Source organism: Rhipicephalus sanguineus, chromosome 4, assembly GCF_013339695.2.
Source record: "Rhipicephalus sanguineus isolate Rsan-2018 chromosome 4, BIME_Rsan_1.4, whole genome shotgun sequence".
Lineage (NCBI taxonomy): Eukaryota > Metazoa > Arthropoda > Arachnida > Ixodida > Ixodidae > Rhipicephalus > Rhipicephalus sanguineus.
In genome coordinates, this window is record NC_051179.1 from 15,508,667 (window position 1) to 15,634,605 (window position 125,939).

General features: G+C 45.4%; 8 protein-coding genes and 1 non-coding gene across 13 annotated transcripts; 4 read left to right on the forward strand and 5 right to left on the reverse strand.

Moving 5' to 3' along the window:
• Positions 1-3,952: 3,952 nt before the first annotated feature.
• On the reverse strand, positions 3,953-5,183 carry LOC119389468 (stomatin-like protein 2, mitochondrial). Its single transcript, XM_037656752.2, has one exon. It carries the CDS (start codon positions 5,056-5,058, stop codon positions 3,982-3,984), a length of 1,077 nt encoding a protein of 358 aa, XP_037512680.1. The 5' UTR covers positions 5,059-5,183; the 3' UTR covers positions 3,953-3,981.
• Positions 5,184-5,411: 228 nt separating this feature from the next.
• On the forward strand, positions 5,412-31,269 carry LOC119389467 (vacuole membrane protein 1). 4 transcript variants are annotated; one of them, XM_037656747.2, is made up of 12 exons: positions 5,412-5,712; positions 10,028-10,311; positions 13,189-13,279; positions 14,314-14,424; positions 18,150-18,229; positions 18,445-18,532; positions 20,805-20,856; positions 20,956-21,035; positions 21,118-21,198; positions 21,780-21,958; positions 24,119-24,221; positions 29,232-31,269. In XM_037656747.2, exons 1-12 carry the CDS (start codon positions 5,593-5,595, stop codon positions 29,391-29,393), a joined length of 1,431 nt encoding a protein of 476 aa, XP_037512675.1. In that variant the 5' UTR covers positions 5,412-5,592; the 3' UTR covers positions 29,394-31,269. The 4 variants fall into 4 exon arrangements, with proteins under 4 accessions (XP_037512675.1, XP_037512678.1, XP_037512679.1 ...); XM_037656750.2 differs by lacking the exon at positions 5,412-5,712 and adding an exon at positions 6,541-6,761; XM_037656751.2 differs by lacking the exon at positions 5,412-5,712 and adding an exon at positions 6,885-7,055.
• Positions 29,716-32,936, reverse strand: LOC119389469 (uncharacterized). Its single transcript, XM_037656753.2, has one exon. The coding sequence runs from the start codon at positions 32,917-32,919 to the stop codon at positions 31,897-31,899; it is 1,023 nt and encodes a 340-aa protein (XP_037512681.1). The 5' UTR covers positions 32,920-32,936; the 3' UTR covers positions 29,716-31,896.
• Positions 32,937-33,312: 376 nt separating this feature from the next.
• On the forward strand, positions 33,313-60,210 carry LOC119389470 (thioredoxin reductase 2, mitochondrial). Its single transcript, XM_037656754.2, has 13 exons — positions 33,313-33,777; positions 33,877-33,942; positions 36,268-36,583; positions 37,364-37,442; positions 39,704-39,837; positions 46,786-46,805; positions 46,916-47,007; positions 51,254-51,425; positions 53,440-53,576; positions 54,122-54,217; positions 54,892-55,056; positions 55,756-55,853; positions 58,715-60,210. The coding sequence occupies exons 1-13, from the start codon at positions 33,684-33,686 to the stop codon at positions 58,836-58,838; spliced, it is 1,593 nt and encodes a 530-aa protein (XP_037512682.1). The 5' UTR covers positions 33,313-33,683; the 3' UTR covers positions 58,839-60,210.
• On the forward strand, positions 39,124-39,196 carry Trnas-gcu (transfer RNA serine (anticodon GCU)). Its single transcript has one exon. It is a non-coding gene; the product is annotated as a tRNA-Ser (tRNA).
• Positions 60,211-63,559: 3,349 nt separating the features above from the next.
• Positions 63,560-66,327, reverse strand: LOC119389472 (uncharacterized). Its single transcript, XM_037656755.2, has 2 exons — positions 65,690-66,327; positions 63,560-65,239 (listed from the first exon to the last, which is right to left on the reverse strand). The coding sequence occupies exons 1-2, from the start codon at positions 65,951-65,953 to the stop codon at positions 64,721-64,723; spliced, it is 783 nt and encodes a 260-aa protein (XP_037512683.1). The 5' UTR covers positions 65,954-66,327; the 3' UTR covers positions 63,560-64,720.
• A 256-nt stretch (positions 66,328-66,583) lies between these two features.
• LOC119389474 (uncharacterized) lies at positions 66,584-79,501 on the forward strand. Its single transcript, XM_037656757.2, has 5 exons — positions 66,584-66,837; positions 66,970-67,086; positions 67,702-67,812; positions 70,313-70,462; positions 79,065-79,501. The coding sequence occupies exons 1-5, from the start codon at positions 66,763-66,765 to the stop codon at positions 79,143-79,145; spliced, it is 534 nt and encodes a 177-aa protein (XP_037512685.1). The 5' UTR covers positions 66,584-66,762; the 3' UTR covers positions 79,146-79,501.
• Positions 79,502-79,675: 174 nt separating this feature from the next.
• On the reverse strand, positions 79,676-83,290 carry LOC119389473 (neprilysin-1). Its single transcript, XM_037656756.2, has 2 exons — positions 83,115-83,290; positions 79,676-82,250 (listed from the first exon to the last, which is right to left on the reverse strand). Exons 1-2 carry the CDS (start codon positions 83,206-83,208, stop codon positions 79,846-79,848), a joined length of 2,499 nt encoding a protein of 832 aa, XP_037512684.1. The 5' UTR covers positions 83,209-83,290; the 3' UTR covers positions 79,676-79,845.
• A 6,354-nt stretch (positions 83,291-89,644) lies between these two features.
• On the reverse strand, positions 89,645-112,662 carry LOC119389475 (uncharacterized). 2 transcript variants are annotated; one of them, XM_049414437.1, is made up of 3 exons: positions 112,513-112,662; positions 92,426-92,612; positions 89,645-89,896 (listed from the first exon to the last, which is right to left on the reverse strand). In XM_049414437.1, the coding sequence occupies exons 2-3, from the start codon at positions 92,590-92,592 to the stop codon at positions 89,668-89,670; spliced, it is 396 nt and encodes a 131-aa protein (XP_049270394.1). In that variant the 5' UTR covers positions 92,593-92,612; positions 112,513-112,662; the 3' UTR covers positions 89,645-89,667. The 2 variants fall into 2 exon arrangements, with proteins under 2 accessions (XP_049270394.1, XP_049270393.1); XM_049414436.1 differs by lacking the exon at positions 112,513-112,662 and adding an exon at positions 102,300-102,480.
• Positions 112,663-125,939: the final 13,277 nt, after the last annotated feature.

Genomic DNA, 125,939 nt, shown 5'->3' on the forward strand with positions numbered 1-125,939 from the left:
AGCACCTGTGCACCAAACTTCGGATGCTTAAGGAATACATGTGGTCGAGGTTACCTAATCCAAATATTCCGTCCCACAAACCTCGTAGACGGTCGATTGATTGTAATTTCTAAGCTTTAAATTACAGAGGCACAAAGGTCTGCAAATTATTTTGTGAGAGCTGTTTGCAATGTTTTCTGCGCATTTCTTGCTGAGTAGATATGCTCAAGATTCAGGCTAGAGCAGATGTAACTCTTAAGCCATCCTGAATTCCTAATGGTAACACCCTCTTCCAAGGTCATGCTTGCTATCTAGTCTCTGCTTTGGTTGGTAAGAGCTTTATTGATAGTCCTGCAGAGCTTTTGCCGACCGGGCCTTAGGTCTCCCACGTGGGGACATCGAGGCCTTGCCTCACCGCCACCTCACGGGCTAGCTGGACAGCCCAGAGTTGGTCGCCAAGGCTGGGCCTATGCGAGGCGGCGGCCCACCACGGCAGAAAGGTTCCTGCTAGCATGCAAAATTTACTTTCCATGTACTCTTATATATCGTCAGATTTGCATTTCAATTTACTTTCTTTCCCTTTGCTTAATAACGAGAACTGTACCTTTTTTATTCAAGCATTGGTATGCTGGCTGGTTCCTTCTAGTCAGGAGCTCAGCATTTTATCTATTCTTGCTTTCCTTATAAAGAAAGCAAGGGTAGATAAAACATCCTTATGTCCAGATGTAACACATTTGCCGCTAAGAGCATATTCTGTGCACGATCTAATAAATTTAATCAGTGCAAAAGCCCATTTACGCTGTTGCAGTATTCCAAGGCAGGCTCCTTTACTCAGTGTTCCCAAGTATAGAGCAGTTTATCTATAACGGTGTGAAATTACTTTTGTCATTTATCAGCTAGAACTTGCGAACACTACAGCATACAGTGTGCTGCTTGTTTTCACCTGTGCCACTTTATGGTGCCTTAGGAGAAAAATTCTCTAAATTAACTATGAAAATTCACTCACCTCTTGTTAAGGTGCCATAAGCATAGAATTACTGTAATCTTTACTAACTACTATGCAGTACTCCTTGGAAGCCAAATAGTATTTTGAATGAAAAGTTACAAATGCAACATTTACACTTTTACTAACAAGCTTTGACTGCAGGGCTGTGTCGTGTAGATGTAAAAATGGATGTACATACCGGAGAGTAAAATTAGTTGTCGTGAAATATTGCAGGCAACCAACCACATTTTATGTGCTAGAGTATTGATGGTGAGCACCTACTAATGACTATGAACAAAGCATTCAACTGAAATGGTTATGTATTATTGCATCAGCACGTTTAACTGGAGTGAACTGCTGGGTGCAGGAAATGTGCATGCGCATTTTCTTCATTCTCCTCGTTCTCCCTCCTCCACCACCTCTCTGGCGAAATGAGTTAATAGAGCCATCTTACAATAAGAAGAATCAATCGTTGCTTTATTGGAGCACTGTTTGCTGTCTTTATACTGGTTCTAGAGACGCAGTGGGAGCGGAGTGGATTGAAAGACGCGGTCGATGGCTGGCACCCTTGGCACGCCCATTTCCAGCGGGTTAAAGGGCACCTCTTCTATTTCACGGTGTAGCCGCTACACGCGACAACTTGTGAAAACGCATCGAATTCATTATTTTCTGCTAGTTTCTGCCTGAAAGCACAGTTGTGTCAACCAGTTTCAGCACCCAAGCACTCGATTGGGCTGAAAATCTCAGCGGCAAAAGTTTTGTTCAGTATCCTTTTAAAGTAAAAATAAATTACTTTGGTGAAAACGTTGAAAGACACCGGCCAAGGTGAAAATATATTTACTTTGATGTTTTGGCTCTCACATGGGATCCTTGTTCACTGTGAAGGGCATGAAGTTGTATGTGGTTTAGTACGTGACATAAGGTGTGGGTGTATATCAGACTAAGATTTCCATTGTAGTTTGAAGTGTCTCGATATGAGGTGACTGGATATGAAGTAACGTAAAGCTGCTGACTTAGATGTTGTTCACTTCAAAGTCAAAGTAAATATGTTTTCATCTTGGTCAGCGTCTTTCAAAGTTTTAACCAATGTTTCATCCGAACCAGATGAGATTTCGTCAGACCCTCGACTTCATAAAATATCGGCATTTACTGAGCTTTACACTTGCTCGGGGCAGTCTCTGTGTACAGGAGACTTGTACGGCAGAGTAAACACAGCTCCGAACATTGGTGCCAGTGCCCCTTTTAAGCCTCAGTACCATATGCAGAATCATGCAAAGAATCAGTAGGCTAACACTAGTGGAGTCCAAGCTCTGTGTTTCAAGGATGGAAAAGAATGTGGATGGAGGCGTGTAACACAGTGTGCGAACATAGTGAAAATGGAAGAGTAAAAAAACAGCACTTTTTTTTAGTCTGTCCCTTTTTTCTTATGTTCACATGTTGTGTTATAACTAGAGCTCCGTGTTTTCGGAGTTTACTTTTCTTCGAATTCGGAGGGTGTCTTTTGGAGTTTATTTTCTTGCCGGAAATCCAGTGCTAATCGTAGTTTATTTTTTGTAAATCATAAATTCTCCAAAATTCGGAGTTTAATCTTGCATTATTCGCAATACTCCAATATCTTAGATGAAATACCTCCACACGAAAACATCAGAACACACCAAGCGTATTTTAGTTGTCTGGAAGGTTTGAACGCACAAACACATATATACACATACACAAATACTTGAATACAAAACACCTATGTTTGTGCATATTACAACCTTAAAGCTTGTTGTAATAAACGCAAGCATACCTTACGAGATCCTTATATTCGACGTTATCTGGTGTGCTCCAGTGTCGCGAAGGGACCGTATATCAAGATGTCGTCTCTCCCTCCGTGCGCGGCAAGCCTTTTGTTAAATGTGCGATGGATGCGGTGTTTGAGATACTGTTGATGTGAGGTAAAGCTTATATTGGCCAAACTTGCCGATGTTCAATGACTGCTTAGAACATGTCCATTCGATAAAGAACAGAACAGGGTCATACTGGTCATTAAAATCGGAGTTTATCGGATAAATCCGAACTGTAAAAAATTTTACCGTCGAGTGTTTATCAGATCTTCTTGGATTTATCCAAAAACACAGATCCCTAGTTTTAAGCCATTATGAACCAAAACAAACTCACCTAAATTTCTACTACTATGGATGAAAACAAAAACACAGCAATATTTGTGCCTAGATTATAGCTACATAGACTAATGCCTTAGCACAACTGCTGCCTTATGGAGGAGTGTAAAGGGCACACCTGCAGGCTCCAGAATTGTGATGTGTGGATAATGTGCCCAATATACTAGTCCCGCGTACGAATCCCAATTGACCGCATGTTTTATGCCAAGAGCGGTCGATATTATATCTCTAAAAAATGTGAAAAAAAGAAAAAAAAGTTAAAGGCAGTATAAACGAACTTGCAATTAATTGTTTTTTCATGTGTGCCCTGCACAAGAAATTGCCTGGGAAAGCAAAGCAACAGGTCCAATCTGCAAAGTGTTTAAACTGCTGATCCATATTGCATCCATCCCAATTTTCAGTGGGCACAGAACAGTGATAAGCTGCGTCGACTTGCCGATTGCCTACACATTTAATGTAGAGCGTATCACTAGTTGGCAATGCATACAATGCATAAAAAAACTGAAGCACTCACAAATGGGGCAGACACAAAAGAGACTTGCTGCACCGTATGGTATGCCAAGTACAAAACAATACATCAACCATGCTTCATGCAGCAAGCTTTTGCTGACGGCAATTACAAATTTAATGTGCAATACAGCCATTATAACATGCTAACATTACAATATTTAATTACATGCCAACAAACGTAAGTGCGACCACTGTTTGCAAAGTGCATGTGTGTCCACAGATTATCATTGGAAACCTTTGTCCGTGTACTCTTGCTGTGAACACAGGTGTTTAAACAAATTCTACGGCCAACTTAGGCTGCAACACTGATTCAAAGAAGAACATAACAATATTTAATGCGAGGCTTTATGTTTGGTGTTTCGTGGGGTCAGTGGCATCTTTCCTGTCCTCCTCGTCACTCATGTACTCCGCCAAGCTATCCATGGACTGATCTGTAGTACCTGTCTGCGTTGTTTTTACAGGGCGGGCGAGGTTCTTGTAGATGGCCATGGCCTGGACTACAGACGACGTCACGTCACCCGTGTTGGCAGGAAGGATGATGGTGTTGCCTTCCTTGGCGAGACTCTTGAAGGCTTGCACATACTGCTCGGCCACCATAAATGACGCGGCATTGCCACCGACTGGTTGTTGCAAGGAGCCGGCTATTCTGCTAAGGGCCTTGGCCTTGGCCTCAGCTTTGGCCAGCGTGGCGTTAGCCTCACCCTGCGCCTTGTTAATGAGCTCCATCTTCTCGGCTTCAGAGGCGAGAATGCGCGCACGGCGCTTGCCCTCGGCGACGTTGATATCTGCTTCTCTTATTCCTTCAGACTCCAGAACTGCTGCCCTCTTCTTTCGCTCAGCTTCGACCTGCATCTGCATCGCTTCGTGGACCCGCTGTGGCAGGCGTATGTCGCGGATCTCGTAGCGCAAGCACACGATACCCCACGCACCACTCGCCTTGTTAATGGCATCCACAATGGCGATGTTGAGAGACTCGCGCTCCTTGAAGACGCTGTCGAGCGCTATCTTGCCGAGCTCGGAGCGCATCGTCGTCTGCGCCAGCTGCGTTATGGCGAATTCAGGGTCCTCGACGCCGTAGCTCGCCCGATAAGGGTCCACCACTTTCAGGTAGAGAACTCCGTCGATGTTGAGCGTCACGTTGTCTAGCGTTATGGCAGACTGCTGCGGGATGTCGATGGCTATTTCTTTGAGCGACTGGACATAGCGTACGCGGTCTATTACGGGAAGCAGTAAGTTCAAGCCGGGCTCCAGTATTCGCGAGAACTTTCCCATCCTCTCGACCACCCATGCTTCTTGTTGAGGTACAAACATAATCACAGTGTTGATGGGAGTAGTGGACCTCTGCCGTGAGCAACGGGTAGTCGTTGACACGACGCTGCGCAGGAGAGTTCTGCAGGGTGTTGCTCTAATCACAGAATACATGCTTGCGCGACTTAATTTCCTTAATAATCGAAAAAGGACCCTTTGAACACCTCAGCCTCAGTCGAATCGGTCACCGGCAAAACATCACGCCGCAAAATGCTTCTCCTCTTGCTTGCACAGAGTTGCTGCTTGTTGTGAACTCCCGACTGCCAGAGATAGCGGGACTAATGTATCTGTAGACACTCACTTCATTAGCTGTAGACTTAAATTCCAAATTTAGGCCGCTGTTTTCATTTTGGCTTAATTTTAGTATCAAATTCGTTCACTCCGATGGTTAGTGTAGTTAGACAAGGCCAGACAAGGCTCTCTCATTCCCCAGTAGCATCGGTCATGGGCACCGGCAGGTAGGAAATGTGCTATGCAGAGAAGCGAAGTCGTACGTTTTTGTTTTTCACAATGCTCTGTGCTCCGTAATGCTGCTTCATGTCGCCATTCTTTCGCGTTTGAAAACTTTAACGGGAAGAGAATGAACACGGAAGTGCGTTTCCAGGCCTCGTTTAGCCGCCAGTGCTACAGTTTCCAGCTTTCTTAGGGATGGGCCCGAAAAACAAACGGGCGCCTATTCGTCGGGAATACAAGTCTCTCACTAAGGATGCCCTCCGCCAAGAACTGAAATACCGAGGCATAAAATCATCGGGCAAGAAATCAGACATGGTCAGTGGCATGTCGTAGCGCTGCCAGAGACACCGCAACGCATGAAGTCATTGCCTGCTTTCCCTTAATTGGCCGTCCAACTTAATTGGATATACGCCTCCCTCACGTTAGAGCATATGGCAGTGCTCCCTCGCTGCATGATTTCTGCACACCTGGTATGACGAATTACACCTTTTGCCTTTATGCTACATTTTTTTTTTTCACATTTATGATGTAAGCGCAGCAGCCGTCATCAGAGCGTCACTTCCATGGGATGATTATAGGGACTTGGGCTACAGCGTTCGAGGTCTAAATAACACGCCGATGGTATACATAAAACGCAAATGGCATGAGGTTAAGGCTTTTGCGCACTCCAAGTGGCTGATATGCTGCTCTAAAAACTCCATATTCAGCAGGAGGGGCACCCAAAAGACTCACGCAGATGCGGTTGTCGAGTGGAGCTAGGCCACTTGAGTAGTTGCTATCTCGCGAGAGAGAGTGCGAAACAGCTCTTACATAATTAATTCAGTGAAATCTGAAACGGCGAACCGCCGAAAAACGCGCATCTTCTCTGCTAGCTGCGTTTCATTAATAAGTAGTCGTTTTGGGCGTCAATTGCAACATATTTCGGATTTATTCCCTGATGTGTAATTGCTATATGTCGTGTATCCTATCAACTGCTGACCTAGCGAAAACGGCATCCGGGATCACCAGTGTGTGTTTCGAATGGCCAGTCGTATGATATCGACAAGCAAGGGACGCCGCTGGCTGCTGCCTTGGCGACGGATAAACTGGCGGACGTTACGCACCGGCACACTCGGATACGCACGCGGCGCACGCTCCTAACTTCCGTTGTAGAATAAAGGACAGTCCAATCACGTGTTCCGATTTAATGGTGTAAACGAGGAAAGAACGAATGAGAGAAATGAACGCGTGTGCACCTGTCGCGATAGTTTCGTTCTTTCCGTAGAAACAGCTGTAGTCTTTCGCAGCCGCTCTCCCGCTTGGGTGTTGTACGAGAGCTACGTGCGCGATTTCATCGCCATCAAATGGACTTGTGAACACGCTGTGTGAGTAGCGCTCTTTTACTGCACTCTTCGTCTCATTTGGCTGTCGCTACCTTCTTTTCGCTTTCACACGCACTCGTTGCGGGATTTTCCTGCCGGCTGCGAAACCGCGCTTCGGGAATCTTTAGCTCTCACCGCCAGGAAAGAAAAGTCGTCTGCCACGTCGTCATAGAAAAAAAGAAATGTTCTGTACAGTTACTGAAATGTTCACTCGTACGGAACAGCGTCGTTGTTATGTGGCGCAACTCTGAAGGTTTCTCGGTTTCGGAAACTACAGTGCTGGCACGTTGACTTGAGGTAATGTCATTGTGGTCGGCAACTTCCCCTTGTGTTCAAGGTAGCGCGCTCGGGTTCTCGGACGAGCTTCGCAATCACGCTCCGATTGCGCCGTTCGCTGTGTGGTCACGCGCTTAGAACTTATTAGTGAAGCTGTGGGTCCATCTCATCCATGTGCGCAGTGCGCATCGTGGCCGATTAGAGAACGTTTATTCCGTGGTTTCTCAAAGTTTTTCATCATCATCATCTTGCGGTGCAAGCAGTGGTGATCGTCGAAGCAGCGTTGCGCGTCGCGAGACGCCATGGTAAACCCTCCGCTTGTAAGTATGAGAAGCGAAACACAACGAAATTCGAATGCCATCGTTCGAGCAAATGGGATTTAGCTCTGGCGGAAGGTGATTGACCCGGTCACCCGGCTGGTGTCGTTGGCCGTGCACTCATCGCTGGTGTGGTACACTCCGTTGTGCACCAGCCATCGTCACGTGGCGTGATCGAATGAATCGGATACTCGTGTTTTGCTCTCATTCGCTACTTACCTTCAGAATGGATGGTAGTGCGCGAAAATGCTGGCATTCGTGGTACGTGAGTGTCATGACTGATGACCTTGTGTCACTTTTGGCTGTATTCCATAGTTCGTCACCATTTCCGCGAGTACCACATTCGCGTTAATTGGGCGTTTAACGACAAAGAGCACGCATGCAACTTTCGGGAGAAAATTTTGGGTTCAAGAAGTGACAAAACTACGTAGATCTACTCGGGGAAAGTAATACCAGTAACGGCCTTATGATGCGCACAAACTGTTGCGACGTTTCGTTGTGGTTGTGCTTGTGCTGTCGCTGGCTCTTCCGTAGCTGCCTTTTAAGTGTATTAGTGCTGCTCAACAGCATGTTAAATGTTAACTAAGGTCATGCGATAGCGTTACCTTACGCTACGCTTATTAAAAAAAAGTGCCATTAGTTGCGCGTATTCTCATCATATTCCCTTGATTAACGTAAGTTACCGATGTAGATTGCATGTCATTGTTGATTGTTGCCGTTCATGCACGCTCGTTTAAGATTGGTTTAAGCAATGAAAAATGTCTCTGCTAGATTTACCTGTTGGTATTAGTGAATGTCGACAGAATTCATTATTACCATTATGCTTGGTACCTTTGTTAAAATGGAGTGCTAGATTTTGTCTTTAGATAAGGACCGTTACATACCCAAAGCCCCACAACCTGCCAGCAATGTCCAAAACTCTTCAAAGTACTTGAGTTCATTTTATGTGCAGCAGGCAGAGATAAAAATGGTATGGAGGGAGGAAGTGCATTCATGATCAAAATTGCTCATGCAGTCGCCATTGAAGTGAGGTACACTTGTTATTATAAAATGCACAGTTTTTTTTTTATCTTATTGTGCACAGAAAGCTTAGTTTGGTTTTTCAATTCTTTACATTCACCCTGTCTTATCATTGTGAAATGAAGGGAGGCATTGTATAGTTACCGCAGAAAAAGATTGGCACAAGCAACCGTTCCGGCCAATGGTCGTTTTTGCTAATATTTTTCTGCAGTGACCGTACTTTTCTGAACAAAGATATCTGCAACAGACCAGTTTCGCGGCGAATTTCACTATGCTGCCACAAAAGATGCTGGTAGTAGCAGTGATCCTTAGTGGCTGAAGGGCAACTATAAGTTTTCACACATCATGACAAACCCATTTAGCCCCAGAAATCAATTCATAAGGGACTGAAAATCGAAGGATTCCTTAATGGAAATGGGGCCAAGGAAAATCGCCATCTTCCTTAAATAATTCAGTGGAAACATCCACACCTGCCATGGTAGCTTAGCAGCTTAAGTGCTGTGCTCGAGGACTTGGGTTTGATTCCCAACCATGTTGGCCACATTTCAGTGGTGGCTAAGTGCTGAAACAGCTGTGTACCTATATTCAGGTGCACGTTAAAGAACCCCAGGTAGTCAAAATTATGCCAGAGCCCCACACTATGGTGTGTCTCATAATGGTATCTAATGAAACCAACAGACAATGAAGTTAACGAAGGCATAGGGGGCATTATTGTTTCATTAGGTTGCGTCTAACAAAGAAACAAGCACTCGATAAATCTCCCCCTCTCTCTTTCATGTATAGTGAGCATCTCGTTCCGGCAGATTTGGTGCCTTAGGTAGTATGCTACGGTTTATTGGGGAGCTGCCAACTTGTAATAAGATCACGTGCTACGTGACGCCAGCTGGCAAAAAAGAGTGTTCCACACTCACCGTCATGGCTGCGAGGGGCACAGGCTAACACTCCCAGGATTACACGAAACATTAATACCCAATAAAGTAGATGAGAACGCGACCGCCACTGTAGCTCAATTGGTAGAGCATTGGATGTGGTATTCAAAGGGTTGTAGGTTCAGTCCCTATCGGCGGCATGTTGATTCTTCATCCACGTTAATTTCTTTTCATTTATGTCATAATTACTCCACTACATTTGAAACCTACAAGTAATGTCCCCTATACCTTCCTTAGCGTCATTGTCTGTTGGTTTCATTAGGCTGTGTCTAACAAAGAAACGAGCCCTCGATCATTCCCCCACCCCCCACCATCTTTCGTTCATAATTGTATCGTGGTTTTGGTGCATAAAACCCCGGAAGTAATTATTGGAAACATCTACAATGGCATTCTTTTACCTACAATGCATTCATCTACAATAGCATTAAGGAATGGCATTCTTTTGCTTTCCCCATGATGTTACCCAGAATGCAATTGATGCAAAAAAAGTAGTGAGGGCTACAGTTAATGTGGCAGAAATGTGCACATGTCCTCTGAACATGACTGAATGTCTGTGCTTCTGTCTGATAAAACTTTTTATGTCTTCTTCATGTTGATTGTTGATCTGATAGTAGCATTTTGTGGTAACATTGGCAATATTAGTACCCATTCTTCAGCAAGGATTAATAGAAAATTAGCTGCAATCTGGTGGGTAACCTTACTGTACATTTTATGTGGGCCCTGCCAGGTGAAGCGGCTGGAAAAGTGGGACCAAGACCAGATGGCAGCCGACGCAAGTGATTCCGCAAAGGTGGATTTGTTGGTGCGCCAGCGCAAGACTTCGGAGTCTCTTGGTGGAGTGACCAATGGAGGCCTGGCCGCTTCGGCCGGCTTGCAAAAGGAGACCCTTCGCATGGAGCTGCTGGCTGGATGCGACGACCGAAAGAGCCTGGTGCTCTGGCGGAGGCCTGTCATGACATTGCGGTATTTCTTCAGTGAGCTCTTCGTGCTTGGCCTTGACATGGGTGTCAGGCGAGTGAGCCCTCCTTCTCTTTTAACGTGTTCAGAGAGCTGTGTCGCAGAAAATGCAGTGTCGGTGGGTCCGTGAGCAAAAAAATCCTGATGGATGCAAAGAATAAAACTGCGTCAGTCAAGTATTCTGCCACAGAACTGCATCATTGCTTGAAACCGCTTTGGCAAAAGACCCTATACAGGCATCATGTCTGGCAAGGAGACACGTTCACAGATGTAATATTGCATGGCAGAAGTATAGAATCGCACCAGGGGTCACACCCACAGGGGATGCCAACCTGCGGCCCCCAGCACAACGCGAGGCCCCCCTCTCCTATTGTAGTTTATCTGAAAGCCGATACGGCAGTTTTGACCTCAAATGAGATTTTTGGTTTTAACCTATGTTTGTAAACTGCAACCTTGCGACATGCGTGCTGAAAATAAACATGATTTCTATTAAGTTTTTGTACATTATATAAGTTTGCCAATTTTTTCTCGTTGCATGCAAATCTCCCTCTCCTCGCAGTAGAACAGCGCCGGCGAAAACAGCAGACCAGACGAGGAGAAGGACACGTAACACAAGGCGCACTAACAACTGAAAGTTTATTCGGTATCTGCACAGAATAAATACTGCCTTCACATGAATAAACAGAAGAAAGAAGGTTACAAAAGCTATGACACTGTATCACGTGGTCACTCTTACTGCGCGTGCAAAACGGTTCCTGAAAGAAATCTGACATCCTTCTCTGAAAGCAAAACAGAAGGCATGCTGACACAAGATTCCCCAAGCTTTTTAATCTCTAGGGCTTCAACAACCTCCCTTGTTAACCTGTCAGCTGACTTGTACATGACGCCAGTGCATTCAAATCGAGGTGCGCAACCGCAATCTCTGCAATGGATACCAAGATGCCCCGATACCACATTCGTTGTGTTGTACTTGTGCTCTTTTAATCTATCATTTAGGCATCTTCCTGTTTGGCCTATGTATGACGCACCGCAAGATAAAGGGATTGTGTAAACCACATTATCGGTGCACTGTACAAACCTGTCGCGATGCTTCTTAGTGCACACAGGTGTCTTACTTTCTGCGTTAACCGCCCAAAACATTTTTGCCAGCTTTGCCAGCCTTCTCCTCCCTCCCCTCCACGATTTGCCGTCTGGCCCCCGCTGTGTCGGCTTCACGCAACTCGGCCCTCCACCTAAAAAGGTTGCCGACACCTGGCATAACGAGTGGGTGGTTTAACGCTGCCCACCGATTACAAAGGGCTGAGCCATAATCAGTTATCATCATCAAAGTGCGCATAGGTGCGAGTATTGTCTTGCACTCAACTTGCAGAAGGCGCCCTAGGAGAGTTTAAGATGGCCAGTGTTACGTGCACAGATGTTGCTTCCCTCATGGCACAGTTTAGACATCCACTGAGAAGTGAAGTATGGGAAGTGAATGAGAAAGCAATATGAATAGGGCCCGATAATGCTACCGCATTCCACTCGTAAAGGCAAAGCATAAATGTCCTCTAAGGTGGGTTTTTTTTTTCTTTACTGTGCATTCCTCATTGGCATCGCCATCTGTTGCAGAAGACTTATTTCAAGGCTTGAAAGTATGCTAAATATATTTATGCTAGTTTTCTTTCTAAACTCATATTTAGGACTTTCTCAGAGGAATAAACTGAACGCTAGGCTTATTACAATTTCATGCTCATGCTGCTCTGTCGATGACATCACTAAAACTGTAGAGGCAGTTGTTCCATTTAAGCAGCAGTTCCATGTAAGAGATTTTCGTTTTCTGAGAGTTAACTGTACTTCTAAAGGAATTGGAGTAGTGCTGGAGACAAAATGCAGAATGTATTGGTGGGTGCATTTTTGCTGTAGTTCCTCCTGCAAGTAGTACAAAATTGTTCTGGGGCTTTGTTTTTCAGCGTCTTACGTTTCTGACTTGTATCCACTGCCTTGTCGTAGCTGCTGAAGCGTGGAGCTCGTGCTGTCTCCAAGATAGAGGGGAATAGGTAGACGGGCTCCCAACAACAAAAAGTGTAATTGTTCTTAAGTGGCTGCATTTTCAATGGAGGCGAAAATGTTTGAGGCCCCTGTACCTAGATTTAGATGCACGTTAAAGGGCCAATGAAAAGGCTCTGACTTTTTTTTACATCTCTCAAACGAGCTTGCCAATTTGTGCTGACAGCCGCGGCGATCAAATTTTATGAATATCGCAGCGCTGCGCGCCACGCAGATGCTCCATTTCAAAAAACAATGCCCATGCCCCTCTCCAGCGTCTGTCCAATCCTCGTCGTACGCATGTACTGCGCTTTTTCACCGCACCACTAGGGGGACCCTAGCGCCGCTCTGACACGAGAGACATGTGGAGGAAGCCTTGCTCGATTGTTGGCTGCGTGCCGATGACGTAATCGCGGATGTCATGTTACGTTGCCGAAGTGGGCATAGTCACGACAGCGGGCTGTGCTTACCCATCTTGGCTGCCGAGAAGGGTGGCAAGGTCGAGCGAGAAACCTAAACCAGCCGAAGCAAGTTGTTCTATACCCTGTAACTTCCTTATTACAGCACTTATTTGCAAAATTCTTGCAGCAGCATGTTCACATCGTACAAGTACGGAGCTATCTATTCATCACACATTTTGGACCACGGGTTTGTTTACTGACCCTTTAAGGAACTCCAGGTGGTCGAAATTCCTGGAGCCCTCCACTGTGCTGTCTCTCATAATCATATCGTAGTTTTGGGACGTTAAACCCTAGCAATTATTATTATTATTTGAAGTCAATATAGTGTGAAACTTTTAGATGCATGTGCCCAAAAATGATTTAGTGCATCTGCATGATCTGTTTCCCAAAGTGCTTTGTCTTGCTTAGCTGATAGTTGTAAATAACATTCTGTATTTTCATGCAGGTTGTGGCGGAATAGGAAACAAGTCTTGGCTGCATTGTTAGTATTCCTCCTGTGCACTATTGCCTACTACATTGAAGGATCTCATCAAAAGGTAGGCTGTGCTCATACAGGAGTTGTATTAATATTGTTAAAGCTGTGAAAGGAATAAAAAATGCATTGCTTTTGTTACTCATCCTTCACTCAATAATTCATGCTGAGAAAGGAGTGTAAGGCAAGGCAGGGAGAAATGTGCTATTGTATGAAAAACGTTTAGCCTTTTCTAACTTTTGGCTGTGTGCAGGGCAGTGTCTAACATGCTGTGCATTGGTCCTTCAGATAGCTTTTACACCCTTGCAAAGTGTTACAGTTCACAAAGCACAGGGACTTTATTCAAGCGGTAGATGTACCACGTCATACTCGCAAAGGAGGTCAAAGACCCAAACTAGTAAAAACGATTTCTCCTGCTCGAACTCCTAAGTGGATCATCACTGTCGGGTGTCAGATTTCTTGACACAGATATACGATGGACGTGGCAACATGTTCTCAATGCTCATGTTGCATGCTCATGCCTGTGTCTTGTATTGCTGTGAGTACTACCAAGTGCTTCACAAAAAGTTGTGAAATTTTTTTTTATGTGAGGTTGGTATGCTGAAACTAATTAGACCAAGAGATTCATAGCAGTCCTCTCATTAGATGCTTCTGCTGTCAAAGTACCGTATTACTATTCAGCAAATGCCCCCAGCTTCTTGCATTCGAGGCAGTAATGCTACTGGCATTTGCGTGTTCGAGTATGTCATCCCTTCAGAGCGTATCTTTTATGTTCATAGCACTAGTTGTAAGTCGCTGTTATTTTAAAGCATTGTAAGGTTTCATATGGTACGTTTACTACATTTTATGCACCTTACAGTAAAAGTCTTTTGGCCACAGTACAGCCATGACATATCCGTCATTACCAATTCATTTTGTCATTGATCACTCACGGCTTGTTTATCACACTTTGGCCATGGCTGGTCCTGGTGCCAACAAACTCCATTATAAGTGCCGAGAAAGCTTGTTAAGGCACCTTGTTCTGTTTTCTTAGGCTGAAGTATGTTCTTATGTTGGAGGTGTGCGTTGTGTGCATTATTTTGTTTCTCTCCTGTGCAGTACATAGCGTTCATAGAGAAGAAAGTGCTCTGGTGTGCCTATTGGGTAGGCCTTGGTGTTCTCTCTTCGGTTGGCCTGGGAACAGGTCTCCACACCTTTCTGTTATACCTGGTAGGTACATGTTATCTGTTTCGTTTTGTTGGGGCTGAAAGTAATGAAGGAATACTCTATTTCTGGATAATATTTGATGTCTTTGTTATAAAGGGATGGGTACAGCAAATTTGCATTAATAATGAGAAATAAAGTAAAGGTTGTGGGGTCTGAACGATAACGCCGCCGCTCTCAGAACACACGGAGACAGTTCACGCAGTCGTGCAACAAACGTGGACGTTTATTTAACACTTCTTTACATATGGCGAGCTCGCTGGCCGAATTATTACACGTTAAAACTTTACGCTAACAGTGAATACTGGGAAAACATAACGCACACTCAAGACAACATAAGATATACAATACACCATAACATAAGACAACATAAGACATACAATACAATACTCCACGAAGGCGGCGCCGTCGATGCACGACTCACCACGAGGGCCCGAGGGAAGCGAGCCGCGGTATCTTCCCCCGGAGCCACCGCGAGGAGACGTCCATCAACGCGCGCCGCCACACCCCAAAAGAGACTCCTTGCTGTTTCTATGCGCCGGCCTAACTTCTCCGCAGCGGCGCTGCCGGTGCCACCGCGCTAAACTCGAGTTACAGCCAGTGCATCCCTGACCTTGGCCGATCATCTCTGTTTACGCGCCAAGCACATGCATTGCAAACACAGCGGCCGTGCCCAAGTTACGGCAGTCGCCTTTACAGGGGGGTGATAGCACCCCCACAAGGTATATAAAGCATGTTAAAAAGAAATTACAGTTATATTGGATAATGTGTATTTCAGTCACTAACCTCGATAAAATGCAAGCAACATAATACGAACAAATGCTACAGTATAGAGCACTATAAGCATACCTGAATATTCACAAAATCTATGTATGACAAAAAGTTTTAAAGGGACCCTGCAAGACTTTTCCAAGTAATCATCGAATGGCTTCATTAAAGGGGTCATGAACCACTTTTCCAAGTAATGATCTAATGGCCTCAGTATCGGAGTGTACTGCCTCCCGAATCGATTGCCGCAAAAATTTCTCGAATCCGTCAAGAATCAGTGGAGTTACGGGGGTTTGGCGCACGCTCCCAGCGCTTTCTCTCTTTTCTCGTGCCGGCGAGTGCACTGGAAGGTAGACAGGGAGGGATGGCGTGGGGGAAAGAAGTTACGCCAGCGCGCGTCATGAAACGCAATCGCTCTCCCGCTGTGACTCGCTTGCGCGAATGCGGCTACCGTGTACTGAGGAGTGCGGCGCCGGCAAGTGGCGGCACCCCGCGGCAAGAAGCGCATCTGATCCGAACGCCGCTCTCGATTTACGTGGGCTATCGGCCAATAAGCATGCTATGTCTCTTGCGACGTACAGCGGACAGACGCCCCGCCCACCGACGAGAGTGAGAACCGGCCTCTGTTTGAAAAGAGGGTGCGTGGGGAAACGGCACCTTCGCGCTCCGCTTGTGGCCATTACGCGGCGCGCACGACTGTAATATTTGGCAGAGCAGTTCATAGCCGTGTCAGCTTTCCGCAGGATGTGTTTTTTCAATCAGCCCAAGGGGTGCTTCATGACCCCTTTAAAAGAGCTTATTGTGTCAGGAATAAACTATGGCAAAAATTTTTAGAATTCATCAAATACAAGCGGAGTTAGTGATTTGTCACACACTTCAGGCACTTTCTCTCTCCTTTTGTACCAGCGAGCGCGCTGAAAGCTACGCGGGAAGGGGGAGGGGGTATGACAAGGGGGCAAGAAGATGCGTTCTTTCATTAGCAAGCGTCACCACCTTCAGCACTTCCTTTTCTTTTTTTCTTCGAACATGCGGCTTACTTTCGGTGTGATTGCGAGCACGGGCACGTGGCGGTATTCCGTGGCCACCGCGCTAGCTATGCAGCTCACATTGCTCAAATCAGCCATTTGCCATGGAATTTTGCTTTGTGGCATCATTTGTCGAGAGAAGAGGAAACAATTTCTAGCTGACTTTAAGAATTGTAAACTTGAGGCCACGTGCTGCACTATAATATTTGGCTCGTGTGTTCTCAGAAGCATCGACTACCGATCAGCAGCGTTTTCTGACCATGCTGAAAAAGTGTTGTTGCTCCTGGAATCCAGAACAGACAGTTCCATTTTATTGTTTACAAGAAAAAACTGAATAGATGTGCATACAAAGAAATGTACAGGGGTGGTCAAAAAGTTTGCAGGCCGCTCGCTGGTGTGGGAACTTTTGACTACCTCTGTGCATGAAATTACATATGTACAGTGATCACTTGATGTGATATTTCTAACCTGCAGGGTGGCAAGGCGCTGTGTCGCCTCTGTATTGATGTAGCCAAATAATACCAAGTTTATATAGTTTTAGTGGTAAATTTACTAAGCAAATTTTCTTAGTTTCTAAGGCATTTGGCTGATGAGGGAATTCAAGTCAACAAAGAATTTAGCAAACACTCTTTGAAAAATTAAACTTCAGGCTTTTCACTGTATTTTCTCAATGTGGTTAATTATTTCTGATTAGAATGCCTCTCATATGATACAGGTGTATTCCAACATTGCTTCAGTGTAATTTAAATATTCACATCACTTAGACAGGTTTGGTTGTTAGGTTTGGTTTGGCAGCAAAGCAGCCACAACTTTTTTGTTCTTTATCTTTTTTTTTTCTGCTGTACAAATTTAGTCTGTATGGAGTCATTAGCGAGACATTTTTGACAGGGTTAGACCCAAGTTTTTCACTTTGTAAGCTCCAGCTAGCACTGTTGACTTCATCTTTTAATTAAAGTCAATAAAAGGGTTTGTTCTATTGTAACTCTGTGCTTGATTAGTGTTGCATTGTTTGTTGGCACACAAATCAATTTACTGCAGTTAAAACTCTATCTAACAAACTTGATTTCACGAAGTTCTCATTCTAATGAAGAAACTTCCATTCCCCAGCAGGTACCCATAGGGCTTAATTTTGCCGTCACCTTGAATTAATGATGCTTGGTTCCAAACCCAATTTAGCAAAGTTTTTGCTGAAATAAATTTGCATTTCTTTCTAATTTTGACATAGACACGCTTTTCTTCGAATGTGCACTCTAACGCTGTTGAGTTAAAACGTGTAGCTGCCCTAGCCGCAACTGTAGTTTATTTTGACGAGGCTGAAGGCACGCCCATGCACGAAACATTGGACTGAACAGTTGGTAATGCTCTTACCTACTAGATGGTGTTTGAGGCGGCGGTGCTTTATTGTCCCTGTAAATTCTCTCACAGGAACACTACGATGGTTGCCTTCGTTATTTTATGGTTTATGCGACAGGTAGCACTCATCGTGTTTTTGCAACTGTCTTGCTTGTCGGCAGCCTGTCGCAGCATAATGTTGCCGTCTGTATCGTCTGCATCGCCCGTACAAGGGAAGTTTTACATCTGGGCCATCCTCGCAGACCTTCCACACGCGCAGGCGTGAGGTAGCTTTCGAATGTCATTACGTTACAATTTTAGATTTCTATGGACAGAAAAATCCCTTTTCCGTTTTAACGAAGCAATTCAAGTCTAGTCATCACTTCATAAAATCGAGTTTCAGCTGTATTATTATAGGGTGTAAGCATCTGTGCAATTATCTGGTCATTATTATCATAAACCACCTCCTGAAAATCAAACCATGAAAAAAGAGCCTGATTTGTTCCCGAGTCTGTGTCATGCATTTTTGTGTGCATGTGGTTGTCTTTAGTCACTTTAACCTAATACTGGTTCACATTGTGTAACCTGTTGTTTGCGTTCCTCCAGGGCCCTTACATAGCCGGAGTAACGTTAGCAGCTCACGAATGTGGCACTGTGGATTTTCCGGAACCTCCTTACCCTGATGAGTAAGTACACAACATGTCAATGGCGCTATGGTTAAAACAGTTGTTGATACTATGAGCTACAGTGTACCGTGTACGGTCCAAGTATTGCTAGTAGTGAGCATTGAATATCTTTGTGTATAGTCAACATCCCATGCGTAAGTGTGCTTGGTTTGAATGGATTTCCTATGTTGGCCACAACACAAACGAGTAGTGAGCATGCGCAATTCTGCTTGCAGAATTATCTGCCCTGAGGAGTCTAGTCCTGGAGCCCATGTTGGCATCTTGAAGGTGATGAGCAAAGTGAGACTGGAAGCATTTATGTGGGTGAGTGAATTTAGTGCACAGTTACTTTTTTATTTGAATGGCACTCGTTTATTCATGCATTTGAAACACGAGTTAAGGGCCCTGCAAACTGCAAACCAAAGCATGCAACATTCAAACCAGCAGGAAGTGCAGGCACACGACAGATTGCATTGAGGTCTGCAGTGATCATAACCTAAACCCGTAGGTCATTGTCCCTGGTGATGTCACCAGGAGCACCAAGTTAACAGGCAGGCCAGACATAATTTCTGCATCTCTTACCAAATTTATGGAAATTAACCTTAACCTCATTTCTTTCCCACTACTCTGCTTTCCCAGAAATTCCCTGAATCTTGCCGTCTGACAGTCTCTTGCCATTTGTAGCGCCGTAAAATGCCGAGCAAGCCCCCCCCCCCCCTACGGTGAAGGATAATCCGGCCAGATTTGGAGGGGGGGCGCTTGCTTGGTCCCGGACTGAAATTCAAGATGGCGGTGGAAGAGCCGCTAAAAATTAGAGCTGTGCGAATAGCAAAATTTTGGGTGCGAAGCGAATTCGAATGTTGAAGTGTGAGTGTGAATCGAATCGAATATCTTTCGAATATTTCTCGAATATTTCTAAAATATTTTTCGAATACTTCGAAGCGAAATTGCAGAAAAACAAGTTAGAGAGGATTCCTAAGCATATTCTTATGAGATGGCAACATGAAAGTGTTTCTATTCGCTAGGTGGATGAAGCACTGGCAGGGTGGTGTTTCATAGTTGTCTTATCAAGAATGAGGCAATGTAGAGGCCGAATTTTATTTGTGTACATGATTTGGTGCAACCAAAGTGTTGCCGACTACACTTTACACGTGATAGCAAAGATGCCATTTCCTCAGCCTCTCCTCTTTCAAATTCTGTGGAAGCCCAACTGATGTGACGGACAAGGGTGTGCTCCCTTCAAGTCCGGAGTTCCAAATCTGCCTCGTAGATGTTGATATATAAGAACATCTGAAATTTTGGATGCTAAAAAGCTTCAGCGTCCGATTTTTCGGACTCCCTGCCCAAATTTCAGGTCCAAAAAAGCATTAACCGAGCCCCTACCTCTGCCACATCTTTCATCTCCATGTTGGAACCAGCGTTTTCTTGAGTTAGTACATTTGCGACCGTAACGGAGCTTGAAAGGCAGCTTTGCCGCAATACCGGGGTGTGATGAGGTGAAGCATATTGAAAATCTGAAGGAGTCACTTTCAATCGGACGTTGACCGTACTATTTGTTTTTGGGAAGTTCGAATAGTTCGAATAGTAAAATTCCAGTGCGAATCGAATCGAATAGCAAACACTATTCGAAAAATATTCGAAATTTCGAATATTCGCACACCCCTAATTTTTATTTACTGTTTTTATTCCCCCTTGTCCCTGTCAAACCATTGAAGCAGCGACCGGCTTGACCAATATACGACCGGCCACATGACAACGGAATTTCATAAACAACATTTGATACGCATTCAGTGTACTCATTCTTGTGGTTCTTTTTACACAAGCGATGCTCGCTTTGGCAAAAAGGAGGCCGCAGGAGAGGAGGGGGAGGGGGTCGCTTGCTCGGTCCCTGGCGCTTATTTCAGATCTCCCAAAAGAGGGAAGGGGGCGCTTGCTTGGGTGGGGGCGCTTGCTCGGCATTTTACGGCAGAGGTTACGAACTTTCAAAGTGATGGCACTTTTTAGTTGAATAGCAAGTGCTGAAGATAATCAATCCAGGTGGCAGAATTACTTCAGTCGCTGTATTCAGAGCTAGGAGCTAGGATTACTTCTGTGTTATAACGAGAATTTATCTTGTGGTATGAATTCGATATGAGACACGCCTGGTAAGGACACAAATTCTTTGCTAATTAAATGTGCATAAGAGAAGTAAACGAAATATGAGCATCAGTTGAAAAAAAGAAAGAACGAAACGCATGAAATCAAGCCAGGATAATCAAGCTTGGTGACACGTTCCTCTCAAAAAACATCAGAGCCCACCCATGCAGGTTAGTTGATGATAGTCTTAAACATGTTTGAAAATATGAAAGCTTACTTTTAGTCGTCTATTTATTTGCATTCTCTAACCACTTTTGAAAAGTTATTTAGAGAGAGAGGGAGTAGGTGATCAAGGGGGAATTCATTATTCGGAAAAGTGATTTACAGAGAGAGAAAGCGATCGAGGGTAAACTCTGTTGAAAAGGGATTGAGAGAAAGAGATGAGGGGTGAATTGATGCTTTTGCAAAGTGACTTAGGGAGACGCAGAAAAAGTGATCAAGGGTGAATCAATTTTCGCAGGGTGCAGGCACCGCCTTGGGAGAACTGCCACCATATTTCATGGCGAGAGCCGGTGAGTTTTTGTACATTGGGTAAACAGCGCTACCCATCAGCAGCATGCCTCTGCAAATATACATGACTAACGGAGCCAAATAACGGCTTTATTTTTAAGCGAGGTTGTCTGGCAACGAAGACCTTGAGGATCTCGAAGAGTTGGAGGAACTCATGGAGAAAGAGAAGAGTAAAGACCTGGTAAGCATTCATTGTTTGGGTTTTTTGTTAATTGCCGTAACTCCTCTGGGAACTTGCCCTGACTTGGAATGTTCAATTGCAGTCTGTTCTGGACAAGGCAAAGCTGGCCGTGGAAAAACTAGTGGAGAGAGTTGGCTTCCTGGGTATCCTGGCCTGCGCCTCGGTTTGTGCTTTGCTTGGTATCAGTAATCTTTTGTGCTGTTGCATTAACCCAACCGGCCCAATTTCATTTGTAATGATGAAAACCGATTACTCCAGTTTGTGCAATATTGCTGTATTAAATTTGTTCTATGCCTCTTTATTTTGTGGTTGGGTAGGAACTGCATGCTTTGAGCAAGGCTGGTTGAAGATATCTGCTCAATTTTGTAATAACTAAGAAGCAAACTCTTGCCACAAAAGTAATCAGCTTGTGCGTATCACGCTTCTCTGCAAAAAATTATGCGTGTGAAACCGTGCTACATTTTAATTTCCTTGAAATTCTTGATTAGAATAAACAACTGAAAGAACTTTCAGTGAAGCTTGACTGAATGCCTGCTGTGATCTGACGAATAACTTGCTGCTTCTGGAGTGAGCGTGTAGTACCAAGGATGTTTTCACATACTGGTAATTTGTTGCATACAATGGCATGATTCATGATTAATTATACTGGTCTTGAGGGCATCTCATGATGGTGACTTGGCTTACGCTGTCTTTTGTTATTTTCTGATGGGTGTCTTATCTCGGCATTTCCTTGTTGTACTGCAGATCCCCAATCCACTGTTTGACCTGGCTGGCATCACTTGCGGACATTTCCTGGTTCCCTTCTGGACCTTCTTTGGGGCCACCCTGATTGGCAAGGCTGTCATCAAAATGCACATCCAGAAGCTCTTTGTCATCATTGCCTTCAACGAGAACCACGTTGAACTCTTGCTCAAAATGCTCAGGTTGGCTATTATCGCCTCTGAAGTGTGTGTGTATGTGCTGCGCATTACACAGTAAAACTTTATTGACTCAACGCTGCAAAAATGTTAAAAAATTTCTATACAAGTGAAAGCTCGAGAATGCAAGCTCATTTGGTGCGTAGAGCATGTGTGGAGCATTTCCAACATTGCAGCAGCAATATATATTTTCTGTTGATCACTTTAATCAATGGATCAAAGTGATCATGTTGATTGTGCAATTTGTCTCATGTCAAGTGGGCGTCTCAGTGCAACAGCATTACTGGCACTGTATCAAGACAGTGTGCTTGACACTGAATCACAGTTACCCAACCAGTTGTGATTTATCCCTAATGCAATCTGAGAAGTTCATAACTGTATCTGGGTGTGAAAAAAAGCTGATGCTGCTAATTTCCACACCTCAATTGATTGCAGACAGGTTTTGCTTGGAAAACTTAAACTTAATTGTGAGCAAATCACAATGGCCACACGTTTAGCAGGCACCCACCAATGTCAATGTGTTCACACCAGGCCAGCACACAAGCATGAAGTAAGCATCCTAAATAGGGGTGTGCGAATAGTGAATTTTGGAACTGAATCGAATACGAATCGAATAGTGACGACACCGAATCGAATACGAATACTAATCGAATACTTTTCGAATAGTTTTCGAATAGTAAGACAACCATTCTCAAAACGGTCCTAGAACTCCGCAGAGTTTTTTTTTCTTTGTTTGAACCAAATATTCACGAACTTTCACCAAAGAGCGTCGCGCTTACTTTTAACTGACTCAAAATACCACAGCTATGAAATCTGAGGTAAGCTCGTATACAGCAACGACCAGGGCCGTCGATATATTTTGTACCTGCAGGTTGACATACAACAGTGACTGCAGATACTTTGTCGCCTGCTTTTAAATAAAACTGAGACATAAAATCTAAACAATTTTGAACCGAAGACTATGCATACAGCTAAGGCGGTAATGAAACACATAAACCTGCCATCGCAACATGGTCCGCGGCACTGAAGGCATGTAGACATCGGTGTTGAAAGCTGTATCTGCAAGAACAATTTACGCAAACACAACCCTTGCATCTATTGCTATTCATGAAGCTGAATGCAGGTGCACCTTCAGTTATTACAAGATGAAGTCAGGAACTGATTAATGCGATGCAGAGGCAGCATAGTAAAAACTGAGCGAGTATGGAGCTTTCATGAAAAAAAACGCCTTCATCCGGTAATCAATATAGCGTCGGTAGTTTCGTAAAAGCTTGGGCTGCATGCATACTGGTAATTTAGTGATTAAAAGCAGAAAAATGGCCTTTAACTATTCCAAAGTTTCATTGTTTTGGGGTTCTCCCGTCGGCACTAATTATTCGAAAACTATTCGAAAAATATTCGATATTTCGAGTATGTACTATTCGATTCGAGTACCGAATCGAATAGAATGCTATTCGATTCGTTATTCGAAATTTTCGAATATTCGCACACCCCTAATCCTAAACAAGCCATGACCTCTCTGAAACTACCTGCCTGGTTGAGGTGCAGCATGTAAATATGGTATAAAGTTAAACCTCAATATAATGAACTTTAATGTAATGAAATTCTCAATAAAGCAAAGTATTTCACTTTTCACAACTTCATGTCCATAGAACACCATGTATTTTGAAACTCAATATAAAGAAGTGTGTTTATCTGTGACGCGACCTTGTACGCGTTCAAAAAATGGAACGGATGTGGTCTGTTCTATCGAGCCGCACGTGATTGGTCACTGTGAGCCATGACGTTCGTCACAGCTCACATTGACAAATCGTGTGCGGCTCGATAGAACGGACCGCTTCCGTTCCATTTTGGAATGCATGCAAGATCACGCCACTGAGATTTCAAATAACAAAGTTTCACTGCTTACGTAGAGGAAGACTTAGGTGATGAATTGGTATTTCTGCTGGAGGCATGCTTTGCTTAAAGGTCAAATTTGCAGTTTAACGAAGTTTCAATATAACACAGTAAAAACTGCCAATTTTACCGACTTCATTATGTCACGGTTTAACTGTAGTATTTCCTTGTATGTTCATTTAGTTTGAGATTGGCTTGTTTGCTGAGAGTTAATAAGCCTTTCAGATTCTGTTGCATTGTAATAAAAATCTTTTGTATACATCATCGCAGATACATCCCCTATGTGGGCCGCTACCTCCAAGCTCCGTTCAAGGAATTCCTGGCCAAGCAGAAGGCCAAGCTTCATCGCAAAGTGGGCTCCCATGTGGCTCAGGTTAGCAGCATTGCTGCTTTTTCTTCTCATCGCAAAAAAAAACAAACTCATGTCTGTTCCATATACGCAGTGGTCATTCCATTCAGTTCGCCACAAATGAGATTCGTTTCTCCTTAACTCTTTCCTTACCACGGGGAAATTGGCCTATTTTTGTATGTTGCAACTAGGAATTTTCTGTGCCGTTGCTACTAGGTTTACAGTGCCATGCAATACATCAAAATAAAGACAAATGAACGTACTTTTGAATGCTGTTTATCTTAAAACAATAGAAAAAACTTATTTGGCCAAGAAAATTCCTATACAAAAAAAAATCAAAATTTTTCAAAAAAATTTTTAGGAAGGAAGCCACATCTCCAACAAAACATTTTTTTGAGAAATTCCGAAATATACAAAATGTTTATTAATCACAGGGCAACATTATTTAGAGAAATGGCTAAAATCGATAAAGCTGTCTTTGAGTTACAAAAAAATTACTTGATGCATAGCGAAATAGTGAAGTTCTGAGTTGGTCCTAGCCAAGATTTTTTTTTTCAAGAAATAAAATTTTACAGCACAATATTACATACCAAAATGCAAGTACTAAATGTAGAGTTTGAAAGGTACATTCGACGAAAGAAATGGCAGATATAAATATATAACAAAAATTGACAAACACAAATAATTAAGTACGTTCACAACAAACGTCATAATATTAGACTTATATCTTCAGAGTAAAAAATTATGGAAAAATTATGAGAGATGCAAAATATTTAAAACAGCGTAGTGGAGTAGGAGTGAAAAAACGAAAGTTTTAGCTCAAGAACTTCTCGAGCTATAAATTGTTCACTCAAGGAGATCAGTGTGCCAGGCACCAAAACAGTTCGTTCGCCGTTCGTTTCGGGATCCGAAACATGCAGCGTGGCCAGGAGCGCGGTAAAACGCTGCCTTGCCATGATTTTTGGCGGAAGAAGTCCCGAAAGCAATTTAGTCGTACTCCAGTACAAATTTAGACGCGGAAGTTCTAATATCCCCATGTACATCGAGAGTCCAATAAACTTCACCATCTCCTCTGGCGTCACCTCCTTCCACGATCCGTCTTTCTCACTGTATCTCGGCTTTTCAAGTATGTGGGCCCACGCATACTTGAAAAGCATACCTCCGCCGTGAAGAAGAGGCGGAAAAAATCCAGCGCTCTCGTCAGCCGATGCGAGTTACTGCGGAGCGTCATGTCGAGGTCGATACCCAGATGCGCGCGTCCCTCTGGGGTCGGAAGTCCACGCGTCTTTGTGCTGGAGGCACCACGACATGCCCAAGTGAAGTAGACACGCTAAAGATAATAATAATAATATGTGGGACACATACAGAGCAAGTCAGCCGGCTCCAGAACACTACAAACAAAAGCGAAAGTGAAAACGAAACTTGCTCGCGACTAACAGCTGACGTTTCCGGCTGATCTGGTGAAATTTCTTCATCGGAGCTGAAATCCGACGTCACCACATCGTTGTCTGATTCATCACTGCTCGAGAAGTCTAAAAGATTGCTCGTCGAAGCGCCGGCATCGAGCGAAATTGCTTTTTTCCGAGCGCGCGTCGTTTCGGATGTCAACACCATCGCGCGGCTCACGTGCGCTTCAACCTTTGAACGCGGGCGCCCTTTAATAATCGCCGCCTCGCGGTAAAAATGCGAACCGTGCAGAAACAGCAATTCTAGTGTGTGTACAATCGTCTAGATGGCGCTTCATGTCGAAGCGCACGGCGGTTGTTGAAAAATAGCAGCGTGAAATCATCGTTCACCGGTGAACGATGCCTAGTGGCGTGGTAAGGAAAGAGTTAATGAAATTGTCCACTTGAATGGAGATGAAACCAGTACAATAGCTTTTAATATTTTTATTTATTGAAGATAGCAAGATATCAATAAGACGTCATCCATTTTCACTGTAGTGCAACACATGCTAATAGGCATCATTTGTGTGCAGTACATTGACAATAGGCTTGTGCGAATTAGTACATTTTAGGTTCGAAGCGAATAGTGATTTTGGTCGAATAATTTCGAATCAAATTCGAATAGTATATATATATCACACATTATAAAGAAAAACGAGCATATTTGTCATGACCCAACCAACCTGCATTTAATTGTTACAAGGCATGTGCAAATGTCATTCTTTTTGGTTCAAAGGAAGTGGAAGCAACCCTGAATAAGTAACAGGATTTGGCTTTCGGTAGAATGCAAGTGATAACCTGTAAAGTATGTTAAATTTTAAAATTTACTACACTTGGAGCATATAAGCTGGTACAACAAGTAAAAAATGATGAGTCGATGTGAGGGTAATATGTTCATTTAACTTTCAAGTGGGGCTTCGCGGCAGTGCGGACTTTCCCTGGAAAGGTGTATTCACGGTATAGCACCTCTCCACTGCAGTGAAATCACCTTTATAGGAGATTACAAACGGACAGTGCAAATTTTTTTGAAAGGTGTTTTCACGGTACAGCACTACTGCACTGCAGTGAAACGACCTTTACAGGGGGGTTACAAGCGGAGTAATATACACTCATTCGTTCCTTTCGAATACTTCGAAACTTTCAATAATTTAAATTCGAATCGAAGCGAATTCGAATACTGTATTATTCGTTCGAATATTCGAAGTGCTCGAATATTCGCACAAGCCTAATTGACAATCATCATAAACCAGCCTTTTAGATACCAAATAGATACCAAAACTACATATTGCATTAATGCCGCAGTTGAGAGCAAACTTCAATCGCCTGTCGCAACATTGCTCTAAACTACCAGATGCTCAGGCCAGATATGGGGAACGTTTTGATCAACCTACAAGGTGCTGAGGGTAGGGGTGTGCGAATGCTCGAATATTCGAATGCGAATCGAATAGGAGCCCTGCGAATAGTTCGATTCACGAATCGAATATCTACTATTTGATTTTTCGAATACCGAAACTTCGTAAAACAGTGGGACGACCCGCATTTTAAGACGAATTGGCTTGGTCCCGGTGAACCCCCATAAAAATAATGTATTGAAAGCCTCGGTTATACAACGAAATTTTATGCTGACCCTACATCATAGAACTGTTCGACACCACCCGAGAAAAAAAATCATTCTTTGAACCCACGTCCGTAGCTTGAAAGAGAGAGTGAGACAGGTAGAGAACGGCTTCGTAGAATGGAGAATTTATTCTCCTGGCAGTTCATGTTCGTCTGCGATCCAGTTTGTCTGGATCACAGACGAACAAAGTTCCAAGATCGCTTCTAGATATGCCTTGATCGAGGGAGTATCCCATCGCCATTACCTAGGAGGCAAGCTCGATCTATATAGAGATGCTCCAGATAATCGACAAGCTCATCTTCGAGATCCAGATATTTTCGCGCTTTCAGCCTGTGGAAACTTCTCCTGGTCAACATGCAACTGAAGGTCTCCTCCCTTTGTTTGCGCCACTCGCAGTAACAGGTGCCATGGCTGCAATCGGTGCTGACTAACACTCCTAGGTTTAAATCCACATATATATACCATAAAGTGGAGGGGAGGATGACCACCGCCATAGCTCAGTGGTAGAGCATCGGACGTGTTATTCGAAGGTCGCAGGTTCGGTCCCTGCCAGCGGCAAGTTATCTTTTCGTCCACTTTACTTTCTTCACATTTATATTCTAATTACTACAATTAACTCCCCCTATACTTTCCTTGGCATTATTGTCTATTAGTTGTCATTAATATTGTGTCTAACAAACAAAAACGAGCCCTTAAGAGTCACCTTCTTTCCTTCATTTATAGGCTTACCAGTATCCCTCAAAACGAAAGTATATATCAGCTGCATTTTAATGGCACTCACCTACGGGGCAGAAACCTGGAGGCTTAGGAAAAGGGTTCAAGTGAAATTGAGGACGATGCAGTGAGCCACGAAAAGGAAAGTGATAGGTGTAATATTAAAGGGGGCCTTGCAACACTCTTTGAGCATGGTCAGAAAACCCTGCCGATCGGTAGGCGAGGCTCCCGATAACACGAGAGCCAAACATAGCGCAGCGAGCGGCCTGGAATTTACAATTAATTCTCAAAGTCAGCTAAAAATCACTCCCTCTTCACTCTACAAATGATGCCATATACCCAAATTACTGCGCCATATACACAAACTCACTGCCATTGGCTGATTTGAGCATTGTGGCTGAATAGTTACTGTGGTCGCTGCGGAATGCGCAGAGACCACGGTAAAAAAAAAAAAAAGACAGCCACGCATTCGAAGTAAAAGAAAAAAGTGCTCAACGTCATGACGCGTGCTGACGAAGGGCCGCATCTTCTTTCCCCTGTGTCGCCCCCCTCCTTGCGTAGCTTTCAGTGCACTCGCTGGTACGAGAGGAGAGAGAAAGCGCTTGAAGTGTACGACAATACCTGTAACTCCGCTCACACTTGACAGATTCTAAAAATTTTTGCGGCACGTGATTCGTGAAGCGTCACGCGGTAATAGGCTATTCCATCATTATTCAGAAAAGTGTTGCAGGGCCCCTTTAAGGGACAAGAAGAGAGCAGAGCGGAGTAGGTCAGGGAACAAATGCATGTTAGGGATGTCATGGTTGAAATCAAGAGGAAATGGGTAGGGCAGGCAGTGAGAAGCCATGATTACTACTATTGGTAATTAGCGAAAAAAGAAATTTTTTTTGAAGGCCTCGTTGTTTAGTTAGAGACCAAATGAATCCAACAGATAATTAGGCCAAGGAAGGCATAGGGGACATAAATTTTTTTTTAACTGTGGTGTAGTAATTATGACATGAGTTTTTAATCAATTAAAGTGGTAAAAAAAATCGCCCTTTCCAAGAGAATGCAAGCGCACCAGGGGGAGGCAAGAAGTTTGATGGACAGATAAGATCAAGAAGTTTGCAGGGATAACGTGGCCGCAGCAAGCACAGGACTGGGCTAATTGGAGAAACGCGGGAGGGAGACCTCTGCCCTGCAGTGTGCGTAGTCAGGCTGGTGATGGTGACAGACTTAGCGCTCACTTTCTTACCGACACCATCTCTGTCACTGCAGGAGGGTTCACTGCTCGCTTGGCTCTTCGAGAAGCTGGTCCTGGGCATGATCATCTACTTTGTCCTCTCCATCGTCAACTCGATGGCTCAGAGCTACCACCGGCGACTTTCCAAGGGCCAGAAAGCCGCTTTGGCACCACGCGGCAAGGTGGCCATCAGTTGAACTTGGGTTGTGTGCTGCTCTTCTGCACGGCGAGGCGTGCACATGCAGAGGGCAATGCCCTATGTGGACTACTACATACGAAAATGTGCCACATGAGAGGAACTGCTAGACAAAGATAATGCACTTGCCTCCTCCCTGCCCCCCCCCCTCCCCCTGTGTTGACATTGCTGGAACTCATTCGCACCTTCTTTTTCGGCCGTCCAAGATTTTTTCTTTCCACACTGTCTATGAAATGGTGAAAAGAGCAAATGTACCATTATTTTTTTCCATCTCTTCGCACTGTTCCACCTAGCCACTGCAACAAACTTTTTTCTCTTCTTAAAGTGCAGGACTTTCTTTATTTTGTTGTGCTTTGCAGAGTTTTTTTGTTGCTGTATAAACGTTTTGTTGCTTACACAGCTTGTACATAGGAGTGTGTAATTGCATCGAAAGGCATATGCAAAAAGCTTCATGTAAAGTGCACAACGAAGTCGAAGGTCTGATGAAATCTTGTCAGGTCGGGATGAAACGGTGGTGAAAACATTGATGGACGCCGATCAAGGTGAAAAATGTTTATCGACGCTCATTGTGTACAAGGCTCCCGTGTGGGAGCTGAAACGTCAGTAAACATTTTTTCACCTTGGTCAGCGTCCATCATTGTTTTCACCAAAGTGCACAAGCCTGTGCCTAGTGGTGCTTTTTTTGTCTCACTTTGTTCTGATTTCCAACTGTGTTTCTTTGGCTCTGCTAGAGAAGTCTGGATTTAATTAAATTGGCACAGTGCAAAAATGTTCTGGGATGATGGGAATCCTGTTGTATTATGCAGATTTTTAGCAGAAAACAAAGTATTTACCGCTTTTGTCCAGTGTGTAGTTGTCAAAACGTCACCGCAATCTGTACACGGTCTTCCCTCTTGTGTCATTAATTTCGCCTCATCAGGGCTACAATATAAAAATAATATATTTGCTGGGCTTTCGTAGCTATATTGATTACGGCACCAGATCCTTTTTAGGTTGTTGCATCAGCTGCGAGACAGTCTGGTCATGACTACAGTGTGGGCTATGAAGGTGACAAAGAGCTGGTCTTGGAATTGCCCGCCAATTTTGCAGGAAAGCGAAGTGCTCATTGTTTCTTAAAAAATGAACCTGTTGCATATAGTAAGCACTGCATTAGTATGCAGAAGAAAGCTGAATGTGAGCAGTCTGAATAGTACTGCAATTGTAGGAGGCTGTGGTATCAATAGAACAAGGGAGATTGTGGTGTTGGTTAATTCTGAACGGCTGCCAAGTATTCAGGTCAGACTGAAGGGCATCTTTGCTTAGTGTGGCATTTGTCTAAGTGAAAAAAAAGGCAACTGTAAATCGCATTTGTTTCGAATGCGACTGTTGATGAGCAGTTTTAACCACAAGGGCATGTAACTAGCTTAGCTACGAGGCTGTAACACACCCCGGGTGCTACATTAGTGCCCGCTAATTTAACGATAGGCGAGAATTATACCAACGTGTTGTGCGCATGCCCAACTCTGGTCAAGGAACTATGTTCTAGAGCTGCCATCGCATGTAGCATTAGAGCTTATATGGATGACTGTCTCTCCCCATTTCAAGCTGTCCAATTGACATTCCCTTATCACTTTTAGGACCCTGTTCTTTTTTTCTATTGCGAGTGAATGCTTTATTTCACATTGTACATGTGGGAGATGGCTCCAACGAACCTTTTTTTTGCAAGTATGCATTTGTGAGTGAGCATGATTGATCAACCAGGAATGTTGCGCTTGGCACTCGTGGAAGTTGGGGAGAATTGTTCCTTAGTTAGATCACCGAGTTTTATTCAGACTGGCCTCAACACTCCCGAATTGTAAAAAGTTATATATATTTAATAAAGAAATCTATACAGATTACTGTCGGGACTTTCTCTCACTAGCATAACATAACATGAACTCTGTTTTTACACCACAGGGTTCTGTGCACACGAGTTTTTAAACCAAAGCAACAAATGTTCCAACGAAAAACAGATACGTAACATAGCATGATACATTTCGCATTCATAGGAAAATCCCACTACCAAAAGGATTGCTACAAAAAGATTGCATAGGAATGAACAGGCATAGTCCACTTGTGACCAACAGGGTAGGGTTTCACAAGGTTCGGATAAAAAAACGTTACAGAAATTTGTAGGGCACAAATACAATCGCATTATTTTGCTAAACCTACGGCCGCTTGTGCCCAAGTACATAACTTCCCAAACAACACGTATTGAGTGCGTAAATACCATTGCAGTATCTAAGAGCTAATTCATTAAAGCAAGCAATGCTCTAACTACGATTATATTAAGGAGCTAGACACGGCAACTGACAGCGGGCTTGGAAATGCCTGCCGCCTAGAATATGTTCCCAGGAAATTCCTCTCGTTCGTCTTTTTTTTATCTCACTAAGTACGCTAACCGAACGGCAATTCTACACAGCCGCGTATACATTATCTTAGGACTCCGGTCGTCCTTCGAGGATGCACCGTTACAGCCGAGTATTTCAGTAGTACACCGAGTCAAAGGTAAGCTTGGTCGTTTCTCTGACGTCCTCCTTGAAGGCCAGGAACTGATCCATGCTGACAGGCGCGAAACGCTTTACCCTGTACTGAGCGAGCTGCTTAGCGCCTTCGGAGAACTCTGACATCTCGAGTAACGCGTCTTTAAGAGCCAGCTTTGTTTCCTGGGGCAGCGCCTTCCTGACAACTATGGGATAAGGCGGGAGAGACCCCCACGACTCGATCACGAACACCTTATCCTTGTAGGACGGGTTCCGGTCGAAAAACAGCGCCAAGCAGTTCGCATCTACAGCGGCGGCGTCCACTTGTTTGTTGAGAACCATGTAGATGGAGTCGAGGTGTGACTTGGAGCGCAGTTTGTTGCCGAAAAATGTGGCCGTCTCGCCGCGTCGCTTGAGCACCTGGAGAGTTATCTGATTGCCGCTGAAGGACTCCGGGCCTGTGTAGGCCCACCGGCAGCCGCGTAGCATCTCGAACGAGTCGACGCTGGCTGCCTTCAAGTCGGCGTTGATGATTACGTCCGCGAAGTGTCCCGTATCGTTGCCGCCTTTGAGGTGCTCGTGCACGGATGAAACCGGTAGCAGCTCGATGTGCTCGTTGCCGGAATCGTGCATTCGGACGAAAGCGAGCGGGCTCATGAAGGCGATGTCGACGTCTCCGTGGGCAAAAGGGTCACGCCGGTCGGCCGGAGGTCCGAACCAGCGGGACTCGTAAATCAATGTGGTGTGGACGTCGAGCCTTTGCTCGAGGTAATCCAGAACGGCCTGGAAGAACTCTACGGGGATTCCGGGGCTAAGGTAGGTCGCGGCGCGTATCACTTGCGGAGCCATTTTTTTTTCCTTCGCAGTCGTCGGAACTCCTATCTGCAAGCGTGAGGAGATCTTCGGTAACAGCGGCAAACGAAGCCGGACGTCGGATCTTGTCGAGACGTCGGCGTATCGCGTATCATACGACAGATGGGCATCCGTACAAACACGCACGCGTAACAAAACAATAACACAATTCATACACGGCCACCATTACCTTCAAATGCCTATCAGTCTTGCCTTGTGCAGGGCTCGTGCTGCGAATGTAAGCGCTCATCACTAGTGGCGCTAGCTACTTACTGATCAAGAAAGGTGATAAAATGTTTTATATAAATTAAAAAAAATCTAACGCTTGCATTAAGATTATTTTGCTGTTTATTTGTACATCGGAAAATTAAAGCGCATGATTGATTGCGTATTTACCGCTAATGTTGCAGTTCCGAAACACAAAACTGACAGCGCCTACATGTACCTAGGGGCGTAGCTGTGAAGCACTGTGAAGTGACAAGCATAGTTGCGTTTATACGGTGGTTCATGCAATGAATTGCACGTGACCATAACCTAAACGAATCCTAAACCAAATGCCCAATATAACCTCCAGTCGAATAAGTTTGCACACTCGCAAGGTTTTAGTTTTTGTAGATTTACCTTTGTTTATATTCCACAGTGTTCTAAAGCGTACCGACGTTGCAACTAGCGCTGTCGGCGCTGTCGTTTTATGCATGGTTAAATCTCGCCTACCGATGACTACAGTGACTACAGTCTGATCGTTACACTCTTACGTAATCTGTAATTTCTATCAACAGTTATGTCCCGTAGCGATACAGTTTAATTGCGGCCCGCATGAACGATCGGGAGAAGCGTTTTGTCGTCTGCTGCTGCTCCGCACGTTCTCGGGGATCGCGAGGCTTGCCGGTTATGATTTTTTAAAATTTGGCGAGGATTTGCGTTTGATTAGAAGCGACATGGCATGTGCTTTAGTCAGACGTGGGTGCTACGTGCTTGAACGGTTCAAAGCATACCCCGTTGTTTCAGTCACGACGAATTTCTCGATGCAAGGTAAGAACTCGTGCATGCATCCATGCGATGCACGCTTCTCGCTTTGCGGCTCTCCCGGTGTTACATTGGCATGCTTCTTATATTTCCTTTTTATGCAAGGACAAAAAGGCTACGACCTGATTGTCATCGGTGGAGGATCTGGCGGCCTTGCGTGCGCAAAGGAAGGTAAACACTTGACTGTGCCACTTGAGGCGGGAATGGATGGAAACGTGTGTCATATGCATGTTTTCAGGTGTCATGCCTTTGTTGATTATATAGGACTCTCGGTACATTTTCTGTAGAGTACAAGGTGCCAACCTGTGTAGCATTGATATCACGCATTGACATTGCATGTCTCATTTCACTGGGTTTATTACGAGGCGCTGCGGTAGAACAAGCTGCTTTGTAGATATATAGTGAGCCATGATTAGTATCTATCAATTGTCAGTCATGATCATATTTGTTTAATTGGATCACCAATCGTTACGAGAAAATAACACACATATGTACCTGCCATTGCTGTTCTTAGTAGGACATCAAACATCCTGTCAGATGTGTGCTCGTGTGTCTACAAAACCGATCATCTTCACAATACGCTGTACGCTTCAAGTTAAATGGATAGGAATGAAGTGAGTACGAATGGGATATTTAATTCACCCAGGTTAATAGACCTGGCAATTTTTTTTTTCTTGCCATCCTTGCATGCGTCACAACCAGTGGCATAGCCAGAAATATTTTTCAGGGGATGTTATACACCACCAGTAAAAAAAGAAAAAGAGCCTGTGCCTAAACGATATTTTAGCCATTTTTCTGTTTTAATAAAGCCAAACAGTTAGTTGTTTCATTCACTGTAATATCTACGTAATAATACGAGAGCATACAGAGCTCCGAGGACTTTATTAATAATGATTTATTTTCTCACAAAAAAAATACACATATGAAAAAGAATGTGAATTTACCAGAACATTCCTGAATAATTATTGGAACACAACAATAAAAGCCACTGTTTGAAATTCAACATGGAATTGTCAACATGAAACATGGTTCAACATGGAAAAAAGAGCTATTAAAGTATGGTCGTGGCAATACATAAAACTTCTGTGAGTCAGTGGCGTAGCCAGGGGGGGGGGGCACACTAGGCCCGTGACCCCCCCATTTTTTTTGCCATGGCATATAGAACTCAAAATGACACTCGATCACATCTGCCTGCCCGACCCCCACTTCAGATCAAGGAGGTACCCCCCCTGGAAACAACTTCTGGCTACGCCCCTGCTGTGAGTTCCTCTACAAGCTGAACATTACGTAAAATCATCTGTTCAGCTCCGCAACTTAATGCACAAAAAGTTGGAAAGGAGTCTCTCAGCTTGCATTCAGCTGAAGCTGTTGCCAGTCAATGGAAAAAAACAAAAAAAAAACAAAAAGAAACTGTTCCTGGACTGACAACAATATCCTGCTGAAGTACACCCCAGCAACTTCTCTTGCTACGTTGTAGCTCGGATAAGACTTGAGCCTCTGGAGCATTGAAAACTAACGCTCCATTCTTGCGTTGCTGACGGGCAAAGTGGCCAGAATGTGCAGCAAACGGTGAATGTTTAGGTGCAAAGCCTTTGGGCAAAGGGGAGCTGCTGGTACACCAGAGGCGGTCTGGACACTGCTGTTCTTCCATTTTTGTTTCCAGACAAGAACTTCGGCAGGTAGCTCATTAAAAGAAATAAACTCCTCATTGCCTGTGGCAATTTTTTCTAGAATCAGATCTTGTTCCGCTCTGGCAGTGTTTTGGGGTAGCAGTGCAGAAAGAAGTTCAATGGTAAAAAGACGCAGAAAGGGGGGTTATAGGGGGTATGCAGTGCTCAGAAAATTTCTGGGGTGTGTTCTGACATCGAAACACTGCCCCTGGCTATGTCCCAGACTACAGATAACAAAACAAATCACATACACAAATGTGTATGCAGTGCCTGAAGGGGATAAAGGCTATTACTGCATGATTATGATAGCAGTGACATCCTGTCAAGCACCCAATTTGTGGTTTGTGTTGTTAGATATGAGGGCATCAAGCTTATCAAGAACAGCATTAGTCATATGACTAAGCCAAATATGTGACCATGCACACACCCTTAAAAACACACTTCTCCAGACTCCTTCATCTGCTTCTTTTCCTCCATGTTCCCGTCTCCCCTTCTTTTCCTCTGCACCTCTCAGCCACCTCATAGCCCAGCTACAGCTGCAAATCCGTCAATTCTCAAACAGCAGCTCTTGATATCACCCGATAAAATGTGATGGAAATAAGCTTGCATAACTGTTCTATGTTATATTTTACATATACTATAAACAATAGCATATTACAATAGTCTACATCACATTTGTTTGTCGATGGCTGTCTGTGTGTTCTACAGGATACCAAACATCATAAATAAAACTAGGTAAAGGTGGGGCAAGACCCTCTTTGCCTCCTAAGTGGGTTGGCATGCATATGATTATGAAACACTTCCCATGATTTTTGTTTGAATACAGCACAAGCATGCGGCATGAAAGTGGCTGTGCTGGACGCCGTGTCGCCCTCTCCTCGGGGCAGCCGGTGGGGACTTGGGGGCACCTGTGTCAATGTTGGCTGCATACCCAAGAAGCTCTTCCACCAGGCAGCCCTGCTGGGTGAAGCACTGCAGGACGCCCCCCTCTACGGCTGGCAACTGCAGCCTGGCCATGTTGCAGCAGAACAGGACAGTGCAGTGAAAGCTAAGCTGAACCATGACTGGGCCACCCTGAGAAATGCGGTGCAGGCGCACGTGCGGTCCCTCAACTGGGGACACCGAGTGCAGCTCAACAAGAAGTGTGTCTTCTTTCACACCTTGAGATTGAGTGCAGATGTGGGCACCCTGTGAAACAAATGATGCAATAGTAAACGTTGAGGTTATCGTTTGAGATGTACTGGTGGGCTAGTTTTCATAACCTGTTGTATGGGTTCAGGGCGTTATAAATACTGCAATTTATTTTAATATATGTAATTAGTCTAATTTTAAAAAGGAAGTACATAGACACATAGACAGCTGTACTATGTACAGAAGTATAGTACATGCCATCTGTGTGTGTGCGCCTTCTTGCCTGTCTAGCTCATACTAATAGCTTATAGTACCTGCTCAACCAGACTGCCGCACGACTGTTTTCTTGAGACTGCAGGACATTCTTATTAGCTCCATTCGATAGGCCTTTTCCTATACCGTGCCACTATCTCAGGCATCTTATGCTATGCAGCTAGCCACCTCTTGTGAGCCAGTGGTCGCATGTTCCACAAATTAGTGCTGATGGAGCAGTGTAAAAAGGTAGTGACATTGTGTGTAGAAGATGTAAATGAGCCAAATTGTACTTTCTCCCTTGTCTTGTCACTGTTTTGTCATTATCCGTCATTGACTCACATCAGCATGAACTGGTTTCGTTCCTAAGCTATGTCATCACTCCTTACTGCCATCATGCTTATAGGAACCCTGTTCTCGGCAATAATGGTGCAGTTTTCTAGTTGTGGAATGCAAATTATGTCAAATTTAATTTTTCACTTTACTGTCCCTTTGAGCAGTTTTTCAAAGCAGCTGTGCCTTCTCTTCTTATACATAAGGAAGGTGGACTACTACAATGCTCATGGAAGATTTCTTGAACGCCAGAAGATAGTTGCCCAGGCTCCCAATGGCAAAGAGGTTGGTTTTTGTGCCATGAAGTGTTGCACACTTGGCCTAACAAACTAACAAAGTTGCTAATGTGGCTAGAACCATGCAAATACTTAAAGGGCCCCTCACCAGGTTTGACAATTTTGAGCTAACGAGCGCAATGCATACACTGGGCGTTCACGATCACGTCTGCCGAAATTTGCAACGCTACGCGCCGCGAAAATGGGTCAAATTTCAAGGTGAACGCTGCTTGCCCTTCCTCTCGCGGGCGCGTGCTTTAGAGAATGAGGGGATGACGTACATGAGAAAATGGCCCTACGTAGATGGTAGTGCTGTGACGTCACTCCTCTACGTAGAAGACTGTGCTCTGACGTCGCCAACAGTACCACGTGACACTGCGATAATTATTTGACACGACATGTGTAGCTTGTGTAATTTGTTGCTTGAATAGATTAATAAAACTTCAGAGAAATATTAGACACACAAAGGGAATGTGTGCGTCTTTTCCATCTTTTTTTTTCGTGAATTGCAGCAAGATGCGGGGCTAATGTGCCTCCCTTTCCCGTGCGTTCGTGTCCCCGCGGTTAGCGCATCGAGCAGACGCCAGCCCTGGAAACGAAGGTGATGTTTTGGCGCGTTCGAGCACTCATTATGCTCATTTATTCTACCGCGTCCAAGTAAACGTTAATGCGGCACTGGCTCATTACACCGCCACTCTCGTGCCTGTACAAATGTCTCAACTTTCATGCCCGTCCCGCAGAAACAGGCAGTACACCACAGAGAACGCCGACAAAATGCCCACGGCCGCTACATAAAAAAAAAGGTAGCGGCCGTGCAACGCCGCTCGCGTGCTCGGGCTGGCTCGGGCATGTCATGCGCACGTGGCCATGCACGCGCATGACGTGTTCATGCGTATGTGTCAAGTGAAGAAGGCAGGGAAGGGATTTGGCTTGCAAAGGCTACACGGGGTCAGTGGCAAGGGTTTGAAACTCGCCTCCTCGCATCTTGGTTTCGCGCCGCTACAAATTATTGTTTTTCTCAGCTCGTAATGAACCGATTTGAAAAATTCTTGCGGCATACTGCTCTTCATTCGGCACACAACAACTTCCAGCGTCTAACTAAAATTTGCTATGTGGCCTGGTGAGGGGCCCTTTAAAGGGACACTAAAGAGCAAATCGATTTTTCTCGTATTTGTAAATTACTCTTTGACAATTCCAAAATTGCCATGCTTCCTGTGAGAAGACACTTGGTAAGCGAGAGAATGCCCCAACGGAAAATGAGAGTGGCAATGTGACCTTGACGTTTCGCACCAATTGCTGTAACGTCATAGATACTGGAAGCGTATACTAGAGCCTATCTAGTTACCTATCGGCAAACTTGAAGTACATTGACCTCTGGAGGGACTGGAGACTTAACATGCCAAGTTTCAGGAAATTCTATTGAGCCAATGTCACCAAAATATGAAAAAACACTTTGAAATCCGTGACTTCATGTACGGAGGTTTCGGTACAAAATTTAAAAAAATGAAACTGCGACTTTGATTTTCTCTTCTATTAATAAACCAATGATGGTGAAATTAAAGACAGTAGAGTTCTTAGAGTATAATTTGGCAGTCTAAATTGATTCATTATGTCACTTTAGTATCCCTTTAAATATTCGGGCTGTCAGTGCTGGAATGTTAACATGTGTCTGAAGAATAAAAAGTTGCCCCGCCACGGTGGTCTAGTGGTTATGGCGCTGGGCTGCTGACCCGAAGGTCGCGGGATCGAATCCCGGCCGCGGCGGCTGCATTTTCGATGGAGGCAAAAATGTTTGAAGCCCATGTACTTAGACTTAGGTGCACGTTAAAGAACCCCAGGTGGTCGAAATTTCTGGAGCCCTCCACTACGGCGTCTCTCATAATCATATTGTGGTTTTGGGACGTTAAACTCCAGATATGATTATTAAGAATAAAAAGTTGCAGCGTGCTAAAAATTGTGAGGGATGACGCTGTTCATCAGTGCAATGTAAGGGCTAACTTACAAAAAGTGTGGGCATTAACAAGGATATCAAGTGCGAAATTACCGTAACTGCTTACCAGGGCCATTTCCCAATGTTTTTACAACGGTTTCGTGTCTAAAGGAGTCTTGCTAGCAGCTTTGAAAGAAATTTAGTTGCAAAGCTTTACTGTTCCAAATAATCTATGTATATGTTACTGCACAAGCATGTGTAATAAACAGCTGATTTTAGCAGTTATGCAATACAATTTTAAAAATTTTCCAATGTACTTTTGTTGTAATCCTCATCGACAGGAAATCCTTGTGGCCAAAAAGTTTGTTATTGCTGTGGGAGGCAGGCCAATCGTTCCGAAAGATATACCAGGCCTTTCAGATAATGCCATTACATCAGACGACATCTTCTCTCTGGAGAATCCGCCAGGAAAGACGTGAGCATTTATATATCTGCTTATCTTTAGCTTTGTGTGTTTCTTGCAATCACAAATAGTAGACGCTTAGTTCCTATTTTCTCTTTATTTTTTTGCTTTAGCAGTGCTTCATGGTTTATGATTAGGGCTTCGTGTTTTTGGTTTTATCCGAAAAAATCTGATAAACATTTGCTGGTAAAATTTTTGACAATTCGGATCTATCCGATAAACTCCGATTTAAAGGGCCAATATGACCTGGTTCCGTTCTTTGTCGAAAGGGCAAGTTCTAAGCGCATCATCTGGTTTGACCGAGTTTACCGCACGTAGCTGTATTAGGCGACGTAGCTGTATTGTGCTCCAACTCAGCTTCCTACATGCAGAAGCTTCACAAGGACTTGCAACTCTACAACCCCGAATTCAAGGCCTTTCACTCCAAAGATACGTGCCACTTACTCAACAACGCTCTGGAGGATAGAATCAGGACGAGCTCGTTTAACATAGTTCACAATTTTGTTGTGCACTTCCCTGGCCTGTTGAAGTCGTCGCGGGAGCTGCGCCATAAGTTTGGTCTTGTGTGCTTGTTGCTGAAAACCGTATGTCCGTCGAGGTGGTTCTCCTTTTAGTAAGCTCTAGAAGATATTTTAGACTACTGGTGTGCCATTTTGTCTTTATTCAGAAGCGATGAAGCCAAGGGAACGAAGTGTGAGAAGCTCAAGAGTCTTATTTCATCGTCTGAAGCTGTGCACGACTTGCTCGTTAAGATGAGGTTTCTGAAGACCAATTCGTGTGCCGTGCTCTCAATCATTAAGGAACTTGAGGCAGAGGAAGGAGGCAGAGGAACTTGGGAGTACCCTGGCACACCAAGTTTATCCCATACTGGGGGTTCGTTTGCACGCACTCATCTGTCAATGGCGTGATCCAATCGAGGTCTTCGCATCAGATGTCACAAGTCTGTTCGACCTCCTTGACAAGGATGACCGCTTAATGACAGTCGCAAACATTCACAATACTACGCTGCTGTCGCCGAAAAGTGGAGACAGACATCTGAGAGGAACCTGTGCGGTCCACTCCAGTACACCAAGGAATCGTTTTGGTACTGTGTTCAAATTGTGAATCCAAATGTGAAGCATGAGCTGCTCTGCGCATTTGAAACCTGTGCGCCTATTTTCAATTAGTGCTTCTTGAAACTGACGACATGAGCCAGCTCCTGAGTGACTTTGCGAATTATCAGTGCTATGAAATAACTAACATTGTTGAACCCCTATCGTTTTGGAGACTTCACAATGTCCAGTAGCCAGTGCTTTCTAGCTGCGCGCTGCGTCATCTGGCGCTTCCTGTCTCTAGCGCTAACGTTGAAAGGGCATTTTCAAAGCTGAGAGTTGTCAGTCGAAAGGAGCACGCTTCGATCACTGACAGCAACCTCGCAAAGTATGCTTGCGTGTTTTACAATAAGCTTTAAGCTAAGGTTGTTATATGCACGAATACAAGTGTTTTGTGTTAAAGTATTTCGCTTCTGCATAAATGTTTTTGTGCATTCAAGCCTTCTGGAAAAAATAAAATGTGCTTCGCGTGTTTTGATGTTTTAGTATTCAGATATTAAATTATCTAAAATTTTGGGGTTTTGAGAACATGCAAATCTCCGAATTTCGGAGAATTGCGGATTTACGAGAAACAAACTCCGATAAACGCCGAATTTTCACCAAAAATATAAACTCCGATAAACACCCGCCGATTTTCAAGAAATATAAACACCGAAAACGCGGAGCCCTATTTATGATGAATCGATCTGGTAGTTCTACAAACTCAAGTGTTTGATGAAAGTATCTCTGGTTGGGAATTAGCCATTGCACAAGAACAAAAACAGCACACCAACCACATTTAGCAGGGGTTGTTCACATTCTGTGTCTGTTTACATTTGCAAAGCTGAATACTTTTGAAGCAGGCTGAGGCAACGTATTTATGATGTAAGAATGAAAATACATTTCGTCAGCTGATATGGCAGGGTATGCCATCCACACCTGTGGGGCCACCTCCGCTCTCCGCCATGATGGCAATTGTGCGACACTCTAGAAAAGAGTGTTCTACACTCTTCTTAGTGGATATGAAAGCATTGTAAGCCAGCGTATAAAACGATCACATGCTGTGTGACACCAACTGGCAAAACAGAGTGTTCTATGCTTGCCACCTTGGCTACGAGTAGTGCAGGCTAACACTCCCTGGATTACATGCACTGAAATACCCAATAAAGGAGACAGAGGAACAACTTCTATTGTAGCTGAACTGCTAGAGCATCGGACACATCGTCCGAGCGTTGTAGGTTTGGTCCCTACCAACAGCATGTTGTTTTTTTTTTCGTCCACTTTAATTCTTTTCCATTTATGCCATAATTACTGCACTGCGGTTAAAAACTACAAATAATGTCCGCTGTGCTATGCTTGGCTTCGTCGTCTGTTGGGTTTATTAGGTTGTGTCTAACAGAGATGTAAAAGTCTACGAAAGCAGTGCGCCTTCGGTAGTTTATTGATGCTACATCATCGCCATCTTGTCTTCTTTCTTCTCTTCCTCCCTGCCTGTTCACGGTCGCTTCCCTTTGTCTTTGTCGCTCTGGTGCTGCGGTTATGCTAAGCTTGCAGAATATTATATCCTCCCAACCGTCTGTCTTCATCCCTCCTGGGATGGTACGGGAGAACATTTCCTATCGAAGCTTCTTCTGTTTTTCCTCTCAGGCCTTGGTAGTACACAGTCTTCAAAATTCCTTGTTGTTTTGCCGTTTTGAGCACACTGAAAGGGCCGATGAACGGAAATTTTGCATCGAGACCTTTGCGCACCAGAATCATGTCTCCAGGCATAATATCCGGCATCTTTGCCATGTGTCGTTTGTCAAAGTTTCTCTTCATGTTACACCGGTACTTCTTCCGCTGTTGTGCTGACAATGGTGTTTCTCGGAGTGACACTTTACCAACGATGTCCAGCTCTTTATCAGCCGCAAGCCATGCGCTTGTTCCAAAAGCTGCAAAATGTGGACTGCATCCTATTCCAGCTGTGTAAGAGCGATTATGATGTGAGACTGCTGCCTCGAGTGAGCATTTCCAACCTCCCTTAAAATGTGGGTAGAGTGCGATGAATGTCTTCAGGTCACGAATTACCCTTTCAGCGAGAGAATTGGCTTCGGGGTGATAAGGAGCAGGGAAACGAAGCTCGACACCTCTTTGCTGTGCCCAAACTCGGAGCTTGTCACTTCGAAAAGCTGGTCCGTTGTCAGCCACTACAACCTTCACGTTTTTGAAGATGCCTCTTTCAAGAAGCTGAATAACGGAGTTCGTGTCCTCTTTTCCGGGCTTGGCAGCAACGAACCGCGTACATTCATCCACTGCTACAAGAAAAGCTTGCGTTTTTCTGACGCCCTCGCCCTTCTTTTTTATCTCGGCGAAGTCGAGGTGCAACACTTCGAATGGAACGTCTGAGTATGTTGGCATGACCATCTGGTTCCCTCTTGGCTTGAACTTGGCTTTGTGCACCTGACATTCGTGGCATGTTTTGATGTAGCGTGCAACATCCGCTTTCATGTTTTTCCACGTGAATCTTTGCGTAAGCTTCCGGTATGTCCTCCAAAAACCATCATGACCACCTGATTCCGGGCTATTATGGTACAGTTTAAGAATTAACGGCACACTTGTTTCAGGTACGTGTATGCGACCATTCTTAAATTGTAAATCCTGTGTGCCTTCCCAAAGCGTTGCCATGTTTACGCTCTCGCAGTTGGCTTCCTTTGGCACGTGCAATCTGGAAAGCGCATCAGCGTCTCGATGCTTGAGTCCGGGGCGATGCGAAACTTCGAAACTATACTGCTGGATTTCACTTATCCACCGAGCAAGCCTTCCTTTCGGCTGTGCCAGCTGAAGGAGGTGCGTAAGGGCTTGATTGTCAGTGAAAAGCTTGAAATTTCGGCCTTCTAGGTAACTCTTGAAGTATCTCAAGGCCATCACTACAGCAAGTGCCTCCTTTTCGGTAGTTGCATAGTTAACTTCTGCCTTTGAGAATGTGTATGAGTAATATCCAATTACTTGTTGTTGCCTTCCAGTGGGCTTCTGAACGTCGTGTTGATAGAGTACAGCTCCAGTTCCGTAGTGAGAAGCATCGGTACATAGTTCGAAGGGTAGTGAAAAATCCGGTAATGTCAGCACAGGGTCAGACGAAATAATCTTGACAAGTTCCAAGTAGCACCGTTCACACTCTTCGGTCCATATAAACGGAACTTCTTTTTGTGTCAGTGCGGTTAAGCATCTCGTTTTCGTTGCGTAATTCTTGATAAATGTCCTGAAATGACCCGCCAGACCCAGGAAAACTCGCAAGGAATGTAGATCATATGGCTTGACAAGGCTTGAAATTCTCTGCACACTTTCTTCTTTTGTGCTTTTTGTTTTCCCATTGAAGACTCGACCGAGGAACACCACAGTTTGACAAAAAAATTCACTTTTCTTCACGTTTATCTTGAGTCTTGCTCGGCTCAAGGCCTCCAGTACATCAGATAAGTGCTGACTGTGATCCTCCTTCGTCCTTGAGTAAACAATAATGTCATCGACATACACGTTGCAGAACTTGCCTATGTAATCTTTCAGGACACTATTCATTAGCTTTTGAAACCACGCCCCGGAGTTCTTCCATCCGAACGGGAGACGGTTATACTCGTAGATATCAAATGGTGTGACAAATGCTGTAAATTTCTTTGTTTCTTCTTTTAGTGGCACTTGCCAGTATCCCTTGCACAAATCAATTCTTGAAAACCATTGACATCCGCCAGTTTCATCGATTATCTCATCTATCCGGGGCATTGGGAAAGGGAACAATTCAGTCTGCCTGTTGATTAGTCGATAATCCGTGCACAGTCGAAGGGAACCATCTTCCTTGGGTACAATAGTAATTGGTGACGCGAATGCGGATGTAGACGGCCTGATGATGCCGGAGTCCAGCATACCTTGTAGTTCTTGTTTCAGCCAAGCTTCTTTTCATGACTCAAGGCGTAAGGCTTTCTCCGGACTATTGTTGTATCGTTCAGCTCAAACGGTACCTCAATTGCTGTTGTCGGTGGTGGATATGTTCCAACGCATATTAGTTCTGGGAACTTGGCTGCGATGTCATCAGGGCACATGGCTATTCTACTTGTCTTGGTCACAACATTATTCATGGGTTCTATCGCATAGCTCGTCATTTTGCCTTCATCCGTTGTTATCACGTCGTCCCACAGTATGTTCATCTTTAGGCGCTTCATATCCGGCCGAGAGAGAATAAAGTCAAAGTCAACTCCGGATAGCACCAAACATTTGACTGTCACCTCCTGGCTGCTGAACTGAAGTTTAGCATTGGTCCATCTGGAGAAATCCCTGCGTGTGCCGTCGTAACCGTGCACATGTATGGACTTTCCCGTGATGATATCATGGGGACACACAATTCTTTCATTTATCATGCTTACAGATGCTCCGGTATCAATAATTACTGACACTTCTTGATTATTGACAAGCATAGTAGCATACAGAATGTGTGTCTTTGTAATAAATACAGTCTCTATTTCATTACTCGGTCGGGTTTGAGTTTCTGTGGCCTCCCTGCTGTCGCAGTCCCTGAAGTGTCTCGCGGTTCTTGAAGGTAGAGTGCTTGGACAATTAGTACGTATAAATTCGTAGCATGCTTCGTCCTGTAACCGTGCATCCTTAAGTTCGGCTCCTTTGTGCGATGTGACCCTCGTTTTTACACAGGTATCTGTGACAATAACATTCTTTATCATACAAAGAAGGTCTTCTAGAGAGCGCGGTGACATGAGTTGTGTCTGCTGTCGGCATTCTCTCGTCATTCCAAGCATTACAAGCGGTATAATGGCCGATTCCGGAAGTTTAGGCTCTGCGAGTTGAAGTAGGCGACACTTTTCAAAGACATATTCAGAAACTTTTCCTTCTTTCTGTCTATATGTAAGCGCGTCATCCCACAACTCGAGCGCATTGCCTTGAAAAGCAGAACGAAAGCTGTCTTTCCATGCACACCAGGGTTGTTCTTTGTGTTTTACGATACGGATATCGAACCATTTCTTGGGATTTCCAGCTAAATATTTTGACATATGGAACACGCGGTCCAAGTCCGAGCACCAAGAATTTTTTTCGCAGGCGTATTCGTAGTGGTCAAGCCATGTGTGAACACTAGAAGAGATGCCGTCAAATATTTCTGGCTCTATTTGGGCTCCGACTTTACAGCATGCTGCGAGGTACTTAAAAGAGCTTCTTGGCGTTGGGCTTGCTGACTTTGCAATTCGACAAGTTGCAACATCGCATCTGAGAATTTCTGAGCATTTGCGTCGCGGCTAAATGCATTTGCGTCGAGGCTAAGAGTATTGCAGAGATCTTGATTAGTCAGGCAACTTAGCTCCTCGAGATCCATGTTAATAGTCGTGGTACCTTAGCGATGATGTCGCCCAGTGCTTCGTTGGCCTTGGAAGCGATAGTCCGCAGTAGAGCCGGAGTCGTTGCCTCCTCTGGTGCAGGCACGAAGTCTTCTCCGTCGAGCTTGTAGCCCGTCACGATAGGCTGGCCGTCTCGCTGTACCACGTTGAACGTCACCCACATCTTGTTCTTTACTCGGCTGCGCCAAATGTAAAAGTCTACGAAAGCAGTGCGCCTTCGGTAGTTTATTGATGCTACATCATCGCCATCTTGTCTTCTTTCTTCTCTTCCTCCCTGCCTGTTCACGGTCGCTTCCCTTTGTCTTTGTCGCTCTGGTGCTGCGGTTATGCTAAGCTTGCAGAATATTATAAGAGACGTGAGCCCCTCGAACCATTACCCTTTTTTCGTTCTTAAAAAGTGGTCACTTTGCAAGAGTAAGCAACGTAAGCGTTCTTTTACTGCTTGTGCGCAGTAGTGCATCTTTTTACATGACATAGTTGCATCTTTTTTTACATGACCGCTCTACCCTTGTGTTTTTCAGACTGGTGATTGGTGCGAGTTGTATCCTTCTTGTGGTAGCTGTTGCAACACGCCTGCCTATTTTTGATATCTGATCTTCTCGTGCTGTGTGTGGTGCATCTAAAAATATTATGCCTTGACAAGGTTGACAGATGTTGCGTTAGAATGTGCTGGCTTCTTAAATGGACTGGGCTATGACACAACTGTGATGGTGAGGTCCATCTGCCTGCGTGGATTTGATCAGGTAAATTTATATTGGTTTGTCATAGGCCAAAAAAAAACAGTCCTTTCTAATTCATCTGCTGACAGACCTTTTTGCATCAATTTATGTAAAAAATATACCGTATAAACGCGTGTAAGGGCCGCACCCGTGTAAGGGCCGCACCCCGTTTTTTTGAAGTGCATATTCTAAAAAAAAAAAAATCCGCGTAAGGGCCGCATCCACACTTTCCTCAACCAATACGTATTCAAAATGCGCGCGCGCGTAAGCTTCTAGGCGTAGTCGATAGATGGCGCAAGAAAATGCAACCATCATCATCGTCACCAGAGTATGTATATATATATATTTTTTGGATTTTATTCGTGTTAAGATGTTCGTGAAGTGGGCTAAAAATTTTAACTTTTTTATTAGTATTCATAGACTCGCCAACTAAAGTTAAAGCAGGATTTTATCTTTAGCTTCTCACATCTCTATGCAAACGCGCTATCGGCGCTATCCATATCGGCATTAGCATCACCAACTTTGGCATGGCGTTGGCGTTCGCGTTGTTCGGTTTGTGCAGTTCACGACCTCCTCTATAAACTTCCGACCTGCTCATGCCGCCGCTCCCCGTGTCGCCAGTTTTTTGTAGTTCCCCAAACTGCCACCGCACGCCGCGGCGCCACAACTGACCCCCATCTATGCCCTCATGGCATCGCCAGCTTGCGACTTTGCGGGCTTCGCTATCGGTTGCTGCCTCCGCAGGGTGTGCTTGTTCGGCGCGTATAGTAGGCGCTCGCCTTTGCGACATTCCGAAGTTATTGCATGACATCAGTGACACGCGATAACCTCGCAGTGACTGCGCAATCAGAAGCAACGTTATAGGCAACGGTAGCAGTACATTCCCCCAATGGTGCGCTGCTGCGTTTTCAAAGGTTTATGGTTTTTTTTTTAACTCGTACCAGCTATGTACGCAGAGTTCCCGGTGCATCATTAGGCGACATCCCGATTTTCCTATGTATACATTTGTACGAGATACTACGAAAGCCGCCATTTCTGAAGAACGGGGTGTCGAGCGCTTTTCAGCAATGATAGCGACTAATTGCAAAACAAATATATCGCAGACCTAAACTGAGAACGCGTTAAAGTAGCATCGAAGATGAATATGCAGCAGACAAAATAATGCTACATGTTCAGCGAAAGAGTGTTCGCGACAGACAACTCGATACGAGAACATGTAGAAGACTCTATACGTCAAATATACTGGAGAGCCTACTCATGTCTAGCAAATTTACCAAAGAATGAGAATGGGTGCATTCTTAACCCATGGGTGACAACACCACTGTCACAGAAGGGGAAAGTGTACAACTATTCCAGTTTGCCAGTTCAAACATACATTGAAGAAACTTGGAGAGTGACAATGAAACCACAGAAGTTAAGAACCACGCATGCAATGGAACGAAAAATGATAGGAGCAAAACCAGGGCTAGCGCAGCAAGAGTATTTCAATAGTATTTTAGAGATACTTTTGAGTATCTGTATCCCTGTATCGACATGGATTTGCAAAATATGGTATTTGTATCTCAGTAGTGAAGTATACTTTTACGATATGTACGTATCGATCATATCGCGATACAGCGCAGGACACGGGTATCATATATCGTTACTTTTTTTTTTTTGTCGGAACTGAACTCAATGCGTTCAAAAGGGGAAAGGAAGACTTTTATTGTCCTAATCCAAGGAAAGGCACGCCGCCGGTCTGTGACACAGTGCGGGCGGCGAAGGGTTCCCCACGCGTGTTTTGTGTTGAGGTTTAACCGATGCTGCATAAATTACAGCCTATTTGAGTATAGCTGCTGTTCTAAGTGCAATTACCGCACCAACATTTTCAGCAAAACAGATCTGATGTCTAGAATAAATGTACACTCTAGTATTTGCATTCTTGTATCTGAATTCCTGTAACTGTATCCTGGTATACTTTTTTTCGTCTTTTTGCGAAAGCATTTCGGAAATATCCCGTTATGTCAAAAACACATGTATCTCAGAACCTGTGCTTGAGGCTCCCAGCCCATGTATTTCCATATGTGTATTTAGGAATACTTTTCTGTGTATCTCTGCCCAGCCCTGAGTAAAACTAAAATACAGGAAGACAGGAGAGTAGATAAAAAAAAAATATGTGTAACTGATATACTAGCTAATATTCGGGCGACCGCTTGCGTCGAATACAGTCTTTCGTAGTCCTGCAGAAACTCGGCTTTAAGATGAACCCACCATCAGCCCTTGGACGAATTATTTTTGCACATACAGAGAGAACGATAAGGTAGGGCACCATTGCACGAAATAACGCCAGTAATATAAGGACTGCATTCTGCAGGCCATTCCTTGTATATTGTGTTTGGTTTTTTTGTTGCCTACCCGTTCCCGCTGCTCGCACGTAGACATGGGTCAGGTGGTCGACATTATTCAGGAGCCCTCCACGTACGGTGCTTCGCATAGCCGGAGTGTTGCTTTGAGACGGGTAAAACTCTGTGAATCAGTCAGTCTAGACGCTAGAAACTCGAAAAAATACGACAATTACGCGCTCACTAGTGCGCCAGGAACCCAAGACCAGCGTGCGCTCAATGTAAACGAAGCCGCCGCATCGTCTGCTATGGGGGTAAGTGCTGGCGGCACCTGGCGGCACTTTCGGTCCCTATCCGCAAGCTTTCAGGACCGCGCGCCGCCGTAGGGGGAGCGCCGATGAGCAGGTCGTAAGTTTATAGAGGAGGTCGTGGTGCAGTTACAGTGTTCTAGAAGTTAGTGAAGTTCAGCCAGCCATTTGCTGTAGTTTTCTGCACTGTTCGATGACCTTCGTGCTAGCTTGTTTTCTACACGGCGTTCACGTTTTGGCAAGATGGGCAAGTACCTGAATAGCTACACTGCTGGCTATAAGTTGAAGGTGATCGAGTATGCTCTCGAGCATCGGAAACGTGCCGCCGGCAGAAAATTCGACGTTGACGAGAAGTGTGTTCGACGTTGGTGTGCTCAAAAAGAAGCCTTGCGAAACACCAACAGCACTAAGCGCGCTTTCCGAGGAGAGCAGTGCAAGTTTCCCTATTTGGAAGATGATTTGCTCCGCTATGTGACTGAAGTGCGGAATGATGGTCTTGCACTCACAACGGACATGCTGCGTGTGAAGGGACTAGCCTTGGCGACTGTACTTGGGTGGATCCTATCTGCGTGGAGCTCGGTGTCGGCGGACATTGTGTCCCGAAGTTAAGTCGCCGGGATATCTAACAGCTTGGATGGCACGGAAGATGACTGCTTGTGGGGTGACGGCGCTTCGCAGCGCACCATCTCATCTCGGACTCCAAGTCTGAGGACTCGCCGAGTGACGACGATTGAGCACGTATGTCGCAAGAAATGTCGTATACTGCAATAAACGCTCTTCGTTCGCTAACTGGTGCGTTTTTACTTTAAAAAAAAAAAAAAAATGTCGCGTGTATGGGCCGCACCCTGAAAATAGGCCCTCATTTCTTGAAAAAAAAAGTGCGGCCCTTACACGCGTTTATACGGTAGTATCCTGATAACAGTGCTAGCTCGTTAAAACTCTACAACTTTTTGAGCACAGCTTCTGGCTGCTAACCATCTCATCAACTTTATAACGTGGGATAGAAAGGCTGGAAGTTCCCTTTGAAAGGTAATGCAACATCAGGAAGGTAACTCAAAAAAAAAAAAAGAAGAAAGTAAAAGCACATATACATCATTTCCGCATGTATAGCAAACATGGGTCGAACATCCTTATGGAGATGCATAATTTTTATCAAGCCTTTAAATAAAAATTATATTATTGCTGCCTCATACTTACACACACCTCACAACGTATAATAAGTGGAACTGTATAAATTTTCAGCAGAGATTTAATTGTTTTGTTCCCTTGATGAACAACATTGAGTGCAATAATCATACGTTATGTCATTTTACTTATTGTGTGTAAGTTTCAGCTTAAATATATGCATTGAAAGCTAAATAAACTTAAACATTCCATGTTTGGCTATTAAAATAGCTAATTCTGAGGTGTTGCCTTGAAAGACACAAGGAACAGTTTCAATATGGCAAGCTATGCTTTCTTAGCATCTGTCGTTTCCTCTTATACCTGTATGCGCCAGGAATTGTAAGGAGTGTATGATCTTTGTTTATTTCACGAGTTTCATGCCGAGGTATTTTTAATATAGCCAGGTTTCCTTCCTCCCTATTCATTGCAACAATGCGTACAATATTCTCTCCCCCCCCCCCCTCCTTCTCATTTCAGCAAATGGCCAAGCTTGTGAGTGACCACATGACATTAGAAGGAACAAGGTTCCTCTGGAAGTGCCTGCCCAAGGAGGTGAACAAACTTCCGGATGGAAAGCTGAAGGTCAAGTGGTGCAGTTCTGATGGCAAAATACAGGAGGACATTTTTGACACAGTTTTGGTAGCTGTTGGTGAGTTTCAACCTCGGTTATTGTTATTTGTAGGATGATTCGCTGATATTCATAAGAAGACAAAAAAAAATTCACGAAGTTTGCACAAAGTCGCGCAGAGCTTGGCACAGTGAAGCACAGGCCTGTTGTCGCTCTCTGGGCACCTATTTCTCTATATTTCTTTATAGAGCTGGGCAGCCTTCTTTGTTTCTTTAGTTTTCTCTTTCTTTCTCCCTCTCTTTCTTTTTCTCCTCCCTGTTTCTTCTGTCTTTTTTGTCTCTGCTTATTTCTATTTCTGCCTCTCTCTCATTTCTTTCTCTTTCAGTATTTCTTTCTCATTCTTTCCTATCTTGTCTCACCCTCTCTATATTTCTCGCTCGCTTCCTCTTTCTTTCTTTCTTTTCTCTTTCTCTGATTCTTTCTCTTTCTGCATTTCTTTCTCTCTTTCTCATTCTTTATATGCTGTGCTTTACCCTCACCCCTTCTCCTTTCCATCCTCCTCACCCTCACATCTCTCGGCCTCACCCACAATCCCCTTTTCTACCCCCTTGCTCTACGATACTATGCAAGGCTATGCAATGTTCTGTCAGCGTGCCTGTATAGCCCAATGGTTAAGACGCTTGCCTTCTGATCGTGGGTACGTGGGTTCGAATCCCGCTGCCTCTTGAGGAATTTTTTTCACCAAGATTTTCTTGATCTTTATATCTTTCCTTCTTTCTCTGCCGTCCTCACATCTCTCCTTCACTTTGTGCTTCCCTCTTGCTATACGCCGGACAAATCGGCGCCCGTGCTCTGGGAGCGAGGCAGAAGATGAAGAGGATGAAGAGTGCGCCTGCCAGTTCACGATGATAATTTTTGGTCACGACACGTTACACCGAGTTAAAGCAGATTTGATGTTAAAAGAAGGACATACTTTTGTCATTAAAAAACTGCGTGCTGAACGCATGCACATACTTTTGACCAAACAAGGCTATGGCACGTTCAGACACTTTGATGGTACTCCTTTTATTGCATCACAAAATGGAAGGTCCTTCAAGAAATATAGTGTCTTTAACAGGCCTTAAGTACATACAACCCAAGCAGGCAATGCGTGGTTAGCAGATGTGATGGAAATTACTGAACACAACATTAATGATATTCAGCACAAACAGTTTCCACATTATCTTGGAGGTTATGCGCTGTTTCTCAATCTTCTTGGTCTTGCACAATTTTTTATGAGTCGCAGTAAAAGCGTTTTAGCCTTTTGATATCATAAACACATTTTTTGCTAGCTTTCCATGACACGTTTACTTGTATTTCAAGTTTAAAGGGACACTAAAGGTAAACAGTGAATCGTCTTAGACTGATGAATTTTACACTGCTCCGTTTCATAATCATGATGAATTTTAGTCTCAGAACTCTAACGTCATTCATTTCACCATCAAAGCTTTAATAATAGGAAAGAAAATCAAGGCCAAAGCATAATTTCGCGCCGAAATCTCCACACATGACGTCACTGATTTCAAAGTGTACTTTTCGTATTTTGGCAACATTGGCTCAACGACATTTCCTGAAACTTCGCATGCTAAGTCTCTGGCCTACTCGGAGGACAATGTACTTCATTTTTATTGATCAGGCCCTAGTGGCCCTAGTGGATGCCGTCAAAATCTATGACGTCATCGTGATTGGTGTGGGAATTTAAAAGTGGCATCGCCACCCAGATTTTCTTTCTGCGCATTTTCTCGATTACCACATGTTTTCACACGGCAAGCGTGGTGATTTTGGTATTGTGAAAGAGTAATTCTCTAATATGAGAAAACTCGGTTTCCTGATTAGTGTCCCTTTAAAATTTTACACGGAGGCTCTTTTATACAACATGTAAAGCCAGGATTCTTTATTTTTTCAATACTGCCCAAAAATTTGTTCTCTTAATCTTTCTTAATGTTAAAGTTTGCCATTAATGGTGCTCTAGTTCAGAACTGCAATGGTATTTGGAACTTGTACACATTGCACGTGCACACGTTGACTGCATCATTCATTTGCTCGGAATATGCAGGGCGACAAGCAGAAACATCAAGCCTCAACCTGGATGCAGTTAAAGTTAACCTGAATCCCAAGAATAAGAAGATCATTGTCGACAAGGATGAGCAGTCATCCGCCAGCAATATATATGCCATAGGTGATGTGATCGATGTGAGTTGCTGTGCTCTTTTGGTAGTGTGTCTATTTGCAGCCTCTATAAACCGTGGAATTTACAAACACAGTTCTTTTCTTGCTGCTAGATTTTGAAACCTGCCTCCATATTGAGCCTTCACTCTCAAATTTTTGTTTATACCCATGTTTCTGCGTGTGTGTTGTGTGATTATGTGCGTTAACAGTGGCAAAAATAGTCTAGCTATCCATTTTTCCATCATTTCATTTGATGACAGTGTAACTTGCCTAATTCTATTGTCTTACTTTTCTTTTTTATGTGCAAACAGCATCGAGATAGAGCTCAATCTTTTTTATTAAAAGTGCCAAACATTCATATCTCATGAATCACGAAAGCTTAAATTGAAAATTTTCTCTGCTATATTCTTTGGAAGATTAGAAGCCTAAACCAAGCAAGAAAATAGCCTATAGCTCTGCACTATTTAGATGGGAGAAAAATCTTCGTATCAAAACCTTCTCTTACTGACGCATAACAAAAGACAGGAATGCTTTCATCGTAAAGATCTTTTCATGTTATTTATGTCCAGGGAAAACCTGAGCTCACCCCGGTCGCCATCCATGCTGGCAAACTTCTAGCACGCCGCCTTGCTGGTGTATCGTCGGAGTACATGGACTACAACAGCGTAAGTCCTCTAACACGTTAACAGACATTTACTACGTTCTGGTTTCATTTCTGGCTGCAGACTTCGATTTCACTGGCTGATGTACAATTGTTGTAACTTGCACCTTTAAAAAATGTTTTGAAAAACATCATAGGCTGATAATCATAATACTAATAATAATCACCATCATCATCAGCCTATCTTATGTACAGTCCTTATAGATTGAAATGGGACTTTTTAGGGCTAAGCGATGCACATAGTTTTGTTTCTGCTGTCTTCTGGTCGTGTCATATCTGTGTAATTTTGACTAGAACATTTACATCAGAGCCAACCTTACCTTTAGTGGCCAGTTTTGTAGCCATATGACACGGTGATCTTGAGCAATTGTGCACACCAGTCGTTTTAGTGAGAACTTTGATGTCACATTTCAATCCCCGAGCACTGTACACTTCAGGAAAAAGGCCCCTTTCAGTCATCTTCAAAGACAGAAATGTGGCGATACTACATGTAGTATGTATTTCGTGATCATCCCCTTGACATTTATTAATGTTAATTTCAGAGGTTCTTAGTTGTTTGCAAAAACTCAAGTTCCTGTCATTGTTCTTTGCTTGTGTCAAGTTGCTCAGCAAGTGACTGTTACCTTTAATGTTGTGTTCAAAGGAGAAAATTGCTATTATGTGTATTTCAAAATTCAGGTGCCTACAACAGTCTTCACGCCACTGGAGTATGGTTGTGTCGGAATCTCCGAAGAGCTTGCCATTGAGACTATAGGCAAAGAAAACATTGATGTGCTGCATGCATTCTACAAGCCACTGGAGTACACAGTGGCCCAGAGGGACGCCAGCCATTGCTACATCAAGGTATACAAATTTCTGCACACTTCTTTAGTGAAACTGGTGATGGTGAATAATTTTTAGCATCTGGAATAACCCATGCACAAAAGCCACACTAAATAAAATGTGTACAGAGTCCAGACTACCTGCAAAATGTCTAAAAGTCAGATCAGTGCGAAACTTTGCAGTATATTAATAGAAACATTGCATATCATTCTCACAATTTAAAAAGCTGTTGCTGTAAGCAGGGGAAAATATATATGTAGTTGAAAGTTGAAACTTTACTCTGGGGTGGTTGAATTTCTCTGCTGTGATTATCTCAGCTTACAGAATGGCTTGACGAAATAAGAACTAGTTAAGTGTGGTAACCAGAGCTGGTTACACACATGGTAGTTGTGGAGGAGGAGGCATCACGAGTAGCGCATGTGTTGGCTATAAATAAAATGCTCTGCAGAGGGCATGGTGCATCATGATGGCATTATTCTCATTACCAGTGAAAGTTGTTGCTTTGCTAGGGCCTCATTTTCAGTGTTATTTAATCATATGGGACCCTAGTTTTATGTACTTTATATGGGTATGCTTGAATAAACTGTAACTGTACTGAAATGACCAATTATTCTACAATGTTGCACAGATCCGCTAAGAACTCACAACTGATGAATGAGTTTCAGGTTCATGAGAGCTTGAGTAAGTGCTGCCTATTCTCTGTTTCTTTCCCTCTTGTAGGCGATTGTGAAACTGTCAGAACCACAGCATGTGCTGGGACTGCACATGACAGGACCCCATGCAGGGGAGGTGATCCAAGGCTTTGCTGCTGCATTTAAGTAGGTAGCCGCAAAACTGCAGCATTTATTTTTTTTAAGCCACTGGCCAGACATAGCTTTTCTGTGGTTTGTGGTCTTGCTTTGTTTTGCAAATATAACTTTCTCGCTCCTACTTGGTGTAGTGAGTCAGGGGATATGGCATTCTGCTGCCTAGCTTAAGGTCACTGGTCCGATTCTCAGCCATGGAAGTCGCATTCACATTGGGATGAAATGCAGAAATACCTGCTCACTTACAAGGGATGTTCAATGAAAAAGTGCGAAATGACACTGTGGGTATAAATGAAGAATTTATTCAAAGTATACACTATGTGCCTGATCACAACGATCCCATTGATGAACGAGCCGAAGGATTCCTTGTTCCTAGAATTCCTGTGGCCGTGACGAGACCCAGTCCTTCTCAGCGTCCTTCAGTTCGTTGTCCTAGTTGAAGTGGTTCGCTTTCAGGTGTTTCTTCAGGGGACCAAACACATGGAAATCCCAGGCGATGAATGGTGGCCGGTTTAACACCCCGCTACTCCTCAATCGTCGAATTTCGCAATGTGAAAGCCATCCTGTCCTGACACCCACTGCTGCGTCAATTGGACGGCGCTCTTTATAAGAGCCGCTGCTCTCTACTGCGCATGCAAGCACCCTAGCATGCTCCGATCTACGGCAGAGACTCCAGTCGCATCCCTAGATGTCTCGCTACATTCCCCCATAGCGGCATAGGTATTTATGTAAGCGGTCATGTTGTTACGACATTCCGTACCTTTTTATTTGAACACCCCTTGTATATTTAGGCACATTTTGAAAAATATCTGAAACAGTTAAAATTCATTCAAAGTGGGGTCTTTCATCACTCCCTCCTTGCAGTAGGATGTAAAACCCATTAAAGGGACACTAAAGAGAAACAATGAATCGGTTTAAATTGATAAATTGTACTTTGAGAACTATAATGTCATTATTATACCATCATAAGTGCATTAATAAAGGAGAAAATGAAGTTCAAAGTTTCATTTTTAAATTTTAAAATTTAAATTTAAAAGGCGTGACGTCACGGATTTCAAAGTGTATTTATGGTATTTTGGCACCATTGGCTCTACAAAATTTCCTCAAACTTAGTATGTTAACTCTATGGCCCCCTCAGAAGACAGTGTACTTCATTTTTACTTAGGAACTACGTAGGCCCTAGTAGGCGCCGTCAAAATATGTGACGTCACAGTGAATGGTGCGGAAACTTCAAGGTGGCGTTGCCACCCACATTTTCTTTTTTTTTTATTTCTCGCTTACTAAGCGTCTTCTCGCAGCAAGCATGGTGTTTTTGATATCGTGAAAGAGTAGTTTATTAATACAAGAAAAATTGTTTTCCTCTTTAGTGTCCCTTTAAATGAATCTGTCCTGCCTTTCTCTCTTTCTTAGTATCTTAGGCTAGATTTAAATCAAAGTGATTTGTAAATGAAGGAAAGGTGCGATGGTTTACGACCACCTGTTGTTTTTATGGCCACCTGAACTTTTCTGTGACTGCACGTGAAGAATAAGAGAAAGCTAACGACAGAGTAAGGGAAATTAAGGTAAAAATGAAGTGCAAAAGTCGGATGGTAGTATGCTGTCACGAAGTGTGTGTGATACCAAGATTTCAATCTTAGGAACTTGCCGCCGCTTTTTCCTCTAGCACTGCCCTTGCACAACATTTAGCCAATTAGTCCACATCAACTTGTCTTTCATCTTTGCATGAGCTTTTATTAAAACACACAGATATTGCAAATGTGCGATGAAACTTAAATGTCATTGCTTCTTACAATAATAAGAAAAAGTGCTGTGTGATGCTTTCTTTGATGTGATAAGTCCTGTGTACACATCATCAGGTAATTCTCTGAACTTTAACATCTGCATTTATGTTCACATTTACATTACCAAATTTTACAGCTGAAATACTGGTGTGCGAGCTTTGGAAAACTTGCAAGAATATACGTTATTTACCCGAAAATTAAAAAAATAAACATTGCCATTACTTCTTGCAACCAGCGATGCATGACCCAGAATATATGACCTACAAAATTAGACTGCCTGCCATTGCCTTCAGTGCAATGGAAAGTTCTGGAGGTGATGTGCTAGGATGCACATATATGCAGTGACCACCAAATTCGCACATTATTTCGTTAGTCTGTAATGTTCAATAATTTCGAATAGTATATCCTCAAATGAAGTACAAATAGAACAAAATTATCAGAGTCCCTTACCACATGCTGAAACGAGTTGACAGTGAATGCCATTACGTTTGAACTATTTTAATGCCTTTACTATTTCAAATTCATTTTCAATTATGCTCATGTACTTCCAATTACTCTCAATCACTTCTCACTTCACTTTGTAACGCTTTAGTGAATGTTAGGCGTCTTGTATGACGTCGTCGACTTTTTGTACCATTTGTGTTGACGATGATGCCGACAGTTGCTTTTCGTGTTTCATGAGCCATCAAAGGCATTCACTTTAATGAACCAGGCTTCTAGATTTATCCTACCTGCAGTTGCTATGAACAAATAAAGGAGAATTTAAGGGCTTGTTTTTCTTTGTCAGACACAACCTTAATGAAAACCAACAAGTAATAAAGCCAAGGAAGGTATAGGAGATGTTATTTGTAGTCTTTTAACAGTATTGTAGTAAAGATATAAATGTGAAGAAATTATAGCAGATGAAAAGACAACTTGCAACCATCAGGGACCAAATCCGCAACCTTTGGAAAACATGTTTGATGCCCTACCAATCGAGCTACAGCGGCTATCGTCCTCCCGTCCACTTTATTGGGTATTTCTAATGTGCATGTAAACTTGGGAGTATAACGTTCTTGAAGCACTATAAAGAAGTCTTCTACGTTGTTTCAGGTCTGGGCTGACAAGACATACACTGGAGCAGACCATAGGCATCCATCCAACCGTGGCTGAGGAAGTCGTCAAGTTGTGGATAACGAAGCGGTCTGGGGAAGACCCACAAGTCACAGGCTGCTGAGGTTAACTGGAACGTCTGTGCTTCTAGAGCAGCTCGATAGGGAAAATGACCGATCAGCTGCTCACGCAGAGCACAGACGTTCCATACATAGACAGTCTAGTTGAGTTGCAGTTGTCTCTGCCGTGATGACGCTGATCCCTTAAAGCCAGACATTGGTTAGGGCTTAGCTGATGATGCAGCGACTACACTGCGCTCTTTCAGATGATTGCAGATATTATTCTGCCAACTGTGGGGTGATATTGTCATCTCATCTGTTGCATTGTTGATAATGATGTCAGTAAATTTTATATTTATGGCTTTTATGTTTGTGTGAAGCAATTTTTCTGTTGGCTCTAAACATATTCTGGAGCAGTACTGCTTCAGACATCTGCTGAGCAGCTGCAGTTCTTTCACATCTGCTATGCAGAGTCAAAAAAAAAAAAAAAGAGGGAGAGAGAGAGAATTATAGAAAGCAGGGTTAGGTACTGTGCCAATTAATGCTTATACACTTAATCTCTCAGTTCTGGCTGAAGCTCGCCTAGAGAATGGGTATACAAATTTGTGTTTGCACTAAAATACCTATACTTACACTTACACAGTGTTTTACTGAATCTATGTGCAGAAATTCAAGAAATGCATTATAGAATCAAATAGACATATTGGTAGCACAACTGGATTACCGTACTGGAATACCATTTGACAGTTGCAGGTGAGTGCGTGGGGTTGCACACTCATCATCCTGTATCTCTTATATGAGTATACACTGCAGAACGAAGGCCTCTCCCAATGATCTCCAACCCACCCTGTCCTGTGCGAGCCGATTCCATTTATGCCTGCTAACTTCCTTATTTTGTCGCTCCACCTAACCCTTTGCCGTCCACGGCCGTGCTTCCCATCTCTCGTTTTCTATTCCAACTTTCTAACTGGCCATTTGTTATCTGTCCTCGTGACGTGACCATGCCCAGGTCCAGTTTTTACCTCTTAATATCTGCTATGGCATCAGCTACCCCTGTCTGTTCTCTGATCCACTCTGCTGTCTTCTTATCTCTCAGAGTTACACCTATCTCATTAGGTCCCATCACATGCGTGGTCATTAGCTTCATCTCAATAATTTCCTTGTTATTCTCCAAGTTTCGGCCCCATCTGTAAAAACTGGCAAAAACCAATGGTTGTACAATTTCCGCTTTAGTGACAGTGGTAAGTCGCCGCTCATGAGTTGATAATGTCTGCCATATGTGCCAACCCAGCTTTGGTACATTTTCTTTACACTATTGATGGCTAAATGTCGTTTTTTATTGCGCTTGACTAATTTAAAGAATATACTAGAAAAGGACTACACATTATTGGTGGTGCTGTACACTTGGTGGAGAGGTGAAATACTGTACCTAGTTATTTGTTTTATGCCAGTGAGGTTTTCACCTTTAAACTGGGCACATCATGCGAAGTGATGTGCATACAAGCAGAGAACATCGTATACATGGCTTGCACTGACGTCACACCTAGGAACCCTGGGATATGATTCTGCCATGCTGGTGCAGCGGGCCAGCGGCTGCGGCAGCGCAGTTTGGATCCGGGCAGAGTGTTCGACGCGTCATTATGGTTATCTGCACTGTTTTTGGTTGTTCCAACTGCACTTGTTGGCCGAAATCAATGAACACTTTTTCCCTCTCCCAAAGACTATTGAACATCAACGTGACCGTACGAAAGAGTTAAGCGCGAAGCAGTGGTGATTGTGGCTGGTCTGGATAAGACGCGCCGATCTGAACACTGATAGGACAGACATACGTGTTTTGGTGCCCACTTCCTAAATGGTAAGCCCGTTGCATACACATATTGTTTATTTGGGTGCACGGTATACAACCACAATGGGACAATTGAGCGGCGAGATGACAATTCCAGAAAGAGGCAGCTCAAGCAAAGTGTAGGGCTGAGCAGCGGGAGAATAGACGATCCTCGACTGCCCGGACATCGTTGCTGCTTCTCTGGCGTCCTCACCTCGAGAGGAAGACAAAGTTGGCATAGAGGACGGCGAAACAGGTGAGCTTATTTTCTTAATTGGGGAGTTTGAGACTGGTTGCGGCGAAACAAGAAAATGTAGGATGGGGTTCATGGCTTAATTTTTGTTGGATAGTGCACTGCTGTGCCCGCTTCCTTATCTGGCTTCCTTGGACAATGCTCCCACCCTCCCCCCATTCCTGTGTTAACATTGTTTTTTTTGGAAAACATGATTAACTACACCAAAAATGTATTTTGTTGCAGGAACTACACTGCAGACAGACATGACAATGAGCGACATTGAAGCATTGGATAGGGATTGTGTATCAATGAATGAACGTTTTTACACACCACGGAACAGTGCTGTTAACTTTTTTTTGGCGAAGTCGCCAGGATGCTTCCTAAAAGTCGCCAATTTTAGCCAAAAGTCATTAAACGATGATGATTAGTTTTATTTCATAGTTTTTTTAGTTTTAGACTGGATACAACGCGTGAAGGGACTCTTTTTTAAACAATATTTTAAATTACTTTCTGTGGTGGCGAGTGAAGTGAACGGTTGGAATACGAAGATACTGTCTAGCGTCGGACTGCGCTGCTCAGTTCTGGCCTGGACAAGCAACTCTGGGCGATCCAGCAGGCCGAGGAACATGGAGCTACAGTGTACCCTTAAACAGTGTACCTCTTCTAGGACACCATAATGGAGCTACCGGGAGACGCCGTTACAGCAGAGAACACCTATGATATGGTGGCATACCTTTGAGTTTACTGGAACAAAAAGAGTGCTCGGAACGGCCGCATTACGCACTAAAGATCGCAGCGCCACAAGCGGCTTGATCCTGTTTTGGCCTCTTTTCAAAGCTCGTTTCGAGCACTCCCAGGTGCTCATAGAGTTTCCCAATATTCTATCACCCTCTTACTTCAACTAGCACACTATACTTCAACTTTTCAAAGTCCCCAAAAATGTCGCTAAGACTCCAAAGAGATCAAATTGTTGCTGGCACGACTGAAAAGGCGCTAAATATAGCGACTTTCTCGCTAAGTTAACACCACTGCCACGGAATGAAAACAAGCTGCTGGAGCTTACAGAAGACGCATTCAAGTGTAGTGACACTAAGGTTACACATTATACTGGCATGGCAAACTGCAATTCTCTATGCAGTGTTCAATGTTTGAGAGATTTGTGTCACACAATGCAAATGATAGTTTGCTAAAGTTCCAAGAATTCCTTCTCTTCATTATGAAATTGAAGCTAAACTTTGTGGGGTTGCATGCGCAACCCAGTGTCCTAACGCGGCGCCTCGGCTCATGATATGTACTCGTACGCAATGGAGAGAGGGGTTGTGTTGGAAGGGGGCATTTTGCCACTCCCGCTGCCCTTCGCGCACTGCGCTCATTCTGCAGCCGAGACGTCCCATTCCCTCCTTCCCCTTTTGTGGGGAGATTCCTCCTCTCAACCCGAGGAACGCGCGTCGCTTTCTCGGGGTCTTTGGTCTTGGGAGGTGACTGACGACATCGGACCCAAGTCGCGAGTACTGCCGCCGCCATCAACCCCTGCGGTGCCCCGGCCATGGAGTGCGAACTACCGCCCCAGACCGGAGTGCAAAAGCCACACGAGGCGAGCTGAACGGTTATTCTCTCAACATGTGCTTGCTATATGTTAACGGTTGTTTCCCCCAGTAGTGTGGAACACTCCGCCGCTGAGGTGTTCTGTTAACTTGATGTGCTACTGTATTTGTTGCAATTGGCAGATATGTATCTGAGGTGCATACGTCGGCAAAAAGAGTGTAGCTCAGACTCACTCAAATAATGTATTTTCCGATTAGGGCTCACTCGGACTCAGACTCACCAAAATTTTCCTGAACCGGACTCACTCGGACTCAGACTCATCAAAATTTTTCTCAACCATACTCACCAAAATATTACTCAGCCGGACTCACTCAGACTCGATCTGAGTTAAGAGTGAGTCTGGGTGAGTCGACTCATGAGGCCGTTATCGTAAAATTAGCTTTTCCGATCATGGTGTCAATGCTTTTTAACACCAATTTCTCACATAATCGGTGCTCTACGATATGCCTTATGATCTTGTATCATCAAGTACGAGTTATCAGTGGTTTAAATACTAGTAGGCCGTTTTTATGAAATACGCGACTCACACGAGATATTTATATCAAGAACTTCCCGTAAAAGAGTGCGGGGGCAGATGATAACACCTCCCCTTCCACTTTAACTCACGCCTCTGATCAATAATATTGAGGTGGCGCATAAACACGAGTGCGTTGAGATATGTGTTAATAGACTTGAGTATAAATGTAAGTCGATATAAGGCTGACAGTAATGCTGAAGATGAGTAGATAGGACGATAGGTAGGCAATAAGAGGTGGAGCTCACTCAGACTCTCTCAACAAATATACTTTGCGCTTGGGACTCACACGTACTCACACTCACCAAAGATTTCCTTAACCGGACTCACTCAGACTCGCCAAAATGTTTCTCAACCGGACTCACTCTGACTGAAACTCACTAAGATTTTCCTCAGCCAGACTCACTTGGATTCAGGCTCATGGCTCGATCTGAGTCTGATTGAGTCTGAGTGAATCGACTCATGAGTGAGTTTGCCGACCTATGGTGAGGTGAATAAACACCCTCGCTTGAAAGACTTGTCTCTGTCCCCACAGGCCTGAAACTCGCCGCGGTCGCAACTCAACGGGAACCGCGCGATAGGCGTTCACAGCTCTGACTGTTAGGGACACTCCGATAGCGCGCAGAGTGATCCAAACGAGGGACAGGTTCGCACGCGCGGCTTGTTGTGTTTATGTTTCATATAAGAACCCCTATATCTTGCACATTAGTGACCCTACCTTCAGATTTAGTGCGTCTGATGCCACAGTGTCACACATATTTGACAAGTGGCTGTATGCTGCCTATTGCTGTCCAAGAACTCAAATATTGTGGCCAGAACGAAGTGCTCTGACAGGCAAAATGCCTCAAGCATTTTAAGATTCTTTTGGAGAAAATCTTGCCGTCATAATTGACTGCTTTGAGATCAAGACAGAGAAACCATCTTCTTACCTCCCCAGAAGTGAGACATGGTCTCAGTGCAATACAGCAAAGTATCTAATTGGTATAGCACCACAAAGCATCGTCAACTTTATCGCTGAAGGCTGGGGAGGGCGCTGTAGTGACAGGCACATAACTGAACACTGTGGCCTCTCAGACAATTTACTTCCAGGTTACGTTCTAGCAGACCAAGGGTTCAATGTGTCTGAAAGTGTCGGCTTCTGCTGTCAAACTTTATGTACTAGCATTCACAAAGGGCAGGAAACAACTGCCCGCTGCAGATGTGCTGAGCACTAGGAAACTGGCTAGTGTTAGGGTCCATGTTGAGCGAGTTATTGGGCTAATCGGGAATAAGTATGTCATCCTGAAGGCCACACTGCCTGTTGACTATGCCGTTTGCAGACAGGGAGATATGACACCTCTAGACAAAATTGTTACTGTCTGCTGTGCCCTTTACAATTCGTACCCATCAATAGTTGCATTGCAAAAACAGAATGATGAAGCCTGTTTTAGTTGGGGAATGGCACTGGTTCAAATCTCCCCAATATACTTTTCCCCCTAATCATTTTATTTCAGAGGGCAGAGATACAAATATGTTGTATTAGCCTTTGCAATAGATGCCACGCTGTACTGGACGCCATGTCATGTATAGTTTTGTGGCATCTGTGTGTGTGTGGGTGTGTGTTGCACTTCTTTGGCAATGCTGTGTTTTTATGGCTTCATCTGTCTTCTTAAAAATATGGCAGAGGTGAAATACTTGTGTTGAGCAGCAATGGTAAACAGATCAGCATTGTCACTTTTCTTTTGTGTTGGCATGCATTATGTGCACCATTTTGCATGGCCTGCATTCATTATACACCGGCCGGATCATCGGCCAAGTTCTCTAAATGGGCATGCTTTGCCCGTACGGGCTCCTTGAAGTAGTGTTGATATTCTGGCAGCACTGAAAATATTGCGGGTACAACATTAGCACTTTCAATAGCTTTGTAGAAGTCTCTTAGTTCCTGTTCTGTTGGCGCTGGAATGTCCACCTCTTTTTCCACTTCAGTCTCTGCTGAACTGCAGCTGTTGATGATATCGTCCTGCTTTCGCTTTTTGACCCTGGATGAAGTGAAGTCAATGTCTTTGAGTCTCTTAAAGTGTACCTCCTCAACATAGGCAGGAAGCCAGGTGTTGCTCAGTGACGTGCAGCTGGTAGCGTTTCTCATCTGCACACTAGTTTCTACAGCATACAGGCAAGCTCCAACGTGAGAACATGCCTCCCTAGTGCCTGCCATGCACGTGCAATGGGCCGAGAGCACAAGGCCATGTTTCTTGCAGAGAATCCACACATGTAGAGGCTGGTCTGGCAACCTTTGTGAGTGGTTCACCTGCAAAGGACATGTTTTAAAGTGCAAATTAGCGTTCGGCACATCTCCGCACGTCACTGTCGAGTTTTTCGCGCTACTGAACGAGCAATCGCGACAAGCTTGATCAGTTAAAGCAGGCCTTCATCGCGCGACGCGACAAGTGCATGGGACCTAAATTTTTGGTTGGGAAATATGTGGCAAGTAATATGAATCCCTCCACACGTTGCCGTATCTTTCTTTTTTTTTTTCTTCGTGCATTAAATTGGCAGGTTTCCAAACTGAACAAACCAACAACAGCTCATATCAAATATGAGATTAAAAAAAAAAAAAAAGAACGCGTGATGGCACTTTGACATCGAGTGACAGTTCGAAAATAGCCGAGGGGATTGTCACACTAAATCACTTGGGCATTTAATAAACGTTATTTCACTCTCTCTCGCTCTGAAAATAAAAAAATAAACTGCTACTTACCTCTCCAAGCAGAAGCACCTTGTCATCTTGCAACTGTTTAGCCGACAGATCCTTGACCCAACCGCTTGTGAAATAATTGTGCGCCTCGGTCGACTTGAATGCCTTCATTTCTTCGAGGGTCAAATAGTTCGCAGAGAAAACAAGATAATTGACGATGTCTCCGTAAGCAATGTCCGGAAATATGTCCACATCGCTTGAAGTATCCGTTCCCGCTCGCAGCGTGAAGGGGTCGATGTTGTCGCACATTCGCATTTTTTTCAGCATAGCGAAGGCGCTCAGGCCCCGTAAGATCTGAATAATAAGTCGGGTCTAAGGGCTGCTTACTACGAAGCGTCGTCATCTCGCACGAAAAGCACCGCAATCGCCTGAACTACTGCCAGAAACCACGAGGAAACGAGCGCGGCCCGGACAATGCACTGCGTCGACTCCACACAGACGCACGAGGCGCTGGACGCACAAACACCGCAACAGCATGGCCGATCGTCGCTGCGCGTGCAGCTGAGCTAGAATGGGTGTTCTCTGGCTAGTGTTTCTGTCGAAGACTGTAATGCAGTACTTTCTTCCTCTGAATTATATCAAATATGGACATAAACGATATCCTACAAAAGGAGGAACGTGCCAAGCAGTGTCTTCCGCCATTGTTTTGTTAACAACGACAAATGACGAACTCTAGAACCGAAACTCGCGTTGTGTTCTACGTTATCTAGCTACGCAACCATCTTACGCTTATATTTTGTAGCTTTATTGTATTTACATGTAAGATAATGTTTGTAGTGTTCAGTATTTTTTTTTACTTTGTTGGTCTTGGTTTTTGAAGTCGCTTGGCGCAGCCGTAGCGAAACTACATGTACACATGACGACACAACCACATGACCACATGTTGCTGAGTTCTGTCACGTGTTTCCTGTTTTTTGGTGTTTTTGTTCAAAGTCGACGGAATGGTTTCATGCTTTCAGTTGTCATCGATGCATGCATTTTGCTCGATTGATGCAGTGTAAACAAAGAAAGACCGAAACCAGTGGACTTTCCGTGTCGTGCCCACCTGCACTCGCAGCTGCGCGAACGTCGCAAAAATGACACCCAACGGTGCTCGGATTCGCGCGCAGTCTAGGAAGGAAGTGTACGACAGGCTCCACAAGATACGCCTGGTAAGCGACTACAGTTAACTAATTCCGTGATTGACGCGGTAGTAAATAATCCCGTGCCTTGCGAGTCAGTGTGAACAATGGCAGCACGCTGTGACGCTTTCCTTTTTTACACGTGCGCATTTGACTTGCCAGGAACTTGAGGACTTGAGGCGTCATTGCGGTCGAAGTGACAAGGATGCTGTCGAGGCCCTCAAGCGGACTTGTAGAGAGCAGGAGGAAGAAATCGAGCGTTTGAAGATGGCACACGAGGTATTTTTTTAGATATTTTGGATGACTTGAGAGACGTGACGTGCAGAGAGCTGTTCGGGCTATTACCCCTGTTCTCTTCCTAGAATGTGTCTTGTTTCGCACTTTTACGTTAATCACATGCAATACCTATTATTATTAATATTATTATTTCGGTGCTGTGACTGAGTTGTGACCTAGAAGGGCATTTTAGAAGAATCTGCACGTTTGATGAAAATAAGTAGGTATGGAGGGGATGGGGGGTGCGGAGTACACATTTCAAGCAAATGAATGACCTAAACATTGTTAAGCACTGCCAACGAACTTTTTTTTATGAATAACCAAAATATACATGGTACGAGAGCGTCTTAGGTAATTTCCGTGGTCTTTTCAAATGCGTGATACAGGCTTTCTAGATCTTTCACTGTTTGTAAGCACTTTTGAACTGTTACGGAGTGCACAACAGTCATGCAACGTTATGTAGCGACGTGATCTGGCATTAGAGCCAGTGACATTCATAAGGGAAAACAAGTGGTCCATGCAAGCCAACATCTCATACTAACACCAAGACTTACATCATTTCTGGTACAAGAAGAAAATTTAAATGTGTAATGCTGTGTGTACATCGATTGTTTTCAGGAAGCACAAGAACAAATAAAGCACCTGAAGCTACTGCTGTCTGCAAAGGGAGAAGACGAAATTGAATTGGTTGAGGCTGAAACTTGCATTGATCACAATGCTAATTCACAGGTAAACACCAGTTATGTAATTAAATGGAGGCAGCTTGCCATACATACCCACAGCCTTAATCAAACCCATATTAACGCAATAGAGTTAAAGAGTTCGTTTCGCAGAAATTTTGACATCGGCATCGTTGGTTGTAAGTGAAGAATCAGCATTGTCCGTGAGCGAAAATTTGAGATAGATGCAAATAAAGAAACAATAAAAAAAATCTTTGGTTCGAATAGGAATCGAACCCCGGATCTCTGCGTGGCAAGTAGGTGTTCCACCATAGAGCCACACCTGTGCTTGAAATTGCTTCGGAAAAAGACACTATATGAATATTACGTAGTGCAAGGAGTGTCATTAACACATGCAATATTGTGTGGCAGAAGCGTAGAATCACACCAGGCATCACCCGATGCGAGACAATCATCTGGAATGAGGACCGTATGCAATAGAACAAAAATGGATCTTCTAAACCCATCTGAACGAAAGTTGTCATTCACTGAACATTCATGAGTGAGTCTATGTCAATCTGGGATTTCGCTCATAAATGTTCAATGTACCATAAGTCTTCTTCAAATGGGTTTGGAACATCCATTCTTGTTTTATTGCGTACAGTTCTCATTCCAGATGATTGTAACATGCCGGTTTAGTTTCTAGCTTGTTAAAGTTTGGAAAACTCTTGCTCCAAAGAAGGCTCATGAAATTCTAACAGCGAAGCTGTTTAGCAAATCGTTCCTTGTATCTCGTATTGCGAAACTATCATCATCATAAATGGGTATGTGCTGCAGAAATCGGGTAAACCGCACTACTCACCACTGGTCCACTAAAAATGAAGAAGAGAACTATTGTCATCAAACGGGTATGTGCTAGTGTGTGGCCTATCAGAAAACTATCATCATAAATGGGTATGTTCCACAGAAATTGGGTAAACCCCACTACTCACCACTGGTCCGCTGAAAATGAAGAAGGCTACAGTTAGCCCTACAAATGGCTGCGAAGTGACGGCGGTGAGCCGAAAACCCCAAGTATGTACAACGAGACAATGCTAGGGATCGGGAAAAGCAACAGTGGCTGTGAGAAGACCCCGAAGTTATGGAAGGTCTATGGCAATTACGACGTTCCTGTAGATCTACGAGAGTTGCGAACGCTTGGTTTCAGCATGAGGTTTTGTCTCTGGAGTTTGGGCAACCGTGTCGTGTCTGTGACTGTCTGTGGTTTAACTCGAACCTCTCTGTGCTGACAATCAACGGAGAAACAACCTGGCATCACCTATCCAAAGACTAGCAACGACCTAGAAGCAACCTAGAAATAACCTGCATCACCTAGCTAAGGCCTAGAAACAACCTAGAAGCAACCAAATTAGGGTTCAGAATTGTCCAGTTCTGCTGTTTCAAGCCTTGCACGGCAAGCTTCGCCAATTTTTTTCCAATGTCTTGAAAACTGAACATTTCCTTTCTGAGCGTCCTCTCTATCGTGTTGTCTTTCTTACCAAGTCCGCGCTCCCCTATGCAAGATGAATATTGTATACTACAAGAATAATTGCATAATTGAAATCAGCACACAGATATACTAAACTTGGCATGTTTCATGCTAATTGATTAGGAATTTCAAGAAAAATTTTCAAGTGCAGTGCCCCTCCATAAATGCAAGTTGCAGCTTTGCACAAAAAAAATGCAAGTAATTTTTTTTTGGCATTTAATTTATATAGTCAATTGCTAGCAAGTACAAAACATGAATATTGAGAGTGTGCTTCCGACAAAATATTTAAAACCTGAAATTTGTCATGGCTCTCTTTAAACACATGAAATTGTCGCAAGGTAATCTTAGTATTCATTTCTGTTAAGAAGTGCTTCAAAATGTCGATCTGTAATTTTCACGCCTGACAGAATGTCATTTGAGAACCATTTACAGAAATGAATTGTGTCTTGATGAGTGTGGCATACCTTATTAAGTTAAGCTAAAGTATTATACATTCTGATGCGCCTTAAATGCTGATTTTTAAATATAGCTTCCTCTTACTGTCAAGTTAGAAAATAAACTTTCTACTCAAAGAATTCTTGCACTGCGATGAAGCATGAAGCAGTATGTAGAAGGGCCCACCACAGCCAGGACACGTGCTAAATGGGCATATTATATCTGGAGTTGTAGCTGGATTTGAGTGTTTGAAAGCTTTTGTGCATTTGCATAAATAGTTGCAATTGATGGCACTCACTGGGTGATGAAAGCCGTGTTTTTTGCTTTTAACAATAAATGTATGTAGAATTTGCATTTGGCAGCAGGTTAGGGGTAAACACTTCTAAATTTACATGAACACCTGTTTTAAACATTTCACTCTGCCGCAACGCCAATAAAGTTTTTCATGTGGATGCACACAGTCTACATAGTCCTTCAATTTTATAGAATCTTTCTAATGTACGTCAGACCAACTTCATTGCTCTTGTCGTTATATTCTCTCTCTCTTTGATGTTCTTCCTGGACGGTCGTTCATTTTCTAATTGTGAATGCACCTTGCCTTGACCAGTTGCTTCAAGGTCAACTTCTGGACAGACTGTGGGCTGCTGAAAAACATGCTTGGAGCATGGAAGCTGAAAGAGACAACCTCAACATCTTGCTTTCAAAAAAGGTGCTTGAACTGAACAGGCTGCAGCTCCTCTACTCTGAACAATCGAAGGTACTTTATTTTATTCATGTATTTATTTATTTTTGCAGTCTGTGTAGGTGCTTTAAATTGATATGGCCATGATGCATTGAGTTTCACATTGTGCAGAAGCATAGCCAGGATCTTATTTTAAAAGAATGGATGGGCGGGGGGGAAGCACACACACATATATGTGTGTGTGTGTTTGCATGCATGCCTGTCTATACACGTACAAACTGGGAAAAAATTTTATGTGAGGGGGGACTCAACTCCCCCACCCCTCCCCCACGGATCTGGCTTCATTGTGATATTCAGTGATAAGGTGCTCTGTAGGGACCCTTCTGCATGATCCGTTGCTCTACTAATTAAAAAGTTTTTGCTTTTTGTCTGTAAGTATTTGTGTCCATTAAGGGAACAACAGTGGTGGGAATGCCTTCCAGCATTTTGGAGCAGCCATTGGAGCAGGCAAAATCTGCTTTTGGAGCAGCTACCCCTGTGTTTGGAGCAGGCACGGACTTTTCATGAAACACACAGAGGAAGAAAATTTTGCCTAGAATTTAGCCAAGCTGCCTAGAATTAGCCAATTTAGCCTAGAAATTTAGCCAAGCTGCAAGGAAAGCCCGCGAAATACAAAAAAAAAAAGATCCGCGTGACTAGCGCACTCGCGCGCCGTGATCGTGCTGCTCTCAGCCATGGTAGCCACCATAGCCGTGGTTTGACCGAACGAAATCAGCTGCGGCAGCGACTCGCCGGCTCCATTGCAGCGGTAGGCCGATAAGTTGGCGGTTGTTGCTTGGCCCGCGCTCGCTAAAACTTGCACCGTCACGCGCGCCAACTGGCTGACACAGGCCAAGAAACTACTGCCAATTTATCGGCCTACCGCTGCAACTAGCTGTGACGAAGCCGGCGAGTCGCGGCCGCAGCTGATTTCGTTTGCTCAAACCACGGCTGAGAGCAGCACAATCGCGGCGCGCGAAAGCGCTAGTCACGTGTTTTTTTTTTCGTATTTCTCGGGCTTTTTTGCAGCTCAGAAGAAATGATACACGTGAGACTTTCTTTCTCGCAAATAATGCAATGGGGGTTTGTGAAGACGCTCTCGAACTTTGCAAATCCCATTTCTTGCCTAAAGTCGATATTTAGAAATTGAGTTAAATAATCCTAATTAACAAATTATTTACAAAACAAAAAGTATCTGTAGCGCGCAAGGTGGCTGTCAGCAATATGTAAATGATTTCACTCAACTGCCTCTAATATTGCATTTTTAAACCCTTGGCACAAGTTAGCTGGGACACCCGACACACACGCGCGAACACACACACACACACACACACACACACACACACACACACACACACACACACACACACACACCACACACACACACACACACACACACACACACACACACACACACACACACACACACACACACACACACACACACACACACACACACACACACACACCACACACACACACACACACACACACACACACACACACACACACACACCACACACACACACACACACACACACACACACACACACACACACACACACACACACACACACACCACACACACACACACACACACACACACACACACACACACACACACCACACACACACACACACACACACACACACACACACACACACACACACACACACACACACACACACACACACACACACACACACACACACACACACACACACACACACACACACACACACACACACACACACACACACACACACACACACACACACACACACACACACACACACACACACACACACACACACACACACACACACACACACACACACACACACACACATATATATACTGCGTGCCGCGATAACGTTTTACGCAATAAAAATTTACTGCGCCGCTGAACTTGCTGACGCCACAGTGTCTCTTTTCGAAAGTGCGGAAATCGGTCGATAAATGATTCCTACTTCCGCGCGACTGCAGCGATGCAAGCATAGGGAAAGAACGAATGTGAGATGGCGGCCACCGACGACCGCGCCAGTATGACGTATCGCTGACAACCCTGTCGCGTCGCGCTGCTTTAAGCCTATTGCACGCATTTAGCCGCTGATCGTTGCTGCTCGTTGTGCCGGACCGTGTTCACACGCGCACCGCTTTGTAGAAACGAAAGCAGCTCGCTGTTGAGCAGTTGATCGTTGCGGATCGTGCACACAGAAACCATGCTACACTCACGCCATTACGATAAACGTACGCGTACGGAACAGCAAGCGTAGCTCTGTCGTAACCATACTGCACGCTTTTATTAGGTGACAACACAAACGCACCTCCGTCCGCTGCCAGGACAGCTAGAGCATCAGCATCGAGGAGTGCGCATCGCTTGCAGAAAGCGAAGGTTGCGGCGCGGTTGCAGTGCTGCTAGGGTAGCTAGGGTGCTAGTGCTGCTGTACCGTTGCCACTGATACTGAATTGGATTGCGTCGGCTGTCACGACGACTGGAACGCTAGTGGCGCCATTAACAAATGCAGCAGCTCAAGATGGCGACCACGACGTACATCCACTCACGAAGCGCGCTGTCCACGAAACATTAGTTTCGGTTCCTAACACCACGTTGTGGCGCAGCAGTGGCGCAAATTAGGCAAAAAAGACCCTTTTGGAGCAGTGTGGAGCAGCAATTGCCAGTTGGCGCAGATTGGCGCAATTGGCGCAGGTTTCCCACCACTGGAACAAATCATTACGTGTTGGACATCTAATTCTTACCAGGCAAGAGGCCTGACTGTCTTGCTCTTAGGTAAACACCTCTATTTGTTAGCTATCGCATCTCATTGTATGTGCGAAAAATAGGCTTGCACCTTTATGGGCCTGTTGAACTGTTAGCAGGATTTAAAACTTTATAGACCTCCGGTTAACGGATTTTTGGAAGATCATGCACAAAAGTACAGTCACTGTCAAGATTTTGGAGACCACGGGAGCGCGTGACAAACAGTGCCGTGACACCTCCTGACAGCTGCTTGCGAAGCTCGAGAGCGCACACTGCGCACAAGCATCCTTTTTTACCTACCAGCCTGTTCATTCGCTGGCTTCAAGTACAGAAGTGGCACCTTGCACTTTCTCTGGCATTCCTGTGCCTGCGTACTTGAAGCCAGTGAACTAGCAGGCAGGTAAAAAAAAAAAACCGTGAGTGCGCAGTGTGTGCTCTTGAGCTTCACAAGCAGCCATCAGAAGGCACCGTGTTGCTGTTTGCCATACGCTCCCGTGGCCTCCAAAATTTTGACCGCGACTGTACGTTACGGTGTGCAGGGGTAGGCACATTTCTCTAAAAATCTTTGAAAAAAGGAAAAAAGATTTTGAGCTTACCTCTTCTCTATTCTTTCTAGTATTCTGCTTGAAAGATTCATTTTATTGATCGTTGAATGTAACAGTTGGCACATTTAATTTTTTGTTTTTAAGCGAGATGTGCATGACGGCGCTGGCATAAACTTTTGTTGCTGCCTGCCGTCAGCTGCAGAAAGCCACAGTTCCATGAGGTTGTTGTGTGTGGTCCGCTCCTCTAGGGCGTTTGCCCTTGCCTAATTGGCGAAAGTCATGAGGTTGCTGTGGAAAGCTCAATCATAGATTACGTTAAGGAATCCCAGTTGGTTGAAATTAATCTGGAGTCGCCCTACCATATGGCATATCTCGCAAATATATTGTGGTTTTGGCATGTAAAACTGAGAATTTAATTTTTAAAGATGCTTGTGTTTGGTGACTCCATGTCGTAATTTCCTGTATTGTGCCGGTTTAGTGCTCGCGTATCTGCCGGAAGGTGCTGGGCTTAGCTTGAATGAAAGGCAGCTTCTGTTGCCGAGGTGCTAATATTCATAGATGTAGAAAAAAATATGGTTCCCTCCGTCATAAGAATCGGTATAACACGAAAGTGAACCATGTCTTCATAGGAGTATAGTTGATTGTTTGTGGTACATTGACGTATGAGAGCTTGCACAATGTGTGTTAGTGTTTGGCAGGTGTAGCAGTGTTTGACGTGGATGCACCCACGTTAACGCCTACTGGCACATCTTCATCACGACGACTAATCCCAAAGATCATGCTCTAACCCTTGTGGTAGCCGAAGTAGTCAACATACACCTGGACACAGCATATGCTCAATCCTGTGCAAAGATGGCATCAACGAGCACATAACACTTGTACTCGACATGCACTCATTTTAAGCGTTGTAATTTGAGGAGAGAAGTGCCAAGCTGTGCTCTCCCGAGTCATAGGGTAACCTATGCCTGTCCTCATGCATATACCACACAGTGCTTCAGGAACTCGAGAGGCAAAGTTCGTAGCTTGAGCCGCGAACGTGGGAACGCATTTCGCTTTTTCCACTGGCATGTCTCGCTGCTCCTAAAGCTGAAACTACCGAAGCGCTCCCTGTCGGTGCTCGTTAGTGTCATGATGCAGTACTTCGTTGATCCCAGATGGCGGCACCACCCGCCCCCCTCCGCCAACCAAGAACACAGTGCAAGAGAGAACGTGCGAGAGATATAAAGCACATTTATGACACCTGATGCATGAGCGTCGGTAGGGCAGTGGGTTGAGCGCTTTGCACCTATCTTCGCTGACCGAGAGGTCGTGGGCTCGACTACCAGGTCATCCACGGTTTACCGATGATTCTCTCCGGAGCTTCGCCCCACTCATCATCATTCAGCACGTGGATATGCTGTGATTTTTTTTCTTCCATCTGTTCGTGTGCATTTCACTGACGTCACATCCGTGACGGAAATGATGTCGGAGAAGTCTTGGTGGACCCTGGCATAAAACATTCCCGTGTTAAAAATTTTCACGAATTCTGTACTTTGTCAAGATGTAATGTAAGTGGCATATATTAACAAACAATAAAAGCCTATCTTGAATACCAGTTAGCACGGATTCAACATGGGACATAGAACACTGATACACAGGACAAGCACATCAGTGTCCTTTCTATGTCCTGTGGTGAACCCATGCTATCCATTGATTAAGATGATAAACCAACTAGCCCAGCGATGAATTTTGTAAAGCCTAGCTTCCTTACCGCTTTTGTGCAAAAGCCCTAAAGAAGCACTGACACAAAAATTTCGCATCTTGTTTTTTCTATTGCAATACTATGTAGTTAGCGACTTTATTAAAGCAAAAGCCTTAAAGAAACACTGACGCAAAAATTTCGCATCTTGTTTTGTCTGTTGCAATATGTAGCTAGCGACTTTATTAAGGCAAAAGCCCTAAGAAGCACTGACACAAAAATTTAGCATCTTGTTTTTTTCTGTTGCAATATGTAGCTAACGACCCACTTATCACAGCTGGAAAGCTGGTTTGCTCGTGTGTGCGATGGTTAGTTATTTGGAGACGGTTTTGTAGCATTCAGTCGCAGTTTCGGTTTTAGAGAGTGCCAAGTGAGGCGGGACCCAAAGTGGTTTTCGTGTAAACATAGCTGGCTACGTGTGCACGTGTGCACATAAGACCGCATGCCTCTTTTCAACAAAGGCTTCCTGGGTGCTGCTATAATCCCCTCTGAGGCATTGTAAATATGCGCGACTCCCCAAAAATGCACTGCCAAGGCGAGGACATCAGCCTTTGTACTGCCGTGCAGGTCTGCCACCTCTTTCCGTTGAAAAGGTCTGCTAGGAGAGAGCGTTCGCAAGGAGTGGGGCAGCCAACAAAAACTCGTGACGCAGGGGGCGGTTGGATGTTTACATGAAAACCAAAGGCGCATTTTGCATGCAGTGGCGTGGCACGCACTTTAAAATTGATTTTAGATATGTTCTAAGCTATATTATTTCTTGATATTTTGTAGATGATGCATGTGTGTCCACACAAATCCATCCCACAAGTTATCTTGCCTTCAAAATTTCGTGTCAGTACTCCTTTAAGTGCCTCATGAGACACGGGCCTTTAAAAACGGCATGTGGTGCAGAAACTCGCATGACCTCTCAAGCATGAGCTTAAAAAAACATGGTTCAAACTGGAATCGAACCCAGGCATTCTGCAACCGTTCTACCACAGAGCCACGCCACTGCTTGAAACTGCTTTGGAAAAAAATGCTATACAGGCGTCACGTCGAGCAAGGAGTCACGTTAATCCACACGACGGACTTATCCCCGGAAATCTCGTCCGCGGACGATCGTTCCGCCGCCCGTCCGGCTGGAAACGGACGAAGCGAGTAGATGGACGCGCCGCAGCAAAAAAACATGGCGGCACTGTCTGAAGCGAGAGCTGCCCGCTTCGAATCTTTAAGCTCTTCGTCGCGCATTGCGTGGGCTGTTAGTCCCAAACTGACGATTGTGTCGGCTTTAGGTTTGTGTCCTCAAGCTTCGCCGGCAACGTATTCATGGCAATTCGGTACTGTTTCCAAGCGCCGTTCTCGTTTTCTGAGAGCTGTAGGCTTAGCGAGTACCTCTATTGGCAGAACATGAGCTCGGTGATCTGCGATAGCTACGAAATCTCAGAGGTCATAATAATGTGCGAATGCTTGCTTGTTCTTTTTTTCTCTAGATGGCGCGAGCAGTCTGAAAGTCGAAAACACATTCATCGCTAGCAAAAGTATTGAAGGTTTTTATGTTTCCGTCTATGGCGCAGAGCTTCTTTTAAGTTGAAGATGGAGTTCGAAAAAAAAGCGACGATTAGCTGCAATGGCTGTTGCATTACCAGAATTAGACGGTGAAGCGCTCTTCATTCCTGCAAAAAGATCTTGTTGGCAAAAGGACTACAAGCGTCTGGGTATACAACACCAACTGTACGGTGAGCTTTTGGTTAGAGGCTGCTGCGAGTGTCAAGAGAGCAGTTTGTTCAGTTGCTGTCGCTCGTGGGACCTCGCATAGAACGACAGGACCCCGTGATGCGGCGAGCCATATCAGCGGAAACAAGGCTGCAGGTCGCGCTACGGTACCTTGCTTCGGGCAAGTGTTGCACGTCTGTGCATTTCTACTCGAAACATAGCTCCTATTTGTTGCATCCGAGACTGTTCAGTTTAACCTACGCGCAGACTTGGAGAGCCTCGCTTTTAGAGCAGCCATTACGTTGTGTGTTGGAAAACGCCTACAAGGTCTAAAATAGATATCTGGCAATAATAAAATAAATCTTCATCGGCTAAATTTACGAAACCATACGAGAAAACGAAAAAGCAGCGCTTTTTGCTAGACCTATAATGGCACCCTCGGCTAAATCTGTTGTGGTATTCCGCGCGAATCCGAATGCGAAAAAGAGCTTGGCATTTTCCGTCCGCGGACGAGGCACGGATGGCACAAATCCGTGACGCGGGGTCACGTGATGCGCCGTCCGCGGCGGAAAAGACGGATTCGGTCCGTCGTGTGGATACACCCTAACAGACGTAATATTTCGTGGCCAAAGTGTGGAATCATACCAGGTATCACACCATGTGAATTGCGAAACGAGTGATGGAAGTGCTGCTCCAATTGTACCAAACTGCTTTAAAAAGAGAAATGCTGCTACATGGTTCTCCAAACTATAATTTTTGCTAGTAACTGCTCCGATACAGTACTGAGCAAAATGAAGACGAGGAACTTTAACCGGGTGACCAACTCGCAAGCCCTAAGGAAACCGAGAACAATCAGTTTACTATCATCCTAGTATGCTACTAGTATGCAGCTTTATCGGCTGTGATGTCACTTACGCAACAAGAAGTGGTATATCAAGCATATAGCTCATTGAGCTGTTATTTTTTTAACTTGACATGCAGGCTATCTTGGTGAAATGTGAAAATGACTGAGATCGCTTTGATCATAGGCATACGCAAGTGGGGGTGGCAGGGGGCGCCCCCCCTAGTCACTCAAGATGGGGGGGGGGGGGGGCTCAAAGTCTGCCCCATGCCTTGACTTAGTGGAAGGGGGTGCTGCAATGAATCTTCGCCCCCCCCCTCCCCTGATGAGGAACCCTGTGCACGCCTATGGTTATAATCTCATGCCGATTATCAACTGCTACTTTGGCAACAGATATATCTTGGTTACTTCTATAATGTGGTGCTCAGCTTTACCAGTTTGATTCCATACCTGTCACAAGTACTGGTATTTTAAATATATAGCTCATTTCGTGATACATTCAATAAAGAACCATCTTCTTAATTGTTAATTTCTTGCAATTTATATTGATTGTTGTCTGTGATAATAAATATTATTATTTATAAGATGCTTCAGCAGTGCGTTGAACTTCAGGAATTATATGGCATATTTTGCCATCTGCTCCTAAAATGTCGATGGCTGCTCCAAACTAGCAATTTTCCTGCTTCACAAACAATTATGGCTGCTCCAAAGTGGTACTTTTTTTGCTCCTAAATCTGCTCCAAAAAGTAAAAAGTCACTTCTATCACTGCAATAGGCTCAGCCATCGTTCATCACGATCATCAGCCACAGCATCAACAAAGTGTACACCTACGTAGATGTGCGTAGTGGGTACATCGCATTAGTCTGCACACCTTCGAAAAACACATAGAAATACGAAAGTGCTTGCATGAGGCCTTCAAATGGTCTATTTAATGCAAAACGTGTGTTCTTGCTCGTTGTGGCTAATTTGTCTTACATGAGTGCAGCCTGGCTTTTGCCTTTTACAAGTGCGGAATTTTTACTATAAAGGACATGCAATTCCTCTTATTTCCTTTTCAAGAAACTGCTGGAGGCAACTCGAGCCCTTGCAACACCAAGCTCGTCAAGGAACACTTCAAGCTGTGACGTATCCTGTGTGTGACGTCCGATGTGTGCATCTGCTAATTGTTCATTTAAAAATGTGGTCCGTTTGTCCTAATAGACGGCAGGGATTAAGTCTCATTCATGCATCTGTTTTCTGGATTGCAGCAGCCGTGCCAAATAATAGTGTCTCAAGGATTTTAGTGAACTCTACCTTGATTTATATATATTTTATTGGGGATGGGGGTAATGTTACTGTTTCGTGGAACAAATATTACGATTGTTGACTGTGTGGGCGGTTTCTGTTGCCCAGCGCAGGACACTCCTCTATTGTCACACGTAGCTGCACTCTGCCGTCTATCTTTTGTGCCGCAAAAGTTCAGACCAGCATAGCAGCATATTTTACTCCAACTTTCAGCTTGTGCTTTTAGAAGGCATTTATCGAGTTCGTTTTTGTTCACAAGTTTACTGAGAGATATATATGGCCGACTTGTTTCAGATTGAATTTTCTTTAATAAAGAGCATATAAATTTCAACGTCTTGTGCACTTTTCATTTCTGTGCGGCGCAAAGTAGCAGAAACACTGAATGCCACGTGTCAGCATCGGACATTGAGGCCGTTGGGCAGTGGCGGTAGCCGGCAGTGTCACAACGTAAAACACTACACTATAACGACGACGGTGTCGCTCGCTGCCAGAGCAGCAGCCGTGACAGGCAACAACAGTCCGGATCCCGGACAAAACGTATTATTGCAACCGCATTTCACCACACGACGCATTTTTTCGCCGGGTTCATTTCCTCGTTGGGGCTGCACTGGAAGGCTTTGGCGAACTCGACCATGTTCTCGACGGCCACGTTGCAGCGGTACTCCTCCAGCGAGTGGGAGTCTGAATTCATGATCATCTTAACGGCCTTGGGGTTGATGTCGGCGCACCACTTGTACGCGCTGCTGATGAAGAAGAGCTGGTCCGGGGTGAACTCTTCGAGGCCCTCCAGAGGTATGTTCTCCTCCTTGCCGCCCGGGTGCTCGTCCACGTGCAACCGGTACGCGTGGAACGACTGCCTGAGGCCGCCATTGTCCGCTATGTTCTCCGACAGGGTCTGCTTGCCGTTGAGGTAGCGCTTGCTGTGCGGCTCGTAGATGCTGTTGTACTGTAGCACGAAGCAGTAGTTCTTGAGGATGAAATTACTTTTTGTCTCCTTAGTCCACCAGTTGCGCAGGTTGCCGCTGTCGTCGAAGTGACTGCCGAGTGTGTCAAAAGCGTGACTAATCTCGTGGCCGATGATGGCTCCGATGCTGCCGTAGTTCATGGCTGGGGGCAGACCGTAGGAGTAGAAGGGGAAGTTGAGAATAGCGGCCGGTATGGTGATGCTGTTCGTAGAGTGCTCGTAAAACGCGTTCAGCGTAGCCGGACTGAAAGTCCAGTACTCTTCGTCCCTGGTGTTCGTCTGGCGCAGCAGCGACAGTGATCTGAACGTGTACACCTCCTTTAGGTCCATGAGAATCTTGATGTAGGGACCCTCTATATCGGGAATGTCGGCATGAGATTCATCTAGTTCTGTTTTATTCTTTATCCAGTCGGGGTAGGCGACGTGCGAGACAATTCTCTGCACTTTGGCCATTGCCCTCGTTCTCGTCTGATCGTCCATCCACGTGTTGAGCCTCAACGCGTACGCAAAAGCCAGCTTGATGTGATCGACGACGACCTTAGCGTCGTCTTTGATGTAGTCTGGCGTGTAAGCCTGAACAAAAATGGCGCCGTACGGCATCGGCAAGTAATCTTCGACGTCCTTTCTGCAGAGCTTTTCCTTGTCCACGTCGGTGAAGTCCATGCCGACTTCCTGGCCGTATGCGCTGACTGCTTCTCTGATTTCTTTCGACGAGAGTGGTCCCAGAAGAAAGGCAACGGACCAACCTATGAAATCGTGGAACATCTTTATGGTATTATTCTGATGCAGCAAGCTCGTCACTAGCCACAGATAACCTGGGCTCATGACGATAATTTCGTCGGTTTCCCGCACCTGGACGTTTGCTGGCAGGTACTTGTTTATGACGGACAACCAGCGCTTAGAGCTCACCTCCGGCGTCAAGTTTTCTAGGTGTTTGATCTGGTACTTCTTAGGTGGCCACGCGTCGGACCTGCCTAGCACCTCGAAGTGGAAGTGTTTTACAGAGGCGATGACAATGGGCGCCATAACTACGTTCTCGGCTAGCGATTTGTAATTCGTGTTGTTGTCACCCATGATGGCGGCGATTTTCTGTACCATTTTCATGAATAGGATGTCCTGTGTGTCGTTTTTCGTCTGGTTGTTTGTCTGGAGCTGGTGGAAACCCATTTCAAGGTTCTCCATAGTGTTAATCACCAGAATGTTTGTCTTGGTGTCCTCCGGGTCCGGGATAACCGAGATGCTGAATAGACTCGGGATAGACCAGCGTAGCGATAGTTGCACGATGATCTCGAACAGGTCCACTGTGTGGTTTGCCTCCAGAGAAGGCCAGGGCATGTGTAGGTAGCGCAGAAGCTCCATGAGGACCTTCATGGATTGTGTGGAGTTGGTCATGTCGTAGTTATTGAGACACTCGTGATACATGATGGCCGCTTTTTCCAGGGCACCCTGTTTCTTGCCTGTGATCGAGATTTTGTTCAGCGCTTTCTTGATAACGGTGTCCAACTCTTTACCGACGAGCGAGAAGGGGCTGCTTCGCACTTCGTTACGGCGTACGGGGTGTTTACGCTTCCAACCGTCGCAGACGAAGCGGTAAAAGTTCTTGCACGGGTCCACACTTCGGTTGAGAGAGCGGGCGATGCTTCTCGCCACCTCCTTGCAGACTTGATTGCGGCAGACCTTTTTGTCGGTGGCGTCCCTCGCGAATAGCCGGTGCTGGTACGACGCTGCGTAGCCAGACATGTAGGCCGTGCAGGCCACGATCATGCCTGCCGCCAGAAAGAGCATATAGACCGTATTGACGCACAACTTGGGCTCTCTGTTGAAGATCCATCGTAGGCCTGTGGAATGCGACCCCTGAGTCACCGGCCGCTTTCTGCTGTCGCTGTCCTGTTCAGCGCTGTGGCTGCCGCGCCTGTACTGCCTCTGCGAACGCCCTTCCTCGCTGGCCAAGGCGTTGGTGCTTCGGCTGTTCGAGATGCTGTCGGCGTCACTGCTGGCTGCGGTAAGATGATCACAAATGTCAGGACCCTCATGCGAAACGAGAGGTAAGCCTTAGCTTCTAGGTTATTGCACTTCTGTATGAAATAAGTGAGTACAATTTCCTAGCAGGAGCTCGCGATGCCATTTCTTGTGCTTGCTGAAGAACTAAAATGTGAAGGATAGGAGGCAGCGCATATGCATTTTCTGGTTATAAACTTATAGCCAAACTGCCAAGACTGCGCGCTCGTCGAGAAGCTAGCGTTATTTTTGGAAACTTTCTGTATGAACTTCATGTGGGTTCACGCGATGCGCAATCTTTTAGACACAAATCGATTTTACTCGTAGTTATGCTCTAATCTGATTATCTACCCTTTGTAATCGTGAACAACGACCCAAACTTCGATTCACGTTTGTGTTCGAGCGAAGATCCACAGAATGTTCAGGACAATTAAGCGTAAGATACTTTCGTAAGTGCGTAGAAGTCTCCAATGCGCAAGAGCTTCAGAAGGTGGACTTCATGGTCACGCAAGAAAGATGACGATTATCGTTGTGGGACAAAAAGGCACCCTTTTTACTCGCTCCCTTTTTTATATTGCAGAGGGGCCCATTGCGCAGGTGCTGTGTATCTGTTCTGTCGATGGTTTCAGTTTATTTTTCTTGCGCGTGCATTTTTATATAATTATGCAGTCGCATATACATAAATAGAAATTAGTTGATAGCACAACGACGTCCTTGTTTGTCTTTGCCCCGTGCTTCAGCTCAGCTACAGTGTTGAGCTGCTAAATGTCACCTTAGCCTGCGAACCATGCGATACTGTTGAGTGTCACAGCCATGCCGGTGTGTCCAAGACCGCGTGGTCCGCGAAATGGCACATGGCTCACCGATAGTATCCGCGTCCTGCTGGTCCCAGAACGAGCTTTGTTGGCTTGGCTGGCTCCAACGGGTGGACTCCGCGGACGACGCCGGCGCCGACATGGGGCCTGGCGCCTGCACGGGAAACCTTGGCTAGCGCGCTGCTGCGGCCGCACCTGCCGTGCCCCAATGTCTGATGACGATGACGCCTATACCTCAAACTATGGCCCATACCCACTAATGGGCATGGGCTAACAATCGAGGGAAGGCAACAGAGACTGAGAAGAAAGAACAAGGTGGCTTTCGCCTTCGAGTCGTCTTATGGAAATGCACAAGGGACCGTGTAAGTATCCCTCTAGGGTGATTCCACGTAAGATCGAACAAACGATGGCTGGTCGACCTCTCAAATTTATTTCAAAATTTTATATATTATTGCCTGATGAGTGGAAAGAAGAGATCCGCAAGTTGTTTTGCCGAAAAAATTTTTTTCGAACCACAGGAAATCAATAATGACGAAGCGGTGGAGTGGAGCGCTCATCCGCTCTGCTGTTTTGGCCAACTTTCGTTATGAATTGCACAAAATATATTAAAGTTAGGTAGCTGAAATTTATTTTACCTAAATATATGCATGTTTTTGCTTCTGCTCAGGTATTTTTAGTTTTTATGTGTAGTGTAGATATTTTTATAAAAAACCTCAAAAATGGCCCAATCGGCAAAATTTTCTTTACTTTGAAGGTCTTTATCTCAAGAAAGCCTTGTAGCAGAGCAACAAAAATTCTGCATTACGTTCTTCGCATGCTTATCTACTAAACTGCCAAATCTTGTAATTATATAACTTTTCAGTAAAGAGATATGATCGGGCTAAGTTCAAGAAAACACCGAACAATGGAAACTTCTGACAATTAAAAAAAAAAAACCCCATTTTTTAAATTTCTTAAACTTTGTCCACTTATTCTCCTCCACATCAGCTTTCACAATCATTAAAAACATGTTGCATAATGTCGTTGCACTAATAGTTACGGCCCCTCCAATGAGACCCTTAGGCAAGGATGGGCAATTCCGACTTCTTGCCCAGCAAGTGTATAAAATGCAGGCAGGATTGAATTTATTTTTATTAAAAGGCCAGCAGGTACCTAAAAAGGTGTCGCCGGCACTGAAGACGTTAATTTTGAAATTATTTGGTCACTGCAGCGGCCCACGAGTGCGGAGCTACCGAGTAGGCACGCGCGCACCCGAGATGCTCGTTGTAAGAGACGGCGCAGTGAGAGCTCGTTCTCGCGTCCTCAGACCGATTGAGTTCGAAACAGCAACACCTCTCGGGTGACTTGAACGCACGTGCACCGGTAGTCGCAGTGATCTGGTTAATTGCGTCGATTTCTTTTTCACGGGGCATAAGAATGTCATCGTTAAAGTGTGCGTTCCGTCAAGATCTTTCATTGCAGTGGTAGCAAAGCACGCGTAGCACAAATAGTCCGTCTCACTGACAGTCACTGATCTTTCGGGCGTTAAACGTTCCTTCAAAGCATTTATGTCTAGGTCGGTAACTCTGCGAAATGTTGGCTTCTTTGCAATAATTAAAGGAGTACTGACACGATTTTGAGACATCGCAAAAGGGACATTTTTTGCTTCGTTGGTATGCAGTGTCCACGCTGTCCACACACTGGAGTCGGAGAACACGTATAAAATATTTTAATTTGACTTTGAAGTTTTCGTCGCTGAGCATTTGCAAGCCAGCCACACTGCAAGGACATTATCCCGACAAGTCAAGACAGTTCCTCCGAGTTCGCGAGTTCTGCGTCCTGCATGCAGCCTAAATCGTAGAAATCACTGTCAGGGTCACTGGACGACAATTCACTCATCGTTGTCTATTGCACCACGAGCATATTACGGATTTCCCGTAGTACGTCGCGAATTTCTGTATCTCCGTGACGTCACACTGCTATGAAACGACACTGAGAAGCCACCCCCTCGATATCGAAACCGAAAGTGTCTTTTTAAGGTGGCGCTAATTAAAATATATAGGATGCATTTCCAGGCACCACAATAGTCGTTTTAGGTTTCTCGACACCAGTATTTTTATTTAGAGCAACAATCCGAAATTTTTTAAAATTCGTGTCAGTACTCCTTTAAGCTTCTTGTGCTTCGAAAGGTAGTCTCCACAATAGACTCATTCAGAGCTATACTTTCTCGTCATGAGACGCACAGGAGGAGTAGAGTAAGAGCAAAGCACAAGAACTATCCGCGCCGAATGAAGTGTGAACAGCGCACCGAACGCGCGGCCAGTTCACGCCGTCTGCTGCCAACATCTAATATAGACAAGCGCATCCGGTTACCGATAGTTTTGCTTTTGTTTCCTTTGACAATCCATATTTTGCTTTGCCACTGGAGCACCACGTTCATGTTTTCCACTGATCGCAACTGGCGCAGCGCAGTTTCTGTGGCAGCAGCGTGCGTGAAGCGAGCGCTTATAGCTCCCTTATAGAGTTTTCATCTTGCTTCCATCTCCGCCGTGTTATCAGCGCCTAGCTGCGATGCGAACAGAGGGCGGATAGAATAGCGAAGCTCTAGTGCTCGTGCGTTCAAGTCACCCGAGAGGTGTTGCTGTTTCGAACGCAATCGGTCTGAAGACGCGAGAACGAGCTCTCACTGCGCCGTCTCTTACAACGAGCATCTCGGGCGGGCGCGCGCCTACTCGGTAGCTCCGCGCTCGTGGCCGCTGCAGTGACCAAATAATTTCAAAATTAACGTCTTCAGTGCCGGCGACACCTTTTTAGATACCTGCTGACCTTTTACTAAAAAGAAATTCAATCATGCCTGCATTTTATACACTTGCTGGGCAAGAAGTCGGAATTGCCCATCCTTGCCTAAGGGTCTCATTGGAGGGGCCGTAACTATTAGTGCAACGATATTATGCAACATGTTTTTAATGATTGTGAAAGCTGATGTGGAGGAGAATAAGTGGACAAAGTTTAAGAAATCTAAAAAATGTTTTTTTTTTTATTGTCGTCAGAAGTTTTCATTGTTCGGTGTTTTCTTGAAATTAGCCCGATCATATCTCTTTACTGAAAAGTTATATAAATACAAGATTTGGCAGTTTAGTAGATAAGCATGCGAAGAACGTAATGCAGAATTTTTGTCGCTCTGCTACAAGGCTTTTTTGAGATAAAGACCTTCAAAGTTAAGAAAATTTTGTCGATTGGGCCATTTTTGAGGTTTTTTATAAAAACATCTACACTACACATAAAAACTAAAAATACCTGAGCAGAAGCAAAAGCATGCATATATTTAGGTAAATAGTTTCACCTACCTAACTTTAATATATTTTGTGCAATTCATAACGAAAGTTGGCCAAAACAGCAGAGCGGATGAGCTCTCCACTCCACCTCTTCGTCATTATTGATTTCCTGTGGTTCGAAAAAATTTTTGGCGGCAAAACAAATTGCGGATCTCTTCTTTCCACTCATCAGGCAATAATATATAAAATTTTGAAATAAATTTGAGAGGTCGACCAGCCATCGTTTGTTCGATCTTACGTGGAATCACCCTCTAGCTGTTTTCTATGCGAGGATTAAATAAAGAGAGAAAAAACCCTTTATTCCTAGAAGTGGCCAGTTTCCCCAGTCCAGGAAACCGTGGTCTCAAGACATATCTTCCGGGCTTTTTCGATCAGTCCACGCTGGTCCTCCAGGCTGTGGCTTGATAGCTGAGCCTACCATTGCTCCTCAGTCATGTCTGCGGTGCCGATGGCTCAGTGAGTAGCATCTCGCACCATTCGTGGTAGAGTATCCGGTACTGTGCATTATCGGCATTCGTGTCTATAGTGAATATACCGTAGAGCAGGCTAGTAGCCGGGGGGGAGGGGGCCCGGCCCCTCCTCCCCCGAAATTCTGGTGAAGTAGGTGCTTTTAACAAAAATAAATAATGAAAATAGGTGTTTTTCTCAGATAGCAAAGGTTTTCAGCAAGTGGGCCTCCCCCTAAAAATATTCCGGCCTACGGGCCTGCCGTAAAGTATGAGTGCCAATAACGTGACTGTTGGTCTGTATTTTGCAAATAGTGACGGCTTCTTCCATTGTTAGTTTGAATTGGAATTTCGATGGGGAGCATATTCTTTAGGACACTCTGTGGTGAAGAAGGAAGAAAACTGCCAGATGACCTTCAAGAGAAAGAAATGGATAAAAAACTCCAGGCCTGCGCGGAACACGCAGCTACACACGACTTCAATTCGACGATTACACTACTTAGGATATAATATACAGGGTGTCCCAGCTATCACGCAGCACGATTTTAAAAAATAGGAACGGCGTTACGCGAAGCAAACGTACAACATATTGCTCCTAGTACAGTGGAGTAGCCACTGTTATTTTTTTTTTCGTTAATGAGGCTTAATTAATTAGTCATAACTATATTTGTAACTCGACAAGTACTCACCTAATTGTCAAAATGTCAATGAGGCGTATGTAGGCATGTTCAAAGGACATCTAACTGCGCAATTTTTAACAACGTACTAATTACGTGCTCATTTTTTCCGGCTGATGAAGAAAGCCCGCGAAATATGAAAAATAACACGCGACTACGCTCCCACCCGCAAAGGAAACCAGCGCCCTCAAATAGCTTACTGCAAACAACCGCTTTGCCTGTTGTCCGTTGCGAGAGACAGCGTTCCGCATATTGGCAAGGGTACAGGTCGGGCGCCAACGATATGCGGGCAATTTCGCTGGGATTCATTCCGTTCGATAGTACGCCGCAATCGTTCATATCTCACGGTCGACTGTTCTCATTGATAATGCGGCAGATGTTCTGACTACGGCCTGACTCTGTAAAACCTAGCGGTGGTGCGTTTCTTAGGCTGGGGAGTGGCAGATAGGGCGATGCGTTTTTTTTTTCTTTCTGCATTTTTCACTTGATACTATCTACCTCATAGGGAGCCTGTGTGAGGGCGCTGGTTCCCGACGCGCGCAACAGTCTAGTCATGTGCCACTTTTCATATTTCGCGGGCTTTCTTGATCAAGCGGAAAAAATGAGCGCGCAATTAGCACGTTGTTGAAAGTAGCGCAGTTAGATGCCATTTGAACATGCCTACATACGCCTCATTGACATTTTGACAATTAGGTGAGTACTTGTCGAGTTAAAGATATAATTATCACTAATTAATTACACCTCATTAACGAAAAAATAGCAGTGGCTACTCCAGTGTACTAGGAACAATATTCAGTAGGTTTGCTTCGCGTAACGCCGTTACTCTTTTTTTAAATCGTGCTGCGTGATAGCTGGGACACCCTGTATAATCACAAGCACTTGCGCAGCCAGCTCGGAGAAACTGGTGTCACATCGAAACGTCAATCAGGATCCATGGGTATGACGATGCCCATGCGCATAACTCCTCTTCCTTCCATGTTCCCCCTCCCTTCTTTCTCTCGCCCTCTTTATATATGTGAACGCACAATAAAGCAATTGTTGGCAGTCAGCGCCCGTCCTCGTTCTCGCCCCATGTGTTTTTGTTCTTTAAGCGCTGCATTCTAATGGATCCGTACCAACGAGCTCACCTCAACACCCTCTTAAGTCAATCAGGAAATGGCATGAGCTTGACGTGATGCTCACTTGGATACGCGAGCGGCGCCCGCAGCAGCTTCCAGCGCACGACGCGGGAGGCTGACAGCGACGCGCACCAACACGTGTTCCAGCCTCCTCGGCTGAAGCTGACGCGGAGCATCGCGTGCTGACGCGTTCCAACGTGTACGTGTGGTTGGGGCTTTATAAGAGCCCGTTTTAACCCCTCGTGAGGCGCCTATTGCAAGTACAATAAATTGCGAAGTGCCCTCTACGGCATATCTCATCATCACTTTGCGAAGTAAGGAAGTACGCACTACGCGTCTGTAAGGCGATATTTGCACATCGCGCTAAAGCCCTAACCACACGCACGCGTTACAACGCGTCGGCGCGTGGCGTGTAGACTCGACGCCATGCCCTCTCCCTATGGAGGGAGAGGGCGCGCGGCTACACGAAGCTGCGTCGGCTGCGTGCCTTTCTCTCTCTCTCTCCAAGGGAGAGGGTGCGGCGCCGAGTCTACATGCCACGCGCTGACGCGTTGTAACGCGTACGTGTGGTTAGAGCTTAACACTAGGCTACGTGACTCTAGTGATGCGACCGACGGACACCTAAATGCGTCATAGATTGTCTGGACTCCCGGCCCTTTTCGGAGAAGAAGCTTTTGGGTGCTTTAGGAGACAGGTTTAGATGCTCGTCTTTGGAGCATATGCTATGGCGTAAAGCCTTTGTGCGCAGTGCACGTCCCCGCACAGGACAGTGTGTGTTCAGTAGCTCATTGTAGTAAGTATACTATACTCATACGTCATCATAACTCCCTCTTTCTCTCCCTTTTCTCCTTACCCCCGTGAGGAGTAGCAGGCTAGAGACACGCTTTCCAGGCCGGCCTCTCTTCCTTTCTCTTCAGTGAACATAATCACCTTCTTCTGTAGTGACGAATGTATGATTGAATGAATGAACAAAGGTATCATATCTGTCGATTGAGCGTGTTGAAGCGCCAGTCCTCGGGAGGCCACTGTGTAAAGTTTTATTTGTATCAGTCCTCTGGGACTGGCGGAGGCACGTAGCAGTCCTGCGGGGCGTCGTACCCTGGATGGGATGGCGGGCAGTACGTGTCGCCACCCTGTGCGGGAGGCGGTGAATACGTGTCGCCGGCGCTGCTTCGGCTGTAGAAGGCCGGCTCGCTGGGCGGCTGGTAGCTGTCTCCGGGGTGCGCTGGCGGCACGTAAGTACTGCCTTGCGTGTAGCTGTGCGGCTGGTAACTGCTGTATGAGCCGGGAAAACGGGTGTGCAAGGCAATTAAGTCTCTGCGGACGTGCGTAATTATTTCAAGTTTTTGCATTTACGACGGAATAGCTCGTTGAAAGCGCCTTTCAAAAATAGGCACTAGAGTTATATTACTGTCATTTGATTTTGCAAGGAAACACTACGTTCGTATTTAGCACGATAAAAACGACTACGGAGCTCCAATCGGCTCTACGAAACCCACAATGGCCTTCTGCTATATGCGCAATCATCTATTGTGACTCCACCTAGACACCTAAGCACCACCAGCAGAAATAAGAAGCACAAGAACAGAGCACGTGGGCCTGTGCTTCTTCTTTCTGATGGTGGTTTTTCTCGTAGTTATGTGCCAACTAGCCCAGCAACAAGTTCTGACTCAGGAATAATTTCCTTCACCTTTCCTTTTCCCTCGTTTCGTATTCAAAAGTTTTTTTTTTCTTTTCTACAACGACAGTGCTGGTCTCCAACAACAACAAAAACGACAAAAAAGAAAAACCTGGAGCATTTAGCTTTGCTCGAAAGGTAGTTGAATACTCTTTTCATTGCAAGCTTTGGTTTGAGAGACCATGCATATTAAAATTATATAACGATTGACATAAGCTTATAATAATCTCGGTAATACTAGATTTTTTAGAACGGCAAGGACGACAACTGGGACTTACTCAATTTCATCTGTTTGAAAATGTCTAAAACCCAAAAAGACGATGCGAAATCAGACATGTGGCGTTGACAGTGAGCCAATAACAACTTGCACCGTCACACACGTCAATGTGACCTGCCTGATTATTTTATATTTTGAAAGAGCAACAAATGCAAACGCAAAAGGTGTTTGACAAAAAAATGTTTTGAATCGAAAATGCATTAAGCCAGCGTTTTCATCTCATGTGCCTTATACAAGGAGCTTTGGGATAATCCTTTGTAAGATAAGGCCTGCGAAGGTGTGCCAATCACTTGACATATTCAGATGTCCCATTATCTGCTTGCCGGGTCCCCATAGAGTTGAGGACAATTAGAATAAATATCACAATATTGTTGCGAATATATTTACGAGATATTTACAGTGGAAACTAGTAGTCAATATGGCGGTTGTTGTTTACCAGCCCACGTCGTCCTCCCCGTCTTCCCTCACTTCATCATAGTGATAGCGGCGACACCGCGACAATATAGCCGCAATTATAGGAACAAAGCGGGCACAAACGCACCGAATGCGTTTTGCCGTTATGGCCGCCGGGTAGTCGGGACCTCGCGGTGTTGCGTTCGCTTTTCAATGCGGTAGTTCGAACGTTACTTTACAAGTATATTCAGTTACAACCTAAAAATAAATGTAAGCTTTGCCCACAGCTGTCGCTGTCCCACCCAGAGAAAATTTGCAGAAGTGCCACATCCAATTCCATTTGCTCATTTCTGTGACGTCAAGCACCTTTCGCGTAGTTCAGGTAGTGGATTTTCCGTATAGACACATGTTCACAATCATGGTGTAGCGCAAAGACACATAACAAACAACAGGGGAGGGGAGAAGCATGCAGGGAAGGGTGTTTCAGCTCCACTGATGTGAAACCTGGGGAAAGGCGAAGCATGCAGTGTGCGCCGGTGTTTCCCACAGCAAAATGTTTACTCTTTACTGCTTTACTCGCCACCGGTCCATTAACGCACCATCACTTTGCAGATATGTTTCAAGAAGTGGAGTTTCAAATAGTTGACTTAGACGCACGTTTGTGTCTCTGGTTTCAGATAAGAAACTTGAGCGCCTTGGTGAATTTCGTCGGGGATTCTGACACCGCTGCTAAGCCAAACATAATGCTTTAGGCAGTAACGACGACCCTTTAACTCGTAATATGCATAGTATAAACCGGTGGCGAGTAGTGGGATTTACCCGATTTTTGTGGCGCATACCCGTTTATGATGGACCGTGACGACGACATGACACGCCGACAAGGCGAGACCCTAAGGTGCTTCGCCCCTAAAAGACACGGAAACACACAACACAGACGCTTGTTATGTGTCTTTGCGCTACACCATGATTATTAGCGAGCACCAACTAGCCCAAGAACAAGTCCTTCTGCAGACAAATGTTCGTGTCGCTGGATTTAGGTCAAAACTTGAACTTGCTGCCAAATTTCAGCAAGGATTCTGTCAGTGACGAACTTGTAAGTCTTTGTATGCGTAGTGTTTATATTAGCAGCGAGAAAATACTTATGATTAGAATAGAAACCGCCTAGCACGACTTTCTTGCACAGATGAGTGGCAGGCGCGCCGATGCTATGGAGGCAGAGCTCATTTTTATTCTTAGCTTGTAACGGACGGTACAGCATAAGGTAACAGGTTGTACCGGTAACAAATTTCATTTTCATTACATTGTCATATACACGGAATCATAAAGTACACATCCGGCTATGCTGAAATTGTTTACTCGTGTCTGTGAGGAGTGGAGCTTCAGTCTATTCGCGCAAGGTTCTTTTCGAATGCTCGCGTGTCGTATATGTGTGAGCAACAGACAGTCGAATGCTTACAATGTGGGCGGCTGGTAGGTGGTCGCTGAGTCTACGGTGTCCGGTGCCGGTGGTGGGCTGTAGAAGGTGCCCGCGGGTGGCTGGTAGCTGTCTACCTGGTCCGATGGTGGAGGCGGTGGCACGTACTGGTCGCTACCGGGGGGAGGAGGGGGCTGGTACGTGGACATGGCTGCTCGACTGTCTACCTCTGCGACATGGCATCAGAAGAGAGTCAAGCTATACGCGGTGTACAATGTTTCTTACGATGATCATTGGTCGGTTGACAGAACTGCACAAAGTGTTAACGTTTGTTTGCTCGCTGTATTTTTGGAGGCACACAGAAAACCACGAACGGAAGCGCTCTAGCAACTCAACTTCTGTGTGCCTTACTGTGTCCTGGGCCTTACTGTGTCCTGCCCGCGGCAAGTTATCTTTTCGTCCACTTTTCTTTCTTCACATTTACCTTACATTTACTACTATTAACATCCCCTATACTTTCCTTGGCATTATTGTCTGTTAGTGCTCACTAATATTGTGTATAACAAAGAAAAACGAGTCCTTAAAATTAACACTTCTTTCCTTCATTCATAGCGAGGGTCTCGTTATGGCAGACTTGGTGCTTTCAGGTAGTATGCGAGCGAGTATTGGTCAGCTGCCAGCTCGTAATAAGTTCACGTGCTACGTGTCGCCAACAGGCAGAAAATAGAGTGTTCCACACTCGCTGTCATGGCTACTGGCGGCGCTGAGTGACGCTCCCACGTTTAAATGTACATATATACCCTATAAAGTGGACGGGGGGATGGCCGCCGCGGTATCTCAGTTGGTAGAGCATCGGACGCGTTATTCGAAGGTCCCAGGTTCGGTCCCTGCCCGCGGCTGGTTATCTTTTCGGCCACTTTTCTTTCTTCACATTTACCTTACATTTACTACTAATAACATCCCCTATACTTTCCTTGGCATTATTGCCTGTTAGTGTTCATTAATATTGTGTATAACAAAAAAACGAGCCCTTAAAATTAACACTTTCTTACTGTGTCCTTGTTTTTCAAGCGCGTACAAAAATACGTATTATTGCAAGTCAGTTTTGCGGAATCCCGCAGGGTGACGAAAGAGTTAAGAAAGGGAAATTGACAAGTTCCGTTTGTAGCACGAAGTCGCAAGGAGATCCGTACGGATTTCTCAGAAAGCTTCTTAGTTCCCGAAATGTTCGTCCTGGTCTGGGGATTGAACCCGGGACCAACGTATTTCCGGGTCGGTCGCTCTACCAATTGAGCTAATCCAGGAAGCTAGCAATTAGCAGCGCCAGGGCGACTTAATCGACAACTCGAAGCACGTGGACACATTATTGCAAATCAGTTCTGCGGAATTAATGCAATCCAAGAACACAGTATGGTATCCAAACTAGTCCAAGAAACAGCACTCCTGAAGTTTGTTTGCAGACTGAGTAACTTCGATCTCGCGACAGTCGATCGTGCTGAATCCATCTTCGTAAACCACTTGTTTCCACCGCCACTCTCAAGTTCTGTTATAGGAAATACGGCGTCTTTAATAGCAGCTGTCTGCATGTATGAAAAAGAAAAAAAAATTAAAGAAAACACAGCGCATTTCAAGACATTTAATTCGGCACGCCCCTAAAGGCAACACGTAGCATTTCAGCTAGGCGTCGCGAAGATGTTCCGTATGTAGTTCCTTAGGGATTCCGAAATGAACATTACGTGAGAAGGCAGCAGTGAAGTCAAATAACCAGCGTAACCTTCGAACTGTACAGCAGCGGAATCCAAGAAGAACTAAGAAATATAAGCAACGTATAGAAGCAACGATCATTATTGCACCGTGCAGTGAACGTCAACATTACGGATATTCATAAAGCACAGTGACGACATGTTAAAATTTCTCGGGGATCCGCCCGTCGACCATGAAGTTCGGTTACGCTGGGAGAGCGGGGAAAGTAAGTTGCTACATAGTTCTCTATACACTTAGCGTGCTTCACTAATGGCAGACACTTGAGTTGCGCTCCGTCGCAAAAGAAGAGCCGCGAATATTCGACCATTTCACGTGGCAAGAGTAAGACAAAGACGTTTGATGTGCCACGAGGAGAACTGCATATTAACTCGGGCGTACTGATACGCTTTGTCTCCTCTTGCCGGAAGCACCAAATTATACAATACACGCCCTCATGATTTCGGTCACTTGTTGTCGGAACCTGTGATCCCCGGCTAAACTGCGCCATGCCTCAGCCGCGGCCGGGTTTTTGTTTTAGTCCATTACCTTTTCAAGTTGTTATATTGACCCCCTTTTACAGTATCGTCTTTCACTGTCCATCTTCCGCTTCCCATTGTGCGTCATACGGGTAGCGTCGATGGTTAGTACGCAAGACCACTCTCTGCTAGGCCCTTGAACAACGGCGCACACCTCACGCAAATTGTCAACGTCTGTCCTTGCGCGATAGCCTAAACAATCAGCCTGCCGAACAGCCTTTTCACCATAAGTAAGGTGTGAAGTAAACTGTTATTCCATTATCAAACTATTATTCCATTATTTTCACCTTAGCAGGTACATTGGTTAGGGGCGGCCGCGATACTTGACAAAATTTTGTGCCTTGCTCGCTAACGGACAACGGCCACTGGGCGCTGCGCAGCTTGGCGTCGAGGCTAAGGCATTACGCTGCGCTTCATTGTTTTCTCCTCCTTCTGCGATGGACGTAAACGTGTCATCAATATTACTGTGTTACTAAATACAGGAACAAAAATCGACCGTCGCCGTGGTGTTCTGTAAAAATCCAACTGTACACCGTGCATCGCACGCGATACGCGCGTGAGATGGAGGGACAGAGATGTGAAGTATAGTGTTCGCGCGCGGCCAGCAGAGGGGATTATACTTAAGGTCCCTAAATAAAACAATTATACTGAGGTGAGTGCGTTGTTGCGGAGAGTGGCAAGCGCGCGGAAGAGAAGAGGGCAGTAGATGAACCATTAGCGTCGCGGCAATGGCGGGGCCGTTGCTCCGCTCAGCGATGGCCGTCCATCAGGTGCTCCCTGAAACGCTCCCTGGATGCTGTGGCGTCTTTCTTCAAGGCGATCGGGCTGATCGTGTCGCCCACGAAGACGGAGGCGCTGCTGGTTCACCCCAGAGCCGCTGAGCGGAGGACCATACGAAGGCTTGTGCTGGGAGTCCGGCCAATCCCGTGGAACAAGGCAGTGACGTACCTGGGGCTAAGGATCCTGCCTATGTAAGGATCCTGCCTGCGGCTGCCTGTGTCATACCAACGACTGGGACGACCATCCAGTCCCGTCTTCCCTTTCACGCCTGCTCAACTGCAGCTGAATTGGCTGGCCTTCACTTGGCAGCCGACTAGCTCGCTGCTACAACACCCCAGCTGCCCGTGTCGATCCTCTGCGACTCCCGGCCAGCCCTACAATAATAGTAATAATAATACCTGGGGTTTAACGTCCCAAAACCACGATATGATTATGAGAGACGCCGTAGTGGAGGGCTCCGGAAATTTGGACCACCTGGGGTTCTTTAACGTGCACCTAAATCTAAGTACACGGGCCTCAAACATTTTCGCCTCGATCTAAAATGCAACCGCCGCGGCCAGCCCTACAAGCGCTGGAGCAGCCAGGCCAAGCTGGGATCACTGTGGCGCTGCTGCACGCCAAGCTCACAGCCATCAGAGCTACCGCGGTGTGCGTCTGTCCCTCCACTGGCTACGCCGCTGCTAAGGCAGCACACCACCGCGACGCCCAGTCACCAAAGGCGGTAGCCCTGTCGAACTACTCTCGGCAACGACTGCGGCAGCTGCTACCAACGGCCCACCCTGACAAGTGGGTGGCAAGCGGCAAAACGCCGCCACCGCTACCGGAGACCGGGCTGGAGAGACGCGAATGGTGACTGCTTCTTCTCCTGCGGACCGGCAGCGCTTGGCCTGCGGCACGCATGTACTCGACGGGTCGCTGCTCATCGCCTCCGTGCCCCAGATGCAGCTACGAAGAAACACTGGAGCATATCATTTGCTCCTGCCCTGCTCTGGCTGGTGAACGATGCGTGATGGGGAGCCGCTGTCGCCTGCTCGGTCTCCTTGCGATAACTGTGGAGGACTTCCTTTTTCCCGCACGGTCGAAGATACCAGCCCTAGAGCACTGCACGGGCCCGGGCCTACCCGAAAACCCGGGCCCGGTAAAGTAGTTTTCACGGTGGGCCCGGGTCGGGCTCGGGCCTGAAGCTCCGGGCTTAGGGCCGGGCCCGGGTTTGAGGTGGCGGGCTCGGGTCGGGCCGGGCTTGGACTTTGCTCCGTTCTTAAAGGGTCATTAAAGTGAAACACTGAATCGTTTGAGACCGATAAAGTGTATACTCTGAGAACCCGAACGTCATTAATTCCACCATCAATGAGTTTATTATCAAAGGAGAAAATCAAGGTCAAAGTTTTATTTTGAAATTTCGCGCTGAAATCTCCGCACGTGACGTCACGGATTTCAAACTATATTCGTCGTATTTTGGGGACATTGGCTCAACGAAATTTCTAGAAACTTGGTATGTTAAGTCTATGACCCCCTCAGAGGTCAATGTATTTCATTTTTACCCCCTATAAACTACTTAGGGCCCAGTAGATGCCGTCAGAACGTATGACGTCACGGCGTTTGCTGCGTGAATTTCAAGTTGGCGTCGTTACCTGCATTTTCCTGCGAGTTTTCTCTCTTACCGAGAGTCTTGTCGCGGCGAGCGTGGTGCTTGTGGAATGGTAAAAGAGTAATTTACTGATAATAGAAAAATCGTTTCTTTCTTTTATGTGCCTTGCTCCGCATACGCGGTGCATACATATATGTCCCACATTTTATCTCGAAAAAACGCTTTTCTTTATGTGGGTTAAGCTATTTGGAGAAGTTTTATGAGGGATAAGTACTGAGCTTCTTTTGCTTCTTGCATATGAGCTACTTGATTTATCTCAAACGGGCGAGCTAAAAGTAAATAGACCAGGCGCTTATATGTAACATCTCGCTATTCCGGGCTTTATTCGCTTTCGTTATTATTTTATATCCCAAATGTTACTCTGTAATCGCTGTAATAAACGTAATATAATAAAATTATACCTATGAGATGACATCGCAGGAGCGATCACAGAGCTCCAAAGCGGGGAAACGTTGATAGTTAGAGACCCCCTCAAAAACGAAAGGACTGCACGGAGTCTTGATACATAGAATCCCTATAAACGCACATTCCTTTTCTGTGACTCTGTGACGGCTTCCAGTGGTCACGTGGCGCGAGATAGATATGCACAGCCTGCTTTGTGTGCCCACATTGTTAACGTCTGAGCTTTCGTCTTGTTCCGCCATATCAGGGGTCTCAAACTCACCTCAGCTAACGGGCCGCATTCACGAAAATTTACTCCCGCAAGGGCTAGGGCAATGACGAAAGTAGGAGCGTAGGAAGGGGTACAGGTTTTAAAGCTACCGTCATTTCACAGCAGACCTTTCCTAACAGTCGCTCGCTGGATTTCAAGCAAGACGGACGTGCCGACCGCGATGTCCTGGATTACTCCTCGTACCTCTCGCTGACCGGCGCCCCGTGACGGTCTCCTCGCCCGCTATGCCGTGCGCCGCTCATCGAAGGGGCCTTCGCCGCTTCGCCGATGTTGTGCACCGTGCCTCTAGCTGTGTTTCGCGGACCCGTCCCTGAACTCCCGTGACCGTTTCCACATCTTTCCTGTCCTCTTTTCTCTTCGTTGGATGGATGGCTCTCTCACTTTTCTCTCTATTTTTCCTACTATTCTTTTATTCCCTCCTTACCCCCACCCCTACAAGGCACTGCGCCGTGTCGCCTATAGGCAGACAGAAATTAGGTGCCTTTTTTCCTTTCCTGAATAACCACTGAAGAAGACCTTTCCCATATCTCATATACGGGATCATTTCTGAAGGGGATTTGGCGGCAGGATTCCAACAACATATGGATACTCATTGTTGCAAAATAGTGCGGAACGGAGCAACTTAATAGGAGCGCGCCAGGCTTTATCGAAGAAGAGGAAACCGAGGGGCATCGAGGGTACGTGCACGTGGCGGGCGTAGCAGTTCGCCTTTAGTATTGCTATTAAACGGACGTCTCTCTTTCACGTCTGGGGTATCAGTCATTGCGTATCACCCATAATGACTAAAATCTCGGCGCCGATTCTGAAATATAGCTTTTTGTTTCACGGTGATGTATCAACACATTGTGACCGCAGGGTGTGCCTTCCGAAAAATATGCTTTCGATCTGTCATTCCTGTGTATCTCAAGAACATATTTATAAAGAAAAAAAATGGGATGAAGAGGGTCATGTGCGGGCGGAGGGCTGCTAGCGAGAGGTCCGCGAGCCGCGTGTTTGAGGCCCTAAGCTACATGATGCTGCCGCAACAGCGTTGGAATGTGCAGGAATATGTCCGTTAAACAAGGCCTGGGGTGAAGTACGTTCGCTTGAAATGTCTTGCTTGAAAAAGGACAATGATAGGTTCCGTGCCGGGTGATGTCCCCTTACCTCGAACCATATGCATAGAATGAGTAAGCTTCGAGAAGCTTAGTCGCGCCTTTATTACCAAACTCGAGCGAACCGCGAAAATATATCGAAATCGCTTCGTCCACCTCTTGCCACTCGTAACCGCGTAGTCCAATGACCACCTTCTATCGGTACAACATCGCTGGGAAGGCATAAACCATTATGATACGGAAAGAACGAGCACGGTGCAAACCGTGCATAACATACACTGCTGAAAACTGCAAGGAGAAGCCCTCAAAGAGGAGTTTTACAGATGACATTGAAGAGTGGCACGACGTTCGAGAACGAGAGAAATTACGGTATGAGCTGGACAGCTACGGTCTTCTGAAGAGGTCCACAAAGACATCCTAGATTTGCTCCAGTGGTGGAAGTAAAGAACAGCGACTGCCGACCAAGGCAGATGTGGTGTGCCCGTGCGACCAGAGCGAGCAGTGCAAGAAGCTTTGGCGCTGCAGGATATGTGATGCAACAGCACACAAAAGCAGGAATCTTTTGATACTTTAATTTTTCGCACAATAACATGTGAAGAGGTAAACTATAAACTATGCCATAAGAAACTTATAGACTGTATATACTAGCAATGGTGTGGTATATGAAAATAATGCTGTGACAAATACTTTTTTTTCTTCCTTTCGGCTGCTTATACGCATGCACGTGGGGCACGCGGTTCATACCTTTACCTAGATTAGTGTATTTACAACAACGGTCACAAATTTGGTTTGTTTTTCCTCTGTTTCTCTCGCTGTGTCAAGGTGCTACAATGGTGAATACAGGTTCTACATATCGAGAAGGGTGCACGATTGGCTTTGTGGTTAGAGCATGCTATAAATTTCAATAGGCTATAGAGTGCAACTCTGCCAAGCCAATCTAGAACACATGCTCTGGCGGTGCTCCGTGTTACGCGGCGGCGAAGTCATCACGCCTTCCAAATGAGAGGCTGTTACCAGCTCCGCGCTAGAAGAACAGCTATATGGGCAGTCCAACGGGTCCAACGGCCCGCAACGTGCTAGAGCGCGTTCCGATGGACCATAGTAAAGTTTATCCATCCATCAATCCATTCTTTGTTGTTTCTGCGCTCCCTATCGAAACTGAACTCGTGCTGCAAATCACTTTCCGTGCACAATGTCTGCTACAAAACGCCCTTCATGATCCCCAGTGTATTTGCAGAAAAAATGGGTACAGTATACCGCTGACGAACAAACACCGCGATCTCCTTTTTACAAGGAATTACCGTATGTTAAAGTATAATTGTTAGCGAAATATGCGCCAACAAAGCGTAGATATTTGCCACTTAAAACACCTTGCTGTCGATTCCATGTTCGGGCAACACCACCTAGATTACTGGGTCGGGCCTCAGTCGGGCCTGATCTGTGGTCGGGCCGGGCCGGGCCGGGTAGGCGAAATTTTTTCTCGGGTTCGGGCCGGGCCCGGGTCTCACTTTGAGTCACCGGGCCGGGTTCGGGCGGGTAAATTTGAACGATTTCCGGGCCCGGGCCGGGCCCGGGCCGAGAATCGCGGCCCGTGCAGTGAAATTGCGGTTCCCGCAGACCTCGCCGCCTTATGGACGAACGCTTCGCCTTCGTGCTCGTGCCTTCGCTGACAAGATACTTTCTTGTCATTCTCTGCTTCTTTCTATCTTCTCTTCTTCTTCCTATCATCTTTACTTCCCCTTCCCCATCCCCAAAGGCGCTGAGCCCTGTCCCTACGACGTCTTCTTCCTTTCCCAACTACTCTCTCTCTCTCTCCGCGCAGCGATGGCCGTAAAAGGCGGCGGTAGGTGCAAAGGCTTAGCAAGTCGAGATGGCTTGTCACTTTGTGTGCGCTGTCTACGTGCGCCTAATGTTGGTGATTGCGTTATTCCAGAGGAGTCAGAGGCAGCGCGGTGCGATTGCTCACTTGTATTAGCGACGCCCATCACAGACGCGTTAAGAAGGCCTGTTTGTGGTCATCGAGTACCTCTTTGATTTAACTAGTAATCAAATGTTCACTGCAATATATAGAGTTAAAAAATAGAACCACTAATTTATGTAGCTGTCATGCATTGCTATTGTTCTTAATTCGTCACCTCTCATGCGAAGCTGACTTTTCTAACTTCCGCTTCCACTGCATTTGCGTCTGTCATAAACGAATACTCCATATTCTTTGTCACGGTGGTGTTTCGAGCTGTGATTGTTCAACACGTTCTATGACATTTTCTAAGTATACGCACCGCTTGTCAGTTTGGGTAACGGCGTCATGTCTTCGTTTACTCCAGCTCTTACATTGACGCGGTGCAACGAGAAATCATATTTTCGAGTCGCCAGGACCGCGAGTGCACCTACACGATATCTTATCGCAAAGACTACAAGTGGGCATTTTGTACCCATGCGTCGCTGCCCTTGTGTGGATATATCGATAAGCGGAGCCGCCAAGTTCCGTCTCGTAAATGTGCGGCGATGGCCGAAGTTGTTTGCCACGTTCCTTACAACCAAGCTTTCGCAGTGGGCTTTCGTAGCCTGCATGATTCACGCAATGGAGATATATTGAACTTAACTCTGTGAAAAATGTTATTCAATCCTAATTTCGCAACTGCTTCCGCCAAAAAAGAATTCAGCGCGCATCAGAGAGCGTGATCGGAGGGTGTATGAAAGTCATTGTGCTCATACATATACCATTTTCCCCATTTTTGTGCTCTATACTATATAAGAAAATGTTAGAAGTTGTAGAAATGCGAAATTGTGCAGCTCATTTCATGTTTGTCGGGAAGATGCTACAGGTATATGCCGTGAATTCACGGGCACAATGCGGCAGTGGACGTCTTCCAGCATAGCGCAGTTTGCTTGCATCCGTCAAGCGTCGCAAATGTCAATTCAGCCACTTGTCGCTGCTTGGAGGATGTGCCATAAAATGCACGCCTGATCGTCAGTCAACTAGTATAGAACAAATTAACGCACTTCTGAGAGTTGTGCTGCACGTATGGCGCGAGGCGCGTCACTTGCCGATATGGAGGGACGCCAGAGCCTTCCGCAATGTTTCTTTTTTAACCTTCACTGCCCTTAGAATATATCTACACAGGTAATTCTCTAACTTGTACTATTGTGTCGAGCTGTACACCATTTCAAGAATGGCTCCCTGTGTGCCGCCAGTATACCCTGTAGGATGGGATAAATGTATGACCCCCACAAATGCACTGCCGAGGCATTGACGTCTGCGTGCTTCAGCTCACTGCCGTGCCACAGTCCAGAAATGAGCTGTTGCCCCTGTCCGTTTAAAATGTGTATAGGAGTGCAACTGAAACGACGAAAGCTCTGTGGATTGCGAGTTGATGATATGATTGCAAGAATAGCGGAGGGAATAGCATATTTGCTCATTGAACCACAATGTTGCCCGTACCGTCTGCGTCACAAGACTCTACGCATCCCATGTGCACTGCCGTCTAGTGCACGGTGCTGTTCAGACTGCGTCGGCGTCCAGGTATACCGTCTTCGGAGGCGACGCTGCTTCGGCGGCAGCGACTGGCGGCGCGGACGAAGTCTCGCCAGCTGACGTCTCTCACAACGCAATCTGGGAGTGGCTGCGGGGCGGGAAAGCGTGCTTTACAGTTGGCGAGGTAAGTCCGTTACAGTGTCAATCTTGGAATCACTAGATTCCATCTCATGGTTTAGCGCTTATAGCAGATTGGTCTACTGTGCTCTTCTATAGAGGGTGACCAATGTGTCAAAGCGAACATGTGTTCAAATAGATAGTGCGCGTTCTCTGTGCAGAATTACGGATCACAGGGACCGTGACTCAGTGGTATCTATTCCTCAAATAGATTAAGAATTTCACCATTCATTCAGCATATCTATCGTTCAGAAAAGCTTGCGATATTATACACCTGGGACAAACTAAAGTTGTTCAAATAAGCATAGGCGTGCGCAATGTTCCCCTTCAGGGGGAGGGGGGGCGAAGGTTCATCGCGGTGTCCGCCTCCCTATTAAGTCAATGTATGGGGCAGGCCTTGCGCCCCCCTCTTCTTATGTGACTAGGGGAAGCGGCCGCCCCCCTGCCCCCCTTGTGCGTACGTCTATGCAAATAAGCAACTCTCAAGGTTTCCTCAAAGAGGCGTGATGCAGCAAGCGCGTGAACAGCGACATGAAATAACTCTACATGAGGAGGGAAATCATTTTAACTAACTAATCTCGCAGTGCAACGATATTTAACTCAAAAGTCACGCGGAAGCTGATGCACGTCGAAGTGGAGAAACAAGAACTAGCGTTGCATTACGCCACGTCTACTCACTCGTTAACGCCCGAACGGCTGAGCACGTACGGCCGAGTGCTATCGCAGAAAATGTGCACGTATACGCGGCGAGGTGATTCCGTCCTGGTGAAACGGCGCTGCGTGTATCAGTGAGAGCAAAAACCCAGACCAGAATAGGTGCTCAGAGTTTTATCTCGCCGCTCTGACAATAGATCCGCTCGCACGCGAGCCCTTTCACGAGTGTGTATACGTGTCCAATGGGTGGGCATATTGCATTTTCCGTTGGGCGGTGAACATAGGCGTGCGCAGGGTTCCCCATCAGGGGGGGCAAAGGTTCATCGCAGCGCCCCCCAACCCTGCTAAGTCAATGTATGGGGCAGATTTTGCGCCCCCCCCCCCTCTTAGGTGATTAGGGGGGGGCGGCTGCCCCCCCCCCTGCCCTCCTTGTGCGCGCGCCTGTGGCGGTGAAGTTGCTCAGCGGTTTCTTTCCAGGCGCTGTTCACCGCGATAGGGCCGTTAGGCTAGACCTGCCGGTCCCAACGTGGGAGTAGCCGGGTGGCGCGGGGCAACCTCTGCGTCTGCACTGGACTCTTAATAAAGTTGCACTCTCTCTCTCTCTCTCTCTAGTCACGTGTTTACATTTTAGCGCCCTCGTTCGGGCGACGCGCAAACAGGAGAGCGCGCGATGGCAAGAGAAGGAAATAAAGAAAGCGCTAGGTTGTGGCACGTGAAGCCACGGCTCACGTTCCTTGCTGGCATCGATTATCGTTCAGGCGTGTCTTTCCTTCGCTCCTGTGGCATAAGCCTACAATATTAACTCTGACACACTTATCTAAAACACGAATGAACCATCAAACCTACAGAGAGTGAGAAAAGCTATTTGCCCGACATTCAGCCGTTGTCAGGGCGCGTGGTGTAGAACCTGTGGCAAGACTAGGATCTAACTTTTTATGCCACACATGTCCTTCATTGATTTTAAAGAGAGCAAAGGTTTGGCCTATGCCCGCCAGTCATGGTTTAGTCATTTTTGTATGGGAACCATTCTTGCTACTTCTGATCACTCATGGCGAAGAAACACCGCATACATAGATCTTGGGTAAACCGAACACTGCTTACCTGATGCCCCGCCAGTTCACTTTAGAGTGGAATACATCGCTACAGACGAGCTGATGGCACTACCATGTTTGACGAGACGTTAGACATAGCGCATTTCGTCAGCAAACGTTACTGAGTAATGTCTCCTGTATGGAGACGCTCACAACAAGTATCGCGTTGTGTGCGCGCTTCGAGCCGAAGGTTGGTGCGAATAAATCTTACAGGGCTGACTGTACAATTATACGTATTTTATTAATCTTTGCAGGATGACTCGCTGGAAAAACGCACTAGGTATCAACCTACTAGCGTGACCATTTCGACGCAGTCTCCAAAGCCTTGCTAAAAACACACCTATCGAGTGTGTATCATAATTTGCGACTGAAGAGGCCGCATACATGAGTATAGTCCTACCCGTTATATAATAAAAAAAGCGCGTACGTACGTAAACCACCTAATTCATCATAGCTACAAATCGCGCAGCTCGTAGCAATGGAAGGCAGATATCACATAAACTCACTGCCACCTGGCCAGACCGGCTTTACCTTAAAAAAAAAAGAAAGCCTGAGCTATCCTGCTTTCGCCTTCCCCCAGTTATGAGGCCTGAAACAATGCTCCCCCATGCTCCCCCGGTCACTCAACTTAGACATCTTAACAAGCAAAACAACACTCACACAAGGAATAGACACTTACCCAAAACTTGGTATTGGGCAAGATTGTGTTCTCGGCTTTGTGAGTGTCTGTTCTGCGCTTAGTCTTTCCCAAAAGACATACGGGGACAAAACGGGCGCTACGTGTGTGTTGCTTGTGTAAGTGTTGTTTTGCGCTTGTTAAGATGTCTTAAGTTCAGTTCTCACCAACTAGCCCAAATTTCTGCGTTGAACCCTCTGGTGAACCTACCCGCTTTTCCTCTCCCTAAATTTTCTCTCATTCTCTCTAACCGTTACGCACTTCGGCTCTTCTACCTGTGCTCATCAATATTCCTCCACTTTCCTTCTTTACCTCTTTTCCTTCTCCCACCTCAGCTTAGCTGGCTATAGCCGTCCTCTTCTTCCTCTGAACTCTCTATTTCATCCCTCATTCGCTATCCCCGAACCGTGGTTTAGTTGTCTATTGTGGGAAAAATTAACTCTGGCTTTCCTCTTCTGAGGATACGTTGCTCGTCTTAAACTGTAGAGCTTTCTATTTGAGGTCATCCCCTCTACGCTTCTTTCAAGTTCTCTCTCTCTCGTAGTGTCAAGGGCGCTATATTTTCATGCGGGTGTCTTAACTCTCGCAATCGTAGGTGCAGAACAAGAAATCGAACCCTCCAGGTGCCACTGCCGAAACGTTATAAGAGGTAGAGTACAAGGCAGAGTCGTGCGTACATGATTAATGGTGCGATGGCGTTTCGCCTGTCGTGGATAAACGTCGCATGTAATTGTAGCCTACGAATAAGTGTCTGCTTTCGTATTTTCAGCTCAGCCATTTCGAGTTATCCGTATGATGCCATCCGTTTGTCATGCCAAACTTACTTGGCACTTCTCCGCTAGAAAGCTGGCTCCCCATGCATGCATCGATGCGCTCTTGAAATAGATCATTCCCGCTGCGACTTATATCTCGCTGCCTTGAATGGTGTCTAATAGCTTTGCTATGCTTCTGTTGTATTTTTCTGCGCACGTGGAAGCAGCACGCGCGAAGAGGCAGCTCGTGACCTTCCTTTTCAAGTTTATGCGAGAAACAAGAACGCTCTTGGTTGACAACAGCTGGGTTGATTCAAAAGAAAGTTGCCGCCTCTGAAAAGAAATAATTACAGTCGCGTCTCGCAGGACTATTAATAAAGTTTGATTAACCAACCAAGGCTAGTGACTATTAGGAGAGCACTTTTAAATAAGGATTTAAGTTAGTGGGAATTATAAAATATCAAAAACAATACGCACTGGTTTGCCGACTTCGTAACATTCGTATTTTGTAGAACTTTTTTACTATAAGTGAAAAGACTGCTCATAGCGGTTTCTGCAATAAAAACTTCTGCTTTAAGCGCTCCACTGACGCCGCGTTACTGGCAAACTCGAACAGTTAAACCCGCCAAGCTGCGAGTGAGAGCACATGGGAAGAAGTGGTTTCTTGTCCGAAGAAAAGGACTGCCGAGCAATGCATCACATTTTACCACCATTGTGTGTTCGGCAACGTTAAAGTTGACACGAGCGCAGGAACAATCACGAGCACTGTTATCGATCATGATCATGTGTCTCGAGTTGCTTGCAATCAGGAAATCATTCCAACTATATAGCGCATATCTTTATGCTTTTATGCTATAGCTCGATCGCATTGTTTGCTTTGCGACTTTGCACACGAGTCCAACGTGCGTGACCGTTTTCTGCACCCAATTGCAGGTGATGTCGTCATGACTGATACGAAGGAGGAATCGCGAAGCGCATGTTTTTTTCTGATAAGGCAATCGCTAGTGCTTTTCATCAAGTGCGAGAGCTCTGCCCACTGCGACCGCTGACTTTTGTCAGACATCCGTGCAGCCTTTTTTACCGCTCCCATGCTTTCCAAAAAAGGATGTTGCAGCCGGTGACGCATAGAGCGGCTGTCAAGCGCACTCGAAAGTACGTAGTCGGTTACTGATGCACAGCCATTGTTAAATGCTGAGAACGGATTCTCTCTGCAGCCGAAGTTGACATTGAGGCGCGCAATGTGTATTCTGTGGCATGCCCGGCGATAAGATGATTTGCAAAGTGTGAACGAGGGACAGTGTTTCACTCAATACGCGGTGTGAAGACGGAAAAAAAAATCAAGAGTCCTTGCCCTATCAGGAAAATGTGGGCGAGCGAAGCTTGGCGTGTGTGTATGCCTGACGTGCTACTTCGCCTTCTTTCTTTCTTTCTTTCTTTCTTTCTTTCTTTCTTTCTTTCTTTCTTTCTTTCTTTCTTTCTTTCTTTCTTTCTTTCTTTCTTTCTTTCTTTCTTTCTTTCTTTCGCATTGCCCTCCCTCCTCACTGTTTCCTTCCTCCATGGCGGGAACTGGACCTTCGCAGTGTAACTTTTCTGCAACACTTCAGTTGCTAATGGCAACAACGACGGTCATGCGTTCATATAAAGGCAACAGTGAAATGTGGCAACTTGTAATGACAAGTGACCTCGATAAAAGATCAGATTGCCGTATCAGAAACGGCCGATTGCCGACAAGACCACGCTCGAGAGAGCATCAGTTATTGGAAAACGGCGCATACAGACAGGCATGTGGCCGGCGCACTTTCGAGCGACGCTTGTTGGCGCTTGGTTTTCCGCGTACGACGCCGCCACTGAAATCTGTGAGTTATGGAAGCTTCGCTTGAAAAGGAGAGTGACCACTGCACCTTACGCCGATGCTGATCGCAGAGCACATGTTCATGTTATCGGGGAACTGCGAGCCAAACGATGTCTTGGCACTACAGATATCGTCCCCCCCTTCAGAGGAAGCACTTTGTAAGGGCGTATTCTTGAAAGCTGTTCAAGACTCTCGTAAAGATAAGGTGGAGTGGAGAGAGAGAGAGTTTTAGAGAAGGGCAAATAGCAAGTATTCCCTGACTGAGCAAGTATTCCCTGACCTTTACAGGGCGAGAAGAAAAGTTGACAAAAGGAGTGACGTAGGATGATATTGAGGACAGGAAGGAATGATGCGTACAAGTTTTGAGAAAGAGGCAGCGGATAACTTGCACCACCGGAAATTACGAGCACCGCTAGGAGAAAAGAAAACTGTATATATGAAGCGCCTTGCATAGTGTCCTCTTTTTGATTACACTCCACTCGAAGCCCTCTTTCGAATGGCGAGTCCAGAGACACCTTAAAAATGCGCTCGACGCATCCGACGACGTCTGTGCAGCGATTAGCTCTAAAAGCGTTCATCCTGAAAGCTATACTGTATCTTTCACGTGAGTGTCGGCAGAATTTTGTCTAGTGGGGGGTTCAAACACGTGTTGCATCGCGGCTGGGGGAGGGGGAGCGCTAGTGCGGCTTGGTTGGGGTGCAAGTGCCCCTTTTGCACCCCCCCCCTCCCTGCCGACGCCCATGATCATCACTTCATTTTCAGCCTATTTAAATGCCCACTGCAAGGCGAAGGCCTCTCCCAATTATCTCCTATTTACCCTATCCTGTACGAGCCGGTTCCCTTTTACGCCTGTGAACATCCCGATTTCGTCACTTGGCCTAACCCTCTGCCGTCCTCGGCTACGTTCCCCATTCCTTGATATCCATTCCGCTGCTCGGTTATCTGTCCTCATTACCTGACCTGCACACGTCTAGAGTGCCTCGATGCGCGCGCCCCCGGAGCGCGCGGGCATTAAGGCACCCTACCCACGTCCACTCCTTCATACTGTTAGCTGGAATGTCGCCTATCCCTTTTTTGTTCTCTAATCCGCTCTGCTCTCTTCTCGCCTCTGAATGTTACGCATGTCATTTTTCATTCCACCGCTCGTGCGTGTTTAACTTCTCCTCGCGTTTCTTTGCTATCCTCGAAGTTTCTGTCCCATAATTTAGTACTGGCACTATATACAATGGTTATATTAATTATATGTGTTAGCTCCTTTAGCACGTCTGTGTTCATTCTTGTCATCTATTTTGTAGTACTCAACTGACTTAATCCGCGACCGCCCGAGGGCTCACGTTCCGGTCGATCGCCGCTGACTCGTCGCCTCCACTCGAGGTGTTTCCAAACCCTCAACTGTACAGTAAATGGCACACGGAAGTGTTTAATTCAAGATGTGCGCACTGTAATAGCATTGCAGGCCTAGTTCACATGGTCTGGACCTGCCCTTCCTACAACGATTCGAGCACAAATGTATAATCCTGGGAGGCCTTGTTACTCAGCCACGAAGCTGAAGAACAACGCAAAGTGATTGGTCTCGCCCTGACCGCCGCCCAGTCCCAAAGGACTTCGTCCGACGGTTAGGGGGATGAACAGGGGCAGAGGCCATCTCCCCCGTCATTATCGACGGGTGCAAATAAATGTTACTTCTCTCTCTCTCTCTCTCTCTCTCTCTCTCTCTCTCTCTCTCTCTCTCTCTCTCTCTCTCACTTTGTTCGGTTCTCCTAGAGCGCTTTTGTTTCGAGATACTCATAATCTGGCTATCATTCTGCTAAACCCGCATGCAGCGACGGGGATATTGACGCAACGCGAAGCCTCTTTTGTGACGTAGCGTGCTGTTTCTGGCATATCACTTGCAAGCTGGATGGAATTGATAAGATGTAAGGTGTGCGCTGTTGCTGTCGGCTTGCGAAAACAAACTACGATTGCCTTTTTCGGTAGGGAGGCTTCAACAACTCCTTATGTATGTTCGTGCGCGTGCGTTTGTATGTGTGCGTGTATATATTCACATAATAATAATAATAATATCTGGGGTTTAACGTCCCAAAACCACGATATGATTATGAGAGACGCCGTAGTTGAGGGCTCCGGAAATTTCGACCACCTGGGGTTCTTTAACGTGCACCTAAATCTAAGTACACGGGCCTCAAACATTTTCGCCTCCATCGAAAATGCAGCCGCCGCGGCCGGGATTCGATCCCGCGACCTTCGGGTCAGCAGTCAAGCGCCATAACCACTAGACCACCGTGGCGGGGCTATATGCACATCAGGCCCGTAGCCAGGGGGGGGGGGGGGGGGGGGCCCGGGGGGCACGCCCCCCCCCCCCCCCCGTAATTGTTATGATACATGGTGTTTTACCGAAAATAAACAACGAAAATAGGCGTTTTTCTCAGATACTCAAGCCTTTCAGCAAGTGCCCCCCCCCCCCCCGAAAAAAATTCCTGGCTACGGGCCTGATGCACATGCGAAATTGCAAATTTTCGGGGTTACGACCCCCTCGCCCCTGTCTATGCTAATGGCACACCCCACCCCTGTTGCACATGCACGCACTGCCCACGCCAATGGCTCCCTATCATTTATAACGGCGTCTCCACTCCGCAAATAAATAAATAAATAAATAAATAAATAAATAAAGTAACAAATAATAAGCACCGAAAATAGCAATGAGAATAGAGCATTTCTTCTAACGAACCAGGACTCCAGCTCGTTTAAAATCCCACATCAAGAAATCATTTGCTAAAAGCAAGTTAGAATTTCGAACGGATATGAGCACAAAGTAAGATCGACAACAAGGGAAGTAATAAGAATGCGCGTAAAAAGGGAAAAAATCAAACTCGAGAAGATACCCGTGAATCGGCTGCTGCAGACAGCTGTACACTTTCTTAACTTCGGACTTGTGCGAACGCCTCTGATTTGTGGTGAATTCTCTGCCTCTCTTCCTTTTTTTTTCTTTCCTTCTCTTTCCTCCTCTCTAGTTTTCATCTTTCTATTCCCCTTCCCCAATCCCCCAGTGTAGGGTAGCCAACCGGATGTTTTTCTGGTGAACCTCCGTGCCTTCACTTTTAAAGACGATAGTCTTTCTTGGGAAACTTAACGCAGAAATTTTGGTCTGTCTTTCTGTCTGTCCTTCTGTCTGTCTTTCTGTTTGTCGGCACGTCCCTAGATTCAGCCACTCGGCCAAAGTTGAACCACTTGCACAAGGGCCAGCCATCGTGAACGGCTCACTAGGTTCATACTTGTGTACATGGTTGATCAAAAAGCAAACATTACGCATATCTGAGGCGCAACATCACTAGGTAAGCATTAGGTGGTGTGTTCCTTTAATAGAAAATACATAGATACGTAATTTTAGAGACCCTAGTTTCTTAAGCTGCGCTGAAAATGCGACTGCGCCGAAACTTGGCTTCCTCCGTGCCCTCTGCGCGAGCTCATTGTTGTGTTTCGGTTTCAGTTCAGTATTTCACTGTACGAGGGGCGCCGCTCTGGCATTCCTGCTTTACCCAGGCAACGTGAATATAAAAGAGTGTGTGGAGAGTACTCGTTGAGTGCGGACGTTCCTTCTGCTTTGGCGCTTCGCGCCAAACCGCGTGTTCGGGCTGGCTGGCGTCCCCGCCGGTCGCGTTGGTCACCGCCGGTCTTGCCTGCTGCTGCGCCGGGACTACCAGCCCGCAACACAGCATTCACGTTTCCCGACGTATTGCCAGATGGCGTTCATATCTCACGCAGCGCCTCTTCTATCGTCTTTAGACGACATTTGCAGCGAAGCACGCAGATACGCGGCCAATTTTTTTCTGTTTCCTTCCTTCCGCTGTCGTTTACCAAAGTGTGTTATCAAATTCAGCGTATTTTTTGCTCTTCCTACCTGCCACACTTATCGTCTTGTATTTTCTTTAATAATCGGGGAATTCGCCTAAATATACAAAAAAGAAAGGCATGAAATAAACGCGTGCACCCATCTGTCGTTGTGTTTCCACGATACGACTCTTTTCTCCTCAATGTTCTTTATTCTTATGCGACACAAAGTGGGCTAACCATCATATGAAAAACAAATCACAATCATTAGCATTATAAGACACCTCTTTTAGTTCTGCCCAAAACAGAGCTTAAGATACACGTTATCTAAAATAGGCACTGTATATGGCTGTTCCCTAAGCGGACCAGTGTATCCAAGTCTTTATTGGCTTCAATTCTTTTGCGTGCACTTGTAAAATCGTATCGATGACTTAGAGGCCAGGCTTATATAGAGGCATACAATGTGCTAGCAGGCACTACGTGCCGAAGAAGCAAGCGGCATTTTCCCAGTCGTGATAAAAAGGCAATGGCACACATTATTCGTGACAACGTGATGCGTTGTATACTATTGCATCTGCGCAATATTTGCTCGAGTTTCAGCAAACATAGTCCTTTTTGTCACGCTGTTTTGATACGGAGACACAATTCACTTTTTAATATTTCTTATCGCTGACGACATCACATACAATTCGAACAAATCATTGATTTTATATTAGACATGTTGCTCTGTATCACTGTTGTTAATTAGTGTTCCATCATTAGAAGCTCAATAATAAGCAGCGATTAAGTTGTAAGAAGCATTACATTTTCTCTTGCAACGCGTCACCTATATAAACGGCGAATGTCAACAGTGAATCATTTACGTAATTACGAAGACTGGCGTGATGAGACTTATGTATTTGTGCTACTGGCTCCAAATTTTATTGCCGATGTGCTGAATGTGTCTCGTGTTAGATATTGCCTCTGCATCCAAGTTTGGATGCAGAAAGAGTATTTAATCGAAATTTCTGACTGCGGCAGTTAGGCGAGGTCAACGAGACATGACTGATTTGTTGAGAGGAAATAAATGTGACATTATTTGCTTTTGATGAAGAATGCGGAGAAGCAGTTTCTTGTTTAAGGTCGCAAGTGCAGCGGAAAAACAACTTACGTAATTCTCTTTGACGGTGAGGTGTTCAGGTGGGGCAGGCAGACCTCTCGTCGTCCTGTAGCCTAATGCCTTTGCGTTGATATGACTCGGGCCACCTGTTCCGTTTGCCGCTACGTTATCTCCGTCTCCCTCACCCGTTCATTCTGCTATGTTATCAGGTAAACTTTGCCTAGCTTTAAGGCTTGAAGAGTCGGCAAGTAGCAGCCCCATGCAATAAAGATTGGTGCCATAGCAACGGGTCATCGAAGATTGCCCACAGAAAGCACATCATTCGCTTGATGTGCCTTTCTTTAGTAAAGTTTTATACGCAACCATAATGTCACGTCGTCGTGACGGTGAAGTACGCGGAACACAAGCTGGTACAGATGAAAACTCTTTAGCGGGCCGGTCGCATAGACGATATAAAAGGATGTGCGTGCTTCTACATGAAGCCAACAGACATTGTAGCCAAGGAAAGCAGAAGGGGAGGGGATGTAATCGTAGCTTTAATTGAAGTGTAGTAACAGACATAAAGAAAAAAATGAATTAAAGTGGACGGGAAAAGAACTCGCCGCCGGTGGGGACCGAACCCAGAACTTCGCATTATACGTGCGATGCTCTACCAACTTAGCTACAGCGGCGGTGGTTGCCCCGTCAACTTTTTTGGGGATTTCTGTGCGCGTAACCTTGGCGGGAAATAACAAGTGCCGACCAATCGTTAAAATAAAAAGGCGTTTCCGCCACGCTATGAGAGGCCTTCTTTGTGAACAAGGTCCCGTAGCGAGGCCGAAACGCCCTTTTAGGAGCTGGCTCGCAATGTTCTTAAGCTGCGGCAGTACGTGTCCCGCGCCGCACGCGTAACCTTAGTTCCAGAGGTGACCGCTACAGGCGCACCTCGCACGAAAGAAAAGTATTCGTGAAGCGGCGGAGAGGCAAGGCCTTCACGTCCCGACATGGGAGACCTGAGCCCGGGCCGTTAATCTGCCGGACAAATAATAAAGTTCTTTCATCCATCATTATTCTTCTAGCGCATTGATGCTGATATTAACACAGGCAAACCACATATAGCATAGCCAACTGTAGCATGCGCACGCTCGCGCGAAAGAAAAGTCTTCTTCCTCTTGTTCTTCGAGCGCCTTGATGATGATCTTAACGCAGGCAAAATCACATATAGCATAGCCAACTCTAGCATGCGGCGCTCCTTCCACTCCGGCAGTGCGCTTCGATACTAATAACATGAACGAAGAAGACAAGGCGTACGTATCTGCGATATAACCCCCGACTCGTGATAATTCGTACACTGTGGATATTCAATTTGATGATATTTTTCCTAATTATGCAAAATTACTCCCCCATCATACTTTAGACGGTTTATTACGAGAACACCTACAGAGCATTAGAACTAACATCATTATTGCTACAGATGCATCACAGTGTGACGAAAAGTCGGGTGTTTGGACTGGTCTTATTCTCTTCGGCTACCCGATTTCATACCCGTTTTCGTGGCTGAATTTCTGGCAGTAGTGCTCGCATTGCGCAAGTTAAACTCGGCAATTACATCTGCCGTTATAATCACAGATTCCCCATCTCTCTGTGCTGCACTTTCTGCTGGGGCTGACTCCCACGTAATAAAGGCGTTTCGTGCACTGGTACCCATGCATTTGAGAAAAGTTCGCTTAGTTTGGGTTCCTGGACATAAAGGGTTGCTCCTAAATGAAATTGCCGATTCTTTAGCGAAGTCGTCGATTAATGGACCGATTTTACCTTATTTTCCAACATCCGCTTATGTGACGGCTGCGCGATTTCGCAGGCGTAGCATTATGGAAGTCTTTGCGGACACAGCACTCACCAGTTCCACAGAATATCGGCACTTATTATATCCCTGGCGGAGGTCATTTTGTCAAACCCGTAAACTGGAAGTGTCAATTACGAGGCTGCGATGTCGTGTACCGAGGCTAAATTTCTACCAACACAGGTCTGCTCGGGCACCTTCTCCACTGTGCGCATTCTGTGGTGAGTTGGAAACAATTGATCATTTCTTTCTGACCTGCAGGCGATATACTACAGCACGAAAAACCCCTTGTGGAAAGACCGTTACGTGCTATTGGAATGAATTTATCTGTGCCTGTAATTTTGTCTTTTGGAGCCTCTATTTCTGGGTTCTCCAATGCGAAGGTTTGCGTGGCTGTGAGGGATTACCTCAATGAAACCAATCGGTTAACTAGATAATCTATATTATTATTCTTCTGCGTCAACACATGTATATATTTTAAAAATTCGGGCATTGATTTATTTTATTTTATTATTGTTATTTATTTTTTCATATTTGATCAAGCGTCAACATTTCATTTCAAATTTATAATGTTTCTATTCTGCAACCTCCCTTCTAAAGTTTTATAACATTTATAAAACCACTCAATTCTTGGCCGATCCCCCACAGTGGGTGTGAGCCAAAGTGGAAGGTGAACAAGAACAAGCGTCGCGGGCTCGCCGCCAAGACCCTGCGTTGAGAGCTCACGGGGCCGCAGAGAGACGTCAGCGTCGTGCGTGCTCCGAGATTCAAGCCCGCGAAGCCGAAGCAGCGCGGAAGCGGCGGCAAGAGAACCTCGAAGAGGTACGGGCGCGGGATGCAGCGGCGAATCGCCGAAAGCGGTCGCTACCAGAAGTTGGTGGCGCCGACGCGCGCATCGAGCGCGATTTCCTCGACCACACGTTCGGCCACAGCTGCAAGGACTGCGGCCGCTTGTGGTTCGACAACAACCTGACCACAATCGCTAGTATAGCAACGTCTGACGTCTTTATATGACAGTAGAGGAATTGTACGGAACATTTACGGTTTACCCGATTATCTCCGAGCCAGCTCCTCAATCATCATTCACTTCGTGGATATGGCGTGATTTTTTTATTTTAACGACAGGTCGCGGCGCTTGTTATTTCGCGCCATGAATTTTCCCGACCAGATGGTTGGAGCCCTGGATTTCGTAACCCTTGAAGCGTTAGCCAGCGCCGCTCGTGGCAATGGCGGCGAATGTGGAACACCCTTTTTTGCCAGATGGCACCACGCAGCGCGTTATGTTTGAGTTGGCAGCCGACCAATACACCCTCGCGTGCAGCATAAAACTCCTTCGACGTCTCTCGATGTGCATCCACTTGGACTTGTGCTTGCATTTCGGCACATCTTGTGAACAGTGCTGTGCATACATGGGAACATTGTATCTCATTAAAATCATGACCACGTTTAGGTGCATAAACATAAATAATGCGCAACATTACCCTTTGCGTAGGATGAAAAAACGGTGTGCGAATAGACATTTTTCAGACCAAATCGAATAAAAATTGAATAGCACCAGAACCGAATCGAATCGAGCGTCGCACATTTTTCGCATATTGAACAGCCGTCTTTGGAATTAATATGGAATCACTGTATTCATATGATAGTATTGCACGTAATTACAAACGAATCGTGCACACTACTGTCACTGTCGGGCTATGCAAACAGTGGCGGACACTTCCCTTTGTTGCACAAAGCACGCATACGACTCATTTGAGCTTTTCTTCTGTTTTCTTCGTTCTCTTTTTACGTTCGGCTACACTTGCACGAGTTCTCCAGAAAACATTGATGTAATCGTGCAACTTTCAAGCACTTTCCGGGTCATGTATGTTTGGAGGGTTTCAGGCGGGTCCAAGAAGGCTGCGTAAGTACAACTCAAAGAGAAATGCATCTGTATCGTCATCAGCTAGCAAACAACACCGAAAACATAATGGCGAAAGTGCGCATCAGCCACACTCTCTTATCAGCACACGATAGCGCATCCCATGCTCCCTTTCTAATAAGTTTTTGTTTCTACCCCAGGGCGAGTAGCATGCGTGGAAAACATAATACGCCGCCGTGCACAAGGTCACATAGCCCACAGATCATCAACAGATTCGTTGGATGTTGATATGCTATTGCAATGTGGGCTGCAATCCAGGATGTCTCACGCATTTTATTTTCCTTCCTTAGCTGGCTTACATTTCCTTTAGCATACGCGGGTTGGCATCAAAGGAGCGTTGCTGTTGCTTGTGGAAGATTTTCGTCGATGCCTTTGTGTTTTAACAGCATTCGCGCTCCGATGAAACTATGTGTGATGGTGGCGCCTTGAATGGAAAGAACAGTAAATGCTTGTCGCAGCATTTACTACCTATCTGGTAACTGCAGGTAGTAACTACTAAATTAGTAGCTTTACTACTATGACATTTACTACTTACAGTTATAGCTACAGGGAAGTAGTTATACAAAGTTAGTAAACTTTACTACCATGACAGTCACTATACCTCTCATTTATTTCTATCGCAGTAAAACTTTTGCAACACGTCACTCACTAACTTTTTACTGCATTTTAAATCCCGAGAGATAGCCCACCTAAAAGCATTGTAAGAGAATCGAGTGACAATATGAGGTGGGCTAAGTTTCATTGTGAAGTTAAAGAAAGAAAAAAAGTTAAAAATCTATAGCAGCCAAGGAATGAACTTGCGTTTATGAGCATTGAATTCATTCTTCGTCAAAATCGTCAAACGAACAGTCGTTCTCACTATCAAACGAAACGTCGACAACCTCCTCACGCACGGTGTTCGACGTAGTTGGCAGGGTAGCGAGAGGGAAAGGGGGGAGGGGGGCGGCGAAACAAGCCGCTCATGAGGGAGAGAGAGAGAGAAACAACTTTATTTATCCCATCTTAACTGCGAGAAGAAGGCGAGGGATCCTACTTGCGGTAGCCCTCCTTTACCCCCTCGGTCTCAGCCCACCTCAGGATAGCCTCCTGAAGTGCGTGGTTGTAGCTGCGCATGGCAGCCTCCTACGACTCCTGACTAGGTAAATATCTACGAAGGCTTGGGGGAGGTGAGTGATTCTTACACTACCATATAATGAATGGAGGAAGGGAATTTTGAGGGCTCGTTTCTTTGTTTGACAGAACCTTAATGAAAACCAGCATTAATGAAGTCAAGAAATGTATAGGCGACGTTAATTGTACTGTTTTCAGTGTATTGTAGTGATTGTGATATAGATGCTAAAAAAGTAAAGTGGACGAAAAGACTATTTGCCTCCGGCAGGGACCGGACCTGCAACCTTCGGATAATGGGGCTTAGGTCCGCTTTGCGGACAGTGCAAAATTCGCAGACGGAAGTAGGGTACATGGCCGGGCAAATTTTGGGGCGTAAGGCAGGGGAGAGAAAAGTACTCTCACTTTTATTTTTTCTGCCCTGCCGCTCATGAAGCTTTCCGTCTTCTGATCCATCGATACCGCACCGGTTGAAGGAGCGGATGGCAACTTCCTCGCTCAGGGCCATTCCAGGCCTTGGAAACGAAGTCGACGGCATCTTCTCGCGATGGCTTCTCGATATTGCCCTTACACGTCACTGGCCCAGCTCGAAGGAAGCTCGCTCAGGTCTCCCGAAGGCTGTCCTTGAATGGTTTCATCCAACTCTTATGAGACGCCGCACTATCGGTGTGCTGCCACCCGGAAAGATAACAATGTCGGTGTCCTTTGAAGCGAGGTCCTTGCGGCTGGCGTCGGCCTTCCTGGTCTGGTCCAGCACGAGCAGGCGCCGGACATCATCTCGGTTCGGATCCCAAATTCTTCTCAAAATCATAGATATTGGCTCGAAGCGTTCAGGTACCCCAACTTGGTTGGTTGTTAGGAGTGGGCGTCAGGAGAAAATCGTGCCAGAAACGGTGGTGGGTTATCTTTCGGGGGCGGGGCATCTCTCGGTATTTTACCTTAAGGTTCGTCATTAATAATATAACTGTTGGGGTTTTACGTCCCAAAACCACGATATGATCATGAGAGTGGAGGGCTCCGGTGGTGTTCCTTAACGCGCACCTAAATGAGCACACGGGCCTCTGGCATTTGGCTCCATCGAAATGCGGCCACCGCGGCCGGGATTCGTACCCGTGACGACCTTCAACATCGCTATACAGTGACCCGCCGCAATGACACGACGTGAAAGATTTGATTCCCGGATGTCGCAGCCGCATTCTAGCGGTGTTTGAAAGCGGATGAGTGCGAAACCCTCTTGTATTTTGTTTTCGATAGCCCTCACCGATATTCAAAACACATGGAAAAAAAATTCGGCGTTTCCCGTATCCCGACCACTGCCATGTTTCACAATTATAAACGAAATAATTTGAAATGAAATCGCTTTAGAATAGTTTCAAAGTGATTACAAGCCGGCGTCAGCCGCAAGGACGTTAAGCTTTACGTTCACTTCGATTCCACATGCCTTCGATTGAGGTTTTCGACGACTGCCGGAGAAAGGGTGCGGTTGAACTTCGTGCTCCTACAAGCCACCTTCAATGCCGCAGGAGTTCAGTGCCTATAATTATTCGTGGTGCAACTGGGACCTTCAGGGTAGGCAACAAAGTAGCTCTCCCAGTGCGTTTTTCACCTTGAGGAAAACAGGAGTGCGTCATTAGCCGCGGATTGCCGCAGCTCACTCACCATTTCGCAGGACTGCGTTGACAGAATGCATTGGAAGCTTCGTAGTGTGTCCGCTTGTCTTCTTTTTGTTTTCTTCTAACCACCATGACATTTTCAAGTAGCGGTGACCCACTTCGTTCTGTATTTCTGTACGTGTTACCACTCAGAGTCAGTAGCGTAGCCAGAAATGTTTTTCGGGGGGAGGTTCACACTTGCTTTATGTATGTTCGTACTTGCGTTTGTATGTGTGCATGTATATATGCACATGCGAAATGAAAAATTGGGGAGGGGGTTGAAACCCCCTCCCCCCCTAGCTACCCCGGCCGGTACTGGGAGTGTTAGCCAGCCCCGCTCGTAGCTAAGGCGGCGTGTGTGGGACACTTTTTTTTTTTTTTGCCAGAGCTCGCGATCTTTGCACGAGGCGGCAGCTCATCAGTAAACCCTCGCATGCTAACCTAAAGCGTGAAGTCTGCCGGGGAAAGGACCTCGCTAGGAATGAACGAAAGAAGAAGCGAAATTTGTTCGAAGAGCTCGTTTCTTTTTTAGACGCAACCAAATGACTCTAACGGACAATTAAGAGAACGAAAGCATAGAGAACAATAATTCTGATCTTTAACTGTAATTATAGCGTAAATAGAAATAAACTAAAGTGAACGAAAAATCACCCTTTCCGTCGGCCGGATCAAAACCCACAACCTTCCACTCACGCGTGCGATGCTCTAAACCGATTGAGCTACGGCGTAAGGCGCTTCCACGTCCGCTTCGGGCGGGGATCTTTGTTGCTTAGCTTGTTATTGCCAGAAATGTTGCCCATAAATGATTAATTAGTTAGTCTGTTCTGTTGATCACATTGATCTGTTGATCACATTTAACGCCGGCTATAGCTGCACCTTCGTGGCGAGTCTCACCGTAATCAAGGAAATTACTGAATTGCATTGACCTTTTACATTTTTCTTACGTTCAAATGATAATGCTAGTTTCTACACGCGTGATCAGAAAATATTCTTGAAGGAAAACGTTAATGGCAAAAAATGCGAACATGGCAGCTCGGAGTAAACGAGGGCGACGCGAATACGTTCTCCGTGCTTTGTTATTTCCGCACTGCGCATCGAAATACTCCTTTGTTTATAAACGTTCAAAATGGCAATGTTAGTTGTTGTTGTCGGACAAAAGCACATATTCACCAAGGTTCACCCTATAGCGTGAACATGCTTCTTCGTCACGGGAAGTTTAGGTCTGACGTAATCGAGCGGCTGCATGTCATGCGCGCCCGACGCGTTCGGTCTCGCTATCGCCGCCAATAAAATTCGACGGTGCCCATCTTAAGTTACGTGCATTTTTTTAGGTTTGCTAAAAACTGGGTGCGCCATCATCTGTAACAGCCTGCAACTTTCTCATGGAAACATTATACAAGACGGGGTACCCTACAGGCGAACGGCACGTTGAAAGAGGTCGGCTCGCGAACGTGCATGCCAAGCTTGTTCGGTTAGAACGCTCCACCCGTGTAGCTTATCCGCACCCTTCCGGGCGATAGCGCTTATCTCGCGGATGTGTACGACCCACGAATTTTCTCGAGTGCGGATGTTGACACACCCTCTATTTGGGACCTCTATACTCTTCACGTTTTTGTTGCTTGTGAAATTGACGCAGGCTGCTGGAACATATGGCTTCGCGACATGCTTATCCTTCAGATAGGGGTCTTGTTTCAGATGCTATCTCTTGGTACAACGTTGAATATCGGACGTGATTGCGTTTAGCATAACGTCAGTGTGCAACCCCTTTGTCTCGCAATCTATTTCGTAATTATTTGGATTGTCTTTGGTGTATACTCTCATTTACGGATAAAGTCAGACGAGGACGAAGAGGCGTTCGCTATTTGCATAAGTTCTGATTATTCCTAAGAAGCACGCGGGTTCGTCTGACAATGACGTGAACGTGTACGTGCCTTTAATGGATCTCACCTTTTGCTATGCGCACAAACTAGGTTATTTGAATGAACACTTTATTCGGTAGTTTTCAAGTATGTACCATTTCGGCTGGCTCAGTAAGGGCTTATCCTAGCTAAGATTAGTCGAGATTTAAAAATATTCGGGCTAAAGAAAGTGACTAAAAGTATGTTGTCTGCCACCTCATATGAGTATGCGAGTAGCGAGTGAAAATTTTATTGGATATGTCCGGCGATATTGGGCCCGTCTTTGGTGACGGGCGGCTGCCTCGGCTGATCGGCGCGGTTGTGGCTGAGAGAGGCCACTTCCAATCGCGGCCCGCGGCTATAGGAAGCAAAGAAAAAAAAGTTGTTTGCCCACCTCCATCATTATCGACGGAGGGTGGGACGGGGCAGCGGTTAACCCCTTCGCCCAGAAGGAAGACCGTCGGAGCAGATTGCAATAGTTTATTCTCCTCTCGTATTCTGTGTAGCTGCATTACGGCGATGATATGCAATATAGATTGTATGTGAGTCGTACTATTCTCAGCGACAAACTTGTATCGCGAAATAGTAGATCGTTATAAGAAAGCCTTCCCTTCAATGGTATATATATATATATATATATATATATATATATATATATATATATATATATATATATATATATATATATATATATATATATATATATATATAAACAATGAAGTGCTAACAAAGTACCCGGAAGTAAAAGTTAAAAAAAAAATCAAGCACGTAGGAAAAATTGTTCTGTAAAGGACTGACGTTTCGCCCGCGGGACCGGCCGGTCCCGCGGCCGAACCGTCAGTCCTTTACAGAACAATTTTTCCTACGTGCTTGATTTAAAATATATATATATATATATATATATATATATATATATATATATATATATATATATATATATGTGTGTGTGTGTGTGTGTGTGTGTGTGTGTGTGTGTGTGTGTGTGTGTGTGTGTGTGTGTGTGTGTGTGTGTGTGCGTGCTCATTACGCAATCATTTTTGTAGAGAGGGCGCCAACGGAATATTAAGCTATTGGCGTAGCTGCGCGTTTGCTGTACTCTCAGACGTGCCATACATAAGGAACGCTCCTTTAGCATATCTGCGTGCTGACAAAGTCAGCGGGCTTTTCAAGTTCACGTCAGCGATTGGTAGTAAGTGTACTGCAGAAAGCAATTGACGCAATTATTTCCGATATCGAAAGCGAAATAAAGAACATGAAGCACCTGGTTTTTAATCAGTGCGTAAAGTCAGGGTGTCGGTTGAAAGGTTCTCGTCGGCGACGTCACGAGCAAGCTATCAATTATGTCATTCTATCCTAATTTAGTTTTTAAATCGAAATACAGTACTTTTTATCAGGCAGAAGAACCTGGAGGTCAGTGTTATTCTGGAAAATAAAAAGTACTAAAAAAGAAGCGAGAAAGAAGAAGTGTTAGCAGCAAAAAAAAAAAAAGAAAGAAAACTGCAGTGCAATGTACGGACATTGCGTGCCATGGAGGTTGTTACTTAATGACAGGCGAACGATCGCGAACCGTTAACGTTTCGGAGAGGTCTTGCACGATCAATGCAGGTATTTTCACATTGCGCAAGGCATCGTCGCCGGTTTGGATCGTTGAGTGCGCAATTACCATTTTCCTCGGAGCCATTTTCCTTGTAGTGTTCATCCCTCACACTCTAACGTCCACCTTCCGCCGTACCTTTCTATTTTTTGCTTTACTGTCCGTATGTATACGTATGACGCAATAATATTGCGAGCGCAGAATCGTCACACAAGCGTACCGTACGTTTTCCTCACCTTGGAGTCAATGCGCAATGAAATCGAAGCAGCGTAAACGGCGGTTACTTATATCGAAAGGCTCGGTTCAGGGGAAAATGTGCGTACATCATACTTCGAGAGTTTTCACAGTAGGAGTCATGGATTAGACACTGTGTTGGCGCTGTGTAGCGAATATATCTAATGTCCAAGGAGTCATCAGATTTCCGAATAACCTTACGGTATTAATGTACGGCAAGATTTAGTTGCTTCACGTTTCTTGTAAAAAAAAAAGCGGGACAGTTTTAAACGAGTATATCATTAACAGATATTTTGCCGTGTACATTTTTACACCACATCAAGAAACGTCATTAGCAAGTACATTTTAGTGAACGACATTGCACAGATGGAAAGAACTAGCAAAACATCGGATGAATGAATGAAATGGCATAAACATGTCCCCATTGACCGTTTGAACTAAACAGAGACGTTGAATGAACCAAATCCATCCTGCGAGAAATTGCATGGCCTACTTCCTCGTCCATGTTTTTCGATGCTTACGCAAGAATAATGATGAATCATTGGTATTTAGCCATTTTAATACTTTTATGTCAACGGCAGCGTTGTCAATTGTAACGCTAGAACGAGTGTTGGAGAGCGCCCGAATCAATTTTTTCCAAAGCATTAACTTCGATTTCACGTATTTCAAGTCGCCACAAAAGTGGAATGCCATGATCACGAAGAAGTTATTGGAAATAAGTGGTTGAGGTGTGTGTATCTGCACACGATGGGAAACTCTTTTTCGAAATACTCCCATCATTAAAGGATCAGTCATTAACGGATAGACACGTTTCGAAAGCCGTTCGCTTGCAATGCACTCCTCAGTGAAAGTGGGTCTTCTTTAGGGTTGCTGTATCTATCGATCGGCACTGCATCGTCAATCAATTTCTGGACGATAGTCCGCTTACGAAATCAGAAGAGACATCGTGCATGGAAGAAAAACGCTGCATATATTACAGCCCATAGTTTTTCTACGAACGTAGACGTAAGTCCTGAGCAATGGCAATGGTTTCAGCTGTTGAAGTGCAGCGTGGTAAAGCAAGGCATCAGGGGCGTAGACAAGGGGGGGGTTGGGGGGTTTAACCCCCCCCCCCCCGAAATTTTTCAGTTGTGCTTGCGTATATACACACGCGCACATACAAACGCACGCACGAACATACATAAAGTATGGTTGAACCCCCCCCCCGAAAAAAATTTCTGGCTACGCCCCTGCAAGGCATATATCCTAAGAGCCTGAGCTTGAATGCTTTGTATCGTTTGAAGGTTAGATTTGCAGGTATTGGATATTGCAGGTAGGCTGTATCGCAGGAACCCAATGAACAATACCCGGTACAGCTGTAACATAGAATGTATGGCCACTCCCCAAGTTTTTCCTGCTACTCGATCACGACGCACACATCACCGCTGAGACCATGGGCACTTAACTCAGACAATATGCCAGGAACTCTTCCCACCACCTGGCAAGCCTCGCTGCTGAAAGGCCCCGTACGACATTTAGTGCAACTGTCTATGCCCATCGCGCATCGTTTACATCAGGGTATGCACCTGTGGAGAAGCCAGTGTTTCATTCGTGGTGATTGTACCTTCCACAAGTATGCCTAACAATTCCAGGACTGCAGAAGCTTTACCCGCCCCAGCACTAAAACAACTGAGTCTACTTTTCTTGCACGAAACCTACAGTAACCACGTGCACATTTACACCGACGGCTCGACCACTGTGTCCAGTTCCGGTGGTGCGGTGGTGATACCAGCACGAGAAATAACCCTACCACTCAAGATAACTACATCTGCGGCGGCAGAACTTACGTTAGGAGGGTGTCAACTTGAGCTTGTTGGCATGGCTTCATCTTCGGAAACAGCGCGAGCACACGGGACAAGAAAGACAGACAGGACTTTGCGCTGGCTAACAACATGAGCGTTTATTTCGTGCGAGCACATATATACGCTTCCTTGGAAATAGATAAACAAGAGAGGATGAGGGAAAGGGAAAGGGGAAGCCCTACGCCTGCGCCGTGACTAATGCATGAAAAAGCAAAGATCAATCACGGAGGTAATTAATCTCCTTGTTGGTTAGTGCGATGGACGGTGCGCTTACACATGATGGCCCGATGGAATGAATCGCGAACGCTTCATATATTTCCCGGGTGTGGCAGTCACGATATCTGCGTAAGATACGCGTCTGATCGAAACTCGGAGTGCAACCGCACTCGGCACAGTGGATTGCCAGATTGCTTCCAGTCTTGTCCTTGAGATTGTTCTTGTGCTCTCGCAGCCGATCATTAACGCAACGCCCTGTTTGCCCAACGTAGCGGCCACCACAGGACGTTGGTATCTCATAGACGACCTCAGTCCTGCAGGGCACAAACCGCGTCGCATGTTGCTTCTTGCAGATGGAAGGATTTGGGAGAGGGGCGTTCACTTTTCTGCACAATGATCCTAGTTTGATTGGCGCAGAGAACACCACCCTCACGCTGGCACGTGCGGCAGCCTTCTTGATTTTGTGCGATTTTCTGATTTTCTGATTTTGTGCGTCTGCATCGGGTCGTGTATCGCCCCGATTCTGAGCGACCTGCTTCTGGCCCGTTATGACAGACAACTACAAAATTCAGTCGGCGCGACCAGTTGGGTGAAAGTCTTTCGGTATGTCGACGACTTCTTGATTTTTTATCATGAGAACTCGGCAGAAAGCCGTAGCAAGGTTGAAGAGATCTTCGAGTGCTTTGGTGCTAACTTTCCTGGACTTTCGTTTACGAGGGAGCTTCCGCAGGACGGTCAACTACGCTTCCTGGACCTCAAGATGAAGTTTAGTGCAGAGCACACGTGTTGGGAGTATTCACCTCGTTCAAAGAAAGACTTGCTTCCATTTTCATCTCATCATTCTAAGCTTGTCAAAAGGGCCATCGCGCTCTCCGCTATGAAGAATGCTCTTGTTAGGTCATGTCAGCATCAAATCGCCTCAAGCTTTACCAATCAAGTGTGCAGGTTGAAGAAGGCTGGCTTCTCTGACCAATTCCTGTCGGGGTTGGCCGAAGTCATCCTCAAGGAGCACCGTAAGCCGGCGAAACCTCGGGCTGTAGATGACAGGGCAAGAGTGGCGGTCATACCCTATCTGCACGGTGTTTCGCACAAAATCAAGAAGGCTGCCGCACGTGCCAGCGTGAGGGTGGTGTTCTCTGCGCCAATCAAACTAGGATCATTGTGCAGAAAAGTGAACGCCCCTCTCCCAAATC

Bases quoted from the DNA above. Each gene is read 5' to 3' on its own strand.
- LOC119389467 (XM_037656747.2), top strand. From the start codon at position 5,593: ATGGGCCCGAAAAACAAACGGGCGCCTATTCGTCGGGAATACAAGTCT. The intron at 13,280-14,313 runs GTAGGCTGTGCT...TCTCCTGTGCAG, and splicing joins TTGAAGGATCTCATCAAAAG to TACATAGCGTTCATAGAGAA. The intron at 21,036-21,117 runs GTAAGCATTCAT...GTTCAATTGCAG, and splicing joins AAGAGAAGAGTAAAGACCTG to TCTGTTCTGGACAAGGCAAA.
- LOC119389475 (XM_049414436.1), bottom strand. From the start codon at position 102,330: ATGGGATGCGTAGAGTCTTGTGACGCAGACG. The intron at 92,613-102,299 runs GTACGGGCAACA...GCCATGTCGCAG, and splicing joins AGAGTCTTGTGACGCAGACG to AGGTAGACAGTCGAGCAGCC. The intron at 89,897-92,425 runs GTAAGCATTCGA...CGGCTCATACAG, and splicing joins ACCTACCAGCCGCCCACATT to CAGTTACCAGCCGCACAGCT.
- LOC119389468 (XM_037656752.2), bottom strand. From the start codon at position 5,058: ATGTATTCTGTGATTAGAGCAACACCCTGCAGAACTCTCCTGCGCAGC.
- LOC119389472 (XM_037656755.2), bottom strand. From the start codon at position 65,953: ATGCTGAAAAAAATGCGAATGTGCGACAACATCGACCCCTTCACGCTG. The intron at 65,240-65,689 runs GTAAGTAGCAGT...TGTCCTTTGCAG, and splicing joins AGGTGCTTCTGCTTGGAGAG to GTGAACCACTCACAAAGGTT.
- LOC119389474 (XM_037656757.2), top strand. From the start codon at position 66,763: ATGACACCCAACGGTGCTCGGATTCGCGCGCAGTCTAGGAAGGAAGTG. The intron at 67,813-70,312 runs GTAAACACCAGT...TGCCTTGACCAG, and splicing joins ATCACAATGCTAATTCACAG to TTGCTTCAAGGTCAACTTCT. The intron at 70,463-79,064 runs GTACTTTATTTT...TTCCTTTTCAAG, and splicing joins TCTACTCTGAACAATCGAAG to AAACTGCTGGAGGCAACTCG.
- LOC119389469 (XM_037656753.2), bottom strand. From the start codon at position 32,919: ATGAATTGTGTTATTGTTTTGTTACGCGTGCGTGTTTGTACGGATGCC.
- LOC119389473 (XM_037656756.2), bottom strand. From the start codon at position 83,208: ATGTCGGCGCCGGCGTCGTCCGCGGAGTCCACCCGTTGGAGCCAGCCA. The intron at 82,251-83,114 runs GTGAGCCATGTG...ATCTTACCGCAG, and splicing joins GCAGGACGCGGATACTATCG to CCAGCAGTGACGCCGACAGC.
- LOC119389470 (XM_037656754.2), top strand. From the start codon at position 33,684: ATGGCATGTGCTTTAGTCAGACGTGGGTGCTACGTGCTTGAACGGTTC. The intron at 33,943-36,267 runs GTAAACACTTGA...GTTTGAATACAG, and splicing joins CCTTGCGTGCGCAAAGGAAG to CACAAGCATGCGGCATGAAA. The intron at 37,443-39,703 runs GTTGGTTTTTGT...CCTCATCGACAG, and splicing joins AGGCTCCCAATGGCAAAGAG to GAAATCCTTGTGGCCAAAAA.